Source organism: Nycticebus coucang, chromosome 12 (assembly GCF_027406575.1).
Source record: "Nycticebus coucang isolate mNycCou1 chromosome 12, mNycCou1.pri, whole genome shotgun sequence".
NCBI lineage: Eukaryota > Metazoa > Chordata > Mammalia > Primates > Lorisidae > Nycticebus > Nycticebus coucang.
In genome coordinates, this window is record NC_069791.1 from 41908588 (window position 1) to 42052766 (window position 144179).

A 144179-nucleotide genomic window follows, 5' to 3' on the forward strand; every position below is an offset into this window, starting at 1 on the left:
ACTTTAGGTTATGTTACAAATCCACAGCGATGAAAACAGGATGGTATTGGCACAAAAATAGAGACATAGACATGTGGAACAGAATAGAAAACTAAGAGAATAATCCAGTCTCTTATAGCCATGCAGTCTTTGATAAACCAAACAAAGTATACACTGGGGAAAGATTCCCTATTCAATTAGCGGTACTGGGAGAACTGGATAACTACATGTGAAAGACTGAAACTGGACCTGCACCTTTTACCACTTACAAAAATTGACTGATGAGGGATAAAAGATTTAAATTTAAGACATAAAGAATAAAAATCCTAGATGAAATGTGGGGAAAACTCTTGAGGATGTTGGCCTGGGGAAAGATTTTATTTTATTTTTAAATTTAATTTAATCTAATTCTTTTTTTTTTTTTTTTTTTTTTTTTGAGACAGAGTCTCAAGCTGTCACCCTCGGTAGAGGGCCATGGTGTCACCATAGCTCACAGCAGCCCCCAACTCTTGGGCTCAAGTGATCCTCTTGCCTCAGTTTTTCTATTTTTAGTAGAGATGGGGTGTCACTCTTGCTCAGGCTGGTCTCAAACTCCTGAGCTCGAGCAATCCATCCATCTCTGCCTCCCCAAGTGCTAAGATTTTATGTGTGAACCACTGTGCCCTCTTGGGTGTGGGACACAACTACAAGAGGGAATCTACCTAATAAATGCAAATATTTAAACCTATTTGTATTTACCCTCACATTAATCTGAAATTTTAAAAAATCTATGGCATTTCAACCACAACCTACTTCTTCCTTGCAGCACCTAGATGTTCAAATCTGGCGGAGAATGTCATAGAGGACAGAGCTCTTCAGTTCCCAGTCACGGGATTTGATTTCTTACTGTAATAGGCAAGCACCTGACATTTCTCTTCTCCTTCCCAGCTCTAAATTCCAAAAGCTAAATTTCTGGCAAGGACTACCAAGAAAATGAGGGCTCATGTTCTGTCCCTAGCCCACATTCATAGGACAGATAAATACTCAAACCTAGGGATAGCAGGTGAATATATTGGGGTCTGGATCACCTTTCTTGAGCTCACTCACTGGGCAGAAGTTCCATTCTAGGAGAAGCAGGTTATAAAACCAGAGGCTATTGTCTCCACTGAGCACTCTGCTTCTTATCGGAGCTATTTGTCTAAGAGAAGCTGATCTATTGTCCTTAACCCTAGTTCTGGAGCAACAGCTTAGAGATTTTGCCTAGAAAGAGACAGTCCATAAAAACGCAGAACTGGGCGGCACCTGTGGCTCTGGCCCCATATGCCAGAGATGGCATGTTATAATCCAGCCCTGGCCAAAAACTACAGAAAAAAAAAAGGAATTTAAAATATATTCCCAAAAAAACTTACTATATTTGAAATACAATATGAAGAAGATCAAGCCAGTGGGTTCTCAAAAACAAAAAAAAGGATACTTTGGACATAGGCAATCAGAGGAATCTGGTATGTCCTAGAGAAACAAGATACACTGTAGACAAGCAATTTGTCAGAAATAACAGTGGGAAGACGCAACTAATTAAAGCTCTCCTGGAGTTTGGACAAGCCCCAAAGACTGGTCTTAAATATTACTGCTGCAAAAGGCTCATATTTAATAGTAATTTATGCCTTCAGGATATTGTTTAACCAATAGAGCAATCAGCAGACAAATTCATGAAACCTAAAAGTTGAGTGTGATACCAGAAAAAGCAGAGAGGTCAGAAAAAAAAAGACCTGAAAAAAAAAAAAAAAGAGACCTTGAGAGTAATCTTGGGGTGATTGCACACGTAGACCTGCATTTTCTGGAAGTGGCATCAGGAGCATTACATTGAGGAGAAAACACTTCATAAAATAGTCCAACCAAGTCAATGCAGAAACAAACAAGCAACCACTGCCAATGACTAGCAGCTCTAGATGGGGGAGAATAAGCAGCATCCAGAATTACCGTAATGCATAGCTAAAGTGTTCACTTTCCAATAAAAAATTAATACACATTCAAAGAAAAAGAAAACTAGCCCAAACACGGGGGAAAAAAAGAAAAATCAGAAAACAATAACTGCCAATGAGAGGGGCCATGTTTAGAATTTAATAGGAAATTATTTCAAAGGAGACATTATATTTACATTTGCAAAGACCTAAGGAAATAAAGCTTAAAAAATGTAACAAAAAAGAGACAGAGAGTTGATGTAACTAGAGAATATTAATAAGAAATAAAATTTATTTTGGCTCGGAGGCCATAGCTCAGTGATTAGGGCACCGGCCACATAAACTGGGGCTGGGGGGTTCAAACCCAGCCCAGGCCTGTTAAACAACAATGAATGACAACAAAAACGACAACAAAAAATAGCCGGCATTGTGCCGGGTGCCTATAGTCCCAGCTACTTGGGAGGCTGAAGCAAAAGAATCCCTTAAGCTCAAGAGTTTGAGGTTGCTGTGAGCTGTGATGTCACAGCTCTCTATGGAGAGCAACATTGTGAGACTCTGTCTCAAAAAAAAAAAATAAAAGTAAAGAAATAAAACATTTTAAAAGGAAGAAAGTGCTATTCACAATTACCAAGACGTGGAATCAACCCAAGTGCCGATCTACCCATGAATGGATTAACAAACTGTGGTATATGTGTACCATGGAGTGCTATTCGGCTGTGAGAAACGATGGAGACTTTACATCATGTGTTTACCTGGATGGAGGTGAAACTATTCTTAGTAAAATACCAAAAAATGGAAATAAATATCCAATGTACTCAATACATAGATTATTTTGATGTATAACCAACTATAAACCCATAAGAAAGAAAAACACAAGTTTGGTCTAGTGAGGGGGAAGGGAGAGAGAAGGGGGACCAGGCAGGGGGAAGAAGACGGGGGGATTGGCGGGATCTCACCTAATGTGCACGACGTGAGGGTGTTCAGCACACCTCCTGGGCAAAGGGCTCAACAACTCAAACTTTACCTTAGAAATGAAAATAATGTAACTTAAACATTTGTACCCTCATATCAATCTGACATAAGGATGACTAATTAATTAGTTTTTTAAAAAGGAAGTAAATGGAAATTTTAATGTTTAAAGAGAAATCCATTGAAATGAAAAACTCACTAAAGTGGCTCAGCAGTAGATTATGAGCTGCTAAAAGAAATAATCAGCTCACTTGAAGACAGAGTGATAGAAATTATGCAATGTGAATAACAAAAGAAAAAATAATGAAGAAAAGTAAAGAGAGCCTCAGAGCCAGGTGGGTCACCATTAAATGCAGGAAAATGAGACTATCAGGAAGTAAGAACAGAAATACACTCTAGGAAATACTGCTTATTAACATCTCAAAGTCGATTGTAAAAAATCTCAATCTACCTGTCCAAGAAGCTCAGTGAGCTCTAAATAGGATAAATACAAAGATATACATAATCAAATATATTATGGTAAAACAACAGAGCATTATGCCACCTCTGGGCCCCTTCTAAGCACAGAGAGTCTCGTGACTCATAGGTCACATATCCATAAAACTGGCCTGTTGCTTTGAACATTTGAAATGGGCACATTTGCAAATGCTATGCAGTACATACTATTATTCCTCTTCCACAGATGAAAAATCCCCGAGGCTTTGAAAGATGTAACTGGATGCCCAAGTTCACACACCCTGCAAGAACGTAACTAAATTTCTAGCTGTTTTGATTGTACTACGTGGTTTGTTTTAAAGGCTGATGGAGCACAGCAGAGGTACTATATGTGCTGTCTCAAAATTATGTGTTAAATGTTTCTATGCTGCTCATTTCGGATTCTCTTTTGAAGTGCTCCCTTCTTGTTATAATATGGTATACTTCCCTCTGCAAGGGCCCTGCTGAAAACTGCCAGGTTAGAGTGTGCTTATATATCCATCCAATGGGTAGGATGCTGCACTGCAGCTGGGATAAGCAGAGCAGTCTCTGATTTTCAGCATCAGAGTCAGGACTCCATTAATGCAAAAACCCAGACTAGAATTGCTGAAGGCACAGATTCAGTGGCCTTTGGATGGTCCTCTAACTGCTCATTAATACTGAAGGCCATTGTAATTACTCTCACAAAATCCCACGGTACTTGCGAACCTTACTTTTTGCCAGTTTTTCTTGTCTGGTTTGCAATAGTGAGGTGGCCTTTTGTCCATAGGAATGCACACCATGAATCACTAGTACATGTACTCTGCGGGGGTGGGGTGCTGCAGTCCATATTATTGTTTAATTTTTTTTTTTGGGACTGAGATTGAGGGGGGAGGTAAGTGAGAAGAGAGCAAGCTGTAAATAGCATGTGACTTCCCTCAGAACAAATTAGGCCCTGAGAATTGTATAAGTGAGCAAATCTAATTTTAGTGAACAAAAGAGGCTGGGAGATGCTGAGTGTAATTTTTATGTAAAAATAGGAAGTCTCCAAAGACATCTCTCTTTAAACAGATGAATGCAAATTACCAAAGTCATCCAAATAGAGAAGGTTGATTTATGCATTTTCCATTGTACCCTTCAACAAAAAAAGCTTTTTCTGTTTCCAAATAATATGCATTTGGGGTAAAGTTTCACTTTATGCACCAAGAATGGCTGAGAGGAGAGGGATCCAAAGCAGTCATGTGAAGAAATTGTTTCTCTCTCTCTCTCTTTTTTTTCTCAACACAGCTTCTGCCAAATAGTCTGTCCAACTGTCTACTGTATCCACTTTTAGCTACTTGAATTTTAATTAAAAAATAAAAGTTTTAATGTTATGTATCAGAATATATGATTAGATCTGCATTGGCACCCTGTGTCTTCAACAGAGGGCAGACATGATAAGAAAAAGAAATCAAATTCTGCTTGAACATAGACAGCAGATCAATTCCCAAATCAGCACAAGCCACATTAGAGGAAGATCTTGTTCAATCGCCCTCTCAACATCATCAGTGTTATAGTTTAGTTAATAGGTTTTAGCACTCAAAACTCTTAAAATGGTTAGTGCATTGCTTAGCTACAAACATATTGAAATGATTGTCCTGTTTAAGACAATGCACAGTGCTTATGTGATTTTCACTGCATTTACTCAGAAGGTTTCTTTTTTCACATGTCCCCTTTCTACGTGGTTCACAAATGGCTCTAATACTTACAAATTCTTTTCTTAAGAGACAGGGTCCTTCTATATTTCCCAGAGTAGATTCCAACTCCTGGGCTCAAGCCACCTTCCCACCTCAGCCTTACAAGTAGCTTGGACTACAGGTATGAGCCACCATTCCCAGCATAAGACTTCCATATCATTTTTCGAAAGGGAAGTAATTTTCATCTCTCTCTTTATATATTCCTCTGTATGTGTATGTATGTATTTATTTATATACCTCTGTGTTCACATGCTAATTCAAGAGGCATTTACTGAGTGCCAACTACATACTAATCACTAATCTAAGAACTGAAGATATTTTAGACTAAATCTCCCTCCCGGAGCTCTTTATATTTGCTCACAGAGAAGGAATATTTTTCATTGATTAATTGGCAACTTTTGTTGTTACTCTTTGTCATGCTAGTACTGTGCTTGTATCTTAATATGTGACACTTTCACCAGATGCAACTATTTGGGGAGCCCGCTCATGGTATAGAATTTCACTTTTTTGTACCTTTCTAAATCTTCCCCTTATATCTATATTGCATTTTTCTCCTTTAAAAATATTTAGAAAGGCCCCCGCATTCTCTCTTTACTGAGTTATGATGTTCCCCAATTTTAAAATAAAACCACTTTAATATTTAATTGTATAACTTATGAGAAATTCAGTCTCCATTTTCTCCCCAAAGATTTTTAGAAATAACTAGACCTTACAAATTCAAGGTCAATATAATTTCATTTTGTCTCTAAATTCTCAATGTATGTTTTTATGTTGAAGTCTATGGCTTCTGGACTTTTTTTCTTTTTCAGTTTGCTCATGAAATTTATTATTTCTTCTCCTTCATTAAAAAAAGAATTCTTCCAAGGTTTTAACAGAAGTCTGAGTATAATGATTAAGAATGACTATAGCACAAGGACAATCCAGGAACCAATTAAACATCCCTTATATTACGTACAGATTTTGTTTAGGCTACGTCATTCCTACGATGAGGTGGAAATATAGGAGTCCTTTCTTGCTCCTAAGTATGATTGGCCAACCTGTTGTTTCTGTCTTCAGAAGCCATTTCTGAACTTCAGGTCTTTGTATTCAGCCTATAAGACATCTTAAATGTATCTCAACTTCAAATTTCCAGACTACATTCACCATCTTTCTTTCCAATATAGGACCTCTGTCAATATTTCTCATTGAGTGAGTAATTGTGATGATTTTTCCACTTGGTTATTTCTTAAAAAACAATAAGATGCTTAGTTCAGTTTTGGAACAGCATTATATTCAAAGAATCTCCAAATAAAAAAAAATTCTAGTATTTTAATTTTTAAGTTATTTTGAATGCATTAGGTGCTACAAGTACATTGTTAACCAAAATAGAAATTTGATGACCTATGCAGACTCCAGTTTTTGGAAACTTCTGGAAGAGTCTTGTTTCTCCCACACATAGATTTTCTTTCAACCGAAGTATCCTATTTTTATTCTCTTATCCAATATTCCCTGTTGTTAGTCATTTTATTATAAGGCCAGATGTTGGCGACTTTGTTTTCTTACCTCAGACAATGAATGAGTGTTTAAAGCAGGAAGATTAGAACGTGGAAAGGAGGAGAGGGTTGAAGTTACACATTTACAGCAAGAATCATCTCTTTGGACCCACAGAGATGAATGAGTTTTGACTCAGCAGATGTCTGTGTGTCTTTCCCACTGATACACATAGGTTCTCTGTAGTTAGGATCATGTCTGAAACTTCAGGGACTTCAGTGAATGAACTAGCAAATGTTCATTAAGTTTCTGTGAGTAGACCATTCATATTATTAATTTGCTATAATATACATATTAGTTCATAGCTCTCATACGAATTTTTGAGTCAAAGAGCAGCACTTCACTTACATTTTGTTTCATAAAAAACAAAAACTTTGGCTTTTTATATATTTTGAATTGAAGTCATTAGAAAGCAATTCTTTTTTTTTTTTTTTTTTTTTTGTAGAGACAGTCTCACTTTAAGGCCCTCGGTAGAGTGCCGTGGCCTCACACAGCTCACAGCAACCTCCAACTCCTGGGCTTAAGCGATTCTCTTGCCTCAGCCTCCCGAGCAGCTGGGACTACAGGCACCCACCACAACGCCCGGCTATTTTTGGTTGCAGTTTGGCGGGGCCGGGTTTGAACCCGCCACCCTCGGTATAGGGGGCTGGCGCCTTACCGACTGAGTCACCGGCGCCGCCCAGCAATTCTTAATATATTTATCTTCTCTAACATCTGCCATTTTCTTGAAAATGTTGATAAGAAGGCCATTCTATTAATTTTCAAGGGTTTTAGATACTTAACATTGTTTTTCGATTGTATGAATATAAATTGTGCATAATTAAACATTTAAATAGTTTATAGTTCAACTTTTATATTCCAAAATAAGATTAGGTTTCCATTCATGAATCACTCTGAAATATATTGAATACAGATACTTAAAGTATTATTTTAAGTACTATTTTTAGCACAAATGGCTAACTGAAACAGATACTGACTCATGTAGATACATGCATTATACATCTACATATAATAAATTTTCTGGTTTTTGTACATTGAATTATATTGTTAATTATGTTATTCTTTTCTTCAAAATGCCAGAAAGAAGAAACTGGGGTTCAAATGAAGGAAAACTATTTTTTTTTATCTTCTCTAATGTGACTTAATATTGCAAAAATCTGTGAACAGTGGGAACATTTTTATACTGTATGTGTTTCATTAAAGAGGCACCAGAGAGGCATATTAAACATAAGTCTTAGACATAGGTATATATTTTCTTAAAAAGTTCAAATGAAATGTCTAATATATGTACTTAAATATTAATTATTTTATCTTAAAATGTCATAGATGTTTCATTTGATTTTAATAATTAACTATGTTTTATTATGTAATTAGTATTTTCTTCTTCTTCTTCTCAAATATTTAAAAATGCTCTGTGTTACTAATTTAATCTTCATGCTCCAGGACTTATTGGTAGGTACTCTTTTTAAAAATAATTTTTTTATTTTTAAATAGAAGTAAAGGTGTAAACTTTTCAGTTCCTGTTGTTTCCAAACATCTCACAGATCTCGGTGTTCAAACAGAAAAGCTTCACTTAATTAATTCTGTGTGCATTGGAATTGCACACAAAAACTTCAAATCCCAGTTCTTTCATAGATTTTCCTGAAGACCCCTGTGGCCAGAGTTTTCCATTTTAAAAATATGATTAAATGATAATTGTGATAAATTTCCACCCAAGGCCTTTAAAAAAATAAAACAGGGACAGTCAATCAGTTACATAGATTGTTGATATGTTATTCCTACATCCTTTTGGAAAAAAAGAAGTTATGTCAGATACTAGGACCAATAGAACACCTCCAGGATTCTAGGATGGGACTCCCCAGAATTGGACTCAGTGTCTGGAAATCATTTCCGTGATTTTGATATGAGATAGAATTTTGGTCAACAGTTTGGCAAGGCTATACATGTTAAATGTTGTACATAGTGACTCCCACCAATGTCAGCCCTTCTAAACATTACTAGTACAGTGAATATTTTAATACTAATGACTGTACTTCAAAATTTAAATTGGTTTTATCATCTTCCTGATTGTATTATTCATTTAATTGATTCAACAAATATCTATAAAGCAACTACTGTAAGGTTGACAGCTGTGGTAAACTTTGGAACAAGGCTTCTCACCTCACATACCTACCATTGCAATGAGCAGACACCAAGTAATAAATGAATAAACACAATAATTATAAAATTTAAAAAACACAACATTTATGTGTAAAGTAGCTGGCAGAGCTAATTAAGAGCTAAGTAGTAGTTTTCACAGGGAGATATTAAGTAGTGGGTTGAGCTATATCCTGTGCCAAAAAAATAAGGAATAGTTTCCTGAAAATGAAAGAATCAATTCAATGCAGAAAAACACCCCATGACTTTAGGAGTGTATTTAAACTATTCCAAAGTACAAACCAGTACAAACAGAAATGATTATTCTTCCTTAAAAATCAAAATAAACTTCATTGAGAGAAAGTTTCAGCTATATAAATAATTCCTTATTTGGCTGGGTTCCTAACTGGCAAATTTGTATATTGTTATCTGAACAATAAAAAGACCAAAAGGAGGGATTCTATTCATATTTAGTTGCCAAAAATATGTTTTAGACAATTTGTTATTCTTGATGATGATTGAGAAAAGGTAAAGAAGAAAACAATATATTTGAAATCTGCAAAGACAAAAGCTAGTTTGGAGAAGAGTCATGAATATCTATAAGGATCATGTTATGAATCTTTATACTTTTTAAGTCCCCAATTTAATTATTTTCTCAACATGTTATTCTCTTTCCTTCTATTTTCATTCTCCACCTTAAGATGATTGCATCTACTTATAGTCAATAAAATGAATTGGTGAGTTGTTTGCTTTTATATTACTGCCCTTGTGATCTTTCCTTCTGAACAGGCATTAAGCAAATTGCTCTTTCACAGAAACCATAAATTTATTTCCTATTCCTATTTATATTGATCATGAAATAATCAAATTATAGAATCAAATGGACCAAATTTAATTTATAAAAAAGGTCTCAAACATATTTAAAATGAGAAACTATGATTAGTATATCTGAAAAATCAATGATGTATTTATGTAAAGTTGACTCACATGAGTTGTCCTGTGTTACAGCATTGATTATGTGAGTCTTGTATCTAATATGGACTTGTTCTTGTTAGAACATTAGGACAGTTACAAATGCTACTAGAGTCTATTGAAAATTAGGAATCTTTTTTTAAAGATACTCAAAGTCATTGAGTATTTGGGAATTATTTGAGTACTATGAGAATTTAGAATGTAACTAACATGTGTACTTAAGCATCGAGTAAAATATATGCTATATGTTAGGCATTCTGACAAAAAATCTCAATCGTTTTTCATCAATTTCCTAACAAAATATTTTCAAAACACTTTCAGGTAAGAGATCTACTCCTGGTCCTCATTCACATCTTTTGTAAAATATTTTGTTTCTCCCTAAACCTGGTAAAATCTTTGTTTGTTTTGATCCACAATGAATTGCTCATTTCTAGAATCAATTCAAATAAATTGATATGCAATAAAATATTTATAATAATAGAAGTATAATACATATGATTAATTCTTAGAATATCTTAGTAAGATATAATCAAATATTCTAAAACTACAGTTAATGAAAAGGTCTTGTTTTAAAGTGGAATTACTCAAACTAGTTTTGAGGATCTAATGATTTAGGAAAAGAATTGACAGCTGAATAGCACTAATTCAAGCCTTGTCTTTTTAAAATTTATTTTTGGTTTGTTTCTGTCAATATGCTTAGGAAGTTGAGATTCCAAAGTGAATTATGTCATAGAATACAGCAAAAAGCATGTCAATCTGCAAAATGTAAGTGTAGGAATTACAAATTAACTTCCTTAACTATGTGAGATTTTAGATAGTTTTTTGGAAATATTTAATTTTGTATAAACTTTCCTATGACTAGTTTGCTAGTATAAGTTAATTAATTTTTGCTCAAAGTTACTAAATTAGTTTACCTAATGCATGAAATTATTTAATATTATATATTTTTTAAATAACATTTGAAGGTTTTTTTTTTTTAACCAAGTTGATGTTGAGGAGTTCTTTTAATTTTGAGTAATAGATGTTCACTGTTTTTTAAGCTCCTTCTAAGCCTATAACATCATCAAGAGGATCACTTTTAAATTTATTCATTCATCCATAAACTCAGCAAACGTTAGTTGAGCTTCCACTTTTTAGAAAGACCTGTTTGAAAGATCTGCAATAATAATAGGGAAAAAAGTTACAGTCTATCCATCTTAGAAACTTTTATAAAAATTAAGAAATGTTATTAGTTAGGTATGGCTGCTTAACAACTCACTTCGAAACTGTAATGACTTAATAAATTGATGTTCACTTAATTATATCTCATGGCTTCTGTGGGCCAAAAAATCAGGAGTGACTACACGGGGTGGATGTGACTTGGGTTCTCTTATGAGGTCACAGGTTTTCCCCGGAGTGTCTTTTGGGACCCACTCACATGGCTAGAACACCGTGATGGTGTTGGTTAGAAGTCTCAGTTCTCTCCACCTAGACCTCTGTACTGGGATTCTGGAGATTTCTTACGGCTTTGCAGTTGATTCTTCTGGAGCAGGTAAGTAAAGAAAGCAAGATAGAAGTTACTTTGGCTTTTATGATCAAAATATGTGAGTAGGCTACATGGTAAATTACGTAAGGACCATTGGGGGCCATTTTGAAAGCTGGCTACCATAGATGTCAAAAATAAATAATTACAAAACAGTATGTTCATGAAGTGAAGGCATTCTGTACAAGGCAAACACATAGTTTATAAAATAATAAAGTCATAATTATACTTAAATAAATGATAGAAATTTTAATTATGTATTATTATATTGCATAAACTAAAAAATGTCCTCAGTCGCGGCCTCTTCTCCTCCTTCCCTGGCAGTGGAGGCCTGTTCACTGACTGTGGTGAATGTATCCAGCTTTGTAAGTTTATTCTCATAAACTGGAAGCTTTTCTCTTTCTCAATAAACTTTACTACATGCTTACCTTAAAAAATAAAATAAAAATTCTTCAGTAGGATGAAATGTAGTATATAAGTGGTAAGTTTTAAAAGTAAATATTATTTGCTTCCCATTAACTATTATTTAAAATAAACTATTATATATTATATTGCTTGGTATAGAAGTAAAGATTGAATGTAATATCTTTTTTCAGATTCTTTATTTTGGATAACATAAATTAATGACTAATTTCATTTAAAAACATGCTATACATATATTTAAGAGTAAAATGACACAAATTGTAAGCTGACAAGGAACAAAATGGTGATCGTAATGGATATTTTTCTTATTACCTTGTTTAATGATACTAAAAATTACCTAATCAAAGCTAAATAGAACTGAAAATTCTATAATTGTATGAAGGAATAGGATTTTTGTGAGAAACAAAAAATTGTATTCTCAATGACTTCCACTGGTATATGCTCATCACTTCTGCATGTATTGGCAGGTTATGTCTCTGGGATAACTTCTATGATGCCAAGCTTGATATTTTTCCACTGATGAGTGAAAATTTTAATGAATTTAGGTTTTGGAAAGAATAAAATAATTAGTACTTTTTTAAAGAATAAATACAAAATAGAACATACACACACAGACACATTTATGTTTCATATATCAGTAAGCATAAAAAAATCACAACAAAAACAATCATAAAATACTAGAGCTATATAACAATTTGAATTAAACCCTATGGCCAAATTAGTGAACTGCTTAGCCCACAGTTATATTCTGTTTTTTCAATTAGAATGAGACCAGGTTTTCCTATTCTCACTCTTATTCCTCTTTCAATAGTCACTTCTAATGAAGATGACAGCCATCATTTAAATACACATCATTAGGTAAAGAACATAAATGTCAATAAAACATTTTCTATTAAGTAGCAGGCTGATGGCATCATAAAAATGAAAATTTTTCCAGTTGTAAAATATAGTCAAAGTCATAATGGAGTACATTAATATAGTTTGGCATTCTCTCAGTATTCCTTAGTGAACTAAGAAAGAGCTTTAATTAAAAGTGATTTTGATTGCTTCACATTTATTCTGTGAAAGACATAGAATGTTTTACAAGAAACTGTTTTTTACATGAAATTAAGTTAGATAGATATATGGTACTTCTCAAGGAGGTTCATTTATTTTGTCTTGAATTTTTTAGAAATTGAATTGGTATTTATTTGTATTTATGCCACACAAAGGGCTTAAATTTGTGCATCCAGAAGTGTCATGTGAAGCCTACTTTAGTGTATATGTGTTATTCAATGTTGTAAAAGCTACATTTTCTACTAAATGCTACATATTTTATGAATTTGAAAAAGAAACCGACACAGAAACAAAATGCTAACTTTTTTTTAACCTCCTATATTGCCTCACTCCCAGAACAACTATGGGATCCTTCAAATTTGCCCCAAATGTTTCAAACTGCATTTTCTAGAAGTAGAGATCTTCTGAGGACTTTCTTTTTGATCTCTTGTTTTTAAATAATATATCCAAAAATGCTTTTAACTATGTGTTATAAATAAACAACAGAAAAATTAAAAAAAGAAGAATTGGTGACACATCTTTAACTTCAAGGAAATTTTGTTTAGAATGGAAAAGAAAACAGATGTTTCAGTCCTAAATCAGGTCATTTTACTCTTCTTATTCCTGTCTAAACCATTAATTCTCTATGAAAAACGTAGGCTAAACGTAGGCTTTCCAATAATTTGGGGAACTTTTTGCTCAATATGCTAGAAGTAAAAAAAAAAAAAAATCCATATTTTAGGAGCATATTGCAAAAAAGTAATCTGAAATTAAAAGCATAAAATTGAAATATAAATCTGCATCAATTTAAAATATATATGTGTGCATATACATTTATATATATATATATATATATATACACACACACACACACATATACATATATAAAGACCATTATGCACTGGGAAATCTAGCCTTGACAGCTATCCCTTTATTTTTTTTATCTTTTGGACTTGAGGATTAATATAGAATATTTTGGAGGGAAATCACAAGAAAACTGAAGACATCTGTCCACCAAGAAAGGCACCAAAGCTATCAACTAAACATAGATATATTTTCAACTGACTGCAATCTTTGAGTAAGCAGCTGTTACTTTAAAAAGCTGAAGTAGTGGCACAGAGCAAGTAGTATTTCACAGAGTTGAGATCTAAAATTAGGCATAATGAATTAACATACTTTAATCTTAAAGGAAATGGAAAAAATATATTAAAGGTCATCATGACTAGGACCTTTAACTGGTAAAGAGCTTGTATTCACATATCTTATCTGATAATTTCAGATAATTTCCATTTGTGAATCATTCTTGAATCTGATTCTCATTATAAAAAAAGAAAAACTATCATATTTCAGCAAATCAAAAGATAGCTTCAACTACCCCTTTCATCTAAGTTCTTGCTAGAAGGAATTATACACCTAAGTTACATATATACACAAGTAGTAATGAAAAGTACCACTTAATGCCACATGTCATCATGCATGAGGAAGACATTTTCAGTCATGTGCATAGATTTGTAAATGTAATAATTCATATTTTGTCATTGCATAGACATTTCTAGTATTAACATCAAGTAAATAAAGAAGCAAAGGCAACAGTTTCTAGAAAAAAAAAGATTTATTATTTAACCTATTAAAATCCTCTTTCCCCCCTCCACCAAATAGGCTCCTTGTTCTTTGCTCTTATCTCGGAAGAGTAAAGCTTTATTTCTACATGGCAATATCTACAATAGTTGCCAGGAAAAACCCACAAACTGAAGTCTCTGAAAAATGTTTCATGTTCAAACACTGCAGTTCTATACTCAAACGCTCTGTCCACCGTCTCGTGTACTGTTATTTCACCATTCTAAATTGGAATTGCTTCATCTACAGAATGCAGATAAAATAATATCTAAAGACAGAAGTTCTGAATCATACAATTTTTTGTAGACCTTCATTGTTTAAAATATAAATCAAATTTACAATAAAACCCCCAACTAGATGGCTTTCTCTAGGCATAAATTTGGCAGTCGACTCTGAAAGATTAGGTTCAAAACAAAAATCTTTGAATGTTACATCTTATGTTAGGAAAATGAAGATAGTATATAAACTGTATCTAAGGCAAACCAAGAATTTTTATTCCAGTACAAATAAAATCCCCATTGTAAACGAGATTTATTCAGTAAATAAGAACGGTTGATATTTTTATTTTGGTTATATTTTTAAATTGAATAAAACAATAAAATAATGCAAGGTTCAGTATGTTGTAGTTGGTCAATATCGTTTGTAAACGGGAATTTAAAACTCTTGATATATTCTGTGATCTCACATTCTACCCACCCTAAAATTCCTAGGAGAAACTCACTACATTTCTATAAAATGGGAGTCCCTATGTGTGTTGGGAAGCTGACTATCTCAAGAGAGAGGCTGTCGGCATTATTAGGCTGTTCTAATTGCTAATAAATTCTACTTTAAATTGAGTTGAATCTTTTAATAACGTCCACTCATGAGATCTATTAACTCCCTGTGGAGAAACAGACAACAGATTTACTTTCTTTTCTACACAATGGCCCTTTAAGTATTTGAAAACAACACCCATGTCTCCCTCTATTCCTTAATTAAAAACTAAAAAGGGTTCACAACACCCTTATGTTAGATTTGATTCACTGTTTTTTTTTTTAATTTTTTAACTGAGTAGTCCATTTTAAAATTCCTTTTATTGTGAACAGATACATCTTGCTAAAGTGATTTGTTTTTGTTGATAAGAGAAAAAAGAACTAAGAAAAATAATAATGTAAAGTGTGAAAAAAAGAATGCTGGTGTCCTCATTAAAATGTGATTAAATGCTTAAACTTCCACTACATTAACACTGACATTTTGTCTTTTAAATAGTGTCAGGTAATGAAGGTCAGCATGAGCCAGTGCTCTGTTTTTGGCCCTTAGTTAGAAGCACACTGTACTTGGACTTCACAGCAGGGAACTGTCAGGAACTGTTCTCTGGGCTGCTTTTCTCTGAGTACTAGCTTGCAGCTGGCTCCAGCATATGGTAGTGTATGGGGATATTTTCTGGGGTCCACTGCTTCAATCACTATTTAATGATTAATTACTGCAGTCTGATGTCAGGGTGAGACATTCAATGCTTCAGGTAAAAATCTTAACTATAGAAAATGACAGCAGGCAGGGTTTTGAAAGCTGAGTTAACTTTGTATTTCTTCTGATGAATTACCCGATTTTTCTATCCACCTGTAAAGAGGAAGGTGAAAAAAGACAAAATCATCAAGTAGCAAACGCCAACAATGACAGAGGTGGTATTCAGCAGAATGGTCTATGATTGTCACTCAAAACGGGAACACTGCAGACAGGTACACAATAACTAACTCTCTACTGGAAACCAAGCAAACAACTTTCAATTGACATTCCAGGACATAATGGCTCTGAGCTGTGAAAAGAATCTTCTCACAATGTTTCTAGTAAGCAAATAAGGGTAAGATACATTTTCTACCAGGATATGGTTTTGAACTCCCTGTACCTTGAAGAATGAAGGGACAGTATTCTTTAGCCTGTGTTATATTTAGCTGTATAAGTATAAAAGAAGTAATTTGGGAAAAAGTCTAAACTGATACGCATTTTAAGGTAGAACAATTGACTATATTTATTTCTCAATCGTTGCATGTAACTTTGAACCATTTATATTAAAACTAATTTTAGTTTAAAAAATAATGCAGCTATTTGACAGTGAATTCTAACCTGACCCATGGAAGCTAAAAGATGAACTTTGAATTCTGAGAAAACTAAGTTAAAATAATACAAGAATTATTAAAACTTTTACCAAATTAATCTGTTTTATTCATAAATATTATGAATGCCAGTCAATTTTTCTAATTATAATCACTTAGAAATAAGCTCAAAATATTTGTAGGGAACCAAAAATACATCCCCCCCCAAGAAAAAAAAAGAAAATAAAAATAAAAAGGCCCCTGCCAAATGACAATTATTCAATGGTATTGATCAATGTCCTTTGCATGAGGCTTGGTAATGGACAAAGAGATGATTTGAAATGTTTTGACTAAATCTTTTTTTTTTTTATTTGTCCGGGGCTGGGTTTGAACCCACCACCTCCAGCATATGGGACCGGCGCCCTACTCCTTGAGCCACAGGGGCCGCCCGATTTGAAATGTTTTAAGAATATAAAGACAATTTACTGAGATCAATCAGGATTATAATACCCATTTATTGAACATATTCCAGCAGATCACCAGCCTATAAATTGGCATTTATAAATGTAGTATTTTATAACTTAGAATACGATTTTTCAATGATAAATTTTTTCAGATATTGGTTTCATTTCTATGCTTTACTGTCGATATATCTCTTAAAACTGAGTAAGTTTGTATTTTCTATAAAAATAGAGTAATATAAATGTTGTGAGACAGTGTATGGTGTTACTTAGAAGGACTTATGCTTTTTTAAAATATTGTTTAGTTTCCATTTTTGGATTTTAGGATCACATCTACCCCCTTCCACATTCTCAATAATGTGTAAGGATTTGTTTTGTTTTGTTTTTTTTTTTTTTTTTTCAATTTCTCCTGCAAATCATCTCACAGATGCCTATGGAAGCAAGAAAGGAACATTAATGCCCGTAGTATTAAATATGTAAGGGTCACGTGTCAGCCATGTAGTTGCTCCCAAGTGATGGCTCTATTAGAACAAATAAGACCAAAATTTCAATTCATTAGATAGAAAGACTTTTTAAGAAAGAATTATAATTTTTTTTTTTGGTTTTTGGCTGGGGCTGGGTTTGAACCCGCCACCTCCGGCATATGGGACTGGCGCCCTACTCCTTGAGCCACAGGTGCCGCCCAAGAATTATAATTTTAAAATGATTTTTGTTTTCCCTTGTTATGAGTAGACGTGGAAAAGGAAAATGAGTAATGATCCCCAGAAAACAATGGAAATAAACATTGCCTATTTTTATAACAATATTCTTCACAACATTTAAGTATTTTTAAAACCCATTAAAAAATACCAAAGACAATTTTACTTTGTTTCTGGCCTATGTATCTAAATGATTGAAATACTTTAATTTCATTGTAGATCAGTATTTCTCCTTTTGAAGATCAATGAGTGAGTTCCAAAGAAGGTTGCTGAGAACGACCTTCCAAATTCCAAGTATCAGTTGGAAAAATACAGGTTATAGGTTATAAGAGTTAGGTGATTTGACTGTGACTCCTGTGTTGTTCCAAACTTCCCCACACTGCTGCCACAGATTAGCTCTGAAGTGCTATTAGTTGAAACAAGCTACAAAACACAGTCGGGGAATGTCTATTTTATAGGCTCCTCAGGAGAATCATGGCAGAAAGTTAAGAATTAATGACATCTATTAATCTTGATTCTTGTTGAAAGGGCCAGGCAATCACAAAGTAGGCAAACACTGTACCTAACCACAAACATATATATATATATATACATACATATATATATATACCAAACACATTCAGTCTACTCTAAACCCAGACATAGGAGCATTCCAATTTCATTTGGTTGATCTGGCATATTTATATCTCCAATTTAATGAAGCCTGACGAGTCAAACTGGTGATGTTATGATGAGTTAACATCTCAGCTTTGATTGCTCACCATCCAAATAGCAAAATTTCCTAATATCATTTTATGGGACTTAAAAGACATTAAACTAAATATGATTGCTGCTCTATAAAATGGTAGACTAGTTTTCCATATACTGTATATATGCAAATACAATATCCCATGTCAACCTCCAGTGCCTATAGTAACTTACTCTTGCAGCTTAGATTAAATAACTATTACTGGTTTACATGCTTCTAAATCTTCCTTTTTCTGTGTAACTAAGACAAAGCTACAGTTTCAAAAAAAAAAGTAGAACAATGCCTTACACACAAGACCATCTTGTTTCAAAGCTTTGCCTCATTATGCAAGGTATCCTTTCCCATTTGAAATAAATTCATAACACATATAGAATACAATGCATGTGCCCTGAAAATTAGGAGGGAATCTTCTGAATGTCAAACATTTCATATGCCTTTCTTTCCTTCAAAAATAACATTGAGCTGGGGTCTAGGATTCAGAAAAGAGGAAAATTATAATCTAAAAATATCAACTTCGGTGAGTGTATACTAGAGAGACCTTCATTTTCTAGCTTTTGAGAGCAGCAGTAAATGTATTAATCATTATTTCATCAGCCACTCAGGAATCCCCAGATTATAAAACTTTCTTGGAGTTATGAATGTCAGCACAGACACCTCAGAATTGCAGGGACTTATTGTGAGGTTCATTTGTTTCATAAATAAAAATTGATACTAATACAGATTTTGAAATTTTCCTTGAAATTAATTGTGGTAAACAGACCAGTGTCAGGAAAGTTCATGCAGTGGTCACAAGCTAAAGCCTGAATATGAAGCCATAGGTTGTAAGAAATGTCTTCCCCTTCTCCCACCCCTTATGATATGCTCAGTAAACTTTTTCTTTATAGCTTTCTCCACTTTTTTTCAGAGCTAGGATGACAACCATGACAATCGTATTTTATTGAAGTATGCTCTTTAATGCATTGATGTGTAAAATAGGTTTACTGTACTTAAAGCTGCTCTTTACTGGAGGGACTATGTTACAATTACTTGACTATAATGATCGACAAAACTCAAAATAGCCTTACTTTGGCTATGCATCACAAGTTGAGATATATGTCTAGCCTATTCAACTTTGCCAAGCTCTTTTTTCTTTTATTTCTCAAGTATAAAATTTCTTTTATTAATAGAATCTGAATTTTTTTCCCAGACTTTCTCACTATTCCTTAACTCCTATTTTTAAGAGGGAATAACATATATTTTAGTAGTAAGTAAAATTAAAAGACATAATTTTTCTTTTCTTAGTCTTAAAATGAACATCTTACCATATTTAAATCTAATTACATTTAGTTATATTGCATGTTATCAGAAGTTAAAGATGCTAAAGAATCTATATCTAATGTAAAAAGTGTTTAGAAATTCTTGCCTCAAAATTAAAATAATTATTCATTCAGTCATTCAAAGATAATACGGAGAGAACTGATGAAAATAGAATATCAAAATTGGTGGGTTCTAAGACACGAGAAAGTTAAAGTACAAACTAAATAGAAAAGAAATATACATACTGTAATTTCTACAGAAAATTCTAGAATTCTTGAAACCCACAGCAATATTAAGAACTAAAAATGGATCAGAGTATGGAGGAAGTGAAATATGTTTATGAAGAGAATATCTTTTAAGAAAGGTGGTTTATGACAAACGTTTATGGTTTATGAGAAGCACCCAGGCACATGTGGTGCTTTCAAGAAGTATACTAGTCTATTTAGCGGGGAAATAGACTGGAATTTTCTAGTCTGTTTTGGGGAAAGACTCTAAAAGCATCATACAGAAAGGGTAGAAAGACATAGAAGGAAGTAGCTGAAAGAGAAATTCTAGGAAATGAGGAAGACAGAGAATTGTAGAACATCCAAAGAGTGTATGAATGAGCCCTTGGAAGGGAGAGTTGGGCTGGATATTCTGCCAGTGAAGAGAACACAGATAGAGCTCACAGGGAAATCGTGCAAGTATGTAAGTACAGTTTTCTTTTTTCTTTGCCCTTATCATTCTTTTGCTCTGACCGTTCAAGTATTCTAAGGTAGTTAGCAAAGCAGTGGATGAGTGTGGGGAGAAATTATAAATAGAATCTCGAAGTGGAGAAATGACAAAGACCCAACCGATAGCCCTTTACTATTACCAGTTTCGATCTAAAGCAGTCAGGACTTAGCTGGTATGGAGAGAAAATATCTAATGCTGAATCAAAAAAGGCATAAAGAAAGGAGATTCAACCATGGTATAATACCCCCAGAACATTCTATGATGGTGCTTGGAGGATGAAATATCATTACTTCAATTTTCCAATAAATTGCTATTTTCGTGTATTTTGACCACAACAGATACATACCCTGCTTTTATTTTGTCATTATTAATGCCTTATACATTTTAGCCGTGCTAGAAGACGCTGAACATTACATTATTTCACTGGAAATATTTTTTTACTTTCATTATTAAGAATATTTTTTGCTGGATATAGAATTGTACCAGAATCTACCAGATATAATCCTATTGTTCTTTGCCTTTTTTTCTTTTTTATTAAATCATAGTTGTGTACATTGATATGATCATGGGGCATCATTCACTAGCTTTACAGACCGTTTACCAAGTTTCACATTTTTTTTTTTTTAATAATTCAGCTATCACTACTGTTGCTAATATAAACTTAATATATTCCTTTTTTCCCAGGCTACTTTGTTTTTATGTATTTTGTTTTGGTTTTACATTTTGAGCACCTTGTATAAATTTTAAAATTTATTTTTATTGGCATAAATTATATATGCTTGTGATATACAACATGATGTTTTAAAATATGTATATCTTGTGGAGTGGCTAAATCAAGTTAATTAACACACGTATAATTTTATGTACTACTGAAGGTTTGTTTGAGGTGAGAACACTGAGAATATCGTCTCTCAGTAATTTTCAAACATACAATACATTGTTATTAATAATAGTCACTGTGCTGCACAATAGACCTCTTTCTTCTTTCTTTCTTTCGTTTGTTTGTGTGTTTGTTTTTGTTTTTGAGGCAGAGTCTCACACTGTCACACTCGGTAGAGTGCTGTGGTGTTATAGCTCACAGCCACCTGATACTCTCGGCCTCAAGAGATCCTCTTGCCTCAACCTCCCAAGTAGCTGGGACTACAGGTGCCCACCACAACACTTGGCTATTTTTAGAGATGGGGTCTGGCTCTTGCACAGGCTGGTCTCAAACTCTTGAACTAAGACAGTCCACCCACCACAGCCTTCTAGAGTGCTAGGATTACACATGTGAGCCACCATGCCCTGCCTCTACAATAGATCTCTCGAACTAATTCCATAAAATGAAATTTGTATCCATTGACCAACAAACATCACCCCCATAGCTCCAACCTTTACCTCCTAATATGAATAATGCTGAAAGTAGCATTGGAACTCAGCTATCTCTCCCACATATTGATTTCATTTTCTTTTGATATATACTTAGTAGTGGGATTTCTAGATCATATGTTACTTTTATTATTCATTTTTTAAAAGAAACTTCATATTTATTCTGACCATTTCAGGTCTTATTCTTTAGTCTGCACTCCTTGTGGAGTTGATTAAGTATATTGGCATGAGATGACCAATTTCACTTTTCTATTTGTGAATATTCAGCTTTCCCAACATGCATCCTTGAAATAATATTCTTTTCTTTTCTCATTGTATGTTCTCATCATATTTCTTGAAGAGATTCAGTTGACCACAAAAGAGTAGATTTATTTCTGGACTTGCTATTCTATTTCATTTGCCTATTCTTTTTGCTCAGGATTGCTTTGACTAGGTTCTCCTGTGTTCCATATGACTTTTAAGAATTTTTTCTGTTTATGTAAAAATTATTACTGGAGTTTTGATACAGACTTCATTGAATCTGTAGGTCACTTAGGATAGTATGGACATTTTAACAATCCTAACTTTTATAATTAATAACTATGAGATATCTTCCCATTTGTTTGTATTCTCTACAATTTTTTTCATAAATGTTTTACAATTTTCAGTGTTAAGATCTTTTACTTTTAAATTTCTTCCTAAGCATTTTAGTTTATTTTGTAGTTGATGTAACTAGGATTTGCTTGATTTCTTTTTCAGGTGGTCTTTTGTTGGTGTATAGAAACCGTAGTGATGTTTGTATGTTGATTTTGTGTCTCACATTTTACTGAATTCATTTATTAGTCCTAATTTTTTTTTTTTTGTAGAGGGGTTTTCCATATAAAGTATCATGACATCTGCAATTGGAACAGATTAAATGCTTTCCTTCTAATGTGAATGCTTTTTATTTCTTACTTTGGCTTAATTGCTATAAATAGAACTTATAGTATTATGCTCAATAGATAGTAAGCATCCTTATCTTACTCTTGACCTTAGGGGAAAAGGTTTCAAATTTTTGCCATTGTGTACACTGTTAGTTAAGGTCTTGTTATATACAGCTTTTATTGTGTTGAGATACAGTCCTTCCATGCCTAATTTGTTGAGAATATTTATCAAGAAAGGATGCTGAATTTTTTTAGGATTTTTATGCATCTATTGAGGGGACCATATGATTTCTGTCTTTCATTCTGTTAATGTGGCGTATCACATTTACTGATTTTCATATGTTGAACCATCCATGCAGTTTTATGTGATGTACCTTCATGTGGTTTTCTTTAGCTTCCTAGAGTTTCTTGAATCTGTGCTTGACATATTTCATCTGTTTTTCAGAATTTTGGCCCTTATTGCCTTAAATTTTGCTTCAATTTTCTCTCTACTTTCTTTCTGAGACATAAATTACATGTAATTTTAGATCACTTCATAAATTTTGTGTAATTTTAGATCTCTTCATATTATGTCTCTTGCTTTTTTTTATACTGTACATTTTCTTGTCCTTTTGTGCTTCAATCTGGACGTGTTATTCTAATCACCAATTCTCTACTTGTCTCAAATGACTATTAAATCCATTCATTGAGGTTTTTTTTTTTTTTATCTGTTATTGTATTTTTTTCATAGAATTTCTGCTTTTACTTTTTTTTTGCATTTTTTTTGGCTGGGGCTAGGCTTGAACCCACCACCTCTGGCATATGGGACTGGCGCCCTACTTCTTTGAGCCACAGGCACTGCCCTGCTTTTACTTTTGGTAAGACAAGAGTCTGTCTCTGTCACGCAGGCTGAAAAGTAGTGGCTCACTGCAGTTTGAAACTCCTGAATTCAAGTGGGCTTCCTGCACTAGCCTTTTGAGTAGCTGGAACTACTCCTTTCTGTTCTTGGTAAGTCTAGTGACTACCATCCTGTAATGAGTAAAACTTCTGGTTCTTTACTACATTAAAATATTTTAAACACAAATTTGGGCTACTTTTGTACCTTTTCAAACCATTAATATAGACTGTTACACGAAAAGCATAAGTATGTATTCTTCCATCCATGTTATTAATTTTAAGTATGCTTGTATGTTCTATTTTTGGAGGTATTTCATCTCTTTACAGATAAGGTTTTGAAGTTGTCTACCAATTAATCTCTCTTGTATGGTGAAAAGTTTCCATTTCCTGAATAACTTTTCTCTATTACATAATTAGATGCACAAAATGCATTTGATAAAATCCAATACTCATTAATGATTAAGAAAAACTATCAAAAAATGAGGAATAGAAAGGAATTTCTGTGCGACACCTGTGGCTCAGTGAGTAGGGTGCTGGCCCCATATACCGAGGGTGGCAGATTTGAACCCGGCTCCGGCCAAACTGCAACAAAAAATAGCTGGGCGTTGTGGCAAGTGCCTGTAGTCCCAGCTACCAGGAAGGCTGAGGCAAGAGAATCACCCTAAACCCAGGATTTGGAAGTTGCTGTGAGCTGTGACACCAGAGCACTCTACCGAGGGCAATAGAGTGAGACTCTGTCTATAAAATAAAATAAAATAAAAGAAGGAATTTCTTCAACCTTTTAATGGTCATCTGTGAAAATTCTACAGCTACTATCATAGTTAATGGTGATCTTTTCTTGTAAGCTCATTAGTAAAGTTTTTCACTCCTGCTTTACCTATTTGTCATTGTAGTACAGGTCCTAGTCAGAGCAATCTGGTAATAAAAAAAAATAAAATAAAATGCAACCAAACTAGAAATAATTAAATCTGCCTTTATTCACAAATGATGATTCTATATGTAGGATATATGTAGGATATCTAAAGTTATATACAACTTCTAGTACTAATAATCTAGTTCATCAAGGTAGTGAGATATAAGATCAACATACAGAAATCAGTTGTACAACTATATACTAGCAATGAACTCTACAAAAATGAGATTAGGAAAGTAACTTCAACCAAGGTATCATTAAATAAAATAAAATGCTTAGTAATAAATTTAATAAAGTAAGTTAAAAATTTATATCTTCAAAACTACAAGATATTCATTAGTGATATTTAATAATATTTAAATAAAAATAGAGATAATACATTTTCCAGATTGGAACACTCAATATCTGTAAGATAGTGATTCTGCTCAAATTGATTTATAAATTTATTGCAAATTCTATCAAGATCTTAGTGTAGTTTTGGAAGAAATTAAGATGCTAATTCCAACATTTATTTGGAAATGCAAAGGACCTAAAATAGTCAAAACAATTTTGAAAAGGCAGAAAAATTGGAAGAGCATCCTTTCTGATTTTAAATATTGTATACAGCTGCAGTTATCAGGGCAATGCTGTATTGGAATAATTCAGACATATAGACCAGTGCAATAGAATTAAGAATCCCCAGATAAACCTGGATAGTGATGATAGGTTGATATTTGGCAAATTACCAAGGTCACGGGAAAAGACAATCTTTTTAACAAATTATGCCATTATAAATTTGTGTACGTGAAAAAAATGTGAATTTAGACTCTTAAAATGTATAGCACCTATAACAACTAACATATAATAGATCGTAGACATAAGTATAAAAGCTACAATTATTCAACTTCTAGAAGAAAACTTTCAGCAACATCTTAATGGTCTTGGTTCAGTTGAATTCTTAGACACAACACCAAAAGCATGATCTGTAAAAGAGAAATAACTAATGCTTTGAAACTAATTAAATTGCAAACTTTACAACACGTATGCTTCAAAAGGCAATAATATAAAAAGTTATAATCTTGGAGAATATATGTATAAATCATATATCTATTCAAGGACTTTTATCTAAAGGTATAAGAAGGAGTTAAAATACAAAAAGAAGAAAAAAGTGCTTTTTTTAAAAAAAAAAAATGAGCAAATAAATTGAACATTTAACCGAAGAAAATATATAAATGGCTAACAACCATATGAAAAGATGCTCAACTTGTCAGAGGAAAGAAAATTAAGATGACTATAAAATACCACTTCATATCTACTAGATTGGCTATAAAAGAAAAAGAAAGGTAATAATAAATATTGGCAAGGATAGGAAGAAATTGAAACCCTCATACATTGATGGTGGGGTTGTTAAATGGTGAAGCCACATCAAGAAATAGCTGAGGAGTTTCAAAGAAGGTTACAGTTGCCATGTTATCCACCAATTCCAATGTCAGTTACATGCACAAGGCAAATAAAAAATATACTTTCACAGTAACACTCACATGACATGAATGTTTATTGCATCATTACTCCTCATAGCCAAAAAGTAAAAACAACCTAAATGTTCATCTATAGATAAATGGGAAAATTATATACCATAATGCGGTATATAAATTCGATTTCATGGTGCACTAGGGTGTTGATAAATGCCTATACAGACCAAAACTTTGGGTCCAAAATTAAAAACTTTGCATTTATGACTGACAGTTATTTTAAAGATACCAAAATGAATATGTGGGAAGAGAAAGAATTTTCAAGAAACAGTGCTGATATCATTACATAATATCCATTTTTGTCTCTGATAATTTTTTCTGCCCTCAAGAGTACTTTGGCTAACAATACAGCAACTCCCACTTCCTTTTAATTGTTTACATTGTATAAATCTTGTTCCATCATTTTACTTTCAAATTCCTTACATCATTATATTTTTTAATTTTTATTTTAATTGACAAATAATAATGGTATATACTTGTGAGTTACAATGTGATGATTTATGTTTATGTCGTAGAATGATTAAGGCAAACTAATTAATAATTCCCTCCTCAAACATACTTACTTCTTTTTTGTGGTAAACACACATACACACATTGAAATCTAATCTTTTAGCAATTTTGTAATACATTTGAATTAAGTTAGTTCTAGAAAGCATATCGTTAGGTCATACCATTTGAGCTACTTTTCTAGTATCTAACTATTAATTGATATAGTTAGACCATTTTATATTTAAGGCAATTATTGGCATATTAGAGCTTAACTCTGCTATTTGATTTTTTACTGTGGCAAATAGACATATAAATTTTGGCACTATTTTAAAGTGCTCAACCAGTTCCATTTATAGTATTACCCCTGGAATCCGAACACCCCAGAACTCAAACAACTTGGAATCTGAATGAAAAATTCGAGCAAATTTTGCCCCAAATCCAAACGTTGCTTTGGAATCCTAATGCCCAGCACACTGTTTGTGTGTGGTTTTCTGCATTCGTTTCCCCAGCCCTCAGGCCAGCCATTTGCTTTGTCATTCAGTTCATTGTCAGAAGCTGTGGTGAAAGCACTTGTGTGATTTTCCCTGCTAATTTTGTGCTTTTGTGTTTTTTTTTTTTTTTTTTTTAGTAAAATAACAACTATGTGTATTCATCATGGGTCCTAAGAAGTGCAGTGAGGCAAATAAGAGTAAGAGGAAAGCTGTTAGAACTACAGTTGAAGTTAAGAAAGATCTTACGAGTATGAATGAAAGTGGCTGATCTCGCGACTATGTTTGTGATGCCTAAATCAACTTTTTGTATGATTTTGAAAAACAAAGAAGCTGTCAAAGTAGCAGATGTTGTGAAAAGGGGCTGCAACATTGACCTCCAGGAGATCGAAAAGTATGGAAGAGACAGAAAAACTCATTTTAGTTTGGATTAATGAAAAACAGCTGGCTGGTTATGTGATTTCTGAGACTAATTTGTGAGAAAGCCAAGATCCTCCACGATGACTTAGTGAAGGGCATGCCTGAGTAGAGGGTGGTTCAAGAACTTTAAGAAAAGGACTGGGATCCATAGTGTAGTTATGCACGGAGAGGCTGCCAGTTCTAATTTGGAAGCAGCCGAAACGTTTGTAAAGGAGTTTAAGGAGTTTGTGAACAGTGAGGGGGTATGTTTTGAACTAAGTATTCAATTGTTTTGACATAAGCCTTTATATTTTTAGGTTTTTATATTTTTAATTTTATTAATTTACATTTTATTCAAATATGATTATTTGTTAATATTTTACCTTAAAATCCAGTGTATTCACTATTAAAATCATTTTGAAAATTTAAGTTTGTGGGACCTAGGAAAGGATTAATCCAGTTTCTATTATTTTAAAGGGGGAAAAAATATCTTGGAAGTATAATGATTTGGAACTCAAATAGGGTTCTGGAATGGATTAAGTTTGGATTCCAAGGTATCATGGTAGCAGGTTCACAATGTGTAACCTTTTTTTTTTTTTATTGTTGGGGATTCATTGAGGGTACAATAGCCAGTTTATACTGATTGCATTTGGTAGGTAAAGTCCCTCTTGCAACCATGTCCTGCCCCCAGAAGGTGTGGCACACACCAAGGCCCCATCCCCCTCCCTCCTTCCCTCTCTCTGCTTTTCCTTCCCCCCCAACCTTAATTGTCATTAATTGTCCTCATATTAAAATTGAGTACATAGGATTCATGCTTCTCCATTCTTGTGATGCTTTACTAAGAATGATGTCTTCCACTTCCATCCAGGTTAATACGAAGGATGTAAAGTCTCCATTTTTTTTTAATAGCTGAATAGTATTCCATGGTATACATATACCACAGCTTGTTAATCCATTCCTGGATTGGTGGGCATTTAGGCTGTTTCCACATTTTGGCGATTGTAAATTGAGCTGCGATAAACAGTCTAGTACAAGTGTCCTAATGATAAAAGGATTTTTTCCCATCTAGTTCCAGAACATTTTTACCAACCCAAAAGGAAACCCCATACCCGTTAAGCATCCATTCACCATCCTCCCCTCTCCACAGTTACTGATAACTATTACTCTGCTTCCCAGATTTCTCTGGACTTTTCTAAATTGGATATTTAATATAAGTACCATCATATGATATATGAATGTTTTGTCTGGCTTCTTTCATTTATTGTGATGTTTCCAAGTACGTACATGTTTAAAACATGTGTCAGTATTTGATTCATTTTATAGCTGAATAATACTTCACTGTTTCGATAAAACTCACTTTTTCTTTATCAGTCAATGGACATCGAGTTATTTCCATCATTTTTGCTAGTGTGAATAGTATCAGCATTAAACATCTATGTACAGGTTTTGCTTGAACACTTTTGAGATCTCTACTAAGCTTTTTCCCAAACAGGGAAGAAGAGAAATGTCCCATTCTTGTTGAGGGGAGTGGAAGTCTAGGCTTCTCACATGGTCTTCATTGATAGGGAAGGGAAGGAGGGACTTTGTCTCCACTTTTGGGTATGAAAGTTTTGGCTTCTTACTATGCCTTCTCTGAACTCTCCCTACCATGGAGATTGGGCAGAGGTGTTTTATTTTTTTTTAATCAGTTATTTTGTTTTTGTTTTACCTATGAAAAGAACAAGATAATTACCATTTACAAGTTTTTTTGTTTTAGTAGGCTGCCACCATTTCTGGTCTGTTCTTTAGAGAAAATAGTCTTTTATCAGACCTTTTCTTTTTCCTACACCCCTATTAGTCCCAGGTTGTCAACTTCATCTGACACATTCTGGTATATATTGAGCAGAAAAAAAGCCCAGGGAACTCACCATCATGTTGTTCCTGTTGTCCTAACCACCCTAGTCTGCCTACTTCACTCCACCTTTCAGAGGCTTCTTATCTTTGTCTTATTCAGAATAGATGTCCAAGGTTTTTAGTTACACTGGTGATAGAAATAAAGAAATGTTATTTATAATATCTTCCTGGAAGTTGTAGCCCTCGATTTCCTTTTATTAAATAGACAGATATTATTTAGTTTGGGAAATCTGGGCAACTTCATAAGCTCCCAGAAACTGTTTTTCAACTTGGAACCCTTTATCTCTTCCAGATAGGCAAGACACTTACTTATTCGATAGATTACCTCTGAATGCCTTCAAATACACTGATACACAGCAAATCAGGTAAAAATTTACCAGCAGCATATTTATAGTACTGTGGTCCAGCTATTCAAGAAAACTATCGCACACCCTTCACACCAACAGATTTTCAAAATAGAAATTTAGGAACAATAAAATTATCCAGCTTCTATAACTTGGTTAAATATGAGGGCTTGACCTCAGGAAGGGCTCATGTAGCTGTGTCTCATACACAAAAATTACAACATGGTGTCTGAGCACAAACAGCAGCAAATCTGTCTTCCAGGGTTAGCCTAGAGCTGGTTTCTAATTCTGAATATAGGATGTTTCCTTGGAGAAGGTTGGGCTCGCCGGTAGTTGCTCAGCTATCAGGAAAAGAAAAAGGAAAAGATTCTGGTTTGAACTTGCTCATGTTTGCGAGTTCCCACCTACCACCAGCACTGTCAACATATACCAAGAAGTCCATAGCAGCTTGTCTAACTTAGATGTTAAGTTTGAGAGTGATATTCTTTTGGTTCTTTCTGGTTGCCAATAATAGACCACCTAATGAGATTATTCTTCTTCATTGCAAAGGAACTTATATTGCTAAAAATAGGAAAATCCTTGTGCATGAATTGATGGATTTGAGCAATCTTAATATAAAACCTTCTTGTTTTTCATTAATCAAAATAGTAACCATGCTTGTCCTGGAATATAAATTGAGTGAAAATAGATTGATGATATAAATCTCTGATTATCTATAATTCTTAAATAAGCATCAACTTATGCTTACATCATTAATAATTCTTATCAAGTATTAAAAATCTGAATTAAATGCATTGCAAATGAATACTAATAATATGCATCAATTGTTACATTTGAATAATACATGAACATGTTTTCATGCTTTTTAACTTTAATATGATTTTTAAGTACCCATTAAACCTTGATATGATTTGAGAATGTTAAAAATTAATTAACCATGTTGACAATTGCAAAAATTAGAGTAAATGTTTTTGTTCTGTAATCTCACTTTTTAACTAAGTAAAAGTTGCTGCATCAAGTTTTAGTATCATTTAAAAATATGTCCTTGTAAAAGTTGACATAAATGTCGACATTTTCAGCAGCATAAATTTACAGTGACACTGAATTTTTATGACACTATAAAAGTCCCTACTCATGATGACATCTATAGCTGTATTTTCTCATAAATATAAGAATTTGTATCTTAGACATGTGCTTTATCCTATCTTGTTTTTCTAAAAAAGGAAAATGGGGAACAAATATTCTCTGTATGCCCAAACAAGTCAGATCTGCAAAAGAAATTTTAAAATTTGGTTTTATTCATTTAATGTTATCAGCCAAAGAACCTATATCTGTTACTTTTTCATTAAGTTAGTTGAAAAATAATAAGAATAAGGGGTTTATCTAGGAAATGAGTGAGTCTATGAATGGATAAATTAGTATATTTTTACTGGAGAAATGGGTGATAGAAACAAAAATGTTATCAGATAAGTACCCAGAGATTTCCTGGGCTATTGTTACCTTGACTTGTCTAATTCTTAAGGCTATAGACAGCTAAAATTTTTAGAAAAAAATAGATAATATTACATGTGAATTGATGCTTTTATGTTTATTCTAAGTTGGAGAAAGGCAATATTTGTGTTGCAGCAAATACAGCCAAAATATTTAGACATTTCTGCTCAGGGTGAATTTTTATTGAATAGCCTTTCTTGTTTTTACAATTCAATGTAATTGATAGCTGACTGCTGGCTCTCAGAGAAATGGATGAAAATATCTCCAAGAGAAATTTACAAAAATGATGTATTTTATGAACCACTTTTCACTGATATCCAACTACAGAGGAACAGAAAAACCGTGATGTTTAGGAATAAAACAAATCTTAGCAAGTTATTTATATGTAACATATTAAAGTATTGGTGACTAACAGTGTTACATGACACTATTATTCAAGTTATGAATAAATTTCATAATAAGAAAATTGTCTAAAGTCATTACATTAATAGTAGTTTTGGTTTACACTATAATTTCAACTATAATAAAGTACATCATATTAACAGGAAACATAACAATTTAACTTTCAGATCTTTCTATTATGCTATTACGATTTTTATTTTTTTGAATTCTTTTTTCTTTATTTACCTCATCTCGTTTACTTAATTATTGTGTTAAGACATTTATACTCTATACTAATAGATCCGACATGCGATCCCACCATTCATCCTTGTTGTTCTGACTTGTTCTGTCTATGAGCTTTAGCATTCCTTAATGGTATATCTGTGACTATTCCAAGTTCATATATTCTATCACAGAACCATTTACATTTCCTTCTTAGGATTTTGCACATGTTTGTTTCTTATTTGCTAACTTTGTATTATTTATTTTATAGAATAAACCATGAGCTTCATGTGGATCTGTACTTTATTCTGTTTTATCTCTACACAGTGTCCAACATAATACATACTGAATAATGTCTAAATAGTAACTATTACAGACTGAAAGATAAAAGGAATCTTACTCTTCTGAAATTGAGATATATTCAAATATTACTTCCCTAAGAATATTAATTATATGATCAATTGTCTTATTTTCAATTTTTCATTCAATGCAATTGAATTAGAAACTCTACTGCTCTAAAAACTATAATGATACTATAGATAAATAGATAGATACAATTTATGTATGAATAACTTGTGCTAAATAATACAGTGCTAGGTGTTTTAAATCATTATTTAATCTTCAATGTGGTATCATGAGGTAGATTTTCAATTTTTTTACATATTATATGTGACAGAGAATATCTCCTTTTGGATGAAGGGCTGAGAGAATAAAACAGCAAAAAAAAATGAGTTATGATATTGAGATTAAAAAAGAGAGGGAAATTTTGAGTGAATGTTAATTTGAATAAAAAAAATTTGAGTGGATGTTTAGTCAAGGGAATATAATATATTTAAATATCCATTCTGCTTGGGAGTGGATGAGTAAGTAAATGGTTGCCTGGTATGTTCTTTGAATGTAATACGATGCTGAGATAAACTGCCACATGTTGGTTAGGGTTGGTGAACAATCTTTATTTTAAACCATACCCTGTTAAAAAGTACATGAATAATTAAGAATGCAACTTTACCGTTAACAGTTCTTGGAATTATATTTTTAGAAAGTAGGAGTTGACAAGACATGATCTGTGATGATTTTAAAAATGTCATTTTAAGTTAGAAATGACTAGAGTACTCTATTACAGAATTATCACCGTGGAGTCTTTTGGATGTAACAGATACGAAGCATCATGAGTTCACAAAACTGAGGAAGTGTAATAGGATTCCTCATTAAAATGCAGCTTTCCATTTGTTTGCTACCTTCTATTTTCTACAAGTTTGTGGATTTGTGGTGCTCTCTGGAAAGAGAAAAGCTCAGCAGAAGATAGGAGTGCACTTATTCAAGGACTTTGCCTTGTTTACTAGGAGAGACTATTTTTACTAGAAACTGTGATGTCTTAATAAGACAAAAGGAAATGATTTTGAAATCACTGGAGCTCCTTGCTCCATTATGAGGTGGAGAGGTTCTTAGAGGGTGCTATAACAGGGAGTGGGAAAAGTTCTTTGACACGTGAGCAAAAGATTCAACTAAAATGTAAATGGTAGAAAATCTTGGAGGCAAAAATGTTAGAGATCAAGTGACAGTCTTTGAAGTCTTTAATCGTATTTAAAGTTACTAAATTATTTTTGAACTGTGACACAATCCTTGGCAGCCATATGTTGGATACACAATGAGATATGTAGTTAGTTATTGGAATAAATATATCTTGAGTACATAATGATATGCCATCAAGAAAATGTTCCCTGTGTGTTTTCAGACATAGAGAACTCCTGAAGATGGCTATTTGACAGGCATGGTGGTGAGTATTTCAGAGATTTATTCCTGAGTCTATTTAATGGTAAGTATAGTAGTAATTATAGCCAAAAGCCAATGGAAAATCTTAAATGTCATTTCAAATCCAAGAGACTTCTGAATTCTTACATTAGGAGGAGAATGCAGGGACAAAAAGATGATAAAAATAAACTAAGACCAACCAATACATGAACAATGTATCAAGGTGGGTTTGAGAAATGAGAGGTAACACACATTAAGTCCTCTTCTCTAGAAATCATATTTCTGAAAAGCAAGGTTCTTGTGCATGGAAGTAAAAGAATTCCTCACACACAATTATGAGATCACTCATAGTGTTGACTGGAAGCTCTATTCCTATATCATTTTCATTAAAAAGTATGGGATTAACTTTCCTATTGCTTTATAGATTTCAGAATATGTGGTATATATTTAGTTATAAACTATATATACTATGTAGTTTGCTGGTATTGTGTTGAGGATCTTTGCATCTATGTTTATCAGGAATATTGGCCTGTAGTTTTTCTTTCTTGTAGTGTCTTTGGCTTTGATATCAAGGTGATGGTAGCCTTGGCGAATGAGTGTGGTAGTGTTCCTACTTATTCTATTTTTGGAATACTTTTAAAAATATTAAAATACTTAGGAATAATTTTACCAAAGAAGTGAAAGCTTTGAATATTTAACACTACAAATAGACTAAACAAATTTTAAAAGATAAAAATAAATGTAAGAACTTCCAATGTTCATAAATTTGAACAATTGACACCACTTAAAAGTTCATACTTCTGAAAGCCATCCCATGAACTGCTTATTGAAATTTCCCTGGTGTTTTTTAAGAAAATACATATAAAAAATACCTAAAATTCAGAAGAAAACACAGAAGATCCCAAATAGCCAAAGCAATTTTGAATAAGAAGAACAAAGGTGGAGATGTTATGCCCCCTGATTTTCAAATCTACTACAAAGGAAAATAATTAAAACAATATGGCACTGACATTAAAATAGAAAGGTGGAACAATGGAAGAGAATGGAGATTCCAGAAACAAATCCACATACTCATGCCAACTGATCTGACAAAGGTACAAAGATATGCAATGAGCAAAGTTCACTCTCTTTGATAAAAGACACTGGTTAAATTGTATGCCCATATGTAGAAGAGTGAAAATGGATTCTTATCTCACAATATATACAAATATAAATTCAAAAAAGAATTGATACCAATATTTCTCAATATCTTCCAAAAAATGAATAAGAAGGAATACTTCTAAACTCATTGTATGAGATCAGCATAATCTTAACACTGAAACCATATGAAGACACTACAGGCCAATATCCATGGTCAACCAAAGCAAAACTATGGAACAAAATTCTAACAAACAAAATTCAACAGCACAGAAAAAAGTCATATACCTAGCAAAGTGGTTTATAGATTTGGAATGCAAGTGTGGCTCAAACATGAAAATCCATCAGTGTGATACAACACATTAACAGGATAAAAGGAAAAATATTTTCCATTCATAGAAAGGAAACCAGGAAACCAGGAAATGAAACCAGCAACTTATAGCCACCTAATCTTCGATAAACCTAATAAGAATGTACACTGGGGGAAAGACTCCCTAGTCAATAAATGGTTCTGGGAGAATTGGATATCCATATGTAAAAGACCGAAACTGGACCCACACCTTTCTCCACTCACAAAAGTTGATTCAAGATGGATAAAGGACTTAAATTTAAGGCATGAAACGATAAAAATCCTCAAAGAAAGAATAGGAAAATCACTGGAAGATATCAGCCTGAGGAAAGACTTTACGAAGAAGACTGCCATGGCAATAGCAACAACAGCAACAATAAACAAATGGGATTTAATTAAATTGAAAAGCTTCTGTACAGCCAAGGAGACAACAACCAAATCAAATAGACAACCTACCCAATGGGGAAGGATATTTGCATATTTTGAATCAGACAAAAGCTTAGTAACTAGGATCTATACAGAACTTCAATTAATCTATGAGAAAAAAACCAACAATCTCATACATCAATGGGGAAGAGAGATGAAAAGAACCTTCTCTAAAGAAGACAGACAAATGGCCAACAAACACATGAAAAAATGTTCATCCCTAATTATTAGAGAAATGCAAATTAAAATCACCCTGAGATATCATCTAACCCCAAAGAGAATGGCCTATATCACAAAATCTCAAAACTGAAGATGCTGGCATGGATGTGGAGAGAAAGGAACACTTTTACACTGCTGGGGGGACTGCAAACTAATACAACCTTTTTGGAAGGAAGTATGGAGAAACCTGAAAGAACTCAACCTAGACCTCCCGTTTGATCCTGCAATCCCATTACTGGGCATCTATCCAGAAGGAAAAAACAAACAAACAAAAACTTTTATTATAAAGATACTTGTACGAGGCTGTTTATTGCAGCCCAATTTACAATTGCTAAAATGTGGAAACAGCCTAAATGCCCTTCAACCCAGAAATGGATTGGTAAGCTGTGGTATATGTATACCATGGAATATTATTCAGCTGTTAAAAAAAATGGATATTTTGCCCCATTTGTACTAACCTAGGTGGAGGTGGAACACATTAGCCTTAGTGAAGCACCACAGGAGTGGAGAAGTATGCATCCTATGTATTCAACTTTGATATGTGGACAATTAATGACAATCAGTGACATGGTGGGGCATAGGGGAAGGGGTGAGCAGACAGAGAAAGAGGGAGGGGGTGAGGGTAAGGAAAAGAAAAAAAAGAAGAAGAAAGAAAATAGTGACTAATTCTCACATAAATTCGATTCAATTTTGACTAAAGTACATTACTTAAACATTAATTTTTGCTTCAACTTGGTAATATATTGTTTAGGACACAGGATACTGCATCCTCATTTAAAAGTGAATTATGTTTGTAATTTCCCCTTTATAATAATATATTTTTTCTAATTTTAATATCAGGTGTATCCAGATAAGTAGAATGATTTTGAAGTATTTCCTGTTTTTCTATTGTCTATAATATCTAGCCTGATCTATTTTTTAAACTTTTTTTAATCTTTATTTATAAATATTATAAATATTTATAATATTTGATTGTCTATTCTTTGATACTTTGGGAAAAATAGTTGTCTATTCTTTGATACTTTGGGAAAAAATAAGAAGTAGTTAATTGATGACTCCATACAGAACCTCAGAGTCAATGTATTCTATAATAGACATACTCTTATTTGACAATGTGAATGTTACTTTCTTTGCATTACTATTATTATTATTGCTTAATACTTCATTGCAGCAATCCTTTGATTTCTATTCTGAATGTGTTTGTCTTCATTCAATCTTTGTGAGGTTTCTGTTTCTGGTCCCTGTCTTAAACATTGTTATTATTGTTAAATTTTTAGCCTTTATAATTTTGTGAAGGCAAAAAGTGGAAGCCTAATGAACACATGTATATGCGAAAATTAAAAAAAAAGAAAAATATTATCATCACAATAGATGCAGCAAATGTATTTGACACAGTTCAACATCCATCCGTGAACAGAAGCTTTTCAAAAAAAGATAGACAAATGGCCAATACATGAAAACTGATCAATGTCACTAATGATCAAGAAAATGCAGATTAAATCACTCTGATATATCGCCTTACCCCAGGTAGAAGGACTTGTATAAAAAAATCCCAAAACAGTAGATGCTGGCATGGATGTAGAGACAAAGGAACACTTACACAGTGTTGGTACAACCTCTACAGAAAACTGCATGGAGTTTTCTCAAAGAAATAAATGTAGACTTACCATTTGACCCAGAAATCCTATTACAGTATATCTACCCAAAGGAAAATAAGCCATTTTCTCAAAGAAACATATGTACTTAAATGTTCATTACAGTACAATTCAGATGTAGAATCAACCCAAGTGCCCATTAATTCATGAGTGGATTAACAACATATGCTATAAGAATACTGTAGACTATTACTCAGCCATAAAAAAGGATAAATTAATGCCTTTTCCATGGATTTGAATGGAACTGGAAACTATTATTCTAAGTGAATAATAACTATTATTCTAAGTATCTAAAGAATGAATAAACAAACACCACATGTTCTCACTATTAAATTTGAACTAACCAATGAGCACATATACATATAAGGAAGTAAAACCCAGCAGAAATTAAACAGCAGGGGCACAACAGATACCACAAACACTCTGAGTGATGGGCCCACTAACATCCCTGACTCAAGCATTACAAAAGCAATCCCTGTAACCAAAACTATTTGTGCCCTCATGATATTTTGAAATAAAAAAACTCTAGAAAATACTTATGTTAGAAACGTAACATAATAAAGGCCCTATATGAAAAGCCAACAACTAACATGATAATCAATTGGGAAAAACTGAGTTCTTTCTCTCTGAAATCTACTACTTCTTTTCAAAATGTAACGCAAAGTCTTAGCCACAGCAAATAGTTAAAAAAGAGAAATAAAAGGCATCCAAATGTGAAAAGAAGAATATTTTTGTTTGCTTGTGACATGATCACATATGGGCTTACCTTAGAAATGTTGCAGGTTTACTTTCAGACAACTGCAGTAAAACCATAATAAAAATAGTCACAAGGACTTTCTGGTTTCCCAGTGCATATAAAAGTTATGTCTATACTAACTACACTGTAGTCTGTCAGGTATACATTAACATTACAGGAAGTTCCCGAGTTACAAATATCCAACTTATGTACAACTTGCACTTACAAAAGGAGCCTATAACAGTAAGTCCCCTGGTTATAAACATCTAACTGACATTCAACTTGCACTTACAAATGGAAGCTATTGCAGGTAAATATACCTGTTCCAACTTATATACAAATTCAACTTAAGAATTTGTATGTAAGTTAGTAAACTGGTGACTGCCTGTATATCTAAAATAACTACTTATACACTTTAATTAAAAGAAATTATTGCTAAAAATGCTTTGAGCCTTCATTGAGTTGTCATCTTCTTGCTGGTGGAGGGTCTTGACTTGATGTTAATGGGTGCTAATTGATTAGGGTGGCAGTTGTTCAAGTTTAGGATGTCAGTGGCAACTTCCTAATTCAGTAAAAAATGCTACATTGACTGGTTCTTCCTTTTATAAAAGATTTCTCTCTAGCATTCAATACTGTTTAACAGCTATTTTACCCACGGTAGAACTTCTTTCCAAATTAGAGTCAATCTTCTCAAATCCTGCTGTTGCTTCATCAACTAAGCTATGTAATGTTCTTTAAATCCTTTGTTTTATTTCAACAACATTCATAGCATTTTTACCAGGAGTAGGTTTCATCTCAAGAAACCATTTTCTTTGTTCATCCATAAGAAGCAACTTCACCTCTGTCAGTTTTATCACGATAGTGCAGTGATTCTTTATAGCAGTTATGGTCTTACAAAATATATTTCTTAAACAATAAGACTTGAAAGTCCAAACTTCTTTTTGATCTGTGGGCTGCTGAATGGATGATGGTTTAATAGGAATGAAAACAATATTAATTAGTGTGTGCATCTCCATCAGAACTCTTGAGTGACTAGATGCATTCCTAATAAAGGTAATATTTTGGAAGAAATCTTTTTTATTTCTGAGCAATATATCTCAAAAATTGAGCTTAAAATGTTCAGTAAGATATTCTATAAACAGATGTGCTGCCATCCAGGCTTTGTTGGTTGATTTATAGTGCACGGATAAAGTAAAATTAGTATAATTCTTAAGGGCCCTATGATTTGTCAAATAGTAAATGAGCACTGACTTCAACTTAAAGTCACCAACTGTATAGCCTCTAGGAGGAGAATCCCCTGTTCTTTGAAGCCAGGCAGTGATTTTTCCTTTCTAGCTAAGAAAGTTCTCACATCTAATTGAAAGATGGTTTTTCTACACTAAAGGCTTTGTTAATTATTTTAACTATATCATGTGGATAACTTATTGCAGATTCTACACCAATACTTGCTGTTTCACCTTACACTTTATATTATGGGGGTAGCTTCTTTCCTTAAAACCCACACAATAATCTCTCCTAGCTTCAAACCTTTCTTCTTCAGCTTCCTCATTTCTCTGAGTCTTCATAGAATTGAAGTGAGTTGGCCCCAGGGTTGTCTTTTTTATTTACTTAATTTTTTTATTATTAAATCATAGCTGTGTACATTAATGCGATCATGGGGCACCATACACTAGTTTCATAGACCATTTCGCACATTTTCATCACTCTGGTTAACATAGCCTTCCTGGCATTTTCTTAGTTATTGTGCTAAGACATTTATATTCCACATTTACTAAGTTTCACATATACCCTTGTAAGATGCACCGCTGGTGTAATCCCACCAATCACCCTCCCTCCACTCACCTCCCCCCTCCCTCCCCTCCCTTTCCTCTTTCCCCCTATTCTTAGGTTGTACCTGGGTTACAGCTTTCATGTGAAAGCCATAAATTAGTTTCATAGTAGGGCTGAGTACATTGGATACTTTTTCTTCCATTCTTGAGATACTTTACTAAGAAGAATATGTTCCAGCTCCATCCATGTAAACATGGAAGAGGTAAAGTCTCCATCTTTCTTTAAGGCTGCATAATATTCCATGGTACATATACCAGAATTTATTAATCCATTCATGGATCGATGGACACTTGTTTTTTTTCCATGATTTAGCAATTATGAATAGGGCTGCAATAAACATTCTGGTACAAGTATCTTTGTTATGGTGTGATTTTTGGTCTTCTGGGTATATGCCTAGTAGAGGAATTATAGGATTGAATGGCAGATCTATTTTTAGATCTCTAAGTTTTCTCCATACATCTTTCCAGAAGGAATGTATTAATTTGCATTCCACCAGCAGTGTAGAAGTATTCCCTTTTCTCCACATCCACGCCAGCATCTCTGGTCTTGGGATTTTGTGATATAGGCTAATCTCACTGGAGTTAGATGATATCTCAACGTAGTTTTGATTTGCATTTATCTGATGATTAAAGATGATGAGCATTTTTCATATGTCTGTAGGCCACGCGCCTGTCTTCTTCAGAGAAGTTTCTCCTCAAATCCCTTGCCCAGCCTGTGATGGGATCACTTGTTCTTTTTTTGCTTATACATTTGAGTTCTCTGTGGATTCTGGTTATTAAACCTTTGTTGGAGACATAACCTGCAAATATCGTCTCCCATTCTGAGGGCTGTTTGCTTGCTTTACTTACTGTGTTCTTGGCTGTGCAGAAGCTTTTTAGTTTGATCAGGTCCCAATAGTGTATTTTTGAAGCTGCTTCAATTGCCCGGGGGGGTCCTCCTCATAAAATACTCGCCCAGACCGATTTCTTCAAGGGTTTTCCCTGCATTCTCTTCTAGTATTTTTATAGTTTCATGTCTGAAGTTTAAATCTTTAATCCAGTGAGAGTCTATCTTAGTTAATGGTGAAAGGTGTGGGTCCAGTTTCAGTTTTCTACAGGTTGCCAGCCAGTTCACCCAGCACCATTTGTTAAATGGATGAAATATTCGGGAGTTTATCTAACAAAAGACATGAAAGATCTCTATAAAGAGAACTATGAAACTCTAAGAAGAGAAATAGCTGAAAATGTTAAAAAATGGAAAAACATACCATGCTCATAGCTGGGAAGAATCAACATTGTTAAAGTGTCCATACTACCCAAAGCAATATATAATTTTAACGCAATCCCTATTAAAGCTCCACTGTCGTACTTTAAAGAGCTTGAAAAAACAATACTTCATTTTATATGGAATCAGAAAAAAACCTCAAATAGCCAAGACATTAGTCAGAAATAAAAACAAAGCCAGAGGAATCACGTTACCAGATCTCAGCCTACACTACAAATCGATAGTGATCAAAACAGCATGGTACTGGCACAAACACAGAGAAGTAGATGTCTGGAACAGAATAGAGAACTAAGAGATGAATCCAGCTACTTACCGTTATTTGATCTTTGACAACCCAGGGTTGTCTTAAGGGAAGGTTGTAGCTGGTTTGATCTTCTGTACTTCTAAAACTTTCCCCAGCTCAGCAAGAAGGCTATTTAGGTTTCCTATCATTCACGAGTTCACTAGAATAACATTTAATTTCCTTTAATTTTAGGGACATAAAGATATCATGAGTTTTGCTTTCCTTTTTTACTTTTTAAAAATTTAATTATTACAAATACATAACAGTTGCACATATTTATAGTGTACGTGTGATGTTTTAATACAGACATATAGTATGTAGTGATTGCATTAGGGTTTTTGGAATATCTAGCACCTCAAACATTTATTTATTTATGTTCAGAATATTTCAACTCTATTATTTGTTATTTTAGAATATACCAGAAATTGTGGTTACCTATAGTTACCCTATTACTCTACTACCAACTAGATCTTATTCTAACTGTATTTTTGTGCCCATGAAACATCCTCTGTAACTCTACCACCTCCCAATTCCCAGTCTGTGGTAACCATCATTCATTCTCCATCTTCCTGAGTTCATTGATCTTTAATTTTATGTAACATACGAATGAGAACAAGTGATACTTATCATTTGGTGCCCGGCTTATTTAATGTTACATAATGACCTCCAGTTCCATCCGTGTTGTTGGCAATGACAGGATTTATTTATTTTTTATGGCTGAATAATATATTCCATTGTATATATTTACCACATTTTCTTTTCCTATTCATTCACTGTTGGAAGCTTAGGTTGATTCCATATCTTGGCTATTGTGACTAATGCTGCAATCAACATGGGAGTGCAGATATCTCTTTGGCACATTAATTTTCTTTCTTTTGTATATATACCCAACAGTGGGATTGCTGTATCATACCGTAGTTCTATTTTTATTTATTGAGCGATTTTTAGATTTTTCTCCATCGTGGCCCTACAGTGTATTTTGCCAGCAACAGTGTATTAATGTTTTCCTTTCTCCGCATCCACATCAGCATTCATTATCACCTGCATTTTGGATGAAGGTCATCTTGACTGGGGTAAGATGATATCTTATAGCAATTTGAACTTGCATTTCTTTGATGATTAGAGATGTTAAACATTTTTTCTTATATCTACTTGCTATTTGTATGTCTTCTTTTGAAAAACTATATATTTGGGTCCTTTGACCATTTTTTAAAATTGAGTTACTTTTTTTTTTGCTATTAATTTGGTTGAGTTCTTTATGTATTCTAGATATAAAACCCTTATTATAGATATACTTTTCAAATATTTTCTCCCATTCTATAGGTTATGTCTTAACTGTGTTGATTGTTTCCTTTACTGTGAAGATTTTTATCTTAATATAATCACAATTTTCCAGTTTTGCTTGGTTGTCTATAATTACAAGGTTTTATACAAGAAATCTTTGCTCAAACGAATATCCTAGATTGTTTCCCTAATGCTTTCTTCAAGGAGTTCCATACTTTCAAAGCGTGATTTTTGCATATATTGAGCAATAGGGGGGTTAATTCATTCCTCTGCATGTGGACATCCAGGTTTTCCCATAACTAGGGGAGAAACCTCCCTCTCCTCAGTGTATGTCCTTGGTGCTTTTCCTGAAGATGAGTTAACTACAAGTTTGTGGATACATTTTTGGGCTCTTTATTGTTTCATTGGTGCAAGTGTCAGTTTTCATGCCATGTCTGTTTTTACCCCTGTGCTTATTTGGTTACTAAAGCTTTGTAACATAATTTGAAATCAGGTAATGTGATTCCTCCAGCTTTATTATTTCAAGAAATTTTAATTTGCACTCCTAACTTGGCTGACTGACTGATGTAAGAAGTCTAGCGTTTTCTCTGCTTTCAATATGCCTTCCTCACTAAGCCTCATCACTTGTAGCTTTTGATTTAAAGTGAAAGATGTCTGAGTCTTCATTGCACTGAAGAACTTAGAGGTTATTGTAAGGTCATTAATTGGCCTAATTTCAGTATTATCATGTCTCAGGGAATAGGGAGGCCTAAGGAACTGAAGAGAGCCTGGTTAATTGGAGGAATGGTTAATTGGAGGTTCATGGTTAAAAGGACACTGGTTAATTGGAGAGTTAGAGCACATATGATATTTATTCATTAAGTTTTCCATCTTCTATAGACACAGTTCCTTGGTACCTCAAAACAACCACAATAGTACTATCAAAGATCACTGATCATAGACCACCATAACACATGTAACTATAAGCTAAAGTTTGAAATATTGTATGACCTACCAAAGTATAACTCAGTGACACAAAGTGAACACATTCTGTTTGGGGGAAAAAAAATGCCAATAGACTTGTTTGATTTAGCATTGCCACAAAATTGTAATGAACATACTTTCAAAATGCCATAAGGCTAATCACAATAAAACAAAGTATGCTGGTACACAGAAAACCCTAAAGTTTCATTAAAATCTATTTAAACAGATTCAATAAATTCAATAAAGAGTGCAGGATACAAAATCCATATATAAAACATCAATCATGATTGTTATATACAAACAATGAATTATCAAAAAATAAATAGAAAAAAACCACTCATTATAGCAGCAAAATGAATAAAATACTCAGAAATAATCTTTGCAAGAGAGGTGAAAGACTCATCCTCTGAGAATTATGAAATATCAATGAAGACAATTTTAAAAGATACAAATAAATGGAAAGATGTCACTTATTACTGAATTAATGGAATTGTTGATATATTCATACTACCCAAAGTGATCAATTGTTTCAAAGCCATGCCTGTGAAAATTCCAAGGAATTCTTTACAGAAATAGAAAGCATATATAAAAAATTCATGCAGAATGAGAAAAGACTTCAAGTAGATAAAGGAATCTTAAACAAATAAAGCAAAGTTGGAAGCATGCCACTTTCTATTTCAAAATATATTACAAAGCTACCTTCATCAAAACAGTGTAGTGCTGGCATAGTAACAGAAATATAGACAAGTGGAAAAGAATAAATATTCTAGAAATGAATCCATACATCTACTGATCTCCAATAAGGATTCAAGAACAGACCATAGGGAAGAGATATTCTTTTCAATAAATGATGTTGGGAAAACCTGATATTTTACCTTATGTAAGAAGATCAACTCCAAATAGATTAAGATGTAAATGTTTGAATTGAAACTATATAAGTACTCAAAAAATAGAAGAACAAAGCTTCTTGACATTAGACTGGGCAATGATCTCTGTAATACAACACCAAAAGCATAGGCAACAAAAGCAGACGTTGGCAACTGGTATTGCATAAATTGGTAAGGCTTCTGGAAAGCAAAATGAACATTTAACACACAAAAAAAGTTCTAGGAGCAGAGATTATGATGCGTAATTTTCCATGGTTGAGGGATTGGATGAGGAGGTTTTTGTCAAAGCTTACAAAGTTTCAGTTATGCTGAGTAAATGAGTTTTGGAGATTTATTGCGCAACATAATGACTAAGATTAACAATTCTGTATTGTCTACTTAAAAATTTGCTAAGAATGTAGATCTTATGTTAATTGCTCTTGGTGCAAAAGTGTAAAATAATGCGCATGAAGAAAATTTTGGATGTGATGGCAGCAGTGGAAAAGACTGAATAAATAGATAAATAGATGCACAGGTAGTGAGAAGGAAAGAAAGAGAGAATAAGAAGAGATGAGATGAGTACAAGTCTCAGGGCTAAAGTTAGCTACTGGAAGAAAAATTCATAATCTCAGTTTCCTCATTTGGATCTATTTTCACACCTAAAACCTATGAACTATAATGACTAAAAGGCTACATTTCCATGAGCAAGAAGCTTGAAACAATACCAAAAATTATTGTAATAATGATTTCCCCAGTCTTTCCCCCAAACAAATGCCTGGCCATTGACTTTGGCTCTATGCGGGTGAAACCAGATCTATTGAGAGTTATTTGATACAGGATAGATTTTATCTGAAATCTAGAGACACAAATTTCCATCTTTCACATCCCATTTTGATTGGGTCACACAGGCAGCAGCTAATAGGTCTAATGGTAGGCTTTGGCTTTTTCACACGAATCTGCTAGTTCACTCCCTAATTTTACATTTGGAAAACCATGCTTAGATATTTTCAAAGTCTATCACATTGGCTTCTTTACCTAGACAAGAGAATAGCAGCTACTATAGTAGGAAAGGCCAAAGAAAAGCCCTAAAATAATTCCTGAAGAAAATGAGAGATTGATTAACCTACTCTATACAAGTCCCCATTTTATGATATGGACTATCCAATGCAGTGAGTGATTATATGCTCTATTTGTTTTTTGATTATTTTCTTCGTTATGCCCCATAATGCATGTAAATTATCATTTGTCTGCCAAAACTCTCTCTACTCTTTATTTCTTACATTAATTGCAATATCATTCTGCCTGAACCAAAAATATTATTCAGTTTCACTCATCTCCTAGAGTTAATTCACCATAAACCACAACAGTTTTATCACTGAAATGTTGCTCATACATCTTTTTACCCAGTCTTTTTTTTTTTTTTGCCAATGTTTTAATTTAGGACCTTGATACATTTTGCCTGACTAGTTTAACCACTCTCTTCTTTCTCCTCTTACTTCTGATCCATTCTCTTTATTACATTTAGAATTCTTCTCAAACACAGGTATTTAAGTCATTCCTCCATTTGTAAACTTTTAAGAACTTCCAACTGCCTATAGGATACAGTATAAACCCTAAAATATGATTCCAAAGCCCTTTTGAACCTAGCATCAGTATAAATTTCCAATTCTATTTCCTATTACTTTTCCCGTCTACTCTAATTGTTTATGTGCTACTTCCATTTATACAAATTACATTGTTCTTTTCCTTTCCCCTTTTCTTCCTAGTAAATCTTATTCAGACTTTGATCTCCAAAGCTCTTAAATGTATCATCTCCATTTGAAAGCATTTTTATTTCAGTCTCTCTTCTCTCAATTTTACTCTTGTTCTGCTCCCCTAATTCCACCTTTCCTTGCCTTTTCTATACTACACTTCACATAAAAAGAAAAAAAAAATTAATTCATTTAGTGACATGTTATGGATACAATGTGTGGAGTTAAACCTGTTGATTATTGTTGTACCACTTGCATTTGAATGACCTTTCAGAAGTTTCTAAGCCTCTCTGTGTGTTCATTTTTAGATTAAAATATATCCCCCTCACAGGGATACTGTAAGGATGTTATGAAGTAATGAACAGCAAATAACTTGCATCAATGCACCATCATCGTACATTTACCTTTTATTATTGTGTTCCTATATTTTAGATAAAGGCATATTATTTTTAATATTTGCCATACATATATTGATATACTTTTGCATAAACAGAGAAAGAGTGTTTATCTGCTAAACTGATTTATCTGAAAGTTTTAAGTTTCTTTCTTTTTTTTTTTTTTTTGTAGAGACAGAGTCTCACTTTGTCGCCCTTGGTAGAGTGCCCTGGCGTCACACAGATCACAGCAATCTCCAACTCCTGGGCTTAGGCGATTCTCCTGCCTCAGCCTCCCAAGCAGCTGGGACTACAAGCGCCTGCTATTTTTTGTTGCAGTTTGGCTGGGGCTGGGTTTGAACCCGCCACCTTCTGTATATGGGACTGGCACCCTACCCACTGAGCCACAGGTGCCGCCCTCAAGTTTCATTCTTACCCAATTTCTTGCAAAATTCTTCGAACAATGTAGGATTTCAATAGACGTCTGGCAAATCAATACGTTTTTATATTCCATGTTATTTTTAAATTATACTAAGTGTTCACACAGTGGTGGGTGGGGAAGGGGAGAGCAGACAGAGGGAAGGAGGGAGAGGGTGGGGGGTGAGTGACGGTGTGTGACACAACTTTTGGGGACGGAACACAATTATAAGAGGGACTTTACTTAACAAATGCAATCAGTGTAACCTGGTTCTTTGTACTCTCAATGAATCCCCAACAATTAATAAAAATAATAAAAAAATATAAAATTATACTAAGTATTTAGTAGAGGCTAATCCACTGGTTGACATAGGTGTGAATGAGATCTAATCCGTGGAGACTGCATACAATGAAGTGAGGAAAGGGCTACTCTATACCCAATCACGGATAGGGAACAAAGTGAAGAGAACATAAAAACAAAGGCTCTTCTTACTCAGAAATGACGGATACATTATATTTCTTCAGATGTACAGAACACAGAATCATGACATTGATACATATGCTATTAAAAAGTACAAGAAGTATAAGGACACAATATTAATTAAATTATAATGAAAAGGAAGCATGAAATTTCTCTTGAAATATGTCTATAATTTTGAGAGCTTATTCATTATTAGCATGTGAGATATGTGCCCAAAATGAAAAATTTAATGGTAGGGTAAACATATTTAGAAATTATTTTTAAGTTTGCTGATGGAGGAACAAGAATGCTTTGTATTTATAACAATATAGAAATATGTGACCTAAACATTTTAGCACTTCTGTGGAAATAGGAGACAGAATGAGAGGACTTGGGTTGTGAGTGGGTCAAAGTGAGCCCTCTTTGAGAGGCCGTCTTATTTAATTATTTATTTTATTAAGATCTCCTGAGATTGCTGGGTCATTCTCTCACTCTCAAACACATTTGTAAATTATCACATTGTTCTTCTGATGCACATTTCTCCTTAACCTTCCGTACATTTTGCTCAAATTGAGGCATTTCTTGGTTCAATGTGACCAGTAAGTTTAAGCTAGCAGCGTACACATGATCATCATATACGTTCACATTTTGTAGAGGGTCACACAAAATTTCAAATAAGATGTTCTACACATTTATTTAACTTTTTCAGCAAATACACATATTTTTAAAAGCAGATAAAAACGTATCCTGTATCTATACATGTGATAGAACAACATTAACGCTGAAAAATGCACATCGTGATTTATTGAGGAAGCACCCCAAATTGGCGATAATTCACATGTACTTCCATGTCCATTCCAGTTTAAGCTTTTTTGGGGGATCATTTAATGTATAGTATAGCCCCATTGGTACTGAGCTATTGAGGGTGACCAGCTTCATCACAGACACAGCGTGAACATTCATACTACCTTTTCAGTAATTTCTGTTTTTGAGATAAGGTCTTGATCTGTTATCCAATCCATACTGTAATGATCATTGCTCTCTATAAGCTCTCACTCTTAGGCTTAGGTGATCCTTCTGCCTCAGCCCCTCAAGTAGCTGTGACTATAGCTATATATCATCAGGCCTAGCTAATTATATTGTTTTTTATAAAAACAGAATCCCGCTACATTGCCAGACTGGTCAAGAACTCCAGCCTCCAGTAATCCTCCAATTTCTGTCTCCCAAAGTGCTAGGATTATAGGCATGTGCCACCATACCCAGCCCAATTTTTAGGTTTGAATAGTGTATTATTGGTTGATCTTTGAAATCTTTATTTTTAATCCAGTGTGGAAAGGCTTTTTTTTTTTTTTTTTTGTAGAGACAGAGTCTCATTGTACCACCCTCGGTAGAGTGCCGTGGCGTCACACGGCTCACAGCAACCTCCAGCTCTTGGGCTTACGTGATTCTCTTGCCTCAGCCTCCCGAGCAGCTGGGACTACAGGCGCCCGCCACAACGCCCTGCTATTTTTTGTTGCAGTTTGGCTGGGGCTGGGTTTGAACCCGCCACCCTCGGCATATGGGGCCGGCGCCCTATTCACTGAGCCACAGGCGTCGCCCGGAAAGGCTTTTAAGAACAAAATTCTTATTGCTGTAGTGCATTTGCTAATTTCAACTGACTGTATATAAAAGTCCTTACTACCAGCAAATATGGAGGAATAAAATTTCACACTGATCAGAATGGTGAAGAGAGAGCCAGAAAAAATATGTATATATTGTGATTTACTTGTTCACATTGCATCCAAAATTCAAAGAAATGAGTATAATTAAATCTTGTAATAATTTGTTGAAGGAGATTATAAATCTTTTGTCAGCAGGGTCATGTACATTTAGGATTACATGGTGCAGCCAGTCCCTTCGTTAACTAGACCTGTCATAACAGCATTACTGTGTGCCAGGAACTATCCTAAACATCTCAATCTCTCTCTCTGACTCTTTCTTTCTTTCTATATACATATAAACATATCCATATATGCATGTATGTACATATACTTATATACATGTATATGTGTACATATGTACCTTAAGTCTTGCAAAACTTTTGTGTAAGTTAGGTAATATTGTTAACAGAAGAATAAATTGACCCTAGAGAGATTAGGTTTATTGCGCAAAGTAACAGAGTTAGTAAGTGGTGCCACTAGACTCAAAGTCAGTCAGTTTGACAGCCTGGTACTCTTACCATTAGTGTACTTCTAATGGAATAAACAATGAAAAAAATAGTATTCTGTTTTTATAGGTAGATTTTTGGCAAATCTAAATAATTACAGTAGGTAACTTTGCTTCTAGGGACAGCAAACCAGAGCCAAATTTTTCTCTTCTTAATGATCAGAAGAAATCTACAAAAAGCAGGGGGACAGAATTATTCACTTCTTGGAGGATTACAGTGTTTTGTCTTTGAAGGAAATTTATACTTATTCATAAGCAGAATGGATTTATTTTCACGGGTTATTGTACTTGGTAGTGCGGAAAACTGAACAGGAATTGCAGTATCCACATCCATCCTTAGGCTAGAGACCCTATGGAGAATATTGAAAAATGTTCTCCAAATCCTGAACAACTGCTAGCGTTTTCAACACCCAAAAAGAAATAAAGGGAGAGGAATCTTCTGTGAGATTAGACCATTTTCAAGCGGTCTGGGGTGGCCTGCAGATTGATAACTCTTGTGAGAGCCTGCAGTCAGTAAGAAGGAAACAGAGTAGAAAGAGATCTCTAAGTGTTCTCCATATCTCTTTCCAAAAGGAATGTATTAATTTGCATTCCCAGTTATAACCTAAGAATAGGGGGAAGGGGGAAGGGGAGGGGAGGGAGGGGGGAGGTGAGTAGAGGGAAGGGGATTGGTGGGATTACACCAGCGGTGCATCTTACAAGGGTATATGTGAAACTTGGTAAACGGCCTGTGAAGCTAGTGAATGATGCCCCATGAATATATCAATGTACACAGCTGTGATTTAATAAAAAAAAAGAAAGGGACACACCAGGTTCTAATTGAGCATACATAGGAAAGCCCCTCCTTGCAAAAGTCTGCACTTACCATTATGTAGCCCAAAGGAAAATCTGCCTGTAAATTTTTAAGCTTCCTCAATTGTGATATTCTGATGCTCTCTTGAGATTTTCTGAGTCTTCACTTAGAGCATCGTATGTCTATAGCACAGCCTGAATTATTTGGTGGGGCAGTTGCTGGCAGGCAAGCAAGGCACTACATTTGGGGAGCTGTGGCAAAAAGTGCTGGAAGTGTGATAGGTTTTATCAGGGGATTAGGATACAGTATTAGCCACCTTTATGCAAAATAGCCATTTCTTGGGAAATGTTATAAAAATCCCAGGTTCATAAAAATGAGTAAAATGAAACTTTTTATTGCTGCCTACCCTACTCTACCAATACTCAGCACAGCTAGTACCGATCCCCTTATGACATGAAAAAAATATATACAGGCAGTCCTCGAGTTACAAACATCTGACTTACATACAACTCACACTTAGGTACAAAAGCTATTATAATAAGTGTGAATTAGAAACATCCAACTGACATTGACTCATACTTATGAACGGAGGTTATTGGAAGAATAGGTAAATACATCTCCTCCAACTTACATACAAAGCTACAGAACCTATCTCATTTATAACCCAGAGACTGCTGTGCTTTTTAGATGTGGTTCATTTTTTGTTTTAAGTGTTGCTATATACCATAGGTTTTCATTAGTTTGGAGTCGTTTACATGAATTATGTTTATACAGTCTAATAATTTCTTGAAGCTTCATTTAGATCTGTGTTTCCAATACTATTCATTACTCGCCAGATAGTGTCAGAACAATAAAAATCGGACGTTATCCCATGCTTTCTATAACCCTTTCTCATGGCATTGCAGGTGAATTCAGTGTACTGAAGTGATTGTCCTTTCCCAAAGAATAATTCTGGAACATTTGTGATTTTACACTAATTTAATGATTTCAGCTAAATTATGCATTTATATTTAGAGAAGTACTAAGTGGAGTATTATAGGTTGAGAAATAAACACTAAAAGAAAAGGGAAATTACTCCAGAAGTGTGTCCCAGCAGAGAACTCTACTTTTATCCCTCTAAATAAATGTTACTTTCTTTCTATCTGTACAATTTTAACTTGTAGCAAAGAATAACTTTTGCAAAAGAAATAGATAAATGAGCAGCACACATCACTGTTAGTATTTTTATGTATGCATGTGTGTGGGTATGCATTTGGTGGGAAGCGAGGACGAGAAGGAATAAAAGAGAGTAAGAATGAAATATTTCATAGCACTGAACTGTCACCGTCACAACACAAATAGAAGAAATTGTACTTGCCTTATCTGTATTGCAAGTATTTTAACCAGACAAGTCATTAAAATAGTAGAGAGTACAAGCTAAGCAGTTGGTCCCCTTAACTCAGTTTTGTCTTTTTTACTCAAAGTTGACAGAAGCTTTCCTAGAAGACAAATTATAATTCATGTTACAGAGATCATGTCCAGACTTATCCTCGTATCCTCCACTCAAGAAACAATTCATTACCTGTAGCATAATTACAAATTAAATTTCTCTTAATCACAGCACTAACTAGTAAGATATGGAAACATAATTCCTTATTGAAATTGTTGAAATTATAGGGGCTGCTAATTCCAATATTAAGATATTTCAAAGGAATGTGGCAAAAAACAGTGTCACATCACTCACCAAGATATTAATAAGCATGTTTTATCCACTATTCGTCATGCTGTATTAACATGTGATGGGTCAAGATTACATTAAATTATAGAATAAATTATTATAGCTAACAGTGCCATTTGACAGCTTTATAGGTAACTGCTATTCTAATTCTTGGTCTGCACAAGCTTTATTTTTTTTCCCTATTGAAGTGCTTTTCATTCTTAATTTTTTCTATTCAAAAAAAAAACGACATTACTCAGAATAAATATAATATGCTGGCATTTAGTTTGTCGGGACCACACCACTTTGTTAAACCAGGGTAATGATAGTGGAAGAAAAGAGTCCAAATAATGGTTTCACTGAATTTCATGGTTATAAAAAGGAGTTATTTCAAAGAATCAAATCTCTTATTTTTTCAAAGATGACTTCCTAACTGTGAAACTCAAAGAGTGACTTTTACGGAGGATACACTTATTTGTGGTGTATAGGTGTATGGTTCTATGCAAATTTTAGATTTACTATGATATTGAACTTGATACATGGCAAATGTTGGAAGGAATTGTAGTAGTTAACATGGTTTTACCAAAATGTTGTTAGTATAAAGTCTCAAATTAATATTTAAGATAACAGTTTAATTGTGCACTACTCTATAGAAACTAATTTATTTGTGTGCAAGTAGCTGTTTCTATACGTATAAGTATACATACACACACACACACACATATATATATAGATTGAGATAGCCATAACTACTTTAAAACATATTAAAGGATTATCACAAAGCTTTGGGTTTTCCATGTTGTTTATCTTAAATGCCTGACCATTTTTCACTTGCCATAGTTACCTGAGTACAGCTTTTGACCTTAAAAGGGTAGCATTTACATAGGAAAGCTCATCTTACCAGACGGCACCATGATATTCCCCTAAAGGAATAATACATATTGCAAATTACTGGAAAAAGGTCATTATTGTACTAAGTTAAATACTGCTTTTTTTAAAAAAGTCAAATAGGTATTAGCTTCTGGAGTGAGAAAACTTCAAAAATTGTATTTTTCAAGCTTTTCCTAATCTATATAAGACTGCTTCAGAGCCCATTAAAAATTGAAAGTTTTATTTGCTGGAGTATAACAATTTTGCATATTTTTAGGACTACACATTTAGTACAAGGCATTCAGCACGAACCTAGTGAATTACAAGCAAAAAACCCACAGAATCATTTTAGAAAAATTTAATATACTATTAATTTTTCAAAAGCCTTTGAAATCTTATTTACTTAAGGTATTATTAGAATGAAATCTCATTGCCATATTTTTGGAGTGATAGAGAAAAACATCACTAATTATGAAGTTAGGCAGCAGTAAAATAATAAAATATAAGCAACTGTGGTTTTATCTAATAATACTTTCAAATTTCTAATAAATATTCTAATCACTACATAAAACATATCAAAATTTAAATTTTCTGGTTTCTTGTTAGTTTGAAGATTTTTTTCACTTTATCAGTATAAGAATACAGAAGGTTCAACTTTCTTATTTATATATGCAGTAAATATTTGATAACATGTTTAATAACAATGTACCCAAAAGATTTCACAGTTGAATAAAAAAATTCCAAATTGCATAAAACTGTAGAATATTATGCTTTGGGCAGGGGGAAGCCATTTAGAAAGAAGCTGATATTAAGGGAATAGTTAGAAGAAGAAATTGAAAGATTCATGTTTTATTTCCTGATCTTAAATTGAATGAAAAGCACCAACCAGTCTTTTTTTCCCCTCCTAATAAATCTACACTAAATTTACATGTAAAGTTTATTAAAAACTTGTATCCATCCAACAAATATTTATTGAATATTGTTCTGTATAAGACACCAAGATAGCATTGGGAATGACTGATAGGGACCTCAGGAAACTCACCATCCAGAGGAAAAGTTGGATATTCAAGTGTATTATTATGAATCATATATTTAAGTGTCTAATATCTAGATGTACCCAGTGTAATATTATTTAGCACAGAAACAATTGCTTTAATTTTCTGTGACTTGTGCTACAGTGAATCAACTATTAAAAGACCATTTTCTATTTTCATGTCAAAGAACAATAATAAGTTGATAATGGGCAAAGTCATTGGTATAATGTAAACTTCTGTTTGCCAGCAAGAAGGAATCATTTAAGATTTAGACAGCAGTTCATCCTTTGATTCTTAACATTCAATGACTTCTCCGGTGAAATGTTGAGAGAAATATTAAATATGGTGATTTAGAGGAAGGAAGTTGTCCCACTGTTTCATGCATCTTTGAGAAAAGCAACTAAATGTTTGGTAAGTGCTAAGTCCATTTCATGTGTTGACTGTACAGAGTTGAGAAGCTGAGACTCTCTCAGTATCACTTTCCCCCATACCAGACACATGTCTCCATGTTTTCTTCTGCTTTGTACAATGTCCTTTCATGTTTTTATTATTTATATGGCTTTTTGCATGATCCTCAAATAGCCTAAATGAATACATAGGTTGGATTTTTAATGCAATTATTAGAGCACACTAATTTTAAAATAAACAAAATTAGGAGCTCTCACTGGTCTCTCAACTGCCAATCAGACACTGGCTCTGCTGCTTGGTTACATCTCCTTTTTCCTGGTCTTGGTTCACTCCCCTTTGTTTACCTGGCCCTAAGGATGCTTTTGGCATGAGCTACCCTGAACTTAAAGGGTCTTCTAGGCTGTGGTCAGGAATCTGACTGTTTTGAACTGAAAAAAAGCAGAAGCTGATGGAGAAAAATGGCCAAGAGTCAGACTTTGGAAATGAATAAATCTGTATTTTAGGGGAGAGACAAGATGGCGGACTGAAGCCAGCTTTCGACAGAGGCTCCCATCCAGAAGGAGAGTTAAGGGACAGGAATTTAGTAAGTATCCTGGTGGATTTGAGCCGCACCAAGAGAGAAGGTTGAAGAACGTACATCAACACTGCTGAGGCAAGCTGTGATTACAAGGACACAAACAAAAGCAAAATGGCTCACTTCTGGATATTCTGAAGCCACACCCCCTGTCTCCCTGGGCAACCAGAGTAGGCCACCAGTGAGCAAAGGATTTGCCTGAGACTGCTCACAAACCCGGGAAGCTTCCAGGGCAGGTCTGACTCAGAGAGGTAATCAGACACAAACCTCCAGCAGCAAAGACGTTTGAACTTAGAACAGCCCATCTTCTGTAGGCAATTTTAGCAGAAACAGAGACAGAGCCCTGCAAAGTTGTCTGTTCTGTTCTGTTCTGTTAGCAACATCAATCAGGGACGGGGCTAAGCCTGAGTGAACACCTCCCTCCCACCACCTGCATCGAGCACTCAAAGATGTCAGGCCCCATCTCCTCCTGCTAGATAGCAGCAGACTGCAGGGGCCTGGCAGGCTTCCTTGCAATTCAGGCAGGTGCAAACCCCTGGAGTATCTGTTCACTACAGGCAACTGGGTTAGCCATCTGCAGAGATACCAGTGACTGGGTCCGACAGAGGGGCAAAGTGGGGAAGGAGACATCAACCTTCCCAGACTGATCTATTTGCTAGGTGGCTCCTCCTAACTCCAAGCAGCACTGGAATAAGCCATATCAGAGGAGTCACCAGACCCCTGTGATCCAGTTCCCAGAGACATCTTGAACTCTCCCACCCGAGACAGGTGCCGATTGAGACAATCGATTTGGACCTTTTGAACTGAACTAATAGACTGAGGACTTTTCAGGCGGTGCCCTGGGTATGTGGTTGTAGGAAGGTTTGATTTTCCTTTTTCTTTTCAAATTGGCGCCAGAGGTGGGTGGGCGGGGTGACTTAATTGCTGTTTTTTCCACACAGCTGAGACTTCAAGCCAGAGTAAATGTTACAATAGGATCGAACAGAAACAAGCTGAAAACAAGACAGAAACACTACACCCCACCACACAAGACAGGGCCCCAGTTTCTCAGGCCACAACACTGCACGGGCCCTCGATAAAGCCCCAGGGGAAAAATCAAAGGGAGTAAAATAACCATGGGGCGGAATCAGCAGAAAAACTCTGGTAACATGAATAACCAGAATAGATCAACCCCGCAAGAAAAGATATGGCAGGTGTAATTGAAGATCCCATTCATAAACAACTGGCTGAGATGTCAGAAATCGAATTCAGAATTTGGATTGCAGACAAGATTAATAAAATGGAATTAGGAATTCGAGGAGAAATTAAAAAGTTGTCTCAAGAATTTAACAAATTTAAAGACAAAACCACCAAAGGCTTAGACGCACTGAAGCAAGAATTTACAGCCCTCAAAGATATGAAAAATACAGTAGAATACCTCAGCAACAGAATGGAGCAAGCAGAAGAGAGGATTTCTGACATTGAAGATAAAGCCTTTGAAAGCTCCCAATCTCTCAAAGAGGAAGAGAAATGGAGAGCAAAAACGGATCATTCACTCAGAGAACTCTGGGATAATTCCAAGAAGACTATTATATGAATAATTGGGATTTCTGAGAATGATGAAGTGGCCTCGATGGGCACAGAGGCCCTTCTGCATGAAATTATGAAAGAAAAATTTCCAGACATGCCTAGAGAATCTGAAATTCACATAGCAGACAGCTTCAGAACCCCAGCATGATTCAACTCCAATAAGTGATCCCCCAGGCATATCATAATTAGCTTCACTAAACTTAATATGAAAGAGAAGATTCTCAAAGCAGCCCGGTGAAAGAAAACCATTGCGTACAAAGGAAAGACTATTAGAATAACTGCAGATCTCTCTGCTGAAACTTTTCAAGCCAGAAGAGGGTGGTCATCGACTTTTAACCTCCTAAAGCAAAATAACTTTCAACACAGGATCTTGTATCCAGCTAAACTGAGTTTCATTTATGATGGAGAAATTAAATACTTCAATGACATTCATATGTTGAAAAAATTTGCCATAAGTAAACCAGCTCTTCAGGATATTCTCGGACCTATCCTCCACAATGACCAACCCAATCCTATACTACAAAAGTAAACTCACTCAGGAACTTCGGATCAAACTCCAACTTCCACACTGGTGAAAGGATTAAAAATGTCCACTGGACCTTTCAAAAACTAGATAGCCAAAATTCCACCAGACTTATCAATACTCTTCATTAATGTGAACGGCTTAAACTGTCCTCTAAAGAGGCATAGGTTAGCTGACTGGATACAAAAACTCAAGCCAGATATTTGTTGCATACAAGAGTCACATCTTAACTTAAAAGACAAATACAGACTCAGGGTGAAAGGATGGTCATCCATATTTCAGGCAAATGGTAATCAGAAAAAAGCAGGTGTTGCAATTTTATTTGCAGATACAGTAGGCTCTAAACCAACAAAAGTAAGGAAGGACAAGAATGGTCACTTCATATTTGTTAAGGGTAATACTCAATATGATGAGATCTCAATTATTAATATCTATGCACCCAACTAGAATGCACCTCAATTTGTAAGAGAAACTCTAACAGACATAAGTAACTTGATTTCCTCCAGCTCCATAATCGTCGGAGATTTCAACACTCCTTTGGCAGTGTTGGATCGATCCTCCAACAAGAAGCTGAACAAAGAAATCTTAGATTTAAACCTAACCATCCAATATTTAGATTTAGCAGACATCTACAGAACATTTCGTCCCAACAAAACTGAATACACATACTTCTCATCAGCCCATGGAACTTACTCCAAAATCGACCACATTTTAGGTCACAAGTCTAACCTTAGTAAATTTAAAGGAATAGAAATTATTCCTTGCATCTTCTCAGACCACCATGGAATAAAACTTGAGCTGAGTAACAACAGGAATCTGCATACTCATACAAAAACATGGAAGTTAAATAACCTTATGCTGAATGATAGCTGGGTCAGAGATGAGATTAAGAAAGAAATCGCCAATTTTTTGGAACAAAACAACAATGAAGACACAAACTATCAGAACCTCTAGGACACCTCACAGGCAGTTCTAAGAGGGAAATTTATAGCACTGCAAGCCTTCCTCAAGAGAACGGAAAGAGAGGAAGTTAACAACTTAATGGGACATCTCACGCAACTGGAAAAGGAAGAACATTCCAACCCCAAACCCAGTAGAAGAAAAGAAATAACCAAAATTAGAGCAGAATTAAATGAAATTGAAAACAAAAGAATTATACAACAGATCAATAAATCAAAAAGCTGGTTTTTTGAAAAGGTCAATAATATAGATAAACCTCTGGCCAACCTAATCAGAAAAAAAAAGAGTAAAATCTCTAATATCATCAATCAGAAACAACAAAGATGAAATAACAACAGACTCATCAGAAATCCAAAAAATCCTTAATGAATATTACAAGAAACTTTATTCTCAGAAATATGAAAATCTGAAGGAAATTGACCAATACTTGGAAGCACGCCACCTTCCAAAACTTAGCCAGAATCAAGTGGAAATGTTGAATAGACCCATATCAAGTTCAGAAATAGCATCAACTATACAAAACCTCCCTAAAAAGAAAAGCCCGGGACCAGATGGTTTCACGTCAGAATTCTACCAAACCTTTAAAGAGGAATTAGTACCTATATTACTCAACCTGTTCCAAAATGTAGAAAAAGAAGGAAGACTACCCAACACGTTCTATGAAGCAAACATCGCCCTGATCCCCAAACCAGGAAAAGACCCAACAAGAAAAGAAAATTATAGACCAATATCACTAATGAATATAGACGCAAAAATATTCAACAAAATCCTAACAAACAGAATCCAGCAACACATCAAACAAATTATACATCATGACCAAGTCGATTTTATCCCAGGGCTCAAGACTGGTTCAATATACGTAAATCTGTAAATGTAATTCAGCACCTAAACAAATTAAAAAACAAAGACCATACGATTCTCTCAATTGATGCAGAAAAAGCTTTTGATAATATCCAGCATCCCTTCATGATCAGAACACTCAAGAAAATTGGTCTAGAAGGGACTTTCCTTAAACTGATAGAGGCCATCTACAGCAAACCCACAGCCAATATCATATTGAATGGAATTAAATTGGAATCTTTTCCACTCAGATCAGGAACCAGACAAGGCTGCCCATTGTCACCATTGCTTTTCAACATTGTAATGGAAGTTTTAGCCACCGCAATTAGGGAAGAAAAGGCGATCAAGGGTATCCATATAGGGTCAGAAGAGATCAAACTTTCGCTCTTCTCAGATGATATGATTGTGTATCTGGAAAACACTAGGGACTCTACTACAAAACTCCTAGAAGTGATCAAGGAATACAGCAGCGTCTCAGGTTACAAAATCAACATTCATAAATCGGTAGCCTTTATATACAGCAACAACAGTCAAGTTGAAAAAGCAGTTAAGGACTCTATCCCATTCACAGTAGTGCCAAAGAAGATGAAATATTTGGGAATTTACCTAACAAAAGACGTGAAAGATCTCTATAAAGAGAACTATGAAACTCTAAGAAAAGAAATAGCTGAAAATGTTAACAAATGGAAAAACATACCATGCTCATGGCTGGGAAGAATCAACATTATTAAAATGTCCATACTACCCAAAGCAATATATAATTTCAACGCACTCCCTATTAAAGCTCCACTGTCATATATTAAAGATCTTGAAAAAACAATACTTCATTTTATATGGAATCAGAAAAAACCTCGAATAGCCAAGACATTACTCAGAAATAAAATCAGAACAGGACGAATCACACTACCAGACCTCAGACTTTACTACAAATCGATAATGATCAAAACAGCATGGTATTGGCACAAAAACAGAGAAGTAGATATCTGGAACAGAATAGAGAACCAAGAGATGAATCCAGCTACTTACCATTATTTGATCTTTGACAAGCCAATTAAAAACATTCAGTGGGGAAAAGATTCCCTATTTAACAAATGGTGCTGGGTGAACTGGCTGGCAACCTGCAGAAGACTGAAATTGGACACACACCTTTCACCATTAACTAAGGTAGACTCTCATTGGATTAAAGATTTAAACTTAAGACATGAAACTATAAAAATACTAGAGGAGAGTGCAGGGAAAACCCTTGAAGAAATCGGTCTGGGCGAGTATTTTATGAGGAGGACCCCCCGGGCAATTGAAGCAGCTTCAAAAATACACTACTGGGACTTGATCAAACTAAAAAGCTTCTGCACAGCCAAGAACACAGTAAGTAAAGCAAGCAAACAGCCCTCAGAATGGGAGAAGATATTTGCAGGGTATATCTCTGACAAAGGTTTAATAACCAGAATCCACAGAGAACTCAAACACATCAGCAAGAAAAAAACAAGGGATCCCATTGCAGGCTGGGCAAGGGATTTGAAGAGAAACTTCTCTGAAGAAGACAGGCGCATGGCCTTCAGACATATGAAAAAATGCTCATCATCTTTAATCATCAGAGAAATGCAAATCAAAACTACTTTGAGATATCATTTAACTCCAGTGAGACTAGCCTATATCACAAAATCTCAAGACCAGAGATGTTGGCGTGGATGTGGAGAAAAGGGAACACTTCTGCACTGCTGGTGGGAATGCAAATTAATACATTCCTTTTGGAAAGATACATGGAGAACACTCAGAGATCTAAAAATAGATCTGCCATTCAATCCTGTAATTCCTCTGCTGGGCATATACCCAGAAGACCAAAAATCACAACATAACAAAGATATTTGTACCAGAAATGTTTATTGCAGCCCAATTCATAATTGCTAAGTCATGGAAAAAGCCCAAGTGCCCATCGATCCACAAATGGATTAATAAATTGTGGTATATGTACACCATGGAATATTATGCAGCCTTAAAGAAAGATGGAGACTTTACCTGTTTCATGTTTACATGGATGGAGCTGGAACATATTCTTCTTAGTAAAGTATCTCAAGAATGGAAGAAAAAGTACCCAATGTACTCAGCCCTACTATGAAACTAATTTGGGTCTCTCACATGAAAGCTATAACCCAGTTACAACCTAACAATAGAGGGCGGTGCCTGTGGCTCAGTTGGTAAGGCGCCGGCCCCATATGCCGAGGGTGGCGGGTTCAAACCCGGCTCCGGCTGAACTGCAACCAAAAAATAGTGGCGTTGTGGCGGGCGCCTATAGTCCCAGCTACTGGGGAGGTTGAGGCAAGAGAATCGCTTAAGCCCAGGAGCTGGAGTTTGCTGTGAGCTGTGTGATGCCATGGCACTCTACCAATGGCCATAAAGTGAGACTCTGTCTCTACAAAAAAATAAAAAAATCAAAAAAATAAACAACCTAACAATAGGGGGAAGTGGGAAAGGGAGGGGAGGGAGGGGGGTGGTAGGTAGAGGGAGGGGGATCAGTGGGATCACACCTGTGGTGCATCTTACAGGGGTATTTGCGAAACTTGGTAAATGTAGAATGTAAATGTTTTGGCACAGTAACTGAGATAATGCCAGGAAGGCTATGTTAACCATTGTGCTGAAAATGTGTCAAATGGTCTATGAAGCGATTGTATGATGCCCCATGATCATATCAATGTATACAGTTATGATTTAATAAAAAAAATAAAAAAATTAGGCTTCCACAGTAGGAGAAACTTATTCATTACTAAAATTTTGCCCATTAAGCAGATGAAGCCAATGTATTTAATCCTCTCAGCCATTCCTGTTATGCTCATGACATGAGATTTGTAGCTAACAGGCACTTTATTATACACAAACACATCTAAATATTACTTGACTTTTTGCATAAGTATCTAAAGTGCACAAATCTGAAATTTACTTTGGTTACCTTATCAGTTAGCAACATCTATATTTTACAGTCTTCTAAAAATATTCTTTGTTGTCAACATAACTTTGTTCATGCTTTTGACTGATATTCATTCAGTTTGATTTCTGTGATTTCTCAGGTCTGAGTCTTATGCCATTATTTTCATCATTTAAAGTCTGGCTATTCATGTTTTGAGCCTATATACCTATGTTTCAGTTACCATCTGCACAACCCAAACTGAAATCTTTCTGGTGCACATGGTACAATGTATGATGTAGGCATGTAAACATAGCTACTCGCAAACACCAAAAAATCAATGTAAGTGTAGTGCCTTGATTTGCAGACTCAGCTTCTCATTTAGACATTAGCAGATAAATGGCAATTCTTTAACATCAGATGAGACAGGTCGATTCAAGTGTGTGAAAAGTCACCTTGCTGGGTGTGCTTTGCTAGAGAAGATACCTAGTTAGAGATTCCAGTTGTCTTCAAATTATTATTCACCTCATTAACATTTACTCCCTACATGCAGTCAGCTAAACATTGTATTTGGCACTTGCCTCAAATGTCTTTGAATTTGTAAGACAAAAGAGCTCTGGCAGACATCAATATTAAGAAATTCCTCATCTTTTTGCCATTCTATTAAATGACAAACAGCATGGAATGAAGGATAGATAGACAAACAAAGATATATGGATACATACATAGATAAATAAACAGAGTTGTACACGTGCATGAGAGAAAGAACAAGCAAGAAGGTGAAGAGGCATAGAGCATTCTCAGAAGTCCCAAGAATAACAAACAATTATACAGTAATTTCACCAATTCCCTCAATTCGGTTTCTTTAATCTCCCTTTCCTGCCCCACAAAGTTGAAATAAAACACTGACTTGAGTGAATAGAAGACTTCTAGTGAAATCATCTACTCTTTACCTTCTGAATTGAATCTTGAATTCAGTTGTTTGGTAGTAGGACAGAGGTGAGATGAAAATTATGTTCTTCTGTTTTTATTCATATTTTGAAACTTTCTTGAAAGAGATTTGGAATCCTCAAAGGCATTTGAATTTGGAGTCACAGTAGCTGGGTTGTAGACCTTTCTCTTTTGCTTACTGACTGTAACCTAAGAATAATCACATAACCTCTTGAGACAGAGTTTCTTCAACTACAAAATTGTCATGTCTCACAGAGCAGTTACTATAATCCTGTATTTTAACATCTCTCCAATCTGTCCGTTTCTCCTGTCCACCAGCACACACTCTATCCTACTGTTAATAGCCTGTAAACTGACTAACCTACATCCACACTGACACTGATTCAGCCCATCCCGTCATGCCTTGATTTAAGCTACCTTTCTAAAATATAAACCTAAACAGGCCATCCTTTCAATTTAAACCTTCCAAGGCCCATGGAAGCTTCTTGTTTCCACATTTGGGCAATTGTAAATTGAGCTGTGATAAACAGTCTAGTGCAAATGTCCTTATGATAAAAGGATTTTTTTGTTCTTCTGGGTAGATGCCTGGTAATGGGATTGCAGGATCAAACGGGAGATATAGTTTGAGTTCTTTGAGAATTCTCCATACTTCTCTTTCTATCCTTAGTTGTGCAATAGTTTTGTTTTCCTCTGACAATGATATAATTGAATGATCACTTTTATGTGCCAGAACTTCAAAAGGGCTGCTCATTCTCTGGTCAGGAGTCGGAAGGAGGTCTAAGAAAATATCTAGAAGGTCCCTGTGAAGGGTATGCAGGTTTTTATCAAGGGGAAGACATCAGCTCCTCTATTCTAAAGTGAATGAGTAGGCCCGTGTGGAGGGGGTAGGATCTATGAAGAGTGAGGATTGTGAATCAGAGAAAGAAACATATAAAGAGTAGTTTTAAGATTGTTTTGAGGGCGGCGCCTGTGGCTCAGTGAGCAGGGTGCCGGCCCCATATACTGAGGGTAGCTGGTTCAAAGCCAGCCCCAGCCAAACTGCAACAAAAAAATAGCCGGGCGTTGTGGCAGGTGCCTGTAGTCCCAGCTGCTCGGGAGCCTGAGGCAGGAGAATCGCCTAGGCCCAGGAGTTGGAGGTTGTTGTGAGCTGTGTGATGCCACAGCACTCTACTGAGGGCGATAAAGTAAAACTCTGTCTCTACAAAAAAAAAAAAAAAAAAAAGATTGTTTCGATACACTATAAAACTTTTCTTTTTTCCTTCAAAGAACACTAAAGAAAAGCTTCATATTACTCTCTGAAACTTTTGAAGTTGAACTGATATTTCTTTGACTATTTTTGTGGTATGATCCCATTTTATGTGGGTTATGCAAAGATGAATTTTCCCAGGAATTGGATATGTTCCCAAGAGTTCACAATAAAATGGTCCCATTTTATTTATCCACAATCATCCTTCACTGTTCCCAGTATAGGCTATCTACTCCCAACGTGTTGGTTTCCTGAAAATCCTTTTATAGATACTATTGTTCTTTCTGAGATACTCTAGTCCCATTTCAGACAATTCAAGTTTTAAACACTCCTTAAAGAGATTCTAAGCATTGTAAAACAGACACAGCCTTCTTTCTATGTAATCTTTTGCCATGACTAGAATGAACCTTGAATAGAGTAGTTGTAACACTTCCCGAATTCCAACCCAAACCTTGCTTTCCTCTTGGGAGTTGTCTTTTTTGACCATAACCCACAATATTTCTTTACTTTGTGAATGTGTGGAGAACTTGAGTTTGCATGGTATTTTTTCCTACCCATACAAATTTATTGGTTATCGGAGAAAAATTCTCTGTATCTCATTGTAAAGTAAGTAATTAAATAGTTGAAGAGTTTAATAGTCCGCTAATGTTTACTTTTTAAAATGGGTGAGTACAGGGCAGCACCTGTGGGTCAAAGGTGGCAGGTTCAGGGCGGCGCCTGTGGCTCAGTGAGCAGGGCACCGGCCCCATATGCCGAGGGTGGCGGGTTCAAACCCAGCCCCGGCCAAGCTGCAACAAAAAAAGAGCCGGGTGTTGTGGCGGGCGCCTGTAGTCCCAGATGCTCGGGAAGCTGAGGTAGGAGAATCGCCTAAGCCCAGGAGTTGGAGGTTGCTGTGAGCTGTGTGACGCCACAGCACTCTACCGAGGGCAATAAAGTGAAACTCTGTCTCTACAAAAAAAAAAATTAAAAAAAAACAAAGGTGGCAGGTTCAAACCCGGCCTTGGATACAAACTGCAATAAATAAATAAATAAATAAAAATAAAACGTATGAATAATAGACTCTTAAGCAACACTTGCTCACTTGACTTGAAAATAATACAGATATAGGCTGAGATCAAATAGGTTATAAAAGAGAAATATTAGCACATTTTAGTATTCAAATGTCACACAGCTAAGTTTTATACCTTCTTTTCCAGTGGCTTTCCTTTTTCTCACTTCGTAGTTCTGGAATATGACAACATTTTTTCTCCTTTGTGTAAATTTTAAAATTGGCACAATAAATTCTATGAGTCATGAAAAGTATGATGCGCTTCCCCATAAATATCACTAAAGCAAAACACTTGTGAATTTTACATACCTTTGCATAATATTATGGGGAAAACTGACTCATTTCTCTTCCAATACGTAGTCTTTTTACCAAATTTTGTTAATCCTTTTTTCATGACAAGTACCAAATTTATTTTTTCTCCACTCTTTATGCCATTATTTTATTTGAAACTCTCAACTGGATTAGTGAAACAGTTTTTTTTTTTTTTTTTAACTAGATTTGCTACCTCCAATCTTGCCTTCGTTATATGCATTTTTTTCCTGGAAGCAGACTTCGCCACCTAAAATGGAAATGTACTCATGCCAATTTCTAATTAAGTCACCCAGTATCACCCATTGCTCCCAGGCAAAGATAATCCCAGATCTTTGAATATAAGCTTGCCATCTATTTATACATGGACAGATATTTTTGATTATTCATCCAACAGATGTTTATTAAGCAACATCTACTTTGTTCCAGGCACTTCCAGGCAATACTAACCCACCTATACCAGAGGACTAAAAGGCCAATTATTTGGATGTCAATTTGGATATCTTATGGGTGATGTAGCCAAGAGGTAACATTATGAGTCTACATGAAGGTTCATACATACACTATATTATGTAACTCATTATGTAGAGTTGAAGATTAAATGAGAAAATCCATGTGGAGCATTTAGTGTCATCCCCAACACATAGGAATTTATTGATAAATGTTACCTATTATTATTATCATCACTAAGAAACAAACCATTCCCAAAGTAATTGCAAAGGCAGAGGTATATATTTACATGATATTTTCATTTAGTATAAACTCCAAAGAAAATAATTAAACTCAAATAAAGATTTCCATTTAATAATCCATAAAATTACTAATAATATAAAAATCTTTGAAATCTATATGCTTACACAGTATTTATATATTATGTCTATCCCAAGATGATGAAACATGTATTCAGTCTTTTTCCTCCGTAAAAATAAGAAAACAAAACAAAACCTCTTGATTATGACTTCACACCCAAAGAAATTAAGGGTTTTGTTAGAAATGATTAGCTATGATCCTTTGTTAACAGACAGCCAAGACATCAAAAATGCGTAGACTCACAGTCTTAGGAAAGCCCAAGAGGAATCAAGAAAGTATCAGAAAAATCAGGACCCCATGCTGTTTCTATGGTTGCTTGTGTGGTGTCACTTACCCCATCCCCACAGAGTTTGGTAGAAAGAGCAAGTTGAGTTTGGAACTGATGATGAACATTTTTCTTATCTCTCAAACACATTCCACCTCTTCTTTCACTTGGCATGGCATTATTTCATAGATATTGTATACTCTAGGAATTTTTCTGAAGTCCCCAAACTGGAGTTTTGCTTTTTTGGTCTCCTCACTCCAAATAAAACTCTACATTGATGAGAACTTTTTTTTTTCTTTTTCTTTCTTCATTTTTTTTTATTAAATCATAGCTAGGTACATTAATGCAATCATGATTTTTTTTTTTTTTGTTAACTGTGATTTAGATTATGGCACACTCTTGCTTCTTGCTTCACAATCTTTAGTGGCTGTCTGCTGTCTTTTGGGTGAAATCTAAAGTCCTTTTAATAAAGCATGAGTCATTCATCATAATTTGGCTCTGATATCTCACTACTTTTATCTCTCACGCCTGCTACTTTGTATTGATATTCTAATCTTTCTATATGATTTGCAAGTTTCTAAATGCCTTTTAATATTTCAGCCCTTATTCCCTGAAATAAGGGAAACACTCCCCTACTCATGTTCCTTTTCTGCCTGACAAGAAAAAGCTTTTCATATTTCAAGGTTATACTTTTGCAGTGATCTCTGTTTCTAATCCAGCCCAATAAAAGTGACTGAATATCTCTAGACTGTGAAAGAAAAATGTTTAAATATATTTTATGTGTTTTTTCCATAAGTGTAATTGAATTGGGTTTGTACTGGAGAAGGATAGAATTGTGTACGTATGTGTGTGCATGTGAGAGTGTGTATGTGTGGTCATTAAACATGCCAATGTTAAGTAGAGTTATATTCCTATATTCCCCAAAAATCTTGGAATGCATTCCATCATTAACACTGGATTAAGATATGTAAATAATAGTTTAGGGAAGATTAAATGAGGCCATGTAGTTCAAGTGCTCAGCCCAGGACTTAGAACACAGTAGGCATCTTCCTTTTCACTTAATCCCTCCCCGCTATGGAAGATCTCTTGACTTACCTGAATTTAAACAAAGATAATCATAAAAGAAAGCTGAGACCAAGAAGGAGGAAACATTCTTAGTAAGGAAACAAAATACGCCTAACGGGCACAATTTGAACATACTTCTCACATAATAGAAAGTGTAAGTTCTTTATTTTGTATACCTGACATGCTTTAGCTCACTAGACTCATCTTTTGCTTAATTTGTTAGGTTTGAGGACAATGGTGCAGCTTTTAGCTTTAGCTTCTCTGTTCATGTTTTTCTTCAAGTTTTCAATGGTTTCTTTTGGGTAAGTGTCTAGATGCTTTGGACTTTCTGCAGCCTCATGGCAAGTCCTTTCTTGTCCCACGCTTCACCTTTGCTTTATCTGTGGCAGAGGGTCTCCCTGGTCTTATCCCTGGACCATTGCATTACCACCCTCATGTATGTTGAGCTTATTGTCTCAAATCAGAGCACGGTGGGATTCTCTTAATTTCAGAACTCTTCTGAGTTTAGCAAAGTTCTTTCACCAAGCTGTGTCTAGGCTAGTCACATGTGGCCTTTTTGCCAGGGTCATTCTGTCTCTTGCTATAGTTGCCCCATTGTTAGCTATGCTAGCTCCAAGTCAGTTTCTTTTTATTTCCTCCTGTGGCACTTCCATATTGCAAAGGTACCCAGGTCTAGCAGAAGAATTTGCATACACCCAGCTGTCAGAGTATAAGTCCAGTGGTACAGAATAACACTCACATGGTAAATCAAGCAAAGCAACTTTATTACTCCAGACAGGCAGCAAGAATCAGCAGAAACTGGGGATTCACGATGGGCCTGTCCCACAAGGCTCAGGAAAGCTGCTCAGGGTAGAAAGAGTCTCATCTTCATGTACTCCACTTTGCACTGTAGCTAAAGGACTCCTAAAGTGCTCCACCCTGTATTTATACCCCAGGTGCAACTGAGTTCTCTGAATTCAAGAGTTGAAGAACAGTCAGGCACCGTGGCTCACGCCTGTAATCCTAGCACTCTGAGAGATTGAGGTGGGTGGATTGCATGAGCTCAGGAGTTTGAGCCAGCCTGAGCAAGAGTGAGACTCTGTCTCTCAAAACAGCTTAGTGTTATGGTGGGTGCCTGTAGCCCCAGCTACTGGGGAGACTTAGGCAAGAGGATCATTTGAGCTCTTGAGCCTAAGAGTTTGAAGTTGCTGTGAGCCATGACACCCATGGCACTATATCAAGGGTGATAAAATGAGACTCTGTCTAAAAAAAGAGAGAGGGAGAGAGTTGCAGGACATCCAGTTCTAGGAGGAATGAGAACAGAGAGAGCCTGAGGTTCTAGACAGTTCCTGCTTATTTCAGGAGTTGCATGGTGGGCATATTTTTCAGGTGCTCTAAGAACTATGAGCAGAAGCTGGGGAGAGGTAGGTCACTCAAGGCCTCTCAGGCACTTGTCCCTCTGCACACATCACATGGGGATTCTTTTCTAGGTCTGTCGTGGGAGTCAAAGGAGGGTGAGCGTTCTGGTTCTCTTTATAATGCTCTGTTACTTTTCACACCAGTGCAGCTACCCTGAGTTAGTATAGAGACACCCTCAATACATTTATATCATTCTTCCCTCAGCATTTGAAATGATCCCAATAGAAGCCTCTGCTTTAGCCTTTACCACCACCTATCAAATTATTTACTTAAACACACATACACACACACACACACACACACACAAATAACACACACACTACCTTACACAGGGAAGATGCTGGTTAACAGAAAGGAAGTGAAAACATTCAAGTTAGACTGCTTGCTTTAAATACCTCCATCTCTCATATTCTTTCTACATTTCCCAAGGTTATAAATGTTCTACTTAACTACTGAGTAGACTATCTTGGGTAGACTTGGGGAGGATCGCATTTTCTTTTTGAAGTGGGAGGTAGAAGAAGAAAATGCTAAGGTTAGATATGATGAACTAGATAAAAGAACAGAAGTTGTCTTATGGATAAGAGAACACTCATTGAATTACACTTCCAAAAAATGATCTACATTATATACATATGCAAAGTAGTGGGATAGAGTTTAAGGTGCATAAAGGTTACCATGTGATTATATAGAGATGCTTTAGATACTCACAGCTAAGGGAATAACAGTGCTGGTATCAATTTAGTCATTAAACTTCTGCACATGCTGTGACGCTTAAAAACTAAGCAATCAACAAATACCGCCGATCTGGAGACCTAGTATTTCTACAATAGATCATAGAATTATTTTTCTGGTTGGTCAACAAGTAGATAGGAAAGACAAAAGTGAAGAGTGAGGCCTCACATTATTTCATGAGCTACTTTTCATTATGTATGAAAGAGTCACTAAAGGTTACAGGACTAATTAGTGGCAGGTTTATGACAAAAATTCAATGCTCATGACTCACTAACCAAGATTGTTTATGTAAATTTCACCTGCCTTCTTTTTGATTTTTTTTCAAATTCAAATACATGGAAGATTAGAGTTTTTCTTTCTTCAGCTCATGAAACATCAAAGTATATAATCACCTATAGCCTCATAGCACCTACATGAAAATTCAGTTTGTATTAGATAATCTCCTATTGTAATATCTTATAGAACTGAATCTCATTTAAATATGGGAATAATAAACAAAACAGTAATTATATTTTTTATTTTTAATATGATTTATATTTACTCTACTGAAGTCTGATTTAACATAAAGAATTTATTAATCATCTATTTTCTACAATCTAGTGTCCTCGAGATATTTTTTTCATAAAAACATAGGAAGATTAAAGGCATTTTCTTTAAATTTAAGCCATGCCAAGGAGAATCCCAGTTTTAAGAAGTATTTAGCTGCAAATGTTAGTGAATGTCAGAACACGTGTACTATATTTATTTTGAAGTAAAAGGTTTTTGTATACGTTTGTATGGCTGATTGTTGGGACTGGAAGATAAAAATCCATGTTCACGTTACCATAAACATGATCTTATGTGTATAAAAACAAGAAAATGAGAAGAAAAGAAAAACTGTCTGACATTGTTGAATTAAATTAGAATATAATTATTACTTCATGTCTTCACAAAAGACATTTTGTAACATTTAAGATTTCTGCTAATTGCACAAGGTACATTATCATGCAAAAGAATGTTAGTGAAGGTTGAAAAGGACAAACCAACTCTTCTCGTACATCACCATAATTATGCAGCCCCATGTTCGAACAATTACATTTATGTAGACCCACTGTTAAAATCAATGTTACTTGTACAGCTAGTCCTTAATCAATGAAATCAGTCAATTTACCATGGTCACATCCTTCTTCTTAATTAAGACAGTGATATCTCTGGAGCGCAAGGTCTCAGAGAGATAAATAAGTACAGGGGTTGGAAAATGTCAAAGAGGTGACTCCCCGATTTTACTCCTGACGAACTTGGGAGGAAATAAGACAGTTCCTTCAGCTCAGAGAAGCAGCACAATCTTCTAAAGAGATGGCTTAGCATTCATTAAGAAAAGAGCAGGTAGTAGTGTCTGACAGAAATAGCACTAATGAGCAAAGAAGGTTTTCAACATGCATATCCTTCATAGTCATACTCTGAATTATGAAGGTTGTGCCACCTAAGCCAATTTTAATTAGCGTGAGCATGGACCTCTCTGGACAGTTAGCCTTTCTTTCCAAAAATCCATTTCAATATGGTGTCATTTTGTTGTCATAATCAAAATGGCAAAGTGATGGAATAACCTACTTAAAATGTCTGTAGTGTTAAAGCAGCTATGGCAAACATCCTCTAACGACACATGTAATAAGGGTATTACCCACAGATCTTTGACAGTATGTCCCATGTTGTCATTGGAGCAGGAATAATGATAGAGGTGACGACAGAGGTCTTCAAAGATCCAGTTTCACCTCTCTGTCCCACCAATGGACTGTAAAAGTTTCATTTAATGGAATAAGAAAAAAAAAAAACAGCTTTATTAAAAATAGCAAATGTAGACAATTCACATGAGCATTTTTTTTTTTTTTTTTTTAATTTCACAAGGCACACTCTCTTTGCACTTTCGGGCTGGGATTAGCTATCCCTTTCTGTCCTAAGAAAGCCCTTACTAGGATACATAAAAATAAAGGAAAAACAATACATATATGACATTGATATATTTTCTTAAAAAATAGATTTATCTGTATGCATAATAATTGTTCAGGTCATCATACAAATGAGAATTCAACATAAAAACTTTCTTAATTCTGGCATGATTATATTACAAAAAAGTAATAACCTGTCTGATGTATCTTTGGTAGCAAATTATGCATTGTACACATTGCATAATTTAGACAATGAATATATATTGATGCTACAAATTTGAAACAAGTACCCTCTATTATATGTATTGGCCTATATTAACTGAATATATGCCAAAAAATACTCGGCATTATTTTATGAATAAGTATTTTTACCATAAACTTTCTCTTTTTCTCTCATATTTCATACCTGAATAAACTTGTGCATTTTAAAAACGCACAGAATTAGCCTCTTGTAAAAAATGAAAAATGTGCCATCCACCATTCTTTCTATAAAGGCTCTTTCTTAAGATGATTTTATAATACAAACTAAAGCATAAAAATTAGACAACATAAGAAATTATTCACATGTGTGCCATTGGTTTTAACTTAAACTCACTTTGGTCAAACGTTATTTCTTAGAACAACTAAATTTTAATTGGAATATAATTGTGCATCATTAAATGTCCTGGAATAATATACATACAAATTCAAGAGTTCTTACACATAAATATTTACATAGTGAAAGGGTGGGCAATGGCGAGGTATTTACCTGGCAATAGACTCTAAGTCCTGAGACAACTCTACCAGAAGCTATTAAGGAGCAAGAGAAGAAAGTTGGTACAATCAATAGAGTGCTTTTTAATGGAAAGAAGAATAAAAGACAGGAAAGGAGTTTTATCATTTGAAAATCAGTGATGAACATACAAGTTGTTGACACAGGTAAAAGTAATGGTTTATGCTTTTCTATACCAGTTATACTTTTCATGTTCATTGCAAAAAGATAAGAAATTAAAGGTAAAATGAGTTATTGCACTTTTAAATCTCTTAATCTCGGGCTGAGTCAAAACTTTATTGTCCATCAACAGTTGTGCACATTAACTTGGGACCTACTAAATGGCTAGACCTGATTTCCAGGACTTTTCTAAAGAGCTATCAACCATATGGAGAAAAAGTAAATACTTCAACCTTAGAACATGCCAGGAAATGAAAACTTAATTTTTAAAAAAGAGATAAGCAAAACAGAAGGACTTCTGTGCTAAACAGGATTTTAAAGCTAGGGACTGAGTGTTAACTCATTCATACCCACCTTCATCAACTAGTAATAAAAGCAGAGTAATGTTATTTGTAAATTGTAATAAGATCTTTAGTGTTTGAAGGATAGAGTTAGAATTCATTACTGCATAAAAAAAGGCCTTTTTAGTTGTCAATCAAGTACATTTATGTAAGTAATAAATTCATATTTAAATAATTAGCTAAGATGCATAGTCAAGTAAAAATCAAATTGTAAGTTTTATGAGAATTAGAGACATAATTTCATATTTAATAGCTATATTGATTATTATCATAATAAGAGATTGGATAAACCAGCTGTGTACTTTTGGCCCTACTGCACCCAAGTAATGTAATTTCCAAATCCAATTAAAAGTACAGCCTCTGGACTACCTTTTTAGACAGGCAGACTTTTTAACCTTTTATAATGGATTTTATTCCTAATTCAAATGGAATCACTATATATATGTATAAATGCACACACTAAAAGGAATATATCTATATAGTGATTTCATTTGAGTTAGAATTCCTGTTGTCTTTAGACACAGATCTTGCTCAGTGGTGTAGGCACCCAGTATTAGAGTAACAGGGAAAGGAAGAGTATGTAAAATTTAGTTGTTCACTCTATATATAATGTGTGCAAAATTTAGTTGTTCTCCATATATACATATATATATATGCACACACTGGGACAGGAAGAGTGTGCAAAATTTAGTTGTTCACTACTGTATGCATATATATAGTGAACAACTAAATTTTGCACACATTATTATTTATACATCTATAACACTATATATAGTGTGTGTACATATATATGTATAGTGATTCCATTTGAATTAGGAATACAATTCATTATAAAAGGTTAAAATATCTGCCTGTCTAAAATGGTAGTCCAGAAGCTGTACTACCTTGTATACCTTTATACCTATATGTACACATGGTGTGTGTGTGCATGTAGGTTGTGATGTAGTCTAATCAATTCTGTTCTCATTGGGAAAGATTTTGTTTGTTCTAAGGGCACTCAGAAATGTTTGAGAAAAGAAAGTTTCATAGCAGGCAAAAGAGAGATTCCATTCCTCCTCTCCACAGTACTGAATCATTTTTGCCATAAAAGTACAACAGTGAAGGGGAAAGCTTGTGGTCAGGCAAGGAGGGAATCCTATGGAGCTGCTGCTACATACAAATGGTGCTTATATTACATAGTATTCCTGCCTGTTTGATAAGTCCCCTAAATCTCCCCTACCATAAAAGTGACAGTTCCTAAGAAAGCCCTGGATTTCTGGTTCACAGCGGCTTTGGTCTTGGTGAGGCAGGAAAATGATATTCTTTCTCCCTGAGGAGTCTGCCTAGCAGGACTCCTGCCTGCCAGGAGCAGAATAGAGCTGATTATTTCTATCTTTCTCCTTTCTCTTTTTCATCCTGTTTTCTCTTTAGTAAATGCACTTTAGGAGTCATTGATTTTTTTTGTGAGTATGGAATACAGGACAATAGCGTCATATCACCTGGTGCTATAATACCAAATTCTCTTACATTGTGTTTCTCTCTGAATAGACTCTTCTTTTCCCCGTTATTCCAATGCTGGGTGCCTATGCCTTTGGTAAAGATCTGTGTCTAAAGACAATAGGTCAGATTAGAATAATCTGAGGACTGTATTGAAGCAGATGCCGACAATATACAATGGTTTTTATTAATAACAACGTGAATCACCATTAAGTAATTCCAAGGTCATTTATTGTGTATAACTCGTGATCAAAATGAACCAGTTAGATGTGCAAGTACAAGGCAGCTAGTTGTTACACCTTTGTAATATAAAAACTATTATGCAGCATGAAATGACTGATTGTCAAATAGGAAAAAAGAATTAAAATACTCCATAAGTTTAAATTCTAATTCAATATGAAGATAATAGAAAAAGCATTTTTAAGGCCATGATATAAAAGAAGAAAAAATTATGGAGGTATTTAAGAACAGCACTTAAAAGTACACTAAAATATCCCTTCTGTTCTGTTCTACAGAAACAAGAAAACGTATAGGACTTCTTTCCAAACATCATCTGCATTTAGAATACTAGAGAGGTGATTTTCTGATGGTAAAACCAAGAACTTGAAAGAATTAGTGCACCTTACAAATAGATCTTAATTATTACAAATAAGAAATATCCACTCTGACATTTTAAATCTCGCAAAAGCAATCTTGCAAATGACATACATGATTTTTTTCTGAGATATTTGATAGGTGATATTTGCTCAGTGATGTCATTGAAACAATGGTTGTTACATCGATATTATACACGAATACAATGTGCTTCACTCCATGTAGAATTTGATTTTTTATGTTAGCCCTTATTTAACTCCAACAGGAAGTTGTAGAAAAGAAAAAAGCATTAAAATTGACAGACATTACAAAATATACAATAGACATTACTTGGCTCCGGGGTACACACATTAACAGATCAGACCAAGACAGGAACGAAAGGCCAGCCGTCCCCTCTGGCAGCTCCGTGAGGTCAGGCTCCCTGCTCTACCAGCTCCAGCCTCACTTCCGCGTCTGCGCAGTGGGAATGAGGGTGGTATACTGTGAGGGTCAAGGAGATGAACGTCAGGAAAACCGGTATGGTAGGTGCTCAATAACAGGTAAAATGACTGTCAGGAATTAAAATTATTGTGAAAGATCATCTGTTGCTGCTGGTGGACTGTACAAAAATACATTTAGACAGATGATTTTTAAATAACTAAGTGGGAAATATTTGTGCAACAGTAATATTTCTTCTAAGTAGGACTCACTGTATTCATTTAATAAAAAGGAAAATGTTTTCTTATAAACAAACGTCAATTATTGAATTATCAGAAATTATGAATTATCAGGAATCAAAATAATACAACTAAGACTAATTTGTCTCATTCAGCCTTTTTAGAGGGTAGCAAATTAAAATCAGTGTATAGGTTCTGCATCCTGAATTCAATGAACCACAAATTTGAAAAAAATTTAAAATACCATCACAACAATAAAAATACTACAGCTTTTTAAAAATGCAGCCTAACTATTGTTTATATAGCATTTACATTATGTTAGTTATTATAAGTTATCTACAAATAATTTAAAATACACAGAACGGTGTGGATAGGTTTTATACAAATACTACACCCTTTCTAAGGAACTTGAGCATCAGAAATTTTGTAATCTGTGGGGTCCTGGAAACAACTCCCATGGATACAAAGGGACAACTGTGTTTTTAAAGCACTACTCTGCTTGGAATGACATCTGGCTTCATTCAACTGTCTTTAGCAAAACTGAGGAATAATACAAGTAAAATATAGAATACACTTGTTTACATAACATTCCTACAAAGTATTGTAGGCTTTTAAAAAACTCAACAATACTTTATCATAAAAGATAAAGAAGGAAACAGACTGAATCCACTTAAAGGAGAGAAAGATTGTCTTTGAGATTCAGATTCAGTATAATGTTTAACTATTCTAAATCTATTTGCTTCAGTATTCAGAAGCTTTTGTGATAGGATCAGAAACTGTGAAATGGAAATTGTAGTGATTTAATATTTGAAAAAATTGTAATACATGTAAAAAATAGTCAGGATGTGTTTTCACAGTGCTTTCTGCAAAGAAAGAGAATTAAGAAGAAAAGCCAAGAAAGCTTCAGGGATTAGAGAAGATCTTTTCTAAGTTTGAAAGCAGATGTTGTACCATATGTGCTTACCTGTTCTCTTTTTACTCGCTTTGGCTGGATCATTACCAACCTGTTCTGTTTTTAATCCAGTAGAATCACTGACTGAATAACCAATTATTTTACCTTTTTATAATTCAGCTGACAATGACACAATGCTTCTGGAATAGATCACAGGCAAGAGAAGTAAAGGGATGAATTAAAAACTAATGTAAACACAACGATTTCTCAGTTCGTAAGATTTTAAAATAGTTACTGAAACTTTAAAAATCCCGATTTTATTTTTACTCTACTATTGTATCTCACCTTGGCATGTACTAAGAGAAAGATACACTAATTCTTTAACACAAAAGTGTTCCTATAAATTCCCTCTTCTCATGTACACATGTGTGATGCATCTTTAAGATTTGTGTAGATAAAAATGTTAAGCACTTAACTAGAAGGCAATAGACTCTTTCCCTTTTTAAAGACTACTTGTTCCAGAGAATAATCTCAGGTTTTGTCACACTATCTTTTTTTCAAATCACTTTGCCAATGGAAAAATTTTTTAAAGGAAATACACGAAAGAAACCCAATTATAAGCAGAGTACCTTTTAAGCTAACATATGTGAAACAGTTCCCTCAGGGGGGTTTTTAAAAAGTTTTTTTTTTGTAACAATTAGATAAATATATGCACAAAGACACAGAAGTCCTATGTATATAGCTGGATGGATGTGCATACAAACCCATCAACAGAACATCCCCCTCATCCCACAATCACCTTTGGAATACTTGGTCCCTAAACCAAAGGAAATATCAAAATCCTAGTCGTCTACAACAAACAATTCACTGTGGCTACTTTATGAATGTGATATAAATAGACTTTCTGTGTCTTAAATTTTTCTCAACATTTTCTACAGTTTACCCATCTTTCCTCCAAATATACCCATTTATCTACACTTAAGAAATTAGACTGAAGACTTTTGAATCTTTAGTACAATTTTGTATAATCAGAAAGTATCTCTTTTTAAAAAGTATTTTTTCAAGAAACATGATACAATTGCAAATAATTTTTCAATATATAATCGGTATAAACCTTATTTTGCTTAATATATGAACAAAAACAAATTATTTGAAGGTGGGAAATATTTTGAAGGCACTGAAAGATAAATAGAATGTAAAACCACTGAAGAGGAGCTTGCAAATATGAAAAAGATCAGGTGTTAAAATTATATTAGAACTTCTGTACGTTGACCACCCAAGGGACTGTAACAAACTGGTCAATGTATGGAGGTGGTCAACATAGGAACTAGGCCTACCGTACTGATACATACATGTGGTGCATGTCTGGCCTGTGAAAATTAGGTCAACTTAAAGAGATGGTTACTGGAGGGACGTGGTTACCTATGGAGGATCTACTGTAGTTGGTGATGAAAACAAATAAAATTAAAAGTAGCTGATATGTCTCCATCCAAATGATTCTCTATGTGTATGGCCAACAAACCAGTAGCAGTAACTTCATCTGGAATTTGTCAGAAATGAAAGTTTTGGGCTCAACCCAAGGCCTTCTGCATCAAACATCTGGAAGTGAGGCCCACTCTTCCAGGTGTTTCTGGTACATACCAAACCATGACTTTTCTCCCCTTTTCAGTTTATCAGTTGCTTCTGTTTACATCTGCAATTTTTCTTAAATCTTTTTCTAGCCATCATATCCAAAGCAACAAATGAATAATCTGTGACCAAGGACTCTTCACCTTGACTTTGCCATTTCCACATTCTATGTCTTTGAGTGTAACTGCCTTTAGGATTTTCCTTATTCTTGTAATACATAGTATTTATTTCTTCCTATGTAAGAGTCACTGTGTATATTTGTTTTCTATGGCTTTATAATAAATGACCACAAATTAAGTGACCTAAAAAAACACAAATAACATTCTCTTAATGTTCTGTAGTTTAAAGGTCCAAAATCAGTGTCCCTGGGCTAAAATCAAGGTGCCGACAGGTCTGGGTTCCTCTGATGCTCTTAGGGGAGATTCTGCTTTCTTGCTCTTTTTCAACTTCTGAAGGTGTCAGCATTTCTTGGCTCATGGATCTTTCCAGGCATCCTCTCACCTTTTTGCTTTCATTGTCACATGCCCTCCTACTGCTTTTGATTTTGTTGTTTCTTTTTAATAAGAACATTTGTGATTACATCGGGCCACTGGATAACTCAGGAAGGTCTCTCCATCTTATGAGCCTTAGCTCAATCACACCTGTAAATTTCCTTTACCATGTAAGGTGAATATTCATTCACAGGCCCTCATGATGAGAAAATGGGCATGTTTGTTGGGTCGTTATTCTGTTCTACCACTGTGTGAGCTTATGATCTAGAGAGATGGACATTGACTGGGAAATGACAAAATCTCTTCAATTCATTGTAAAATTTTGATAAGTGATAGTGACAAACTTGGGGATAGCTCAGTTTTAAATATTTAAATAAATAAAAATCTTGAACAGAGGTGGAAAGATTTAGTACATTAATTGTTAATTCTTCTCACTAATAGATACTTACAACTACGATATGTTAGATACTGCTCCTGTGATGCTTAAAGTCTAGTGAGGTGCATAGAGGCTGATTGCAAAAAGTATTAAAAGACCATGATGAAAGATACAGCAAAGGTACCTACAGCAGTGGGTGATTTCTTTTTCTTTTTTTTTTTGTAGAGGCAAAGTCTCACCCCGTGGCCCTCGGCAAAGTGCCGTGGCCTCACCCAGCTCACAGCAACCTCCAACTCCTGGGCTTAAGCGATTCTCTTGCCTCAGCCTCCTGAGCAGCTGGGACCCCAGGCACCCGCCACAATGCCCGGCTATTTTTTGGTTGCAGTTTGGCCGGGGCCGGGTTTGAACCCACCACCCTTGGTATATGGGGCTGGCGCCCTACCAACTGAGCCACAGGCGCCGCCCAGTGGGTGATTTCTTGAAATGCTTGACTTTGAGAGCTGAGTGGCGGAAATTTCCAACTGAAACATGAAATACAATGTTGTACCGTGGGAGCATTCTAACAATGGGAACAGTACAGTGTATAAATCTCTGTACTAGGAAGCAGAATATATTCTATGAATTTCAAGTCCTAATATAAATGGAGCTTAGCAAGTAAGGTGGGAAGTGGTGAAATGATGCTAGCGAAATAAGAATTTGCTATAAAAAATGACCCAATAAAATGAAGTAAGAAACTTAAACATTAATCTGAGGACTAAGTTAATCATTTAAGCATGGGAAAGACACACGAATGTTGGCATCATGACAGATAACATTGAGTACCGTATGAAGAGAAGATTTAAAAGTGGCAACTTCCTATATAGTTAGCCTCTTGAAGTAATGCAAGTGAAGGTAAAGGAATCCTGAACTGTAATGGGCGTGGTGGAATGTAGTTAAGAATGCTGGGTAAAGATGTACATTTAACAGCTAGCATTGGCAGAATTTCATGTTGGATAGACTATATGTTGAAAGAGAAGTCAAGAGAGAAGTATAGATTTCTTGCATTAGTATCTTAATATACGAGGCAGTTCTTAGTCAATGTATGAAAAAGAAGAAGAAGAAATATTTGGGAGGAAAGATGGCATAATGAGTACTTCTAGTACACAGTGTACTGGGAGCTTGTTCAACATACACCTTTCCCAATCTCCTTACTTTGTCTCTCATCCTGTGTAATCTTAGTACCTTTTCCTTTGCTCTTTCATATTACTGATTAATATCAGCAATTTGAAATTTATGTATAAATGCATTAGAAGGTAAGTTTCATGAAAGCATTGTATTTATTTAGCTTGTATTTGTAATTCGACAGCTTATATATTTTTTTACCTAACAACATTGAACAAATGTTTAAGCTTATGATTTTTATCTCCATGACTAAATGCTATATAAAGTTAGATAATTACATTCAAAAGAATGGTTAGAAATTGCCTATCCCCTCACATTGGTTAACATCCAGTTGGCTAGGCCTGTTTCCAGGAGTCACGGAGACTGCTTTTGGACATTGGAAGTATCTGAAATTATTTTGAAGATTTAAGATAGTTTCAGTTTTTACTGTAACAACATTTTTATTAGTGTTTAATTTTTTATATCTGAGGTAGAATCTTAACCCAGACACATTTGCATTAATGTCAAACTACTTTCCATTTCAATACAGAATGAAACGTAACCAACACATTCCTTTCCTTCACACTACATGGATTGCCTGATGTAGGGGAAGGATCAGACCCTTTAGAGCAAGACAGAGCTGTTTTTAAAACCTACTTTCCTGTTTATGAACAGTGTGACCTTGAGTGAGCTCCCTAATCTCTCTGTACCTGTTTTTTTACCTGTAAGATGAAAGTAATAATATCTACCTTATAGCATTATTATGAGGATTTAAAGTAAAATAAGTGAAAATCCTAGAACTGCATATCACAGAAATCAATAAAATAAATTGATATTATCAACATATACTTTTCAGTATTTGGCATCCCCCACCCCCAAAAGAAAAACATACAAACTTTTCCCAGGTTTTCAGTAAAACATTGGAAAATTTTGTTACAAAGGTAGATTTAAATATGTAAAACTTAAGCTACATTCAAATTTCCAATTATCTCATTTTTCTTCTTTTAATATATAATCTAATGTAAGTTGTTGCACTGATATCTGTGCTATCATATAGATAGAATCTTGATAAAAGAATAGCTTAATACAATGTCAGCTTTGGGGGGGGTGGAAACAATATGGGACATCATTTAAAAAATTTATCAGAGTATAATTCTTAAAATTTTAGCTAACTTTGCTTCTCTCACTCAAACAGGTTATAATGTTCAAGGCTAAAGTGTGATCTATTGCTGAGTTAGTAATGACAGTCAAGTTTGCCAACACAATCACTGCACTACATTATCTAAGTCATTGCTCTGCAAAGTGCTTTGGGATACCTTGAGTATGAAGGGCTATATATCAAGTATATTATATTTTATTCTATGGTACTTGAGTTTTGGCAATGCATATTCAACAACCTGAACAAAAAGACCTCTGGATGTACTTTATTAGTGTTTGTACGCTTTCATCACAGATAAGGGTAGGCTCAACTTGAACTAAGGGAAAGAAATTATGTTTGAGAGAAGGAAAATGTCTCTATCCTAAAGGTGAAAAGCCCATCTACATATGTATCCCACGAGCAGCCCAACCTCAGAATTACCCTGCCTTTCACCAGTCACTCAGAAACTTTAACGGGTTTCCTTCCTGTGCAGGAGTGAGGTGTGTAAGCAGGAAGCACATCTGAATCATTTATCAGTGTTTTACCCTCATTTTCTAACCGTGTGCTTCAACAAATGAACGAATGGTTTCTGCTGGATTCTATTGTCGCCAAATTTTTCACTGATATACTTTTAAAGTAGCACTTTAAATTTTGGTAAACTAGGATGTCGAAGGTCAGGATTGTCCTCAGAATTTATTGCAGCCACAGTTTTGCAAAGAGTAAACATTCCCCATGGTGGCTATATAACATTGAGAGTTGTCAACTTTTCTATCAGATTGACTTTGGGAAAAGAGACATTTTATTTTGCAACATAGACACATTACTAACTTTTTTGGGTAAGTTATCTCTATAAATAAATGAATATGTAGGAACTGTATAGTAGAATATCTGCAAACATGCATACTATACATGCACAACGTTGATACAAATAAGTTGACGCTCATATATTTTAGAAAATTAAGAAGTATTTCTTTCATTTTATTTTTTGCTTTTGATATGTTATCTTTCCCTTCTTTATGATAAAGCATCTGGAAAACAATATTTCCTCTTTATGGACTTAAAAGACTTAAGTACCCACTATGCACCAGCAGCTGACTGTACAAATGTTAATGATACTTAACTACTTTAATAGAAGCCTTGCAACCAAGAGAAAAATTAATAATGAATCCAGAGAAAGAATACAATGTAAATGTTTTTTCAGTTATAGGGTTATGTGAATTGTTCCAACTATTCACTTAAACAACCAGAATAAGAAAATGTAGTTTCAGAGTGGAAATGCATTTATTTAGTCCAAGCAGAATATGTAATTAAAAAGATACCAGTGTAATAAACAGTGTGTACTAAACTTTCATTTCTTTGCAACCTGTTTTAGCCATGGAGCAGGGCTAATGACATAAAGAAACAGAAGTAATAAAATATTGCTATTCCTTTCTCAAGCTTACTATCTTATTGTGGAAATCAGATGTATTGATTTTACCTAAATTGGCACTGTACTGCAGATTTATAAAAATGAAATGTTCAATAACTGATGCATATCTAGCCATTAAAAAAATGAATCTTAGTTGTATCCCTATGCTACTGTGGAAGCTAGGTTTTGAGTTTTAGTTCCTAGGTATGTACTTAGGCATCAGAGAAATGCAAATCAAAACCACCCTGAGATATCACCTAACCCCAGTGAGAATAGCTCACATCGCAAAATCTCAAAGCGGCAAAAGTCGGTGTGGATGTGGAGAGGAGGGAACACTTTTACACTGTTGATGGGAATGCAAACTAATACAGCCTTTATAGAAAGAAGTATGGAGAATCCTCAAAGAGCTGAATGTGGACATTTCATTTGATCCTGCAATTCCATTACTAGGAATCTAGCCAGAAGAAAATAAATCATTTTATCCCAAGGACATTTGCATTAAAATGTTTATTTCAGCTCCATTCACAGTTGCCAAGATATGGAAGAAACTCAAGTGCCTCTCAACCCATGAACGTGGTGTATGTATATACCATAAACTGTGGTATGTGTAGACCATGGAATTCTACTCAGCTATAAGAAAAGATGCTGACTTTACATCTTTTGTATTTACCTGGATGGAGTTGGAACACATTCTACTTAGTAAAATATCAGAAAAATGGAAATGCAAGTATCCAATGTACTCAATACCTATATGAATCCAATAGGAAAACAACTACATGTCCATATGTGAGAATAACCCAAGAATATTCAAGTGGGGGGAGGGGGAAGGAGGGGGGGAATGAGTGGGATTTACCTGATGGACACATCGTGAGGGTGTACAGCAACTCCCCAGGAGGGAGGGTTCGACTGTCTCAACCACAACTCAAACTTTACCTTAGAAACACAAGCTGCCAGATGCCTTCCCGTCAAGTTTCAGCAGTACTCTGCAAGCTTATTCCCAAGGAGGCTTGCAGGCACCCAGTTCTTAACCTAGCAGCCTCAACCTACCAGCAGGGGAATTTCCTACCTGCCAACCTCAACTTCTTCTTACCTCAGCAAAGTGTTTCTTGTCTTATCTGGTTTCTCTGCCAGCTTTGGTTTATCTTCACCCCAGAGATAGTTTCATAGTTCTCTTTACTCCTTTACAAATAAATCTCCATGATAGTCAATAAATCTTTATACTAAAAATATTAAAAGGTATCTGTTCAAATTGTGCTGTGTATTTTCTACCTTCTGCCTGGATCCTGATGGATAAAAGAGTAGCAGAAGAAGAAGAGCTAGTCTTAATTATTGACTCAGTGGCAAGGGAGGTAAACATTTGTGTAGGTCACACTTAGATCCCATCCAGAAGTATTCTACCCAGGTTTGAGAGCAGGAGAGTGAAGAAGATACTCTACATTCTGCCTAAAAATATGTTTAAAAAGTAGAGTCTTATCTAGGTTTGAAAGGAGGATCTATGCTGAAATACAAATGGGTCATGCTAATGGAACAGGATTTCTCAACCTTTTTCCACTAAAATGCACGCTGTCCATAAAAATGGATCACTGGGAACAACATTTTAAAGCTATGGTGAAGAATGATATTGGAGATACCCGATGAAGATCTCAGAGGTAATTCAGACAAGTTCCTTCAGGAGAACATGATCCTCAGTCCTCGAGAATCACTCCAAGGGGCTGGTTTGGAAAATTCTAAAATGTGAACACTGATTTATAAAAGGCCATTAAAACACAGACATTGACTTCACATTACAGTATATTTACAAGGACACCTTTCACATTTCCAAGAAACGAAAATGAAAAAAAAAAAGATATTTTATTGGTAGATGTTACTCTTAACTTTTCTCCTTTCCTCTGTATTCTTTCTACTACCCTGTTTCCCCGAAAATAAGAAAGTGTCTTATTTTAAGGTGTGCTCCCAAAGATGCGGTAGGTCTTATTTTCAGGGGACATCTTGTCTTTCCTGTAAGTAGGTCTTATTTTCGGAGGATGTCTTATTTTCGAGGAAACGGGATTCTAGTGATTTCCTATAAGTTTTCATTTTACGTTTCATTTTTTATTTCAAAATATTAAGGGGGTGCAAATGTTTTTTGTTATGTGGATACCTTGTATATTGCTTAAGTGGGTTTTTTTGTGTGTGTGCTTCACACGGTAGTAGGGTTCATTGTACCCAGAAGATAAGTTTTTACACCACATGCCCTTACACCATCCCCCTTCTTGGTTTCCAATGTCCTTTAAATCTCTTCCTGTCCATGTGTGTGTGCCCATCATTTACCTCAAAATTATTAGTGAGTATATGTGGTATTTCTTAAGAACTCATCTTAATATTTCTTATAGGAAATATACATGATTTTAATTGCTTAGGTTAGAATTTATGCCTGTGGTAAGGTAGGTTGTCAGAAATCACCAAAAAAGAATCAAATCAGGTCATTACATCCTTATCAGAGATAAGCACCTATCCATTGAGTTGAGACCTCATATCCATTGTTCTAAAACTTTTGGTTAACCATGAAGAATTTCCTGAAAAGAAACATTTCAGTATGCCTGTTGTGAGCAGTGTCAGATAAAAGCCAATTAGTAAGTCTGGCAAAAATCTCCCAACTAAAAAATAATCCAGTGTGTCTGTCTCTCTGTCTCTGACACATACTCTCTCTCTGTATATATGCACACACACATATGTGTATAGTATTAGTATTAATTATAAATTTATATTTTTAGCAGTTTTAAAATAATTTTATGAAAATATAAATTGAAAAAGTATAATATAAAATGCAAACACTGAAAAGCTTTCTTCTCATGTTCTCTGGAATGTAAATATCTTCATTTTGAAGACCACTTGACCTATAGTATTGCACAGAATATAGATAGGTTAATTTTTAGGGAATTGCTAAAACATTTGATATGATTAAAACTTGTGTTGAATTATATACCTCCCTTTTACCATGTTTTCACCTTTCTTGTTTCCCCTCTATTCATATAGACACAAAACATATAATCTGAAGTTTTTAGATCCAGTAGGTACTTCAGAACAAGTCTTGCTAATAGAAATCTCCCAGATAAGAAGGGATTATAGCCAAGAGTAAGTACGTTGGGCAAACGGCATTGTATTAGCTCAGAGCAAAATCATGGTTTCATTTCAACCATAGTTCAAATGAACAGAAATTACATATTTATATATTTCTACTGAATTTAAGGTTGAGCCATAAGAAAATATGTAAATTAACTTATTTCATATATATGTTAAAATTAATCATATAATCTATTCCTATGTGCATTTCTTCATGACTCTGTTGCATTCCCATTGGGTTCTGTCTTAGGTTCAGTCAGATATTGTACCAGGAAGATTCAGACATCGATCTTGTGCTGCATTAATTGTAGGTTGAGTGGATGGCTGCACATCTTCAGTATCCTTTTTTAAATGTTGTCATGGGTGTCATCTCTCTTTCCAGCTTTTTGGTTTTATTGCAGTTTTATTTTCTGTAATTTTCTTGAAATGAGAAAGATACAGTTTTGTTGTGATAAATGAGATGGGGAACCCATAGCTCAGTCACTAGTTTGTTCATAGATTGACCATTGAATGTAAAGTATGTGATGCTAAGAACAATTTTGATGAGATCCATTGTTGAATGTGTAATGATTCATCCCTCTTTGTAAAGTTGTTACCTTTCTGTCATAGTCCTGCATCATTTTTCATGTTTCTCTTTATAGCAAGTGTACAGAAGGACAAAAATCTTCCCCAAATATAGACTAGACTAAATTTAATACAAGCAAGACATAGTCATCAAACACATCAATATATATGTGATTATATAGTTTAACTTCTCATTTAGTAAGAGTTTATAATGCAGTATTTTGTACAGAAAATGACTTCATGCTTCACCTCTGTCATCCTTTGCTAAATCTATTATGACTATTCCTAAGAATTTCTTGTCTTTCATAAACAATACAAAATAAAAATCTCAGCTATTATATTATCTGATATACTGTAATTTAGTCAAAACACCATCACCACTTTGGACACCTATGTCCAAAGACCTAGGTCACTGTTTTTATCATCTAATTAACCCTTTCCAAGAAATTGGACATAGTAACAAGGACACACACACACACACACACACACACACACACATATATAAGGAGTCATCAATGTCAAGATTCTTTATCAGAAAGAAACAATGGCCTCCATAAATCAGTTTAGAGAAAGGAAAATAAGATATAGAAATACTTATTGCAAATACACACACTCACTCCCACACACTCACTTACACACACACAGGGATATATAGCATTGAGGTAACAAGTAATGCGAGTACAATTCAGAAGCAAAGGGAGAAAAGAAATCTCACAACTAGAAAATGCAGGAGATATAAGGACATGTAGTTTAAAAAGTTATGCCAATGGAAAGTTGTTAAGGAATTCAAGGGTCTTTACTCAGCGAAGGAGACACCGGCCAGGGCTGAGAAAATAGTAATGATTATAAAATTGTGAAAGGAAGACTATTGTGTGCTAAATGTTAGTGTGCAATGTTTAATTTATCCCCTCTTAAAACAAACAAACAAACTGTCATAGTCAAACTTGCAGATTGTTTTATTTGAAAACATGGACACTTGTATTATTAAAATCTGAGTGAATTTCTATGAAAATATAAATCATGTGAAAATTTTTACAAGCAGACTTTGTGGAAACCTATTACTCTCCAACAAGTAATAATCTCTATAATAATTTTTTTTAAAGAAAGAAAAGACACATCTAGGATATTTCCTTTCACATCCCTATACAGTGTTCTTACCAGCTACTTATTCTGTTTGGTGTCCAAGTTGCACAGGAGCTCAGAGAATTTTTCTAGGTCTGTTTTTTGCCCTTTGTTTGTTTTAATCCTGTTGTCCAATTTATTTCTTCTTGTTTTATTATTGTCTCCATTATTTTAAGCCCCTTTCATCCCTTAAGATATTCTTATTGAAGTTGAAAATTTAATCGCCTATTTAGATTATAACTTTCTAAGTTTCTCTTTGGATATGTCAGCCCTACAAAAACATTGTTAGTCCTACTATACTGATATGTATATGTGGTGCATGTCCAGTCTATGAAACTTCGATCGACTTAAGGAGGTAGTCAATGGAGGTTCTGTAATTGTACACCTTTATTGGATACAGAGCAATATTTTGATACAAATATGCAAGATATAATGATTAAATCAGGATAATTCACATGTTTTCTCAAACATTTATCATTTTTGTGGTGGAAACATTCAAAATCATCTTTTGTACCTACTTTAAATAATGTAATAAGTTAATGTTAACTGTTGCCACCCTACAATGCTATAAAACATTAACATTTATGTCTCCTATCTAGCTGTAATTTTGTATTTGTTTTTTTCTTTTTTTTTATTGTTGGGGATTCACTGAGGGTACAATAAGCCAGTTACACTGATTGCAGTTGTTAGGTAAAGTCCCTCTTGTAATCATGTCTTGCCCCCATAAAGTGTGACACACACCAAGGACCCACCCCCCTCCCTCCATCCCTCTTTCTGCTTCCCCCCCATAACCTTAATTGTCATTAATTGTCCTCATATCAAGATTGAGTACATAGGATTCATGCTTCTCCATTCTTGTGATGCTTTACTAAGAATAATGTCTTCCACTTCCATCCAGGTTAATACAAAGGATGTAAAGTCTCCATTTTTTTTAATGGCTGAATAGTATTCCATGGTATACATATACCACAGCTTGTTAATCCATTCCTGGGTTGGGGGGCATTTAGGCTGTTTCCACATTTTGGCGATTGAAAATTGAGCTGCAATAAACAGTCTAGTACAAGTGTCCTAATGATAAAAGGATTTTTTTCCTTCTGGGTAGATGCCCAGTAATGGGATTGCAGGATCGAATGGGAGGTCTAGGTTGAGTGCTTTGAGGTTTCTCCATACTTCCTTCCAGAAAGGTTGTACTAGTTTGCAGTCCCACCAGCAGTGTAAAAGTGTTCCCTTCTCTCCACATCCACACCAGCATCTGCAGTTTTGAGATTTTGTGATGTGGGCCATTCTCACTGGGGTTAGATGATATCTCAGGGATGTTTTCATTTGCATTTCTCTAATATATAGAGATGATGAACATTTTTTCATGTGTTTGTTAGCCATTCGTCTGTCGTCTTTAGAGAAAGTTCTATTCATGTCTCTTGCCCATTGATATAAGGGATTGTTGGCTTTTTTCATGTGGATTAATTTGAGTTCTCTATAGATCCTGGTTATCAAGCTTTTGTCTGATTGAAAATATGCAAATATCCTTTCCCATTGTGTGGGTTGTCTCTTTGCTTTGGTTATTGTCTCCTTAGCTGTACAGAAGCTTTTCAGTTTAATGAGGTCCCATTTGTTTATTTTTGCTGTTGTTGCAATTGCCATGGCAGTCTTCTTCATGAAGTCTTCCCCCAGGCCAATATCTTCCAGTGTTTTTCCTGTGCTTTCTTTGAGGATTTTTATTGTTTCATGCCTTAAATTTAAGTCCTTTATCCATCTTGAGTCAATTTTTGTGAGTGGGGAAAGGTGTGGGTCCAGTTTCAGTCTTTTACATGTAGACCTCCAGTTCTCCCAACACCATTTATTGAATAGGGAGTCTTTCCGCCAAGGTAAGTTCTTATTTGGTTTATCGAAGATTAGGTGGTTGTAAGATGTTAGTTTCATTTCTTGGTGTTCAATTCCATTCCAAGTGTCTATGTCTCTGTTTTTGTGCCAGTACCATGCTATCTTGAGCATTATGGCTTTGTAGTACAGACTAAAATCTGGTATGCTGATGCCCCCAGCTTCATTTTTGTTACTAAGAACTGCCTTAGCTATACGGGGTTTTTTCCGGTTCCATACAAAACGCAGAATCATTTTTTCCAAATCCTGAAAGTACGATGTAGGTACTTTGATAGGAATGGCATTGAATAGGTAGATTGCTTTGGGAAGTATAGACATTTTAACAATGTTGATTCTTCCCATCCATGAGCATGGTATGTTCTTCCATTTGTTAATATCCTCTGCTATTTCCTTTCTGAGGATTTCATAGTTTTCTTTATAGAGGTCCTTCACCTCCTTCATTAGGTATATTCCTAGGTATTTCATTTTCTTTGAAACTATGGTGAAGGGAGTTGTGTCCTTAATTAGCTTCTCATCTTGACTGTTATTGTTATATACAAAGGCTACTGACTTGTGGACATTGATTTTATATCCTGAAACATTACTGTATTTTTTGATGACTTCTAGGAGTCTTGTGGTTGAGTCTTTGGGGTTCTCTAAGTATAAGATCATGTCATCAGCAAAGAGGGAGATTTTGACCTCCTCTGCTCCCATTTGGATTCCCTTTATTTCCTTGTCTTGCCTAATTGTATTGGCTAGAACTTCCAGCACTATGTTGAATAGTAAAGGTGACAGAGGACAACCTTGTCTGGTTCCAGTTCTAAGAGGAAAAGCTTTGAGTTTTACTCCATTCAGTAAAATATTGGCTGTGGGTTTGTCATAGATAGCTTCAATCAGTTTTAGAAATGTGCCACCTATGCCTATACTCTTCAGTGTTCTAATTAGAAAAGGATGCTGGATTTTATCAAATGCTTTTTCTGGATCTATTGAGAGGATCATGTGATCTTTATTTTTGCCTCTGTTAATATGGTGGATAACGTTTATGGACTTGCGTATGTTAAACCAGCCTTGCATCCCTGGGATGAAGCCTACTTGATCATGATGAATGACTTTTTTGATGATAAGCTGTAATCTCTTGGCTAGGATTTTGTTGAGAATTTTTCCATCTATAGTCATGAGTGAGATTGGTCTGAAATTCTCCTTTTTGTTTGGGTCTTTTCCTGGTTTTGGTATCAGGGTGATGTTTGCTTCATAGAATGTGTTGGGGAAGATTCCTTCTTCCTCAGTTTTTTGGAATAATTTCTGCAGTACAGGAATATGCTCTTCCTTGAAGGTTTGATAGAATTCTGGAGTGAAGCCATCTGGACCAGGGCATTTTTTAGTTGGAAGCTTTTTTATTGTTTCTTTGATCTCAGTGCTTGAAATTGGTCTGTTCAGGAGCTCTGTTTCTTCCTGGCTGAGTCTAGGGAGAGGGTGTGATTCCAAATATTGATCCATTTCTTTCACATTGTCAAATTTCTGGGCATAGAGTTTCTGGTAGTATTCAGAGATGATCTCTTGTATCTCTGTGGGATCAGTTGGTATTTCCCCTTTATCGTTTCTGATTGAGGTTACTAGAGATTTTACTTTTCTATTTCTTGTTAGTCTGGCCAATGGTTTATCTATTTTATTTATTTTTTCAAAAAACCAACTCCTTGTTTCATTAATTTTCTGAATGATTCTTTTGTTTTCAATTTCATTGATCTCTGATTTGATTTTGGAGATTTCTTTTCTTCTACTGAGTTTAGGCTTAGATTGTTCTTCTTTTTCCAATTCCATAAGATCTCTTGTGAGATTGTTGATGTGCTCTCTTTCTGTTTTTCGAATGTAGGCATCTAAAGCGATGAATTTTCCTCTCAAAACTGCTTTTGCAGTATCCCACAGGTTTTGGTAGCTTGTGTCTTCATTGTTGTTATGCTCAAGGAAGTTAATGATTTCCTGTTTTATTTCTTCCTGCACCCATCTGTTATTCAACAGAAGATTGTTTATTTCCATGCCTTTGGGTGGGGTCGAGCATTTTTGTTAGAGTTGAGTTCCACCTTTAGTGCCTTATGGTCTGAAAAGATACACGGTAAAATTTCAATTCTTTTGATTCTGTTGATATTTGTTTTGTGTCCCAGGACATGATCAATTTTGGAGAATGTTCCATGGGGTGATGAGAAGAATGTATATTCTTTATCTTTGGGGTGCAGTGTTCTATATGTGTCTATCAAGCATAGTTGTTCTAGGGTCTCATTTAAATCTCTTATATCTTTGTTTAATTTCTGTTTAGAGGATCTGTCCAGCTCTGTAAGAGGTGTCTTAAAGTCCCCTGTTATGATGGTATTATCAGATATCATATTGCTCAGACTGAGTAAGGTCTGTTTCAAGAATCTGGGAGCATTTAAATTGGGTGCATAAATATTTAGAATTGAAATGTCTTCTTGTTGTAGTTTTCCCTTGACCAATATAAAGTGACCATCTTTGTCTTTTTTGACTTTAGTTGCTTTAAATCCACATGAATCTGAAAATAAGATTGCAACTCCTCTTTTCTTCTGAATGCCATTTGCCTGAAAAATTGTCTTCCAACCCTTGACTCGGAGCTTTAATTTGTCTTTTGAAGCCAGGTGTGTTTCTTGCAGACAGCAAATGGATGGCTTGTGTTTTTTAATCCAGTCAGCCAATCTATGTCTCTTCAGTGGGGAATTCAAGCCATTAACATTTATGGAGATAATTGATAAGTGTGGTAGTATTCTATTCGTCTTATTTTGTGAGAGTCCATTGCTTAGTTTTATCTTTTGGATCAGTGTGGAGGTTAGGTTCTGTCCTTTGATTTCAGAGTTCTTACTTTGCTGCTGATCCATTGTGGTGGTCAGTGTGCAGAACAGGTTGAAGTATTTCCTGTAGAGCTGGTCTTGTTGTGGCGAATTTCCTCAATGTTTGTATATCCGTAAATGATTTGATTTCTCCATCAATTTTGAAGCTTAGCTTAGCAGCGTACAGAATTCTGGGCTGAAAATTGTTCTGTTTAAGTAGATTAAAGGTAGATGACCATTGTCTTCTTGCTTGGAAAGTTTCATTAGAGAAGTCTGCGGTCACTCTGATGGATTTGCCCCTGTAGGTCAACTGGTGCTTACTCCTGGCAGCTTGCAGAATCTTTTCTTTTGTCTTGACTTTGGACAGGTTCATCACAATGTGTCTTGGAGAAGCTCGGTTAGAGTTGAGGCGACCTGGGGTCTGATATCCCTCTGAAAGCAGTGTGTCAGAATCTTTGGTGATGTTTGGGAAATTTTCTTTTGTAATATTCTCTAGTATGGCTTCCATTCCTCTGGGGCATTCTTCTTCCCCTTCTAGAATTCCTATAACTCGTATGTTAGAACGCTTCATAAAGTCCCATAATTCTGACAGTGAACGTTCTGCTTTCTCTCTCTTCTTTTCTGCCTCTTTTACTATCTGAGTTATCTCAAAAACTTTGTCTTCTACCTCTGAAATTCTTTCTTCTGCATGGTCTAACCTGTTGCTGATACTTTCCATTGCATCTTTAAGTTCCCTGATTGACTGTTTCATTTCCTTCAGCTCTGCTATATCCTTTTTATATTCTTCATATCGTTCATCTCTGATTTGATTCTGTTTTTGGATTTCCTTTTGGTTATTTTCCACTTTATTATCAGTTTCCTTCATTGTTTCCATCATTTCTTTCATTGTTTTCATTATGTGTATTCTAAATTCCCTTTCTGTCATTCCTAACATTTCTGTATAGGTGGAATCCTCTGCAGTAGCTACCTCATGGTCCCTTGGCGGGGTTGTTCTGGACTGGTTCTTCATGTTGCCTGGAGTTTTCTGCTGATTCTTCCTCATGGGTGATTTCTTTTATCTGTTTCCTTGCCCTAATTTTCCTTTCACTTCCTCTTGCTCTTTAAGTTCTTGTGCCTGTGGAAGTTGTGGGCGGGTTTAGACAGATTGAACACACGCGACCACTTGCCGGTTTTCCACTGTTTTAGTCCTCCTCTTGGGGTCCAGAAGTCTCTCGCTGACTCCCTGTATCCTCATAGGAGTGATGATAGGCAGTTCCCACCAGCCAGAGATGCCTGGAGTCCTATCTCCCCAGACTCCCGGTGCCCAGATGCAAGGAAGCTGTTACTCGGCTGCCATCTTGTTCCGCCTCCCAATTTTGTATTTGTTAACCAATATTTCCCCATCCCTTCACTCTTACGTTTTTCAGCCTCTACAAGTCACACAATTCCTCTTTCTACTTATATGAGAAAAAATGATTAGCTTCCTCATATAAGTTAGAAGATACATTATTCATTTTTCTGGGCATGGCTTATTCCACCTAACATAATGACCCCCAGGGTTATGTTGCCACAAATGACAAGATTTCATTCTTTTTTATGGCCAAATACTATTCTATTGTGCATATTTGCCACTTTTTTATCCATTCATAAATTAATGAACACTGAAATTGATTTCATAGCTCTGCTCATGTGAATAGAGATGCAATAAACATGGGAGTGAAGGTAACTCTTTGACACACAGATTTCAAATTATTTGGATATATACTCAGTAGTAGAATTTCTAGATCATAAGAGTAGTTATAGGGCGGCGCCTGTGGCTCAGTGAGTAGGGCGCCGGCCCCATATGCCGAGGGTGGCGGGTTCAAACCCGGCCCCGGCCAAACTGCAACAAAAAAATAGCCGGGCGTTGTGGCGGGCGCCTGTAGTCCCAGCTACTCAGGAGGCTGAGGCAAGAGAATCGTGTAAGCCCAAGAGTTAGAGGTTGCTGTGAGCCGTGTGACGCCACGGCACTCTACCCGAGGGCGGTACAGTGAGACTCTGTCTCTACAAAAAAAAAAAATAAGAGTAGTTATATTTTCTTTTTCTTTTTTTTTTTTTTTTTTTTTGTTAGGGATTCATTGAGGGTACAATAAGCCAGGTTACACTGATTGCATTTGTTAGGTAAAGTCCCTCTTGCAATCATGTCTTGCCCCCAGAAGGTGTGGCACACACCAAGGCCCCACCCTTCTTCCTTTTCCCTCTCTCTGCTTTTCCTTCCCCTCCCATGACCTTAATTGTCATTAATTGTCCTCATATCAAAATTGAGTAGTTTTTTTGAGAAACCTCTACATTTTCCATAATGGCTATACAAATTTACATTCCCATCAACAATGTATAAGAGTTTCCTATTCTCTGCATCCTTGCCAAGAATTTCTTTTTTTTTTTTTTTTTTTGCAGTTTTTGGCCAGGGCTGGGTTTGAACCTGCCACCTTTGGTATATGGGGCCGGCGTCCTACTCACTAAGCCACAGGCGCCGCCCTAAGAATTTCTTTTTTTAATAATTGTCATTCTAACAAGGGTGAGATGATATTACATTGTGGTTTTGATTTGAATTTTCATGACTATTAGTTATGTTGAACTTACAAAGTACATCTGCTAGCCATTTTCATGTCTTACCTTGACAGTGTTTATTCACATCAATCATCCATTTTTAATCTTTTTGTGTGTATTTCTTTTGTTTTTTTTTACTATTGAGTTTCTCATATATTCTGGATATTAATCCTTTGTTAAATAAATAGTTTGCAAATATTTTCTCCCTTTCTGCAGGTTATCTCTTCACTCTGTTGATTGTTTTCTTTGGCAAAAGCTTTCTAGTTTGATGTAATTCTGTTCGTCTATTTCTGCTTTTCTCATCTTATCCATAAAAATCTTTGTTGGGACCAATGTCCTTAAGTATTTCCCCTGTTTTCTTGTAGTGATTTATAGCCTTGGGTCTTATGTTTAAGTCTTTAATCCACTTTAATTCATTTTGAGTTGATTATTGTATTTGGTGAGTAATTGGAATATATATTCACATATTTTTGTGTGTCCCCTTCAATTTATTTCATCAATGTTCTATAGTTTTCATTGTAGACTGTTTCACCTCCGTGATTAAATTTGTTGCTAGACTTTTTAAATAGTTATTATAAATGGGACCGCTTCCTTTTTTTTTTTCCCCCCAGCTACTTGTTATTGGTGTATAGAAATTCTACTTATTTTATGTGAGAATTTTGTATACTGCAACTTTAGTGAATTCCTTTATCAGTCCTAACAGTTTTTCTGGTGAAGTCTTTATGGTTTTCTATGTAGAAGTTTATACCATGTGCAAACAGTGACTATTTGAATTTGTCCTTTCCAATTTAGATTTCTTTCACGTATTTTTCCTGCCTAATCATTCCAGTTCAGAATTTCAGTACTACATTGAATAAAAGAGATACAATGGGGCAGTCTTGTCTTCTACTTAGAAAAAAACCTTTCACCTTTTCACTACTACGTATGATGTTAGCTGTAAGTTGGTCACATGGCCTTTCTTGTATCTTTTCTATATCTAATTTGTTAAGAGTTCGTTTTTCATAAAGTCATACCACATTTTATCAAATACTTTTTTTTGCATTTATTAAGACGATAATATGGTTTTGTCCTTAATTCTGTTGAGGTGTTGTATCATATTTGTTGATTTGCATATGTTGAGCAATCTTTACATCCTTAGATAAACCACTCTTGATTACAATATATATTTCTGAAGCGCTAGAAGTTTGAAGAATTCAGCAGTGATGCCATCCAATCCTCAGCTTTTCTTTGATAGAAGACTTTTTACTTTTGATTCAATCTTGTTATTGATTATGGTCAGCTAAGCCCTGTACACCTAAACTGGTAAATGATGAAATATGCTGTACAAGTTGACCTCCCTCTGAGTGGTGCTGACAGGAGATGATAGATGTGTTTCTTGGGATCTGTTTCTGGCTTTAGTCTGTTAGAAGAATCCGTCAGACATATTGGTTGCTGGCATGGTCCTGTAACACCAAGGGGCCCATCTTTATGGTCTTCTATCACCAGGGCTGATAAGAGCACAAAGCCAGGCAAGGTTGGGTTGAGAAAGTTTGTCCAGGCTCACCAGAGGTTGGCACAAGAGCCATTTCAATGAGGGTCAAAGGTCAGTTTCCACACCACTGGTGGATGCCTGCAGTGTGGAAAAGCCCCTGCTATGCTTAAGAACATGCTCCTAGAAGAGGGACAGACAAGATATATAGTCTAGCAAATAGAAGGGGAGTTGAGTCTCTCTCCTCTTCTGTGACTGAGTGGATCTCTTTGTGGCTTCTGGCCCTTGGAAGCTGGCCAAATTAGCCAGAACAATGAGAAAATAACTGTCTTGAGACAATACAGCAAGACCAGCCTGTGAGCCTCCCTGGGCAGGGCAGAAATTATGGCTGCTGTTTCCAAGATGGAAGAGGTGTCCGTGTGTGTGCTACATCACAAATATTCTCCACACTCTCTTCTCAGTTCTGTCCACATTATATGGATTTTCTCACCATTTGAGATCAGTTCACAAATAACACCTCCATGCCCCTGAAGGACATACTTGATTCCTGGGATATGGCAACAGGCTTCCCGTTCTTGACCCACAGAGTCCAAGTCCCTACTCTGAATAGGGGAAGCAGGATTGTCCCCAGAGGCTTGAGGGAAACTGAACCCAGCTTCTTAGAGTTCTATTGTTTGGTTGGTGGAGAGGAGGAAGGGCACCACTCTCCATAGAAGAAACCAAGTGGGCAGCTCTGGAAAAGGTCTGACAAGTGTGAATTTTCTAATCCAAACACTCCTGAGTTCTGCCTCAGTCCACAGTTATGATGGAGAAATTCAACCCCGGAAGGGGTTTAGGCAGGGTAATTTAAATTATTGCAAATTCATTGCATTTTGTTTCTTAATTTTTTTCTATGTATTTTACTTTTTATTTCTAATCTATACATAATGATTATGTTAAGCAACTTACCAAATTAATCAAAATTTTACATTTAACTTTACATCCTTGATTTGGGCTTAGATTTATTGTAACATGTTACACAATTTAAAGTACTTGAGAGCTCCGGGGACATGGTGACTTTGAAATTTGATGTCTATGTCATCTCACTTACTTTTTTAAATATCAAAAATTATAGTAAAAACAGGGAATATGACTTGGAAAGAGGAAAGAAGAAAATTCATATAATTCTTGACTGTGAGCCAATTATGGTGGTAAGAATGCTCATACCAATTACTTTATAGATCTGGTTTATTCTTTTATGTACTGTCAGTTGAATTGATACTATAGAGTATAATAGTTTTAAAAGTGATTTACACATTTATTACTGAAATTTTTATTAACTTTAGAAAGCATGTATTTATTTTCCCTTCTTTTCAAATCTATTATTGATAAACTTAGTTCCATTTCCCTCACCTTCCTCTTTGTTGATATGAACCATCCTGCTACTTCAAATATATATTTGCATATAATGTTGCCTAGATTCATAATCATTTCATGGCTGCTTAGTTTAAAATAATTAACTACTCACCTACCAACATAAATACTGGGCACTTGTATTATAAAAAATTGTGATGTGTTTAGCATTGACATTCATCAATCTACTTCTGTAAACTATTGCTTATTATATTCTATTTCATTCAATATGTCATATTATTAAAATTTTGCCTTTTCAACAAAGCTAGACTATTGTCATGGATTGACTAATGTGGTATACTCTGAAATATATATTTAAATACATTTTATATTATTATGTATTGCCTAGTTGATGATATTGGATTACTTACAATTTATTACTCCTCAAAATAAATAGGCTATATGAGGTCACTGATATAAACAATTAAAAAATATTAATATTATAAAGCTTTGTCTGGTCTGAAATATACATTTAATTGAGTAATAATAAAATGGTATTATATGTCATTTGCGAGGATTGTTGCCTCAGTTCTCTCAGCGGTAATTGATAAAACAGATGGTAATTTGAGATCTGCCTGCGTCCAAAGTTGCTGAATGAAAATATCCAAAGAGAATGTTCTCATCTGCCAACTTAAACAGAAAAATCAGAGAAATGGCAGGCGTGAAGTAGTTCTCTAAATTGGATGCTGTAGACACATTCTGGTAAAAATCCTTTGATAATGAAAGCCCATGAACCCACACTGTAAGCACACTGTACAGGTAGATTTTTCAGATGCTCATTCCATGTACATTCTTTGGAAGAACAGATAAATACAATTCTATACAAACAGCAATTAAAGTTCTAAAGTAGCAATGAACAGTAGCAAAAAGATATAGCATTAAAAACAAACTATATTTTAAATATGCATGTCAAAATCAAGCTGAGAGAAAGAAATGTTCCACACTAAAACCAATAAAGTCATTGTCAAAGGCAATGCAAAAGCAATAGGAATGATGGAATTGATTTTTTTTTAAAAAAGACACAACTCTCACAAAGAAATAGCAATATGCATATGCACATTTTCTATGTTTGTGTAATACAAGGACTTCTGAATATCCAAAGAAATTATTTGAGTTTCAGAGAGCACAAAATTATATATATATCTATGTATCTATGTGTATATATACATATGTATACACATACACATGTATAAACACAAATGAGAAAGTATATTTCATGTGCAAGAATTTTTAAGCACTACAATTATTTTGCGGTAAACATGGAATAGAAACTTCTATTTCTATCCCTTTTAATAAAAATATAGCCAAGAAATAAAGCTCAAAAAATTCGCAGTCAAATAAAATCTTTATAAAAATTAGATTTGATGATTTCATCAGATTATTTAATCTTTCACTTTGGTAGAAATGAATCCCGATTCTCTGTTTAACATGTAAAATCATTGAAATATAAGTTCTACAGTACTTTTAAAATACGGTGAATATGGTAGGCTCTTATAAAAACTATCCATGGGGCAAAATTTGAATTTAATGGTATCACTTACTACCTTGGTGATAATGAGCATGTGACCTAAAATATATTGCACTTTTTACCTCTCTAAAATGAGATTAAAGAATTCTATCAACTTTCTTCTGAATATTATCATAAATGTTTTTTATAAGATTATAAATTAGAAATCTGTATTATTCAAATGTATGTTATTATCAACATAATTTTTTTTTTCTTTTGAGACAGAGTCTTACTCTGTTGTGTGGCCTAGAGTGCAATGGCCTAATCCTAGCACACAGCAACCTCAAACTCCTGGAATAAAGCTATCCTCCTGCCTCAGCCTCCTAAGTAGGTGGGAATACAGCTACCATCACCATGTCTGGCTAATTTTTCTAAGTTTAGTAGACATGGGGTCTCACATTGCTCAGGTTTTGAACTCCTGACTTCAAACAATCCTCCTGCCTCTGCCTCCCAGCCTGCTAGGATTACAGACACGAGCCACCATGCCTGGCCTAATATAATCTTTAAAAAGAAAACAGAGTAAATACATTTATAGGAATTTCTTCTATGAGTACAGATCATAAAAAAGAACATTGATCAGGGCAGTGCCTGTGGCTCACTTAGTAGGGTGCCAGCCCCATATACTGAGGGTGGAGGGTTCAAACCCAGCCCCGACCAAACTGGAACAACAATAAAAAAAAAAAATACCCAGTCATTGTGATGGGAGCCTGTAGTCCCAGCTACTTGGGAGGCTGAGGCAAGAGAACCACCTAAGCCCAAGAACTGGAGGTTGCTGTGAGCTGTGACATCACAGCACTCTACTGAGGGTGACAAAGTGAGACTCTGTCCCTAAAAAATAAAATAAAATAAAAAATAAAAGAACATTGATCAAATTCATTCTAGCAGATTCTAGCAGCCAATGTAATTGAATGATGTTACCTACAAAGAAATACGTATAATATTAACAGTGAATGTGGCTCGCAATGTTCAGAAAGCTCTTTCCCTGAAAATTGTTAGTGGATGTAAATTCATTAGTATAACCTACATAGAGGCTTCACCAAATGGTCTTTGCTTTCTGCTATAGCTTCCGCCACCACTCATAGTATAGACGCTCAGAGACTCAGTTATAATAAATAATTTTATTTGTTTTTCAAATGTTCTGTGCTACATCACACATTCTTGGCATCATACGTGTGATCCTTCTTCCTTCCTCTAAATATTAAGCTAGTCACATAACTTCTCAAGGTGATGCAAAGGTTACATTGTCATGTTCAAACACTTAAATATGCTGCTCATTTCTCTATTTGTGCTTCTGTTCTTCTGTTCCGTATACTTCTCACTTCAGAGTTTATTTCAGATTCAACCATCATGTGAGGCATTATCTTTCCATTTTCCCAGATACTTACAGTTGCTATTTGTATTGCGCACGATAAATCTTCCTCCTATACAATGAGTAACTGTTGTTCACAGTCCTAGTCTGCATAGAACAAATTGTTGACCAGAGAAAAATAGTGATTTGCCATATCCAATTATTTCTTAGGTTGGCCAAGAAATGGATTAGTTGATAGGCAAAAAAGAGAGAAGACATTGTATCTATGCAGACTTCTAATAATACACGTTGTAAAGAAAATCTGAAATGCTCTCTGAAGTCTCTCTAACTTTACTCTTTATTCTCTACCTAGACTGCCATTTCTATTTTCTTTCTCTATTATTATCATTTTTCCAAAACAAAATTAATTGTCTTCTTTTCCAAAAGCTTTCCTTTCCTTACTATTCTGAGTTACAAAACCCTCTTTAATATTTAATGGGTTAAGCCCTATAAAGTTTACCTGCTTATTAGACTAGCAGTTATTTTAAACTCTTGATAGTCAAAGTTCACTTTATATATCATCAACAATTAGCATAGTATCCTACACTCAGATTAACATGAGATAATGCTTGCTGAAAAAGTTGCTTGCAAACAGATTTTTTAGGCTTAAGTAAATGTACATATTTTAATTGGTAATGTAACTTCACCTTTTCAGTAAACTGTTTCTAGTCCAATGTTACATACTGGCTTGCATATTAGTAATGAAGCTACCACATTTATTTTTACTTTAGATAACATTAAAATAGGCTAGACAGAAAATTTTTGTGTAGCCTAGACTTAATTAGATAAAAACACATCATCCAAAAACTTCATAATTACATGAAGTGTTCAAGGTGTCCACTCAGTAGGTCTAATAATCCTATATTCTCCTTCTTGGCTGATAATTTAACTCTAACTCAGATATTTATCTTTCATATAAATATCTTTTTTTGGATATCCTACATAAATTAATGATCTAGGCATTTCTTCCAGACAAACTCTGCTTATCCCATTACTCCCATGAACATTGGGTTTCTGCATTTTCTGAAATGAATCTCTGTGCATAGTACAATCAATATTCTTTAAGTATCCACAGATCTTTATTCTGAGTATCAAAAGAAATCTGGCATTTAAAAAATAAACTCCTATCATAACTTAGTTTTGTTCTTTTATTTAAATCATCTTGAGCCCAGTGTGTTAGTGGTGGTAGAAGAGATGGTCAATGGAGACATTGCCCATGGTAAATCAATTATACTTGGAAATTCATGGAATATAGTGAGGAAAATAACAGAGTAGAGGTTGGCTGAGGATTTGAGACTTTGGGAATGTTGGAAGAAAAAGATAGGATAGGTAATACAATGATTCAAATGAACAGGAGGTTTTAGGATTTTTTTTTTTTTTTTTGTAGAGACAGAGTCTCACTTTATGGCCCTTGGTAGAGTGCTGTGGCCTCACACAGCTCACAGCAACCTCCAACTCCTGGGCTTAAGCGATTCTCTTGCCTCAGCCTCCCAAGTAGCTGGGACTACAGGCGCCTGCCACAACGCCCGGCTATTTTTTGGTTGTAGTTTGGCGGGGCCGGGTTTGAACCCGCCACTCTCAGTATACGGGGCCGGCGCCTTACCGACTGAGCCACAGGTGCCACCCATGAACAGGAGGTTTTAATATAGGAAAAGTTGAATTGAGTAGCTCCTGAAACATTCAAACAGAGATGACAGTTTGACATCTGGAAAGGTGAAACAAGAATTTCAAAGAAAAGTTGACATGTCACCGAGTTAGATTTGAGAGTCTCATAGATTTGAGAATTGATCAGAGGAATAAGATGAGAGTTCTTAGGCCCACATTTCGGAACTAAGGTGACTTAGTCAAGGTTATACTGGGGAAAAAAGACAAATGATTTTCACTAAGAGATCTTTTTACTCATTACAGTGAATAGCACATAACATTCAAATATTTGTCAGAATGGTCATTAGCCACTAAGAAAATGCAATTAAACCTATGATGAAATGCCAGTGCATGGATATTAGAGTAGATAACCTTAGAAATGTAGCCAGTACCAAAAGCCAATGAAGGTAAAAAGCAGCTGGGGCAGTCATGTTTTGGGGGTTATTGCAAAGTGATACAGCCACTCTAGGAATTGATTTAGACATTTCTTTTAAAGTTAAATATATACAAAGGATATGACCTAGAAGGCTCACACCTGGGGATCTACCTTAAGAAAATGAAAACTAATTTTTAGCAAAAACCTGTACATGAATATTTATGAAACTTCTATCCATAATTTCCTCAAACTAGAACAATTAAAATGCTCTTTAGCAGGTGAACAAATTAAAAATAAAAAGTACATCGAGAAAAAGGAATACTACTCAGAGAATAAAAAAAGAACAAACTTATAGTTCATACACCTTGGATGAATCTCAAGGGAATTGCACTAAGTGAATAAGACTGGAAGGTTATATGTATGTGACTCAGTTTTACATGACATTTTCTCAAAGACAGGACTACAGGGTAGAGATCAGATCATTTATTGCCAGGTATTGGGGTGGGCATAGAAGGTGACTATAAAATACTATAATGAAGAGTTGGTTTTGGTTGGTAAAATTGTTCTATATCCTGATTATGGTGATTGGTACAGATATCCATACATGTAATAAAGTTCACAGGACTGCAGAAAAAGATAGAAAATTTTACTATCTTTAGTCAATCAAGGGACATTCTAAGGGATTCTAGAAGAAATCTTTAATTCTATGTGTGACCAAAATAAGGCTCAGATACTATAAATTGGTTGTTTAAAACTACACATTCATGTAATAATAAAACAGAAACTCTCTTTATAGTTCTAATTAACCCTAAATGCTGGAACAAATCTAAGGCTTCCTGACACTGGACCAAATGGTTTTCCTTGTATTTTAAGTAATGAGAAGCAGTGTTCAATTCTGTAATAAATAATTCTTTAAAAAAGTTTTTGTGAATGATATATCCTCAGATAATCTTTAAATTAGAAGATAAAATTAAAATTACCTTCAGTAATAGTCTTCTACTTTCATATCCCATCTTTAAATAGTCACCCAAAAGACGTTATCAGATTTATTAACTTACTTCTTATCAATGAATTCAGAAAAAAAGAATGAGTACTTCCACAAAGTTCTGATTGATCATAAATGCTAAAGCAATCTAAGAAAAGTACAAGTATAAGACAACTGGAAATACTGCAACATCTCTACAATTTGCCAAACGCTGAGTCAAAGATTCATGAGGGAAGAAATCATTTGCTTCCTGCTCATGATTTGAGTCATCTCCTGCTCACTCAGCCATTTCAAAGAAGAAATTGCAACAACTCCAGCCACAGAGCAGTTGGAAGTCACAGTTTATCTTTAGGTGGTTAAAAATCAATTGTAGTGAAAAAGAAACAAGGACAAATAGAAAGTGCTGGCCTGACCAAATAGCAACAGCAAATAACAATTTTAAAATGTTGTTGTCAAGGAAGAAAAAAATATCCTAACAAGACATAGAGGAAGGACTATTAAAAAATATAAATTGATGTAGAAAAAAATAAAATTACATAAACAATTAGGAGATTTAATTATAGCTCTGTATTAAGTATTCTGGCAGAACAACAGGGAAGAGACAGGACAAAAAGATGTGGTGTTTGCTGAGAAGAGCTTAGATTTAAGCAAATATTAACTTTTACAGGAATCATATCTCAACTATTTCATCAAATTATTTCACTGACCTAAAAACTCAAAACATTCAAACAGCTAAATTAACCAGTAAATTATAATGTGAATGAGATCAACTTGGAACTTTCATGTGATTATTCAATAACATTCAAGTAGAATTTAAAATAATAATAATGATAGGTATGAAAGTTATTTCTTTTAATAGTTAAAGTAGTACTTACTATAGTTAAGGCGTTTTCTCATTAGTTCACCATGGGCATTTTGTTTTGTTGGATTTTGGGTTTTTTTTTTTTTTTACAGTGGAAAAAGAGAGAAAGAGGGAAAGAGAGAAAGAGACAGAGAGAGAGGACGGAAGGAAGGAAGGAGGGAAGGAAGGAAAGAAGGAAGGAAGGAAGGGAATTAGAAGGAAATTAGAAGGAAACTTCATGAGCTTAGAGATATTTTTTCTGTTTCAATGATGTAATCAGCATATCTAAAACAGTACCTGGCATATAATATGTATTTAAAAAAAATTGATGATGAAATACATATATATCTAGTGAGCAATAGGTGATCTAAGAATTATTGCATAAGAATACTATCTTAAATGTCTTTTCTCTTTTGGGTAATATGTAGCACCAATTTCTCCTTAATAGAAAACTTAATAGATTATAGATAAATATTTTTAAATATTCTGAAAATTATTTATGAGTCTATATAATAATGAGTAATTAAATAAACATCTAATTGAAGACAGAAATTTAGAAGTATCAGCAGAACATTCAAGCCACTTTTGTCTTCTACGAATTTTCATCCTATGAGACTTAAAATTTGATGATTTCCAGGGGTACAAATGGCTTCATAGACAAGGGAAAATAATATGTTCAGAAACCTTTCCCTCAATAAAGTTGAGATTGGAAAGAACCCTCACATGACTGTTGACTAATTAGTTTCAGTTTAATGGTGAGTAGTGTTTCTTTTCCCCTTGTGATTTTTTCACATAGAAGAATGTTCTCCAGTTCCATCCGGGTTTTGCAGAAGGTATTAGTTCACCATGGGCATTTTGTTTTGATGGATTTTTTTTTTTTTTTTTTTACGGTGGAATACTACCCCATGGTATACACATACTATATTTTATTAATCCGTTCATGTACTGATGAAAATTTGGGTTGGTTCCACATCTTTGTGGTTGTGAACTGTATGCTGTAATAAATATTTGAGGGTGTGTATCTTTTTGAGAAAATGATCTTTTTCCTTTGGATAAAGATCCAATAGAGGGATTGCTGGATGAAATGGTGGGTTTACTTTTAGTTCCTTAAGGTATCTCCATAACTTTGCATAAAGGTTAATATTCATAGTTCTATTGGTCTATGTTCTTGTTCCAGTGCCATACTGTTTGTATATTACAGCCTTATAATATAGCTTGATGTCTGGGAAAGTGATACATCTCAATTTGTCCATTTTGCTTAAGGTTGCTTTGGCTATTCAGTCTCTTTTCTGGCTCCATACAAAGCATAGAATTATTTTTCTAGATCTGTGAAAAATGACATTGGCATTTTAATGGGGATTGCATTGAATCCGTAGATTACTTTGGGTAGTATAAACATTTAACACTGTTGATTCTGCCAACCCATGAACTTGATCTTCCCATCTGTTTTATACCCTGTGGGATTTCCTTCCCATAGGACTTGTAGTTCTCCCTATAAAGGTCTTTTACTTCCTTGGTTAAAGTTCTTCTTAGGTATTTTTTTGTGTGTGTGTGACTACTGTGAAAGGTATTGAATCTTTGATTTAATTCTCAGCTTGACTATTGTTAGTGTATAGAAAGCTTACTGATTTTTGTGCTTGATTTTGTAATCAGACATTCTGCTGACTTTATCAATTCAAGGAGTCTTTTGGCAGAATAATTGGGGTGTTATAGATAGAAGATCATATTATCAGGAAAGAGAGATAATTTGAACTCTTCTACCTCCATCTGGTTACCCTTTTTCTTCTCTTGCCTGCTTATTCTGGCTAAGATTTCCAGCACTATGTTGAATGGAAGTGGTGATAGACCTTCATTATACAGTGATGAGTACAATAGGAACTTATCAGTATAAAATCTCTAAATTCTAAAGATCAGAGCCCAGGTACCACAATGGCTGTAGAGGTAAAACAAAGCATTGAAGTTCTACTCAGAAGAATGAAGGGAAACCTGTTCACTTAACAATAAATGTAATTGGACTGAATTCCCCTCTCAGAAGACATAAAAAACCAAAAGAAGTTGAGTATCTGCTAACTCCAGGAAATGCATTTAATCAACAAGGACTAATTCAGACTCTCAAGGTGATAGAATGAAAAATAATATTCCATGAAAATAAAAACAAACAAACAAAAACCTGCTATAAGCCATTCTCATATAAGATAACAGATGTGAACAAAAGTAAAAAAAGACAAAAATTGTAATTACATAGTGGTAAAGGAAACAATTCAATAAGATGACACAAAAATTCTAAATATTTATTTAATGGGCACAGCTGCATGCAGATGTATAAAGCAAACCCTTCTAAATCTAAATAAAGTGGTAAAGAGCAACAGTGTAAATGCCATGAACTTCAGCACTCACTGACAGAACTGGACAGATCCTCCAAGCAGAAAATAATTAAGGAAACATGGGACTTAAATGAGATTCTCCAGCAAATTGGCCTAACAGACATGTACAGTATATTCGACTCAAAAAATTACTGAATATGCATGATTGTCATCAGCACATGGAATGTTCTCGAAGACTGGTCACATCTTAGGGAATAAAACATGTCTCAAAAATTTCAAAAAAATAGAAATTTTGTCATGTATTTTCTTAGACCACAGTAGAATAAAATTAGAAATCAATTTTAACAGAAACACTCAATTCTACACAGATTTATGAAAATTAAATAACCTTACTGCTGAATGATTATTGACTCGAACAGAAAATTAAGATGGGAATTGTACAATGTGTTAAACTAAATAACAAAGCAGACACAAGTCAACAAAAGCCATGGAACCAGTCTTAGGAGGAAACTTCATAGCCTTAAATCCCAACATCGAAACAACAGAAAGATTGCAAATCAACAATCTAATGAATTGTCTTAAGGAATGATAAGACAAAGCAATCCCAAACCCAGCAGAAGAAAAGGAATAACTGAGGTCAAAACAGAACTAAATGAAATTGATCACAAAAGAATTACACAGAAGTTAATGAAACAAAAAGTTGGTTCTTTTAAAAGATAAAATTTACAGACCTCTTGCTAGATTAAACAAAAACAGAAAAGAAAGACCCCAATAACCTCAATCAAAAATTAAAAAAGAGATATTACAACTGATACCACAGAAATGTAAAACATTATCTCTGAATACTATTAAAAGCTCTATGCACATAAGCTGGAAAACACGGAGAAAGTGGACAAATTTGAGGGACCACATGACCTCTCTTGGCTCACTGAAGAAAAAATAGAACTCCTAAACAGACCAAAATCAAGTAATGAAATTGAAGCAGTGATAAAAAGACTGCCAGCCAAACAAACAAACAAAAAAAGAAAGAGTCCTGGATCAGATAGTTTCACAATTGAATTTTACTAAATTTACAAAGAGGAGCTGGTACCTCTACTGCAGAAATTATTTCATAGGATTGACAAAGAAGACATACTCCCCAACTTGTCTTACAAAGCTATTATCACCTTGATACCAAAGTCAGGAAAAAACACAATAACAAGAAAGCAAACTACCAATATCCTTTATGAATATATATGCAAAATTTTTCAATAAAATTCTAGCAAAATGAATTCAGCAGCACATCAAGAAAATAATCCCCATGACCAAGTGAGCTTCATCCCAGGAATGCAAATCTGATTCAACATATGCAAATCTATAAATGTGATTCTCCACATAAACAGAAGCGAAAGCAAATACTGTATGTTCAGACTCAATAGACGCAGAGAAAGCATTTGACCAAATTCAGCACTCTTCTATGATAAGAACTCTTTAACAAAATGGGCATAGATGGAACATACCTAAAATTACAAAAATCGTGTATGACAGACCAACATCATCCCGTCTGGGAAATATTGAAAGCATTCCTGCTTAGAACTGGAACTAGACAAGTATGCCCACTGCCAACCACTAATATTGCTGCTTTCTATTTCATATTTGTAATGATATATCAAGATATTTTGCTTTCTTTGTAAATGTTTAAGCCCTTTAACAAATTAAACATGTACTGGGACAGGTATCTAATCACTCAGAATTTTCAGTGATTTACAGAGTGATAACCTATACAAATAATAAGTATTAAATACATAGTGATGGACTCAATAATCAATCATGGCTAGTGCCTTAAGAAAATCAAGACTGGGCCTTGAAATAATATTTTAAAACTTTAGCTAAGCAGAAAGAAAAACATCTCTACAGGTTTTTCAGTACCATTGTGCCAACATTTTTATGAAGCTAATGTAGGGGATTTGAATTCCAGCTATAGCAAGTAGGCTGCAAATAGGCTGCCAAAAAATCTTTTAGGTATCTTACTGTCTCATATTAATCTAAACTGATATAAATTGATGTTATTTATTTATATGTGATATTAATAGCCTATTCTTGTACATTAGTGGAAGAAAGAAATACCGTTACAAAGTGTCTTGAATACAGAAGGAAACTATCTTTTAAATCAAATAGATGGGGTTCCAAAAGCTTTTAACATTCATTTAAAAAATTCCTAACTGCTGTTTTTAAGGCAATGTTGCACCTGTTAATGTCACACTGAAAACCATATGCATATGGTATTCTCTCTCTAGGGTTCTCTTCTAAAAAGGTGATATTTCACGCTAGAGATAGAAAATGGTAGCAAAAAATACCAAGAATACAACATTTTCCATATTTAAAAGCAGATGTGCTTTTCAAAGGCAGTTTCTTTCTCATCATGCTCATCACTATGCAATTAAAGAATATCTAGGGTGTGTTAAGGGAGGAGAGTATACACATTATAGGCACCAAAAATATTTTAAATAACTGGTTAATCTTAGATAAGCATAGCTACAGGCTTCAGTAATCTTTCTATAGAAAGCTAGAGAGCTGATCTCCAAGGACACTGAACTGTAGTCAAACTCTGCGGATGCAACTAAAGTACCAAAATGTAATGAAAAGCTCTAATATGTAATGAAAAACTTCGATATGCAGAGGTAAAACACCCTAAAGAAAATTTGCATTCTTTGTGTGAGCCTGAGAAAACCTAAGAAATATCCATATCAAACTAAAATAGTTTTACAAACCGCTATAATCAGCAAACCAAGACAATTCTTGATGTGAAACACCAGATGACTTGAAGCTATAAAAGTTATAATCAATAATTAATTGATCACACAAATAATCATTTGAAGGTTCTTATTGTTCACCCTTTGTGAATGGAACACATTTCTAAGACCTTAGTGCGCTACAGAAGCAGGAGCTACCCCACAATTTTTTGTATGTAGAATGAGAGAAAAAAAATCGTTTAAAAATTACTCGGTCTTTTAAGTCCCAAACTTGGTATCAGAGGCAAGTAGAAAATAACTAGTATATGATTAAATTAGTCAAATATAACAGCAAGTGAAAGAGGAAATAGAGGAGAAAAATGTGGCATTATCTATCAGAAAATAATAGAATCTTATGACATGTATTATCTCAGCATCAAAGACATTTTATTTATTTTCAAAAGTAGGCTTTCATTTGATTCCATGTCTTTATGCTGCCACCTTAATAAATTTGGTCTATATTATCATAATTTTATTATAATCATTAGCATTAATATTATTTGTATACAATGTCCAAAATATGCAACAATGATAAATGCACTGGAAATAGAAATATAAGAATCAAAAGTAAATGATAGGATAAAGTGAGATGTGGATTTGAAAGAAACTAACAAGAAGAATAGAAAAATAAATAAAGATTATAAATTTTGGTAAAATACTAAATCAATACCAGTCCTCAGTAAGCTGAGTTGCCAAAGAATGCTAGCAGGTGTCCCCAAAGCAATCTGAAGTTCTTACGTGAATGTAGATGAGTGGGTGCGGTGGGAGGAGCTGAAAGTTGCCTGTAATAAAAAGGTTCAATAACAATATGAACATATATTTCTGCTCAGAATAAAATTTTTACAGTTCATACTTGTGTTTTTATTGATTTACAGGTTATCAGTATAAGATGAACTAAATGAAAATAAAACCACATCATCAAATTTGTGAAAACAGGGCTGAAAGAGAAATTATAAAACTGAATGTATAAATGTGAAAAGAAAAATCTGAAATCAATAGTCTAAGCTTCATCTTTAGCAAACTAAAACAAGAAAAAAAGAAGAAAAAGCAAATTAAATCCAAAGTAAGAAGAAGAAATAGTAGAAATAATGAAAATTGGAGAAAAAAGAATTAAATGCAAAATAAGGAACCAATAGAGAAAAAAATCAATGACACAGCTATTCTTTCAAAATATCAATATAATTGATAAGCGTCCAGTCAAGCTATCTAAGAGAAAGTGAGGACACAATTTACTAATATCAGAAATGATAGAGGTGACATTACTACAAAGCCTATGGATGTTAAATAGGCAATAAAGAACACAATGGATACGCCTTTATAACCTAAATAAAATGGACCAATTTGTCAATATATTGGAAAAGGGAAAGCTATGATGACAGTAAAAATATGAGTGGGGGAGGGATGGATGGTAAGGCAGAGCACAGAGGATTTTTTAACACAGGGAAGATACTCCTTATGATGATGTGATGATTGACACATATTGTGCATTTTCCCAAACTTATAAAATTTACAGCACCAAGAATTAATCCTGACATAAATTGGATTTTAGGTAATAATGTGTTAATGTACGTTTATTAATAGTAACAACTGTACCACTCTGGTGGGAGATGTTAATAATAGGTAATGCTATAGATGTGTAGAGTCAGTGACCAAATTCACCACTCTTCTGTGATAAGAATTCTTTCACAAAATAGACATATGGAACATACCTAAAATTATAAAAATCATATATGACAAACCCACTGCCAACATCATCCCAAATGGGAAATATTGAAAACATTCCTGCTTAGAACTAGAATTTGCTATGAATTAAGAGCTCACAGCTCTTAATTTTGCTGTGAACATGAAATTTCTCTAAAAAATTGCCATTTAAAAACCAATTGACACATTTAAATTAATTTTTAAAATGCAAATTATAAAGAACAAGTGGGAAATTATAGAGGCAAAAAGAAAATAAATAATAAAATGACAGACTTAAATCCTACCATCCAAAAATTACATTAAATGACACTGAACTACATTTTCCCATTAAAAGATAGAGATGGATAGAATGAATAAAATACCCAATCCACCCGCATAGATGGGGACAGTTTATAAAAAAAAATGACAACACAGAGTGTGAGATAAATTGGGTAACTATATATAAGGAAAATTGATGGCAATCACATTCAATATGTAGAAATAAATTTCATTTAGATTATATATGTATATATTTTTAAAAGTTAAGCAATACTCCTGAAAGAATATAACATAGAATTTGTTAAGCATTGGTCTGTGGGTAAATTTCTTTTTAAAAAGCACAAAATATGCCGCGGACCGCCGGTCGATGGGCCTCAGTCCGAGGGTGTTCAGGGTGAACGGTACAGGTTGGCTGAAAGGTCGACGCAGGATAAAATGACAGACTGCCACACACCACGAGTGATGAAGAAAGCAGCTGTACTTTACTGAATTTTTGTATTGGTATTTATACATTTTTGACAAAGCATTACAAATTACAAAAGGTATTTTTACAACTTGCTGAGCCTTACAAGTTATTATCTAACCTTGTAGATGTGAGTATTCAACCATCCCACTTGAACAATGTCCTGCCCGCAAGGGGTTTTGCCCGCAAGGGGTTCTGTCCGCAAGGGGGAACAAAGGCTGCTGGTTATCAGTTGTGTCTTTCACTTTATCTAAATGAATGCTTCAAAGGCTAAAGTTTTAAAACGTGAAAATTCTTTCTTTATAACTACTAGTATTAGTAATAATTCACAAATTATTTACTTCTAATGTGCTGAAAAGATTTCATATATGTGTAAATTATGTAAGTGATTATAGTATTAGGAAATATATGAAATGTAAAGGTATGTGGAAAGTTTTAAGTCGTGGGTGGGTGTGGGTGGTGTAAGCACATATCTAGATGGAACATCTTGTTTGCTGTTCCTGCATTGTCTCAATGCATTGTCTCAATTCACTGACATTTATGATAGGAACGTGCTCTTACATCGTTCCCCCTGGAGACATTGAGTCTTCACGGGCATTCTTTGCTATGTTTAATTATGGATCAGTAAGTCATTATGTTTATTCTTAGTCTCTCAGGACAATCAGGCATTCAACTGAACAGACAGGTTTCATTCACAGGCATTCCTCAGGCTTTTATGCCGCACCTCGTGAGTCATTACGTTCAACAAAAAGTATGCTAGGCAACTTCTGCGCTGCTGTCGCATACTAGGGGTGCTGGGGGCTTCGCTCCGAGGAGCACAGACCACCTACCCATGCGTCTTACAACGCGGACAGCGCCACCTCGCTGCGGCTTGATGCCGAGGGTGCGGCAAAAATACAGTATTATAGAGTAAATTTGAACGTTTTTCTAGCAAACGCGTATGTGGGAATGAAAATAAACCCGCAGACTAGGAATAAATATTTGCAACACATCACTTACAAGCCACAGGTCTTATACTGGTAATTTATAAAAATTTCTTTTTAGAAAAATTTATTAGCTTCACGGCCAGACACCCCGCCTATGCCACAAGCTGGAGGTGTGAGTGGGCTGCGACCCGCTTGGCTCCTCCAAACCCATTCCAGCTTGGGAGAGTCACCTGGGGTTGCGCCCCCTAGAGCCGGGAGAAGGGAAGGAAGGGGGAAGGGGAGAAGGAGGCGGAGGGATGCCGGGTGAGGAAGTGGAGCAAGGCCTCCGCCAGAAAATAGCTCCAAAGGTTACACGAGAAAGGCTGTGGACCCAAGGATGAAAGATTATTCCAAGGTGGGAAACAAAAGAAAACAGAATCCCCGTTCTGTAGAAATAACGCGGTCTTTATTTCCACCTGGATGCAGGTGGGGTGAAATCAAGAAAGGAATTCACAGGTGGGTTATGGCGGATGGGGATTTAAAGGGTCAGGGTGGGCAGCAATTGGTGGCATTCCTATTTCCTGGGAGGGACTTGAGCCTGACCCTTGGGGGTGGGTCGTAAACCTGACCCTGCCTGCTGGGGGGGGGTGAGGTGGGGGTGGGTCTGTTTGGGCAGGCTCACCTGATTCTATCAAAATAAAGCTGGGGAAAAATACATAGGAGCAGCGTTGCAGCCTCTGCAGATGTTTGGGGAAAACATTCCAGAGAGAGGTCAATCTCCTTGGATTAGATAACTAGTCGTAATGAAGAAAATTCATCTTAAAAACCTAGCAGAATTCTTTTAACTTGAATAAAAGTAAAGAACAAGCTGATTTTATGGTACTACAACAAGCATCACTAGCCAGTGACTTTGGGAAAGATGATTCCTTCTTTGGTAGCTGGTATGGTAAGATAAGGCCAGCTGTGACATAAACAGCGAAGATGAGAAAGGGGGCAAATCCAGATCTAAAAGCGAAAACCAGTGGGGTATGTTCAAAGGGCGGCTTTCAGGGAAACAGGATCTGCCAGGCAAGGCTGGCTCGCCCTCCGGAGCGCTGCAGACCCGGACGCCTTCTTCTACTCAGCCCGGCGGTAGGAGACTTGCGGGCTCAGAGGCGGGTCAGGTCCACCCTGCTCCGCAGTCACCACCGCAGTCCCACCCCCGGCCTCTTCCACCCGCAGAAACTCCCACAAGAGTGCGCCAGAGGGAGGGTCAAGGCCTTGGTCCACTCCTCCAGCCCGAATCCCGCGCGGAATGGTGCTGGGAAAGATTTTCAAGACCTTCAGCCTGAGACTGCGTGCCGGGAGCTCCCTCAAGAGCTCAGCCTCTCAGAAGGGAGACTCGCGCCTGCACCTGGGTGAACTCGCGCCTGCAGTTACAGTACGACTCGGCTCAGTACACCGGGCCCTTAGACCAGGGAGGGGTCCTGGAAGAATCGCGTAGCTACTGTCTGGACAGTTCTCCCCCCATGAAGTCTCTGCGGTTCCTCCTCAGAGGGAGGAGGCTCTTTCTCTGAAGATGAGCAACCGGTAGACCAGGACCTGGTCGTGGGCCGGGAGATTTTTGTGGATCAGCCCGTGAATGGCTTGTTTACCAGCACCATGGGCGCGGTGTTGCAGAGCCCCGAAGCAGGTCACCATGACGTTCCTCCACTCGCACCATTGCTACCTCCACTGCAGAAGAATCACATCCAAAGGTACTTCGGTGAACTCACTGTCACAGATGTCCACATGGCTGAAAATATGAGCTGTCATTTGAAGTCTGTTCCTAACTCTGCTCCTGGGGATGCAAGAGTTTATGAGTTTATCAGTGCAAAGTAGCAGTCTCATGCCATGGTTGAGACAAGCCTTACAGAGGAGCTGAAAAGACTTGCAAAACAAGGATGATACTGGGGACCAATCCCACGTTGGGAGGCCAAAGGGACACTAACAAATGTCCCGGACTGTTCAGATGACCGTTGTCTTTTAAGCTTGAGCTTTCGCTCCGGTGGTAAAACACTTCACACTAGAATTGAGCCCGCAAATGGTAGGTTTAGCTTTTATGAACAACCAGATGTAGGACATACATCCATAGTTGACCTAATTGACGATTTAATCAGAGACTCTGAAAATGAAACTTTCGTTATTCAAGGTCTTGGCTGCCTCGATCTGCAACTTGCCCTGTCAGACTGACTCACCCCGTGTCCCGGTTCATGCAGGCGTGTTCTTTGCAGTATCTGTGCGGTTTCATAAGTATCCCAGGATAGATTTAATTCAGAAACTGCCTTTGCCAAACAAAATGATTACAGGAGAAGCACTACTGAAAGATTGCGAACCTGTATCTTGCATATTGGGAATAAGAAAAAGATTGAAATATAGTTAATAACTTTTCATTTCCATCAAAATCTTTTGCTGCCTAACTAGTTCAGTTTTATGTTTAAAATAATCATCAATTTGTTTAGGGGAGGTGTCTGCAAGGTGTTTTGAGTTTATTTTGGTTCTTTAAAAAGCAGAAAGAGGGACGGAGGGAGTGGGGTGGGGCCTTGGTGTGTGTCACACTTTATGGGGGCAAGACATGATTGCAAGAGGGACTTTACCTAACAATTGCAATCAGTGTAACCTGGCTTATTGTACCCTCAATGAATCCCCAACAATAAAAAAAAAAAAAGGGAAGTCTTGAGGTTTTAGAAATGCGAATTATCTTTCATCAATGTGCAGAATCACAACATGAATCATCAAAATCTACTTATCCTGCCCCATCTTTTGCTGCTATCCACTGCGATTTTTATGCATTAAAAGCAAATTTCATGTGTACTCAACCCTAAGTAAACTCGAATGAAACTTAGGGTGAAAATTGCTATGTCATTTTAAATGGCCCATATTCAAAAGGTAGTGGTGAATAAACATACTTATGTGATAAGACAGAATTTAAGTATACACCAAAAATGATTTTGTAATTTCATACTTTAAAAAGATTTATTTAGAACTATGAATTTATAGAATCTTGAGTAATAGAATGAAGATCTGCAATAGATCTTTGACAATGCTCTTTTCTAAATTATTTTGAAGGTAGTGCTCATTTGGGGGAGGTAGTGAAAAGTTGAATTTTTCTTTTGCCTTCATTTTCATCTTATGTTTGTCTATTTTAATAAATGGCCTTACATTTAAAAATTGCAAAGGAATGTATACAACCAGTTTAGAAATTGTTGCCTTTTCTGTCATCAAACTTGGGTACCAATTGACATAACATATAAAAACCTATGGGACTAGAACTATTATTAAAGAAATATTAGATCAAGAGATAAAAATAAATAAAAATTTTAGAATATGCTTATTTATTTATTTTTGTCTCAGAATACTATGAATGTACAAATGTTTTGGTTAAATAAATTACTTTTGTATGGTTTGAGTTAAAGTTGTAAGTGTGCCCATCACGTAGATAGTTTGCATTGTACCAATTAGGTGTGAATTTGCCCATCTCCTCCTCCCCCCACCACCTGCTTGCTTCCCCATGAATATTGTTGCCATATGTGCACATAAGTGTTCACTGATTAGTTCCAACTTCTATAACTCTCTGGGTGAAGTGACTCACACCTGTAATTCTAGTATTTTGGGAGACTGAGGCAGAAATATTGCTAGAGGTCAGGAGTTTGAGAGTAGCCTAGTAAGAGGGAAACCCCCATCTCTACAAAAAGAAGGAAGGAAGGAAGGAAGGAAGGAAGGAAGGAGGGAGGGAGGGAGGGAGGGAGGGAGGGAGGGAAGGAAGGAAGGAAGGAAAGAAAGAAGGAAGAAAGGAAGGAGAGAGAAAGAGAAAGAAGGAGGGAAGGAGGAAGGAAGGAGGGAGAGAGAGAGAAAGAGAGAGAGAGAGAAGGGATGGAGGGAGAGAAAGTCCTTCTGGAAAATAAATTAACTTAAGAAAGAAAGAAGGGGAGGTGGAGCAAGATGGCAGCCGAGTAACAGCTTCCTTGCATCTGGGCACCGTGAGTCTGGGGAGATAGGACTCCAGGCATCTCTGGCTGGTGGGAACTGCCTAGCATCACTCCTATGAGGATACAGGGAGTCAGCGAGAGACTTCTGGTCCCCAAGAGGAGGACTAAAACAGTGGAAAACCGGCAAGTGGTCGCGTGTGTTCAATCCGTCTAAACCCGCCCACTACTGTAAGTTCAGTAGCAGCGAGACTGCAAACCAGAAAGGCCTTACCTGTGAACTGTTTTGATGTCCTTGGACTTGGCACTGAGTTGAACTGCCCTGGGGAAGGCCTGAGCGGGAGTGTGGAGAACTTTGGCCATTGTCGAGGGCCCCAGTCTGAGCCGCTGAGCCAGAAGGAGATAATGGTGTTTGGCGGTGGGTCACACGGAACCATTGCCAGTGATCTGCCCCGGCAAGCTCCGCCCTCAGGGTCGCAGAGCTAGAAACGGGTGGGAGCTGGTAACCCAGCAACCAAGTAGCCTAAGGGTGGGGTCTGAGCCGCCTTGCAGCCCTAACCCTCAGGGGCAGAGTGAGACTGGTTTTGGCACACTGAGTAAGTGGATAGCCACTTCAGCAGTGATTCCAGCGAGAAAGCTGGGAAAGCTTCTGCTCAGCAAGTTTACAAGTTCAAAGTGCCTTTTAAGTGGGCTGAAGAGAGATTTAGGGTGTCTACCTGCTGGGGTTTGAGAAATCAGCAGCCTCCAGTCGTATCAGAACTGTGACTAACATCTCATACCCCAGAAGATCACGTGTTGCCCAGACAATATTCAATAACATATACAAACTGCTTTGTTTTTGGTTGTGTATTTTTTTCTTTTTTTTTTGTTTGTTTGTTTGTTTTGACGTTGCTGATGTTCTTTGGTTTTTTAATTTCAATCTTTTCCATACAGATCCCTTTTTCTTTCTCTATTTTTCTAGTTTAATTATAATTTCCCATTGCTGCCTTTTTAAATAACTACAACTTCATTTTTGCTAGTGTTTCTACCCCTATCATTTGGTTTTTCACCCAATTGTATCCCCGTAAAGTTTTCTGTTTGCTTGTTTTGGTTTGATTTATAGCATTTTTGTCTTTCCTCTCTACTTGGTGGAGGTAGGGTACTGTGTCTGATCAGGTTAGCAAAGAGCTGCTGACCTCAAGGGAGCCACCCAACTGGGCACCCCCAGAAGGTGGGGTTTTTTAAGGTTGTGTCAAAATACCCTACTGTACACCTATATTGCCCTGTCTCCCTCTTTCTGTACCTCTCTTCTTTTTGTCAATATTCCTTATCCCCACCCCCTCTCCTTTCTCTATCTTTCTTTTTTTTCTTATCACTCGGTCCTCCTTTCTTTCATGCCTTTTTTGCTCCTCAACCTTCTCACCCTTCTGGTCCTGTAACCCTTAGTCCACAGGCACGAGAACTTAAAGAGCAAGAGGAAGTGAAAGGAAAATTAGGGCAAGGAAACAGATAAAAGAAATCACTCATGAGGAAGAATCAGCAGAAAAGTCCAGGCAACATGAAGAACCAATCCAGAACAACCCCACCAAGGGACCATGAGGTAGCAACTGCAGAGGATTCCACCTATACAGAAATGTTAGGAATGACAGAAAGGGAATTTAGAATACACATGTTGAAAACAATGAAAGAAATGATGGAAACAATGATGGAAACTGCTAATAAAGTGGAAAATAACCAAAAGGAAATCCAAAAACAGAATCAAATCAGAGATGAACAATATGAAGAATATAAAAAGGATTATAGCAGAGCTGAAGGAAATGAAACAGTCAATCAGGGAACTTAAAGATGCAATGGAAAGTATCAGCAACAGGTTAGACCATGCAGAAGAAAGAATTTCAGAGGTAGAAGACAAAGTTTTTGAGATAACTCAGATAGTAAAAGAGGCAGAAAAGAAGAGAGAGAAAGCAGAACGTTCACTGTCAGAATTATGGGACTTTATGAAGCGTTCCAACATACGAGTTATAGGAATTCTAGAAGGGGAAGAAGAATGCCCCAGAGGAATGGAAGCCATACGAGAGAATATTATAAAAGAAAATTTCCCAAACATCACCAAAGATTCTGACACACTGCTTTCAGAGGGATATCGGACCCCAGGTCGCCTCAACTCTAACCGAGCTTCTCCAAGACACATTGTGATGAACCTGTCCAAAGTCAAGACAAAAGAAAAGATTCTGCAAGCTGCCAGAGGTAAGCGCCAGTTGACCTACAGGGGCAAATCCATCAGAGTGACCGCAGACTTCTCTAATGAAACTTTCCAAGCAAGAAGACAATGGTCATCTATCTTTAATCTACTTAAACAGAACAATTTTCAGCCCAGAATTCTGTACCCTGCTAAGCTAAGCTTCAAAATTGACGGAGAAATCAAATCATTTACGGATATACAAACATTGAGGAAATTCGCCACAACAAGACCAGCTCTACAGGAAATACTTCAACCTGTTCTGCACACTGACCACCACAATGGATCAGCAGCAAAGTAAGAACTCTGAAATCAAAGGACAGAACCTAACCTCCACACTGATCCAAAAGATAAAACTAAGCAATGGACTCTCACAAAATAAGACGAATAGAATACTACCACACTTATCAATTATCTCCATAAATGTTAATGGCTTGAATTTCCCACTGAAGAGACATAGATTGGCTGACTGGATTAAAAAACACAAGCCATCCATTTGCCGTCTGCAAGAAACACACCTGGCTTCAAAAGACAAATTAAAGCTCCGAGTCAAGGGTTGGAAGACAATTTTTCAGGCAAATGGAATTCAGAAGAAAAGAGGAGTTGCAATCTTATTTTCAGATACATGTGGATTTAAAGCAACTAAAGTCAAAAAAGACAAAGATGGTCACTTTATATTGGTCAAGGGAAAACTACAACAAGAAGACATTTCAATTCTAAATATTTATGTACCCAATTTAAATGCTCCCAGATTCTTGAAGCAGACCTTACTCAGTCTGAGCAATATGATATCTGATAATACCATCATAACAGGGGACTTTAACACACCTCTTACAGAGCTGGACAGATCCTCTAAACAGAAATTAAACAAAGATATAAGAGATTTAAATGAGACCCTAGAACAACTATGCTTGATAGACGCATATAGAACACTCCACCCCAAAGACAAAGAATATACATTCTTCTCATCACCCCATGGAACATTCTCCAAAATTGATCATATCCTGGGACACAAAACAAATATCAACAGAATCAAAGAATTGAAATTTTACCTTGTATCTTCTCAGACCATAAGGCACTAAAGGTGGAACTCAACTCTAAGAAAAATGCTCGACCCCACCCAAAGGCATGGAAATTAAACAATCTTCTGTTGAATAACAGATGGGTGCAGGAAGAAATAAAACAGGAAATCATTAACTTCCTTGAGCATAACAACAATGAAGACACAAGCTACCAAAACCTGTGGGATACTGCAAAAGCAGTTTTGAGAGGAAAATTCATCGCTTTAGATGCCTACATTCGAAAAACAGAAAGAGAGCACATCAACAATCTCACAAGAGATCTTATGGAATTGGAAAAAGAAGAACAATCTAAGCCTAAACTCAGTAGAAGAAAAGAAATATCCAAAATCAAATCAGAGATCAATGAAATTGAAAACAAAAGAATCATTCAGAAAATTAATGAAACAGGGAGTTGGTTTTGAAAAAATAAACAAAATAGATAAACCATTGGCCAGACTAACTAGAAATAGAAAAGTAAAATCTCTAGTAACCTCAATCAGAAACGAAAAAGGGGAAATAACAACTGATCCCACAGAGATACAAGAGATCATCTCTGAATACTACCAGAAACTCTATGCCCAGAAATTTGACAATGTGAAGGAAATGGATCAATATTTGGAATCACACCCTCTCCCTAGACTCAGCCAGGAAGAAACAGAGTTCCTGAACAGACCAATTTCAAGCACTGAGATCAAAGAAACAATAAAAAAGCTTCCAACTAAAAAATGCCCTGGTCCAGATGGCTTCACTCCAGAATTCTATCAAACCTTCAAGGAAGAACTTATTCCTGTACTGCAGAAATTATTCCAAAAAACTGAGGAAGAAGGAATCTTCCCCAACACATTCTATGAAGCAAACATCACCCTGATACCAAAACCAGGAAAAGACCCAAACAAAAAGGAGAATTTCAGACCAATCTCACTCATGAATATAGATGGAAAAATTCTCAACAAAATCCTAGCCAATAGATTACAGCTTATCATCAAAAAAGTCATTCATCATGATCAAGTAGGCTTCATCCCAGGGATGCAAGGCTGGTTTAACATACGCAAGTCCATAAACGTTATCCACCATATTAACAGAGGCAAAAATAAAGATTACATGATCCTCTCAATAGATGCAGAAAAAGCATTTGATAAAATCCAGCATCCTTTTCTAATTAGAACACTGAAGAGTATAGGCACAGGTGGCACATTTCTAAAACTGATTGAAGCTATCTATGACAAACCCACAGCCAATATTTTACTGAATGGAGTAAAACTGAAAGCTTTTCCTCTTAGAACTGGAACCAGACAAGGTTGTCCTCTGTCACCTTTACTATTCAACATAGTGCTGGAAGTTCTAGCCAGTACAATTAGGCAAGACAAGGAAATAAAGGGAATCCAAATGGGAGCAGAGGAGGTCAAACTCTCCCTCTTTGCTGACGACATGATCTTATACTTAGAGAACCCCAAAGACTCAACCACAAGACTCCTAGAAGTCATCAAAAAATACAGTAATATTTCAGGATATAAAATCAGTGTCCACAAGTCAGTAGCCTTTGTATACACCAATAACAGTCAAGAGGAAAAGCTAATTAAGGACACAACTCCCTTCACCATAGTTTCAAAGAAAATGAAATACCTTGGAATATACCTAACGAAGGAGGTGAAGGACCTCTATAAAGAAAACTATGAACTCCTCAGAAAGGAAATAGCAGAGGATATTAACAAATGGAAGAACATACCATGCTCATGGATGGGAAGAATCAACATTGTTAAAATATCTATACTTCCCAAAGCAATCTACCTATTCAATGCCATTCCTATCAAAGTACCTACATCGTACTTTCAAGATTTGGAAAAAATGATTCTGCGTTTTGTATGGAACCGGAAAAAACCCCGTATAGCTAAGGCAGTTCTTAGTAACAAAAATAAAGCTGGGGGCATCAGCATACCAGATTTTAGTCTGTACTACAAAGCCATAGTGGTCAAGACAGCATGGTACTGGCACAAAAACAGAGACATAGACACTTGGAATGGAATTGAACACCAAGAAATGAAACTAACATCTTACAACCACCTAATCTTCGATAAAACAAACAAGAACTTACCTTGGGGGAAAGAATCCATTCAATAAATGGTGTTGGGAGAACTGGATGTCTACATGTAGAAGACTGAAACTCGACCCACACCTTTCCCCACTCACAAAAATTGACTCAAGATGGATAAAGGACTTAAATTTAAGGCATGAAACAATAAAAATCCTCAAAGAAAGCATAGGAAAAACACTGGAAGATATTGGCCTGGGGGAAGACTTCACGAAGAAGACTGCCATGGCAATTGCAACAACAACAAAAATAAACAAATGGGACTTCATTAAACTGAAAAGCTTCTGTACAGCTAAGGAGACAATAACCAAAGCAAAGAGATAACCCACACAATGGGAAAGGATATTTGCATATTTTGAATCAGAGAAAAGCTTGATAACCAGGATCTATAGAGAACTCAAATTAATCCACATGAAAAAAGCCAACAATCCCTTATATCAATGGGCAAGAGACATGAATAGAACTTTCTCTAAAGACGACAGACGAATGGCTAACAAACACATGAAAAAATGTTCATCATCTCTATATATTAGAGAAATGCAAATCAAAACATCCCTGAGATATCATCTAACCCCAGTGAGAATGGCCCACATCACAAAATCTCAAAACTGCAGATGCTGGTGTGGATGTGGAGAGAAGGGAACACTTTTACACTGCTGGTGGGACTGCAAACTAGTACAACCTTTCTGGAAGGAAGTAGACCTAGACCTCCCATTCGATCCTGCAATCCCATTACTGGGCATCTACCCAGAAGGAAAAAAATCCTTTTATCATTAGGACACTTGTACTAGACTGTTTATTGCAGCTCAATTTACAATCGCCAAAATGTGGAAACAGCCTAAATGCCCACCAACCCAGGAATGGATTAACAAGCTGTGGTATATGTATACCATGGAATACTATTCAGCCATTAAAAAAAATGGAGACTTTACATCCTTTGTATTAACCTGGATGGACGTGGAAGACATTATTCTTAGTAAAGCATCACAAGAATGGAGAAGCATGAATCCTATGTACTCAATCTTGATATGAGGACAATTAATGACAATTAAGGTTATGGGGGGGGGAGCAGAAAGAGGGATGGAGGGAGGGGGGTGGGGCCCTGGTGTGTGTCACACTTTATGGGGGCAAGACATGATTGCAAGAGGGACTTTACCTAACAATTGTAATCAGTGTAACTGGCTTATTGTACCCTCAATGAATCCCCAACAATAAAAAAAAAAAAGAAAAAAAAAAAAAGAAAGAAAGAAGGGAAAAGGAAAGGAAAGGAAAGGAAAGGAAAAGACAAATTAGCTTGGCATGGTGGTGCACCCGTATAGTCCGAGGTACTTGGGAGACTGAGGCAGGAGGACCACTTGAGACCAGGGCTTTGAGGTTACAGAAAACTATGATGATGCACTGTGCTGCAACCTAGACAACAGAGGGAAAAAGAAATTATATTACTCAATAAGACAGAAGAAAACTAAGGAGAGAAGAGGGCAAAATCATGAAAAACAATTTACAGAATTAGATATCAAAAGGACAATGAACAAATAAAGTGATCAGAAAATTGCTAATTAAAACTACATTAGTTACCTGTATGTATCCACTAATGAGAAGTGGTGAAGGGATGTAGAGAAAGCAGTGTTCCCTTAAAGTGCCTATACTATTGTAAATTGGCACATCTATTTTGAAAACTCTTTGTCACTGTCTACCTAATGTGGATATATGCATATTCTATGGCTCAGCAATTTCACTCTTAGCTGTATATCTAATAGAGTACATGGGTAGTAACAGACATGTAGAAAGACTTGTAGTAGCATTAACTATAAACTTCAAAAATTGAAAACAGTTGTCCATTAGCAATTAATTCATTGGATAAATAAGTTCTGGTATATTCATTAAAAGAAAGGCTAAGAGCAATTTCATTTTTTTTTACATGCACTACCTTGGATGAATCTCAGAAAAACATTGTTGACTTAAAAATTTAAAAGACAGGCACAAAGAATACATATTGTATATTCCTTTTACAAATATATTTGAAAAACAATTAGACTAGTAATTTGCTTTTACTAGAAAGGGAGGTATATTGTTTGGGAGGGGTAATGATAAATTATGATCACTGATGATCCTCTATTTCTTTACCTGGGTGGTGTTTTTTTTTAGGGGGCTCACTTTGTGAATGTTCTCTGAAGTGTGTACTTGTGATTTGTCCATTTTTTTTTATATACTCGGCAAAATAGTTTTTTTAAGTTTGGGAAATGTGTGACCCTTAATGAAATATGGGAATGGAAAAGATAACAAAGGCATATTATTAGTCTTAATGTTTGTGGAACAAAGTTGAAGAGTCATGTTTTGATTTGAACTTGAAAAATAGGTGGTTATTCACTAGGTGAACTTGTGAAAAACTTTCCAAGGGAAAGTTAATATTTATTTTCATATTCATGTTGTACAATATATTTGAGGGTCTTTTACCCCAAAATCAAGTTTCACTCAAGTTTCATTCAATAAGAAAACTCTGATTTTATATAATCTAAATCAACTGCTTCATTAGTAATAAACCCTGATTTAGTAGAGTGAAATTTGTGAGGATTTTTCTAGTTGGACTTGAAGAATATTACATTAAGTGGATATTTTGCTCAATACTACAGAATGCGATAGAAATAGCAATAATAGTTATTTTTAAATCACGAATGCAATGCCTATGATAGTGTAAACTTTATGCTATTTTTCCTAAACTTCCTTTTTCTCTGTTTAGTCTGGCTCGTACTCTTTTCATTTCACTCAAAATGAATAAATTACTATAAAAAGTTCTAGAATGTATGTTGTTCATCTAGAATTTTCTAAATGGGGCACTTGTAAATTATGTCCATAATAGAAAACTATACCAGATCATACACTCTTTGGATTTTTAGATGGTAATCAAATTTTGTAAAGAAATGGATTTTTTTTAGTCTAATTTTTAAAGAAGATTAGGTAATTAATTATATTGGATTAAGACAAATTTTTTTTCCTTTTTTTATTAAATCATAGCTGTGTACATTGATATGATCATGGGGCATCATTCACTAGCTTCACAGACTAAGACAAATTTTTATTAAGCTAATTGTTCCTTCCAACAAGAACAATCTGTTTGAATTAATGATCTGATAGGCTCAGAACTGCAGGCTTGTTTAGAAATAATAAAAGTTTTGCTAAAGTGAGAATTATTGCCTTGCATTATTTAATTTACAAATATATAGCATGTGAACATTTTGTTTTATATTTAGGATCATTTTTGATGAATCCAAGAAACGTTTTTCATTTTTATTTATTTATTTATTTATTTATTTTTGTAGAGACAGGGTTTCACCTTATTGCCCTCGGTAGAGTGCCGTGGCGTCACACAGCTCACAGCAACCTCCAACTCCTGGGCTTAGGCGATTCTCCTGCCTCGGCCTCCCGAGTAGCTGGGACTACAGGTGCCCACCACAACGCCCGGCTATTTTTTTGTTGCAGTTTGCCCGGGGCTGGGTTTGAACCCGGCGGTATATGGGGCCGGCGCCCTGCTCACTGAGCCACAGGAGCCGCCCCGTTTTTCATTTTTATGGAGTCATTATTTCATTTTATCTGTGCTAGAAAACATCTGATTTTCTTTGGAATCACAATAATAGCAAGCTGCTAAAACATCAGTGGCAAAACAAGGACACTCTGTTCTCATGCCTCTGATATCTACTCTTATCTCAATTATTATTGCATTATCATATTTACATGACCATTAACTACAAAATGCTGAGATGATCATAAAAAATGAACATTAAAATTAAAAGATGATAAAATAACTCGTTTTTTTATATTTAGTAACTGAGCTTTTATTGGTAAATATCATTTTTGCTTTTAATTATATCTTAACAAGTAGTGATTATGATATGCAACTCCTTTTGGAAAAGAAATTGACTTAAATTGACCTACTTTAATTTTATTCATTATCTCTAACTGTTATTAAAACCTATATTTGACATATGTGAATATTATTTGATCTTTTCAAACCACATTCATTCTCATTAAGAAAGCCCCAAGACATTTTCTTTCAGAATATTTTTCAAATATTCTGCAATTTTACTAGTTATGTGAAATGTGACAGCACTTTCAAGTTCTTTATTATGGTTTCCTTCCACAGCAAGAACCAATTATTCCACACATATTAGTGCCTGGTTTTGAACTCAATATTTAAGCAATTAGTGTTTGTATCTATAAGTTAATACATTTATATTCCTAACATAGTTTTAATCATACAAAATGAGTGGAAACTGTCTTTTGGCTGCATTAATGTTAAAGGTGAAGGGTGTTTATTTGATGTTAAGTTCAATTAAACTTCAGTTTTGGAAAAGTAAGGGTAAATTTTTGACAATCTTCTGGCTGATTCTAGTTCTTCATGAAAGAGGACAACTAAAGAAACCTTCATATTACCTTTCAAAGGAAAAATGTCTATTTTAGACAAATTGTACTTGTTTTCATACTTTTATACCCAGTAATTGCTGACAAAGATGTTCACATAATGACACCTAATCTACTAAAATTATTTGAACTTTAGTATAAGCCCTTTAACTTTGAATTAAATAATATATTCAGCTGCAAAAAAATGTTTTAAGCACTGACAAATATATTTATATCTATCAGTATAGATTCATACACTTCTAATTATGCTATGATTAATACAGAGGTTATCACTTTAAAATGAATTTGTCTGATCTCTTAGCAAGGAAAGGAAAGTATTTGTGCTATGCCTTGAGCTATCTAGACAAGTTGAAAGGTAAATGCATTTCAATTTTAAGTCCATGACACAGTTTTGGTAGAAATTAAAATTAATGTATTCACATTGTTTTCTATATAGTTGGATCCTATGAATAACAAAACTGCATTTTACAAGTCCAAATTCATTATTTCTATGTGCTGTCTATTGCCAATTCAGTAGGTCCACTTACAAGACTCATATACATTAAAGCATGTGTGCTGAAAATGGAAGCCTGATAGCCAGACAAGATAAAGAAGCATGCAAAATAGCAATATTTCCATACTTTCCCCAAATAAGATGGTGTTTAGAGGACAGGCCATCATAGCTCAGCAATGGACAGCAATCTGGCTGATCAGACACATTGTGGAAGACAACGCTTTTTCTTGGGGAGTCATAAATTCTTCCAGCCCGTACAACCTTCTAAGAGAAAAAAGTGAGCATAAAACAGCAAAATACATCTAGAAAAACTGAGCCTAGAGTGAGATAGACATGAAACAATACTTCATTGTTAAAAAAAAATTAATTGGTCACGTAACCTTCATAAAGTAGGGACTCTTACTGGTAGACTGCAGTGATGCTTTGAATCTACAAAATCAAATGTCCAGCACTCTCTGAAATTTCTGACTATCTTCTCTTTCCCAAACCAGGTATCAGGTCTATATACAAATGATTGGGAAAATATTTAACAGCATATATTTTGGGAAAAATTACAACAACCTTACTCAAAGGTGCATGGCTTTGGCTGGACGTGGTAGCTCACGCCTACAAATCTTAGCACTCTGAGAGGCCAATGCAGGTGGATTGCTTGAACTCAAGAATCTGAGACCAGCCAGAGAAAGAGTGATGAGACCTCATCTCTACTAAAAATAGAAAAACTAGCTGGGCATCATGGTAGGTGGTCTGTAGTCCCAGCTACTCGTGGGCCTGAGGCAAGAGGATGGCTCGAGTTCAAGAATTTGAGGTTTCTGTGAGCACCAGGGCACTCTACCCAGAGTAATGGAGTGAGACTGCCTCAAAATTAAAAAAAAAAAAAAGTATATGGCTTTCTTATACTGAAGCGGTTTCATGTCTATAAACTGGAGCGCTCCTCATAAATTTATTTACTGCTTCACTGATAAATGATGTCTTTCTTAATGTGAGTGAGCAAATCTAACTTGATAAATCCTCTGTAGTAATCCAATTTCCCTAAATCTGTTGACACCTTCACAAAGGAAGCTTTAGCATTTCATCTTCATATAGCATAGGCTACTGTTTGGTCCATATTTTAGTCAAACAATCAACCAAACTTTTAAGAGACTTTTCTAGCCTATTGAGCTAAACATTGAATCCAGAATCCTGCTTCAAAAGGCTATTATCAATAAACCTAGCAGGATCAAATTTTATGCCTCTATATCATTCTACACTGAGCCCACAATTATAAAATCTATTTCCACACTAATTCTCCAGTATTTTCTTGTATAAATCAGCTAAATCATACACATATTTTGGTGTTTATCACAGATTTCACTTTATACTTAATGTTTAGCACCTGCTAGGATTTGAGTCTGAGAATAGCACAAAATAATGTTCAGTGAACTATAGAATATGGAATGGAAACTAGTTTTTGTAAATGGATTCTATTGGAATTCATTAAACTTCATCTGTTTATGCATTATCTACAGTCACTTTTGCACTTCAACACAGCTGAGAAGTTATGGCAAAAATTGTAGGACTTACAAACCTAAAATTTCCAGCATTTGTCCCTTTAAGAGCATTGAAGAGCCTGGAGGTTGTCTCTCTAGCCCTTATAACAAGAAAAAGATGGACAAATTGAAAATCAATGGGATTTCTTGTACGCATCAGGAAACAGAGGTTGCAGAGAAAAATACCATCACAAAATTAGGGAAAACAGGCTCATCCAGAAAGGCAGAGCCAGGATTTGCTTAGCAAAAGCAGAGGCCCCTGGAACCATAAACTGCTATAAGTTCTTGAATAGTACTTGTGAAGAATTGATGGAACCTGAGGGTAGATAAGCTTAAGAAAATCTTGAAGGGCTTGGTACCTGTAGCTCAGTGGTTAGGGTGCTGGCCACACACACCGATGCTGGTGGGTCCAAACTTGGCCCGGGCCAGCTAAACAACGACAACAACAACAAAAAATAGCCAGGTGTTGTGGTGGGTGCCTGTAGTCCCAGCTACTTGGGAGGCTGAGTTAAGAGAATTACTCATGCCCAAGAGTTTGAGGTTGCTGGGAGCTATGACACCACGGCACTCTGCCAGGGGTGACAAAGTGAGACTCTGTTTCAAAAAAAAAAAAAAAATCTCGAAGGAAGGGACAGAACCATACGGGGGTCCAACACTTTTATGGGTTTTCTCTTTGGGAACCCAACCGTGTTCTCATGGTTAGGACCCAGAAAAAGCATTCATAGTTATTTCAGGGGGAAGAGAAAAGGAGACATTGCAGAATATTCTCAGAGTGTTTTTCATAATAAAAACCTAAAACCTAATCTTGATGAAAAAATACTTTGCCAGAACTTTTCCCAGTGGAGGTAGGATCTTATATCCACCCCAGGCCTTGTTAGCCCTCTTTTCTCACCAAAGATATACGTGGAGGGCGTAGTCAACAGAGATCAAGGGCTCAAGGAAATCAATTTGAAAACTGCAGCCAGGGAAGGAGATAGAAATCAGAGAGAATAAAAAGCGATGCCAACGGAGAAACACATAAGATCACAAGTCTAAGACATATGTCCACTAAACCCTGATATCTGATTGTAATGCAAAATGCTCTCCATTCCCCAGACATGAATAAAAAAAAAAAAAAGACTCCAAAATAATAACAGTAGGTTATTGTTGAAGGACCTAAAGACATAGACACTCTCTCAGATTTCTGAAAGTCCAAATCAGCAGAAATGACAAAGGCAAGAAAAGTAGAGGAAACTTAAGTCTCTGGCGTGTATAATGTCAGGAAATCAACTTCTGACCAGTTTAACCCAAATGTTCTCACTAACATCCCATTTGTAGATCATACATCTTGTAAAGGTCTGGTATTCAGAACAGAACTCTTACAATTTGACAACAAAAGACCAGGAAATAATGAGCATTATATAAAAAAAGTACACATAAAAGTTAACAGGCACATGGAATGGCTATCAACCTTACTAGTTTTAGCAGTATTGTTTCTCATGTGTTTTAAGTTATAGTCATCCTACTCTGCGTGAAGTTGCTCCCGATTGCAGGTTTGATGTTCATTTCCGTAATGACTAATAATGTTGACTGCCATTCCACATACCTGTTGGGTTTATGTATATGTATTTTTTGAAAAATGCCTGTTGCTTATTGGTCTTTTCATTGCCAAATTGTAAGAATCCTGCTCTGAGTACCAGGCCTTTCTTAGATGTATGATTTACAAATATTTTCTCACAATCTGTACAATTTTTTTTCAGATTTATGTAATTATTCATTGAGACTCAAAAGCTTTTAATTATAATAGAGTTCAATTCAACTATTTTTTTCTTTTTGGTCTTTACTTCAGTGTGATATGTGAGAAACCATTTCCAATCACGATCGTATGTTTCTTCTAAGAGTTTTACGATATTATTAATTACGTTTAAGTTGCTCGACCATTTGAGTTAACTTTTTCTGTGGTATGAGGTAAGGATCCAACCCCATTCTTTCACATGAAGCTGTCTAATTGGCCTAGCACCTTTTGCTGAAGGAACCCTTTTTCTGTTAAATTGTTTTGTCACCCTTGTTGAAAATCAGTTGCCTATAGATGTATGGATTGATTTTCGGTACTATTAAGTCTATCATTTATTTATATTTTTCTTCTTTTGCAGTACCACATTATTTGTTTTATAGTAAGATTAAAATAAGAAAATATGAGTCACCTTCACATTTTATTTTGATTTTTCAGGATTGTTTAAGCTATTAACAGTCACTAGAAATTCCAACTGAATTTTATTTATTTATTTGTATAAACTTATGGAATACAAGTGTAATTTTATTACACAGATATGTTGCACAGTGGTAAAGTTAGGGATTTTAGTGTATCCATCACCCGAATAATATGTATTGTACCCATTAAATAATTGCTCTTCATCCACTCCCCTCACACCACCCCACACTTCTGACTCTCCATTGTCTATCATTCCACACCCTATGTTCATGTGTACCCATTATTTATCTCCAAGCTATCAGTGAGAAATGTACTTATTTGTCTTTCTGTTTCGGAATTATTTCACTTAAGTTAATGGCCTCCAGTTCCATCCATGTTGCTGAAAAAAGACATGATTTCAATTGTTCTTATGGCATAGTATACTACTGCAAATCTATATATCACCTTTCCTGTATCCAGTCATTCAGTGATAGACACTTAGGTTGAGTCCACGTCTTTGCTGTTGTGAATAGTGCTGTGACAGACATCCAAGTGCAGGTATCTTTTGGATATAATGATTTCTTTTCCTTTGAGTAGACACCCAGTGGCGAAAGTGCGAGATCAAATAGAAGGTCTGTTTTTACTTCCTTGAAAAATCTCCATATGAATTTTAGAATTAGTTTGTTAGTGTCTACAAAGAAGTCAACTGGGTTATGCCAGGGATTTTATTGATACTGTACATTAGTTTGTAAAGTCTTATCATAAGAACTATGCTAAGTCTTCACGTCAAGAAGCATGAAATATATTTCCAATTATTTTTATCTTCTTTCATTTTCAACAAGGTTTTGTAGTTTTCAAACTGCAAATTTTACACTACTTGTGTTAAATTTATTCCAATGTTTTTACATTTTTTTGCTTATGTGAGTACAATTGTTTTCTTAATTTATTTTTAGATATTTCATTTCAAGTGTATAGAAATAAAATTGATTTTCATATGCTAATGTTATATTCTGTAACATTGCTGGATTCGTTTGTTATGGTATTTTTCACGGATTATATAGACACTTTAAATAAGATTATGTCATCTGCAAGTAGGGAAATTTTGTCTTTCTTTATAATATAAATCCTTTTTATTTATTTGTCTTGCCTAACTGTCTTAGCTGGTCTACAGTAGAATGTTGAATAGATGGCACAAGAACATATATCCTGATCTTAGAGGAGAAACATCTGTTCTTTCATTGTTAACTATGAGTTGATTAATGAAATTAAAATACTACACTGGAAAGTATCAACTCAATGCTAAAGAGAAAAGGGAAAGGGACAAAGGAAAGAAAAATACATGAGACATGGGGGACAAAAGGGTAAAATAGAAGAGCTAAATTCACTTATGCCAATAACAACATTTAATGTAAATGAATTAAAGAGTCCAAATCAATCAAGAGGCAACATTTGGTAGTCTGAATAAAAACCACAATTCAAAAATATTCTGTCTACAGGAGACATAGTTAAAGACACTAAAAGTAAAAACATAAAAAATTATCATGCAAGTATCAATCAAAGGGAAAACTGGAGTGACTATACTAGTAGAAGTCAAAATTGGCTTTAAAACAGAAAAAAAAAGGTTACTAAAGATAAACAGAGGCATTTTATAACAACAAAAATGTTAATAAAATAAAAGATATAGCAGTTACAAGTACATATATATATACATACATATATTTAAAATTACAAACAAAAAAGAAGAGAGAGATAGACAATTCAACAATACTTATAGATTTCAACACTCTTGATTAGTGATAGACTGAAAAGAAGATCAATAAAGTAATAAAACACTTGAACAACATAAATATAAACCAAATTGGCCTAATAGACATTTATGGAAAACTCCACTAAACAACAAAGGACTACATTATTCCCACATGAACATGGAAACTTCTGCTAGATACACCATATACAATGCTATAAAACCAAGCTAAATACTATGAAACTAATTTAGGGTTTTCACATGAAAGCTATACAACCTAAGAATAGGGGGAAGGGGGAAAGGGAGGGGAGGGAAGGAGGAGATGGGTAGAGGGAAGAGGATTGGTGGGATTACACCAGCGGTGCGTCTTACAAGGGTATATGTGAAACTTGGTAAATGGTCTGTAAAGCTAGTGAATGATGCCCCATGACCCCATGATCATATCAATGTACACAGCTATGATTTAATAAAAAAAATAAATAACATAATGCATGTTTTCTGAGCAGAATAGAGTGTAATTGTAAGTCCATAAAAGGGAAATATGTGGAAAGCAAATATCTGTGGACACTTTTCAAAGTATTTTATTACAAATAATTATGAATATATAGTTGTACATCCTTATGAGCTACATGTGATATTTTGATACAAGTAGATATTGTATAATTAACAAATCAGAGTAACTGATCATCATCAAGCATGTATCATTTCTTTACATTAGTAACATTTGAATCGACTGTTTTAGTTATTCTGAAATATAAAATACATTATCACTAAGATCTGCAGAAATTAATAAATGCAGTCCTAATTAATTAATGAGTCAAGAAAGAAATCTAAACAGAAATTAGGAAATACATTGCAATGAATAAAAATGAAGACTTAACATACCGAAACTTAGGGGATGCAGCTACAACATTGCTGAGACAGAAATTTAAAGCGATATGTTAGTATTTAAAGGAAAAGTATCTCAAATCTTTCTTTATCCATTCTTCTGCAGATGGCCATTTAGGTTGATTTAAAAATCTTGGCTGTTGTGAATAACACTGCAATAAACATGGAAGTGCAGGTATCTAAAAAGACTTAGAGTTTTCTGACCCAAGAAATAAGGATGATGCTGCCATTTTTTTGGCCATAAAACAAAACAAAACAAAACAAAAAGAAGACAAATAGGGGAATGGTTTCTCTCATCTTACAAGTTGAAAAATTGAAAGCCAGGTCTTTCAGTTAACTATTGATATTGCCTGATTCACTTCACAAACCACAGCAGCTGTTTTGGTCACTGGCCAGAACAGCCTTAGAGGTGGCTTCTACTGTTCGTTCAGTCACCAAGGAAAATAACTGCTGTTGGCTGTCACTGGGAACAACTCACAATAGCTGCTGCTCCTAAGCCCTTGTGGTGTTTGTGGGTTCAGCTGACAGTACTTTGCCTCATTGATGACTGTACCTCAGAAATATGTACAATTCTTATGTATCAAATATAAGTAAAATATTAATTAATTTAAGAAAATAGGAAAGAAAAAAAGAAATCTCTAAGTCCTACTAGTGTTTCTTAACTATTTTTGAAATGAATCCATTTTTCTTCACATTCACTTTTACCAACTTTTTGTGCCATCTGTCATTACTAGGAGTCTCCTTATATATCTATTCATTTCCACACTTTAGCAACCCCCTGGGTTTTGGGTTTCTTTAGAAAAACAGCAATTTTTTTTTTTGAGAAAGAAGAAACTCAAGAAACAATATGTATGAATTCAAAACTCTAAACTTCATAAATGATTTTCTATTTCTAGGTACAATATTGTTTAATTTCAGAAGACATCCATGTAAGAGATGAGTAAATATAGGAGGTATAGATTTATGAAAGGAATACAAATAATACATTCTAAAACATTAAAGACTTGATTTCCCTTACTAGCAGGACATAAGTCATCTCACCGTTTCTGCTTCTTTTAGGGGATACTTCAGATTGTGTCCTTTACTATATAAAGAGTTTGAGATAGGGCTATGGTGTGAATGTTTGTGTGTCCCTGAAATTCGTCTGCTAAAATACTAAGCCTCAAGGTGACAGTATTAGGAGGTGAGGCTAGAAGGTGACTAGATCGTGAGGGCAGAGTTCTCATGAATGGGATTGGTGGTCTTACCTAAGTAGTCTGAGGGAACTCTTTTGCTCCCTTCTCCGAGCGAGGTTAAGTGAGAAGACAGCAGACTACGACAGAGCAAGCCCTCACTGGAAACCCAATCTGCTGCCACTTTGATCTTGGACTTGCTGTTCTCCAGATCTGTGAAAAATAAATTTCTTTTGTTCGCAAGCCATCCAGTCTATGTTGTTTTGTCACGGAAGCCTGAACCAACTAAGGCAGTGTCCAAACCTAATGACCTAGTCAATGAAGTGCTTGGTCGTGAATGTAATAAGGCATATAGTTATAGGCATATTGCCATTGCTGTATGGCAATCTATGACAGTAAGAAAATTTTAAAAGGTGGGGAACATGAGCAGCAAAGCAAACACAATAATGACAGTAAAGAAACAACAACAACAACAATCATTTGGAAATAAATTGTATCCCCAGGCACAAAGGGATGCCTTATAGACAAACAAAAGATCACAAAAATAATTTGATTTGTATACATTCGATACCGAAAAACATTTTAAAGTGGCAACAGTTCTCAAATGCATTATAAATATTTTATCTGAAAAAATATATCTAGTAACATTCAAAAAGAAGGAAATCTCTCTTAAATGAGCAATGCGAAATAGGAAAGATTCTTTTAGCTAGAATTTAATGCAGCACTAACCTAGCAAGCATAAAGCACAATTCAAGCCAAATTCAACAACCAGAGGGCTATAAATTCAGTCACAGGGGAATTCATGTGGCATGCTTGTGAACTTCCAAATAGAAATCCTTTAGTATTCTATTAAGGGGAGCTATAAAATTCATATAGTGGTTCCTTACATAGAGCAAAACTCTTTTTCCCCCTCATTTTGGTTCTTCACTTTGCTTTTCCTTTTCAAGTTCTTTTTTAAAAATAAAATTATTTGATAGCACAACAAAATGACTATAATCAACAATGAGCTATGGTATACTTTAAAATAACCAAGAGTGGAATTGGAATATTCCCAACACAAAAAAATGATAAATGCCTGAAGTGTTGAATAGTCTAATTACCCCAACTTGATTAATTCACACTGTATGCCTGCATCAAAACATCACATGTACCCTATAAAGGTGTAAAACTATTATGTACCCATAATAATTTTTCAAAGTAAAATAAAAATATGAACAAATTGACTGAACATTTGATATAGCTGATCATTTTAATGTCTTTTTAATGCATCATTTTTTTTCTAAATAATCTCTCATTACTTTAGCCAGCAGCAATGATACAGTTATATTTTCTATATCTCAAAGTGTTTTTGAGGGGGGTATTTCTTCTGCAACCTCTAAACCCCAAAGCGCAGGTAATTGCACTTTGAGAAAAAAATGTACATTATTTCACAGGATTTTTAAAGTTTTTATAACAGAATCTAGGCTTCGACATGATTGTTTGCAAAGAAAAAATTCAGTTAGCAAAAATGAGCTTTTACATTTTACATTGCTTTATATGCAATTAACCATTTATATTTGTTCGTAAAATATCATTGTTTACATAGTTTTACCAATGCAGCAGTTAAAGATACCCTAAAAAATGTGTGTTGCACAGGTGTGCAAAAGGACACGAGAAGATGGGTAGATAGATGTTTTTGTTGATTTCGTTTGTTTTGTTTTTTCTCACTTTATGCCCCATAAACTACCTCTGGAACCAATGCTGGGACACAAAAATCTAAAGCAAGAACAGGAGCTTCTCCTTAAGCTTCTTTACCTCACTGATCGTATTCTCTGGGACAATCATTAAACTATCCCCATCTACCATGCCTAAACTCTCAAACTTAAAAATAATGATGATAACAATAAAAGGTAATGATCATGACGTCTGTCCAATATAAGCATTATACATTTTGAATACCGTGAGACGTTATTACTATTTTTGGACTCCTTTCTAGCTCTTAGCTTGAGCCTTCTTTATCTAGGTTACCTTGGTCTCGCCCACAAATAGAAAGTTGTATGAAGTAATAAAAGATAAATCATTCTCAACTTCTAAACTAATCAGTAAGCAGCCTGCAATTGTCTAAAAATAAAATATGATTTTACACCTACAGTGCACATGTCAGCTACCTGAAAAGTTGTCAGTTGACAACCTAGAACATGCATTTTGTGTTTCACTATTTAAATGTGAAGTTTTTGACTTCCACTTGTACGTTTTGACACAAATTGCACTAAATGCCATGCCTTGTAAACATATAGCATTCTTTTAGATTTTTTTCATTTGTTTTTTACGTAAAGTAACTGATTAGCCAAAATAAAACAGAATAAAACTTGATTTTTTTTGTGGCATCTTATAAAATGGGGTCACTTTAGCATAAATTTAATTTTCCATTCGAATGTTTGCAATGTATTTAAAATTTTATTATGGAACACCTACAGTGCAATTAATCAATACTGTTCACAGGTCTTCATAAATACCTCACAGATGCATCCTCTTCATATATATGATAGGGATAGGGGAACAGAGGGTCTACGCATGCAACAGATTGACAATTCATCCAGGTTCAGTCACTCACTGAGGTTCAATTAGCCACCACATACATGTTGATACCATTATATATCAATCTGAAAATTATATTTTTAACTACATTTTTAAAAATTTTGAAATAATTAAAGATCCACAAACATTTGTAAGGAATAATAGAGAGAAATCCTACGTATCCTTTTCCCAACTTTTCTAAATGGCATATCTTACAATAGTTTAGTGCCAATCAAAACCAGTATGTTGACATCAATACAGTCGAGACACAGAACATTTCCACAAGCATTAGAATCCCTCCAGGTGCCCTGATATAGCCTTTCCCACTTCCCTCAAACCCACACTCTCTTCTTAACCTCTGGTAATTTACTCCTCATTCTCAATTTCTATAATTTTGTCATTTCAAGAATATTACGTAAATGAGATTAAACAGTGTGTAACTTTGGAGCTTTATTTTTTTTCCCCATTCAGCATTAGTCTGGAAATTTGTCCAGGTTAATGTGTGTATTAATAATTTTTTTCTCCATTGTTGAATACTATTTTGTGAGATAGATGTACTAGTCATTTAACTTTTCACCTGTTTTTGAAAGGAATGGGTTAAGTCAGTAAATCATTTTGGGAAGTACTGACATCTTTACCAATGTTGAATCTTCTAATCTATGTGCATGACACACCTCTCAGTCTATTTAGCACTCTATGACTGCTTTCATCATCATTGTGTGTTTTTCAGAGTATCAGACCTGTAATTTTGTTAGCTTTATACCTATTTCATTTTTTCACTGATTACGTCATTGCACACTTAATTTTTATGTTTCTGTGATTAGTGGTATGATATAAAAAACACTATTGAATTTGTATATGTATCATGTCACCAATGACCTTGCTGAACTCACTTAGTAGTTCTAGAAATTTTATTGGTAGATTGTTTAAAATTTCTTACATATGCAATTGTATCACATGCAAATGGGGATAGCCTTCTTTCTTTCTAATCAACGTATCTTTTTTTTTTTTAATTTCAGAATATTATGAGAGTACAAACATTTTGGCTGCATAAATTGCTTTTGTACCATTTGAGTCAAAGTGATAAGTGTACCCATCTCCCCAACAGTGTGCATTGTACCCATTAGGTGTGAATTTACCCATACTCTCCTACCTATTTGAATTTGATGAGTGTTATTGCCATATGTGGACATAAGTGTTAATTGACTGGTTCCAATTTAATGAGTGAGTGTGGCATTTGTTTATCCATTCTTATGACACTTCACTTAAAAAAAAGTCTTTAGTTTCATTCAGGTCATTACAAAAGAGATTAGTTCACCATTGTTTTTATGGCTGACTCCATTGTATACATATGCCAAATTTTGTTAACCCATTCATGTGTAGACAGGCAGTTGAGCTGTTTCCATATCTTTGCATTTGTGAATTGTGCTGCTACAATCATTTGAGTGCATGTATATTTTTTATAAAGTCTCTTTTTTTCCCTTTGAGTAAATACCCCGTAGTGGGACTGCTATATCAAATGGTGGGTGTGATTTTAGTTTTTTAAGGAATCTCCCTATTACTTTCCATTGAGGTTGTAGTATTTTGCTGTCCCACCATCAGGGTATGAGTGTTCCTATTTCTTGACATCCGTGCCAGCATTTGTTGTTTTTAGACTTTGTGACAAAGGCCATTCAAACTGGAGTTAAGTGATATCTCATTATGGTTTTGATTTGTATTTTCCTGATGATTAGAGACAATCAGCCTATTTTTATGTACTTATTGACCATTAGTCTATCTTCTTTCAAAAAATTTTTGTTCATGTTTTTTTCCCCCTCTTAATGGGGTTGTTTGAATTTTTCTTGCTGATTTGCTTAAGTTCTTTGTAGATTCTTGTTATTAGCACTTTAGCAGATGTGGGGCATGCAAATATTTTCTCCCATTCTATAGGTTGTCTATTCACTGATCATTTCCTTGACTGAGCAGAAGATTTTTAACTCAGTCAAATCCTATTTGTTTATTTTTGTTGTTTCTGAGATTGCTTTTGGAGTCTTCTTCATAAATCCTTTGCATAGGCTGATGTCTATAATGTGTTTCCAAATTCATCTAGAATTTTTATAGTTCCATATCTTAAGTTTAGGTCTGTTATCCATCAGGAGTTGATTTTTGTGAGCAGTGAGAGATGCAGATTCTCTTTCAGTCTTCTACACATGCCTATCAAATTTTCCTAGCACCATTTTTGAATAGAGATTCTTTTCCTCAGTGTATGTTTTGTTTTCTTTGTCAAATATCTGCTGGAAATACGAGTTATTTTATATTTGGGTTCTCTGTTATGATCCCTTGGCCTATATCTCTGTTCTTGTGTTAGTATCATGCTGTTTTGGTCACTATAATTTTGTGGTACTTTTGTAGATTGAAGTCTGGTAAATCAATGCCACCCAATTTGCTCTTTTTGCTTAAAGTACTTTGACTTTGGCTATTGATGCTCTTTTATGGTTCTGTGAAAAGTATAAAATTATTTTTTCTAGATTTCTGAAAGATTGCATTGGTATCTACTGGAGATTGCACTGAATCTGCAGACCACTTTGGATAATGTAGATATTTTAGCAATGTTGATTCTGCCGATCTATGAGTATGATATTTTTTTCCATCCGTTTATATCTTCTGCTAGTTTCTTCCTCAGCATCTTGTAATTCTCCCTGTGGAGGTCTTTCACTCCTTAGTTAAACATATTAGTATGTATTTTATTTCCTTTCTTGCTATTGTGAATGGTATAGTCTTTAATTTCGTTTGTTTGACTGCTGTTGTCATATCAATGCTACTGAGTTTTGTACATTGATTGTGTGCCCTGAGACTGCTGAATTTATTTATCAATTTCAGGTTCCTCTTCTCAGATTCTTTAGGGTTTTCTAAATATAAGACCATATTTAGATCCTTAAAGAATGATACTCTAACTGTTCTTTGCCCATTTGAATACCCTTGATTTCCTTCTCTTGTCTGATTACTCTGGTTAAGTCCTCCAGAATTATATTGAATAGAGTGGTGATAGTGGCTAACTGTGTGTCTGGTTTCAGTTTTAAGTGAGAATGCTTTCCATTTTTCCCCATTCAGTATGATGTTGGCTATGAGTTTGTCATTTATGGATTTTATAGTTTTTTGTTTTTTTTTTTTTTGAAGCTGAGTCTCACTTTGTTGTCCCTGGTAGAGTGCACTGGCATCACAGCTCACAGCATCCTCAAACTCTTGGCCTCAAGCAATTCTCTTATCTCAGCCTCCCAAGTAGCTGGGACTACAGGTGGCTGCCACAACACCCAGCTATTTTTAGAGACCAAGTCTCACTCTGGCTCAGGCTGGTCTCAAATTTATGATTCAGGCAATCCACCCACCTCAGCCTCCCAGAGTGTTAGGATTACAGGCATGAGCCACCATGCCCAGTCCTGGCTTTTATAATTTTGAGGTAAGTCCCATCAATGCTTCAGTTATTATTTTAAGCATTCTTATAAAAGGGTGTCGATTTTTTTCAAATGCTTCCTCTATGTTCATTGAGAGGATCATACAATCTTTGTTTTTACTTATATTTATGTTTTGGATTGTATTTATAGATTCGTGTATGTTGAACTATCCTTGCATCTCTGGGATGAAGCCTATTTGTTTACAACGAATTATTTTTTGATGTGCAGCTGAAATTGGTTGCTAAGATTTTATTGATAATTTTGCATCCATATCATAAGATGTCTATTGTTTTCTTCTTTCTTTCTTTTTTTTTTTTTTTGAGACAGAGTCTCAGTATGTTGCCCTGAGTAGAGTGCTATGTCATCACAGCTCACAGCAACCTCAAATCCTTGGGCTTTAGGGATTCTCTTGCCTCAGCTTCTCAAGTAGCTGGGATTACAGGTGCCCACCACAATGTCCGGCTATTTTCTGTTGCAGTTTATTTCTGTTGCAGTTGTCATTGTTGTTTAGCTGACCTGGGCTGGGTTTGAACCTGCCAGCCTCAGTGTATGTGGTTGGCACCATAACTACTGTGCTATGGGTGCTGAGCCTGTTTTCTTTTATTCTTGAGTCCTTTCCTGGCTTTGGTATCAAGGTGATATTGGCTTTGTAAAGCATGCTGGGGAGTCCTTTTTTCTCAACATTAGGAAATAATTTCCGTAGGGTGTGTACTATTTCTTCTTGGTAGGATTTACAAATTTAAGTGTAAACCCAACTAGTATTGAGATTTTATTGTTGTTATTGGGAGATTTGTTTATTGATGCTTCAATTTTGGAACTTTATATTGGTCTATTCAGGAAATCTATTTCTTTTTGATTGAGTCTAGGTAGGTTGTGTGTTTCTAAGAATTTTTCTATTTTGTACATACTTTCTAGTTTATGTATCTAGAGATTTTTACAGTATGCACAGATGATATTTTGTATTTTTGTGGTATCAATTTTTATTTCTCCTTTTTTATTCATGTTTGAGCTAATTAGAGTCCTTTCTCTTCTGCTTCTGGTTAATCTAGTGTGTTCCGTCAATTTTATTTATTTTTTCAAAGTTTAGGATTGGTTTGGTCTTCTATTTCCATTTCCAGGAGACTATTCTTTAGATTGTTGATTTGTGATCTTTCTGTCTGTTTGATGAAGGTACTTATGACTATGAATTTTCCTCTTAGTACCAACTTAGCTGTATCCCATAGATTTTAGTAATTTATGTGCCCTTTATCATTTAGTTCAAAGAATCTTGTTATTTCCATCTTAACTTCCTCCTTGACCCAACTATTATTCAGCAGTAGGTTGTTTAGTTTCTATGACTGTGTAGAGATGAGTTTTTTCTCTTGGAGGTGGTTTCTAATTTTATTATACTGTGGTCTGAGAAGATGCATGGGATAATTTCTCTTTTTTTAATTTGTTGAGACATAAATTGTGGCTTAGGATATCATCAATCTTAAAGAATATTCCATGAGCTGCTATATATTTGTTAATTTGGGAGTGGAATATTCTATAATGTCTGTTAGGCACATTTGTTCTAGAGTGCTGTTTCAGTCCATTGTATCTTTGTTTCTTTGTCTTGGAAAATCTGCTTGTTCTGTCAAGGGTGTTTATGTCCCCAGTTATTAGGGTGCTGCTGTTTAACATTTTATCTAATAAAGCAGAATTTGCTTTATTAATCTGGGTGCACCTGTGTTGGGAGCATAGACATTTAGAATTGTTCTGTCTTTCTGGTGAATTGTTCCCTTTACCAGTATATGATAGCCATCTTTATCTTTCAATTGTTGACTTGAAGTATAGGTTATCTGATATGAGAACTGCTACATCAGTTTTCTTACAGTTTCCATTTGCATGGAATATTGTTTTCCGTCCCTCCACCTTAACTCTGAGTCCTCTGAGAGTTACGTGTTTTCCTGGAGAATATAGATACTTAACTTGCATTTTCCCCCCATTTGGTCAGTCCATAGCTTTTGAGTTGGAATTCAACCCATTCACATTTTTTGAAATAATTGATGTTAGGGTGTATTTCTGGTGTTCCTGTTGAGTACAGCTTTATTGCACTGTTTTACTTCTTGAGTCATGATGGTGACTGGGCTCTGATCTTTAGTTTTTTAGGGGGTGCACTTTTGAGCATCTATTGTGCTGATCCATATATAGTGCAGGTCTGAGTATTTCTTTTAGGGCAGGTCTGGACATGGCCAATTCTCTTAGTGTTTGCTTGTCTGGAAAAGATCTGGTTTCTCCATCAAATATGAAACTTAGTTTTGCAGAATACAAAATTCTAGGTTGGCAGTTGTTTTATTTAAGAACACTGAAAATGGGGCCCACTTCCTTCTGGCTTGTAAGATTTCCACTGAGAAGTCTGCTGTTATCCTAATGGTTTTCTCTTGTAAGTCAGTTGTTGCTTAAACCTCAGTGCTTGAAGAATTTCTCTTTCAATTTGACCTTAGCAATAGCCGGGCATTGTGGCGGGCGCCTGTAGTCCCAGCTGCTCGGGAGGCTGAGGCAAGAGAATCGCGTAAGCCCAAGAGTTAGAGGTTGCTGTGAGCCGTGTGACGCCACGGCACTCTACCCGAGGGCGGTACAGTGAGACTCTGTCTCTACAAAAAAAATCAACAATCAATTTGACCTTAGCTAGGTTGAATACTATGTGTCTTGGATGTTGGATATCTTATTTGCTATGAGTCTACCTGGAGTTCATTGACCATTTTACATCTGAATGTTTTTATCTCTGGTGATTCTGGGCAAGTTTTTCTTGATAATTCCCTCAAATAGATTTTCTTTAGTATTTTCTTTTTCTCTTGCAGAAATACTTATATTTCATGTGATTGTTCACTTTGAGTAGTTCCATTTCTCTGTAAATCATTGCTCTGTCCTTCTTGTTCTCTTCTCTGCCTCTTTAGATGATTGGGTTACCTGGAGAGCCTTATCCTCAAGCTCTGAGATTCTTTCTTTTCCTTGTGTTAATCTATTACTGAAACTTTCTGCTGTGTTTTGAAAATCTCTGAATGACTCTTTCATTCCCTTAAGTTCATTAATGCCCTTTCTAATTTTTTCAAACTCTTTGATGACTTTTTTATTAATACATTGAAATAATTTTGAGGCTTCTTTTTGTTGCTTTTCAACTTTCTCTTCAATTGTATTCATCTCGTTTGCCATACATATTTTGAATTTTATCTCTGTCATTTCAATAATTTCCTTACAGTTGGAGAGCACTGCTATAGCTCTATATTATCCCTTGGGGAAATTTATCCATTTTGATTTTGATTTTTCATGTTGCCAGAGTTCTTTTGCTAGTTTCTTCTAGTCTAAAACCCTTTTTTTTAATTTAAATTTTTATTTTTACATATACATGTGTTAATTAGGTTTCCATATTTTTGCCTTCACAAAATTAAAAAGACTTAAAATTTAGTAACAATAACAATGTTTAAGATAAGGATTAGAAACAAAAACCTTGTAAAGAACGAGTGAACATAAATACATTCAGAAAAGGAATCAGACAATTACTTCATCGAAATATTAAGCAATAATAATAATGATAATGAAAAGAAAGTAATATTCACTTGTCAAATAAGAGTATGTCTATTATGGAATGCTTTAACTCTGAGATTCAGTATGGAGTCATCAGTTAACTTCTTATTTTTTTTTAGTATCAAAAAATAGACAACTAATATTTATAAATAAAAGTAAAAGATAATTTCAAAAAAAGTCATGCTAAATCTTATAGACAGTAGAAAAAGAAAAAATACATCAAAATCATTCTACTTGATCTGAGTACACCTGATATTAAAGTTGGAGAAAACATATTATTGTAAAAGAGAAATTACAAACATATGTCACTTATAAATGAGGACAAGATATCCTAAACAACATATTAACATGTTGAGTTAA

At 35.2% G+C, this 144179-nt stretch overlaps 1 pseudogene; it reads left to right on the top strand.

Annotated features, from left to right (window-relative positions):
- The first annotated feature begins 27426 nt into the window (after window positions 1–27426).
- Window positions 27427–114907, top strand: LOC128561923 (suppressor of cytokine signaling 6-like; annotated as a pseudogene).
- Window positions 114908–144179: the final 29272 nt, after the last annotated feature.